General features: G+C 41.4%; 2 protein-coding genes across 2 annotated transcripts; both read right to left on the reverse strand.

Moving 5' to 3' along the window:
• Nucleotides 1-28,239: 28,239 nt before the first annotated feature.
• Nucleotides 28,240-35,671, reverse strand: Pou2af3 (POU class 2 homeobox associating factor 3). The gene is made up of 4 exons (XM_051197456.1): nt 35,582-35,671; nt 31,843-31,897; nt 30,282-30,511; nt 28,240-28,902 (listed from the first exon to the last, which is right to left on the reverse strand). Exons 1-4 carry the CDS (start codon nt 35,639-35,641, stop codon nt 28,528-28,530), a joined length of 720 nt encoding a protein of 239 aa, XP_051053413.1. The 5' UTR covers nt 35,642-35,671; the 3' UTR covers nt 28,240-28,527.
• A 12,108-nt stretch (nt 35,672-47,779) lies between these two features.
• Pou2af2 (POU class 2 homeobox associating factor 2) lies at nt 47,780-82,468 on the reverse strand. Its single transcript, XM_051196938.1, has 5 exons — nt 82,420-82,468; nt 76,231-76,340; nt 52,431-52,473; nt 49,375-49,673; nt 47,780-48,181 (listed from the first exon to the last, which is right to left on the reverse strand). The coding sequence occupies exons 1-5, from the start codon at nt 82,466-82,468 to the stop codon at nt 47,780-47,782; spliced, it is 903 nt and encodes a 300-aa protein (XP_051052895.1).
• Between the last annotated feature and the right edge of the window lie 61,711 nt (nt 82,469-144,179).

Genomic DNA, 144,179 nt, shown 5'->3' on the forward strand with positions numbered 1-144,179 from the left:
TCAGATTTTGTCATACCCCTAGGCTGTCAGCCCTCTGAGGCCAATATATTCTACCTACTGCCTTTATAAGTTTGATTTTTTTCAATGTATTTTTCTCATAAATGAGAAATACTGGATCTGCCCCACTTTTCCTGGCTGTTCTCCCTTCGCTTAATGTTTTCCAGTTTTATTCATGGTGTTGCAAATGACACACTTTCCTTTTCTTTAAAGCCTGAATAGTATTCCTTATATATAGATACCTCACTTAGTTTTTACCTCTTTCTCTGTTGATGGACACTTAGGATGGTGCTGTATCTTGGCTACAGTGGATAGTGGTGCAGTGAGCATCGGACTGCAGCCATCAAAGAACTATTCATTTCAGGTCTCCTTGCTAAAATTTGGGATTGCTGGATTATGTGATTCTAGTTTTAGTCTTTGAAGGAGCCCCATTCAAATTCCCAGAATGCCCTTCGCAGTTTGCATCACTATCCATAATATATAGGGCTCTCTTCCTCCACACTCTTGCCAATTCTTATCTTTTTTTTTTTTTTTTTTTTTTTTTTTTTTTCTTTTGGAAGGTAGCTTCTTGGAGTGGTATGAACTGATATCTCACTGTGATTTCCATTTTCATTTCACTAATAATTAGTAAAGTGAATGTGTTTTTATGAATCTGTTTGCCATGGATACATATTTACTTTTAAGTGAGTCTGTGGTAGAAAGGCATAGTGAATCACAGAGCTATCTCCTTGAAGTATTTTTCTTTAAAAAATGTTATATTAGCCCTTCACTGTGTGTGTGTGTGTGTACGCATGCATGCATGTATGTGCACTTAGGCCATCACACATGTGTGGAGACCAGAGAAGAGTTCTCCAGAGTCAGTTCTCTCCTTCCATCCTGTGGGTTCTGGGAATTGAATTTGGATCATTAGGCTAGGCAGCAGTACTTTTAGCCCTGGATCCTTCTCTTTGGTCCTTGAAGTAATTTTCTAGCTGCATTTTGTGGTGTAGGCATGTGTGACCTAATAACTCAGGAGGCTGAAATAAGATCATAAGTTCAATACCTACTGGGTGAGTTCAAAGGCAACTTAAGTAAATTTGGGAGACTTTGTCTTAAAATAAAAAAGCAGGATGTAGTTCAGTGATACAGCACTTGCTTGGTGTGTGCTAGGCCTTGGGTTCAATCTTCAGTGCTGGTAAAAACAAGCAAATAAAAAAAGCTTTTAGCTAAATCTTCAGTTTCCAGTAAAATTATTTTCATATATGTATACTTAAACATTTGTAAATTATATCCTTGAATTATGATTATATAAAATGTGATACTAGCATTTTAAGGAAGAAGATAATATTAAATGAGTAACATTTAATTATTTATTTACAGTACAAAATTAATTTGACCTCATTAACTCTAGTAATATTTAAGAGATAAAATATTGTAACATGCCTAATTGCTTTTAAATGTCTTTGTGAGCTGGGATGTAGCTCTATCGGTAGAATGCTTGGGTACCATTCACAAGGTTCTGGGTTTGTTCTTAGGTACTACATAAACTCAATATGGTTCAAAGGACTATTCTAGCACTTGGGAGCAGAGGCAGGAGGGTCAGTAATTCAAGGTAGTCTTTTGTTACACAGTGAGTTCTAGGCTAGGCTGAGCTACAGGAACCTCCCCCGCCAACACACACAATTTTGAAATATCTTAGGTGTAGTTGATCCTGCCTGTAATCTTAACACTTGAGTGGCTGAGGCAGAAGGACTGCCTTGAGTCAGAGGGTAATCTAGGTTACATAGTGAGTTCTAGGCCAATCTGGGCTATAGAATGAGTCCCTGCTTTGAAACCAAAAGATTTCATAATTTTCACATTTGAATACTTAGGTTCAACTTCATTTGATTTTGGTGCTTTGAGCAGATGCCATAACTGAAGATGATGTCATAGGATGATATTTATTTCCAAATAAAAATAGCATATCATTCACTCTGCTAGGAAATCAAGAACCCATTAAATCCTTCCCATCCACGCAAATGCTTTATTTTGAAATTGACTAGTGGGTTTCCATTTTTACTAAAGTCAACCAATCTTGAAAACCTCTTGAAGATGTTATATTCATGCATATATCCAAACATTTTTCAGTGTGTGTGTGTACATGTGTACAGTATGTGTAAGTTTGTGACTGGGAATGGCACAAGTCTTTTGAAAGATCAAAGCTCTGCCCCAGGGACACACTTCCTCCACCACAGCTACACTTCCTAATCCTTCCCAAATGGTCCCATCAGTTGCAGACCAAGTATTCAAACTTATGAGCCACAACTTCCTTCCTTTTTATTTTATTTTTTTTTATCACTTTTAAAATTGAAAATAGATTTCTTTTTCATACAATATGTTCTGATCATGGTTTGCCCTCCTCCAACTCCCCCAGATTTTTCCCACCTCCCTACCCACTCAAATCCACACCATTTGTTTCCTGCATAAGACCCATGGTCTCAGCTTTTTTTGGTCTTTTTGAGTAACAGAGAATTAGTTTTAAGTATGCAGTAAAACTCAGTGTTGAGGCTGTATGATCCTGGAAGACTCTTACTGGTTCAGTTTTGTGATTGATGATAGGTGTATTTAGAGTTTCTATTTATTCATTTCTAGGAATTTGACAGCTGTCTTTTAAGCTGTCAAATTTGTTGCCATACCCTTGTCTAGAGTAAGAGCTCTGGGCAATCAAGGACTGCTGAAATCAGTCTTCTCCAGGGGTGAGTGCCTGATTGTTTATCTAATACAAAGAGGTAGCTCTAAAGAGCATCACGGAATGGTCTCAGTGTCTCAGCAGGTGTGTGTGTGTGTGTGTGTGTGTGTGTGTGTGTGTGCGTGTGTGTGTGTATGTGTGTGTGTGTATGTCTGTGTGTGATATAATAAATAAGAGGTCATACATTCTGAGAAGGAGTGAGTGGTGCAGGCATGGGAGGAGGGAAGGAGGAAATGATGAAAATATTTGTATAAAATTCCCCTTAACATATAAATGAAAAGAATGGGGGCATATGGTAATCTGTGATGATACTTTATGTGTCTATACTGTGAGTTCTACTTCTCCCTCTTCATTTGTGATTTTGAATTTCCCTTATCCCCTTTCCTTCAATTTAGGAGTTTGTCTCTTTTGTCTTGCTGAAGCACAAGTCCTTTGGTTCACTGACCTTTTGTGTTTTTTAAGTCTGTTCAACTTACTTTCACTCCGAAACTTATTATTTCCTTCACTCTACTAATTTGAGGTCTAGTTTGTTCTGATTTTTCTTGTTAGTTATATTGGAGACTGTGGCACATTCTTGGTTATCTAAAGACACAACTGATCAGAGTTCCACTCCAGGGCTAAATAGAAAGTGCTAGCTCTTGAAGGGGTGGAGACCCTGTCAGGGTTAGGAGAATATCATTGATACCTCACAACCACTTAAAGAGCATTTGCATCTCATCCTCACTTTGCTGTTTATGGTGTGGCTCTGTCTCAAGGTAAAGAGATGACAGGTAAGATGATCCCCAGTTGGCTGACTACCCCAAGCTTCCACAACCCTCTCATGTAAGCCTCAAGAAACCTGCTGCTTCCTTGGAGGAGCCTGTCCTTGCTGCTCATCTGGATTCTAAGCCCTAGGTAGATAAGCTGTGGTCTCCTGGGTCTTATCTCTTTCAGCTGGACCAAGGAAACCAGTTATAAAAATAGCAATTGAGCTTTTATATTTTATTTTTTCTTTCATGAAAATATATATTTATATGCAATATATTCTTATTATGATTTCCCTTCCACCAATTCTTCTGAGATCCTCCCCTCTCATCCATTTGTCTCTTGTTAGAAAGCAAACAGGTATCTAAAGAATAATAATAAAATAAAACAAAGCAAAAATAAACCAACCAGAACAGGACAAAACAAATAAACAGAAGAAAAGAAGAGTCATAGAAAAAGCAAGAGAAAAATGTGTAGACATAGAGACACATACATTCATACATACAGGAATCCCATACAAACACAAAACTGGAAGCCATATACTATATAAGCAAAGGACCTGTAAAGTAAAACAAATAAACACAACCAAAACCAAAAACAAATAAAAAATGCTCTGACAAAATATTATGAGACAAAGAATCTCCAGAGATGCTATTGAGTTTGTTTTGTGTTGGCTGTCTCCTGCTGGGCATGAGGCTTGCCCATAAGAGTGGTGTGTATCCCCAGTGAGACTCTGTTGGAGAGAATTCATTTTTTATTTTTTAGTGGTTATCAAGTAAAGACAACTTCTGGGTTAGGTATATGGGCTTGTGTCCACTTCTTTCAGTGCTGGGACCCCATCTGGCACAGACCTGTCTGGGCCCTGTACATGCTCACACATCTCTATGAATTCATATGTATGTTGGTTCTGCTGTGTCTAAAAGGTCTTGTTTCCATGGTGTCCTTCATCCCCTCTGATTCCTCTGATCTTTCCCCTCTTCTTCTTTGGGGTTCTCTTAGCTTGGGGGTATTTGATGGAGATATTCAATTTAGGACTGATTGTTCCAAGGTCTCTCACTCTCTGCAAATTGTCCAACTCTGAGTCTTTGTTTTTGTTCCCATCTACTGCAAGAGGAAACTTCTCTTATGTCGGCTGTCCAAGGGAATAACAGAATGTAGCTAGGAGTCATTTTATGGTTACACTCCTCTAGTATAGCAGTAGCATTTGGCTTTAGCCTAGTTTCCCTGGCCTATATGGTAGGCAGTGTTGGGGATGAGTTCTGTCTTATGGACTAGACTTTAACCCACAAGCTTTCTATATTGTGTTAGTACATGTGGTCAGCTCATCATTGTAGATCACAGGGGGTAGTGTCATCTTGTTTTGCCAGTGAACTTGCAGTGGTGGCCACATCCTATGGGTGTGGCTTCAGGTGTGCAGATATGGTGACCCCTAAAGGAAGAGGAGGTACTGGCTCACTTGGGAGCATCCTTGCTTCCCGACCAAACAACGACACGGTTTCCAACTTCTGACTATTATGAATAGTGCAGCAATGAACATGGTTATGAAAGTGTCTCTGTAGTAGGATGGAGCATCCTTTGGATATATAGCTAAGAGTGTAATAGCTGGGTCTTGAGAAACATGTATTCCAAGAGTCCTGAGGAACTATCACACTGATTTCTATAGCAGCTCTACAAATTGGCACTCCTACTAGCATTGGATGAATGATCCCTTTACTCTGTATCCTCCCAATGTGAGCTGTCCTTTGTTTTATTGATCTTGGCTATTTAGACTGGTGTAAGATAAAAATCTCAAAGTTGTTTTGATTTGCATTTCCCTGATGGCTAAGGATGTTGAACATTTCTTTAAGTGTTTCTCAGCCATTTGAGTTTCCTCTTTGGAGAATTCTCTGTTTAGATCTGTACCCCATTTTTTTCAATTTGGTTGTTTGTTTTCTTGTTGTGAAGTTTGTTTTTTTTTAAATCTTTATATATTTAAATCTTAGCCTTCTATCAGATGTATAGAATCTTTCCCCAGGCTCTGTTTTGTCTGAATGGTGGTGTTTGCTTTTCAGTGGTGTTTGTTTTTCAGTTTCATGAGGTTCCGTTTACTAATTGTTCTTACTTAGTCCTTTCACGATCAGATTTCTGTTTAGAATGTGACAAGGAGTTCAAGACTCTCCCCTACTTTCACTTCTATCAGATTCAGTGTACCTGGTCTTATGTTGAAATCTGATCCATTTGGAGCTGAGTTTGGTACAGGGTGATGGGTATGGATCTATTTGGATTTTACAGGCAGCCATCCAATTTGCTGAAGATGCTGTCCTTCTTCCCCAGTATCTGTTTCTGGTTTCTTTATCAAAATCAAGTATCTGGGTCTTCAATTCAATTCCATTGATCTCCATGTTGGCTCTGGGCCATTATCATGGTATTTCTGTCACTATAGTTATGTAGTATAATTTGAGGTTGGAACTTCTATTATTATTTAGGATTGTTTCAACTATCCTTTTTTTTTTTAATGTTTTCTACAAGAAGCTGAAATTGTCCTTTCATCTTCTTTGAAGAATTGTGTTGAAATTTTAATGGGGTTGCTTTGACTCTGTAGATCGCTTTTGGTAGGACATTCATTTTTACTATATTAATCCTACTGATTCATGAGCAGAGAAGATCTTTCCATCTTCTGATGTCTTATCCAATATCTTAAATTTTTCTTTGCATAAAAGTCTTTCACTAGCTTGGTTAGAGTTACCCCAAGATATATTATATTATTTTAGGATAATGTGAAAGGTGTTGTTTCCCTAATTTCTTTCTCAGTCTGTCATCTGTATATAGGAAGATTATTGGTTTTTTGAATTTTTATTTGTGTAAATCTCATCTCTTGATCTTAAATGTTCAGTGACAACCAGAAAGGGAATTTGGCTAGGAAACTGAATAGTAAATTTTGTTTGTCTTCTGTTTTTTTTTTTTTTTTTTTTTTTTTTGTTCAAATGTTGAGTTTTATAATGCCTAGATATGAACTTGTGATTTTATTAAATATTCCTAATTTCATTACCTTATGTTTTCTAACAAAATTTATGTTGCCCTTAATTGTCACACAACTCAGACTTCTAATCTCCAGTTTAACTGCTTGGTATTCCTAAAATAACTCCATGCCTCTGTGTTTTTCATGTAGCCTTGCTCCATGATGATTCAACTTCAATGTCCAGTTCAAAGACCATCTTCCCGAAAAATCCTCTACCATTTGACCAGTTAGAGTACATAAATGAACAACCACGGCCCTGGAAGGGGTCATTACTTCTCTAGAGAGCCCCAAGGATAACCTAGGTGAAATTCACTACCCCCTTCAGAAGGTGTGGAGTAGGCATTGGCTTCTAAACACTGCAGGGCAAGGATAACCCACTAATCACTCAACTTTCTCTTAGTGGTCACTTCCTTCTCAACAGGCTCTGAGGGTGTAGGAAAACCTGTATCACCCTGCAATGTCAACTTTTGCTTTGTAGACAGATAGAAAAAGTGAGATAGTTCAGCACTTTTCAACTTGCCTACTTGGTAGTTTATGAAGAATCTGGGCAAGGATAATTTGCATAATGTAACCTACCTCTTGGAAGATGCAATTCCTGAAATCTCAGTGCAAACCAACTCCAGCTGTATTAGCTGCTACGGCTAAGGGTACCGCTGGTTGGTATATCCTGAGGGCCCTTTTAGAAGAATACCTTTTTCTGTCTTCTCCAGAGGCCCCCAAAGTTCTTGTATCTACTGTGAGACTCTTCTTGGAGATGACTCGTGTTTTTTTCTTACCAGACTGGGTTAGGGATAAGATCAGGAGGTAAATGCGCTATAGAAGACTAAGGGCCCCTTCAGTCTCACTCTGCCCTATTGTTTCTTTCTAGGTTCCACCCCGACAGCATGATGTACAAGGCCATCTTCCATGATCTCACAAAGCACCTTTTATTTAACAAGCATGTGGGTAAGGACCTGTTGTAAATATTCAACATATATGAACTATTTCATCATGTAGCATCCTCAAAATTTCATCTCTGGTGGCTAACTGACCATGACCATATGCTATGCAGTCATAGAGATATGGAGTCAAACCTTGTCCTGTATCATTTGGTGGCCTCTGGATAGTTTTGCTCTTTTATCTACAATAAAAGCCTTTCCCTTAACCATACTATGGAGCTCTCATGTTGGCAGTTTCTTTACCACACATTTGTATACATCTGGTACCCAACTCCCTCCCACAGGTTGTATTCTTATGCTTGTCTCTCCATCTGTAAAATGCATCCTCAGAGGATTGCCATTAAAAATAGATAAGCAATATAAGCAAAATATGGGGTCTAGGGCCCAGTGTCCGTCACAATTAGTGGCTATAATGACAATGATGGAGGAAACATGTTCCCTGAGTGAGATATCTCTGGAGCTTGTGGAATCTGATGCATGAGCATAAAACTAGGGAAGCTGAACCCTCAGGGGGTTCCTGAGTAAGCTTTTTCTTCCTATGGATGACTTTCCCATGGCTAAACTTCTGGCTTCTCTTTCTCTCCACAGGCATTTTTTTTTTTAATGTGAGGGAATAAACAATGATAACCACTGTTGGAAATGGTCTACTTTTTAGTTGTTCTCAAGGGCACAGTGCCTTTATTCTTGGGTTGATTTGCTGTCAGAGGTTAGTAGCAGGTAGCCCATCTCAAGACAAGGGTCCTTTGTTTATGAGTACAAGAAGACATTTAGAAGGCAGTTCAGTGCTATGTCAATTTAGCTAAACAGCAGTAAGACATTCCCTGTTGGGCCTTTGACCTGTCCAGGCATGGGCTATTAACCTGGTTTACAGTATCAGGCATGGATTCTATCCTGTGGAACGGTCCACAGTCAATCAGAGAGCATTTAGTTGCCTCTAGAACAGTTGTAGAAGTGTTACTCAAGTGGACACATCTTGCCTAGATGGTTGGTTTCATATTCATTCACAGCTATCTAAGACTGTTGATGCTTTTTCTTGCCTAGAAACCTGCATAACCCCTTCTATCACTTGAAGGAATTTGGGTGGAAGTTTGCAGGTCAGTTCCTGATTATTTTCTCCGAGGTGTGTGGAGTTTTAAGCCACAGGGTCTTATTCTCTAGTTTTGGTTGGTAATGAAGAAAACTGAGAAGACTGTGTTGTTTTAGGGACCTTCCTGGCCACAACTCCCACAGAAGGCATCCCACCCCTAGCACTGAGAATTTTGTTTAGTGATCCATTGCTTCTGAGAGTAACATTATTTAGTCATGCAGAGTATCCCCCTCAACATCTCTTTTATATGTTTTAACTGGGTTACAAGATGGTAGGCTTCCACATGACTTTTTCTCACATTCTCCATCCCCTTGTCTCTTCAGTCCTCCCTCGCTCCCTGTTTAATCTTTTCACCTCCAGTATTATCCCCCTCTGGTAGAACAGTAGCTACTCCTTCCTCATCTTCAGGGAGAACAAAACATTTCAAACCTGGTCCCCTGGTGGAAACAGAGACTGGAATCATGAGTAGGGACCTACTATGATCCCTGGGAAACCCAAGTGAAGAGTCTAGAGTCCAAGATGACACAGAGGAACCCAAAAGCATGCTTCCCTTCAGTGTTGGAAACTTCACTTTAGACTGATCCTTTCCTTTAGGTCTGAGACTCTTGGTCATCTCAAACTTGGGCAGGACTTCTGATCTCTGGTCCAGGAAGCATGCATTTTTGGAGGATTTAGGCACCAAGAAGACTTCTTAAGCCCTCTTATCTACTTACAAATTAACCAACCGGTGGGGAGTTAATGAGTGATGAATTAAGTTCCACAGGTGATTTTCCCCCTTTCACTCTAGACCTCAGGTGTTTGTGGGAGGGCTCTAAAAATTTACAGAGCTGATTTTGTTGAGGAGTGTGGATTTAGAGTTTATAGGTCTCAGAACAGTGTATGCTAAGCTTGTTTGTGACAGCCTTGATAGTTATGATGTGGGGATGAATTTTAGCCAGTCATCTCTTAGGAAACTGGGGTTCCATCGGATCTAGATAAGGCATGGAGAGTTATTGTCAATATTTAATAAGGATATGCAGGACTCAACTCTGCAAAGTCACACTTAGGACTTGTGCTTGCAGACTCTGGCAGGGAGCCAAGGAAAGTTCCTGGCATGAGCTTTAAGGGTGAGATTATATACCTATTTTCCCAGAGCCGTTCACAGGGATTTAGATGAAAACATTGTCCCTATCTTTAATAGCAATGTTGGCAGCTTGGGTCTGTGCTTGGCTAAGAGGGACCAAGACTGGAAACTTCAGACCTTACTTTCTACTTCTGCTTTTTAAACTTGACCTTCCTGGGCCCTTTTCATTGTTCCCATTGCTCTCTCTATCTGTCTACTCTACCCTGCTGATGCAGAAGATAAGCCAAAAAGAAGGCCTCACAGGAAAGTAACCAATGTGTTTGAGTTCTTTTATTTTTGTCTCCTTCTACCTCCAAATTATTCTTTCAAGGAGATAGTGATGGTTGGAGTGTATCTCCTGATTTCAGAGTTGAGAAGATTCCTGAGTTCTGCCAAACAAGGGCAGAATTAGATAGTCTGTAGCTGAAACCTGGCTTCCTGATCCATGTGTTCTCTGATCTCAGCATACAAGTGTATATTCTTATACAAGTGTGTATTCTTGTTTCATGCCTAAATTGTCTTAGAAACATCATCTGTTCTCCCTTGGACTGCAGAAGCATCAAGAAGGAGATGGAATTGTGAGCACTCCATCCTTGGCTTGGGGCTAGATCTTAGCAGTGCTAAGTGAACCAGGCCAAACTCCTTTTCAGCAGCCTATGTAGCAAATGTCAGCCTGAGCCAAGACCAGACCTCAGGCACAGTCTGTAGAGAAAGTGCCCACAACCACAGAGGTGGATTCTGGTAAACTCCAGTTGCATGTCCCAGGAGCAAGCCTGGACTGGCTTCCTTGTTATTCTCCCTCCCCCCCACACACACTGCTTTTGGCTTTCAAGTTATATTAGATGGGTTTTGGAATTAAAAGCCCCTTGAGCAAATATGCAAATGGTTTTGATTTGAGGTATAACGGGCAGGTGGAATTAATACTCCAAAGCCAGCACTTTCTCTTCCCTTACAATTAAGAGTGAAAAATCAAGGTTATTTTTTTTCCTCTATAGAAATGGAGCCTTCTGTATCTGGTCATCATTAGCTGTTGAAGAAGGAAGTATTCAAAGAGAAAATATTAATAAGAAACTTTGTTCGTTTTGCTTTTGAGTCTCACATCAGTCCCTGTGTGTTTACCAGGAATGAAACTGGGCTGAGTTGAGTTAGTCCTAGGCAAGAGAGGGAGACTACAGCCCTGGGGGCTGTTTGGGTGCTTCCATGTCTATCTATCCTTCCTTCTGTTTGGAGAGACACTCTGTTCTGCTAGGGGAATGGACCCTGACCATGTAACTGGCATGAAGATAATGAGTGGTTAGAAGCATTGGTTTCAGATTTGGATGGATGTGGATTTAGACTCTGGTTTTCTTCACTCTTATGCTGCACCTTTGAATACTTTAACTACCTATGACTGGATTACCTTCAGAGTGAACATAAACAGAACCTGCTCCATTTTGCCAGGATGAAAAGCAGAATGATGTACACCGGGCCATGTAGCACACTATAGTTCAAGTTGAACAGTATTGCTAATACACAGTCCCTTGTGTGGGGAGGGGAAAATTTATGCATAGATAAGAGGAAGCCTAACCTTGGCCCATAGGTCTGAAGAACTCTAGAAGAAAAGAGAATTGCCTTTTGATTGGAAGGTGATGGGTTAAATAGAACAAAATGAAGTCTTTAAGAAAATGCCAATAGGGTGAGACAGATTACCAGAAAAAATGAAAATCAGGGAAGAGTGAGTACTTGTCTTGGGTTATCCATGAAGCACCCCTCAATCTATCATATCTCTAGGAGGTGGACAATTTTGTCTTCATTTTATTCTAAGAAAGGTGGCTAGGTTCAGAAGCTTGAAGTAAGTCATTTGCAGTTGTACAGGCAGAGATGGCTAGGGTTTGCATTAGAAACTTCCACTGAGGCAGGTCTGAGCTGACCTTGAAAGAGGGTGGGCTTTGAGAGGCAGAGGTGACAAGGATAGGCTTCTCAGTCTGCTGCTTTGTGATGCTGAGGAACTGAGTCAACTGAGAAGACTTTAGAAATACTGCTCTGGGTAAAGAAAGCCCCTGGCATTCTGCTGGCTTCTCCTGCATGGCAGACTATGGACATCAGTGCCAGCCAGTCCTCAAAAGTGAAGACCTCATAGGATTCTCTGCCTTGACAGCTCAGCAATGAAATCTGATTCTTGCCCTGGTCTCTCAAGGTGCCAGGAACTTGCCTCCTTATCTGGCTGGGTACATTCCAAGGCCAAGTGGCCACATGGTTTACCCCTCTCAGGAAGATGGGCATTTGCATTACTGCCTACTTAGCACATTTTGCATTTCTGAGAGCCTGGGCTGGTTTAAAGAGGGCTTGTGTGATGATGTACTACCGAAGACTGAGGGCATCCCAGGGCTGGTTTTTGTGGAAGAACACTTGGGTTTGAATCCTACACAGACTTTTTCAATATTTCGTATTGAATATTAGCTATTGTAAAAAACCCAACCTTTGTAGATTGGAACTTGATAAAAGTCCTCACATGCTTTTGAAAGTTATGGACTGTGTGGTAGGGGACTTGTCTAGCATGTACAAGGCCCTAGGTTCAATATAGGACCATAAAGAGTAGCAACTGCCACAGCAAGCATTGCTGTATTTAAATCATTAACTATTTATAGTGGTTTGAGTAAGAATGTCCTCTATAGACTTAAGTGTTTGGACACATGGTTTCTAGTTGATGGTGCCTTTGGGGGCAGTATAGGAGGTACAACCTTGTTGGAGGAAGGATTTAGTTCAAATCCATCCCTTGCTTGAGAATCATGTCCTAAAGGAGGTGTTCTGTTTGTGATGAGGAGCAAACACACTTAATTGTGTAAGTTGCTTACTCAGCCAAGCCCCACTGGGGTCCTTTGAAAGATGACTGGACCAGATGTCCAACTTGAGACACTGAACTCGTCTTCTGGGTCCTCGGTGACTGTGTTTCCCTCAACTTAAATTCATGGGCTTTGTTGTTACCAACTGGATATTTGCATAGTGTATCTCTGAGAACAATCTTAGGCCTAAACTTCACATTTATAAGAAGTTAACTGATTGCATGAGGCATTGCTGGTTGATTTCCAAGGATCAGATCGGGCAGATAGGCTATTTTAAGATGTTGTAAAAATTCTCTAGGCAGCTATTGCCAAAAAAGCTTTAAAATGGACTGCTATGTTTCTATGGAGACCTTTTAGGAGGGGAGGGTCTGACTCTACTGAGAGTCACTTGAGAAGTACCAGGTTTTAAATGTAATCAGTTCAGCCCCCAAACCATTTTATTCCCAAAGAGTGGCTGACTGGCCATCAATTCTGAAGCCCATCCCCAGTCATAATTCAGACTTGGATGGGAGGATAGAAGGAAGTACTGGTTAATTCAGTGCTGTTTTCTCAGATGTGGAAAGCTGGGCAATCCCTGAGAAATGGTAGACCTGTGCATCATATAGTAATGTTGTTTTTCTGTTAGAAAACACTAGGGGAATTCACAGGGGATAGAAGAACTGCCATAGCTTTTGCTGAGTTTCTCCCCTTGAACTTGCTTTTGTCAGTAGAAACAGATGGGTGCTGACTGTTATTAGTTCCAAGGAGGAAGAAAAGGAGGGTTAGGGACTCCCTAGTTATGTGCACTAGACCAGGAAGAAAAACTCTTTCCAGCAAGTTGTTTGTGAACTTGAGACCTCTGCTGGAGCTTAGCTTGAACAGACAGGCACAATTCTTAACCCACTTGGAAAATGAGGCAAGAAATGGATGCATGGCCTAGGCCTTGGGCTGCTCTGATTGGCAGCTTTACCAAGGGTGGGAGGGGGCAGTGTCTGAAATTCAGGTCTAAGAGCTGGTTGCATCCTTCATTTTGGTCCTCCTGGGATTCTGCTATTTCTGCAGCTTCATGGGCTGTCAGAGAAGACAAAAGGCCCCGTCCTGGTGTGTTTGTACCACTCTAACAGAACACCCCAAGCTGGGCAATTTGTACAGAATAGAAATTTATTCAAATCTCAAGGTTAAGTCCAAAGCACTAGTGGGCGTCTCTGTCCCAAGAGCATGGTTTCTATTCTAAGGTCAAGGCACCACGACCTTGAACCCTCTGGAGATGGCAGAAAGCAGAAGGATTCTACCAAGGCCATTTCAGGGATCCCAATTCCGTCACTTCATAACCTTGTTGTCTCTTAAAGGCCCTCCATCTTTATATTACATTGTCAACAACAAGGTTAGTTAAGCAATAGCATACCCAAGTCTGCCATTTCCACAGACAACCTGCCAATGCCCATTGGATTTCTCTGGAGAGTCGTTTTCTTATCCTGGGGAGTGAGGATGGGTTCCTTAGCCTCGCCTTGCCATTTTCCCTCCTTATGTAGCTTATACAATGTATTTATGATCTCTAACCCTTGGTTCCCAAATTTCTCTTTCTTATGCTCCAATGTTTCCCTTTATAATCTATTGATTTGAGCCCTTATTCATAATAGTCTTTCCTCCTCAATAGTGCTTTGAGCTCCCTGAACCATGTCTGAGCTCACATCGGCCTGGCACCTGTAATGACTTTGCAGAAACATTTGTCAGTCAGGTTTGACCTTCCTGGCCCATGACTCTACTACAAAGATGAGGCAAGCTCACCCTCCTGCCAATAAGGCCCCCCCCAGAACCACTCTGAGCTGGTTGTTACTTGGGTATCTTAGAGAGGTGATGGCTGCCTTGTCTCTCAGGAACATCTGGTTCCTGTCCTTAACCCCATGTTGTCAACCACAGCTGCTTATTTTGGCCAAGCAGGTTTTTTCTCAGAGGGAAGAAGTGGTTTGGGGTACCAAGTAGACACATCTCAGGTTTCCTTCCCTCATAGTTCTTTACTCCTCTGCTGGCAACAAGAATGTGCAGTAGCTGGAAAAACTAAACTTATCTCAGAGCTCCATGTTGCTGAATCAGCACATCTGAAGAACAATGGAAGACTAGCATGGTGGTGTGCTCCTGTAATCCTGGGGCCCAGGAGGTGCAAGAAGGGGGGGGTCAGGGCCAGGCCAACCTGGGCCTCATAGAAACATTCTGTCATAAAGCAAACAAGGCAAACCAAACCCAAGTGACAAAACAGGCAAAATGTTCATTCTCTAACACAAATTATTACAGAAAGTCAAGGCTGAAATCTTTGATTTTTTTTCATCACTATAAATGATGGTAGTGATGCAGAGATATATGAGAGAAAGGGACAAAAATCCCCATGGAAACTTCATATTGAAATCTTAAGGTTACATAGTTTGGCCTTCTCTGGGCTTGTCCCACACAAGGCATAGGGCTACGCCCCTTGTGACCGTTCTCTGGAGTCCATAGGAGGCAAAGCAGTGCCGCCTTGACGCCCATTCACAGACGGGCAAACTGAGTCAAGAAGGGCTAAGCTGTTTACGCAAGCATACATCGGTGGAGATTCAAACCTGGGTATGACTTTTGTAGGTTTGCTTTCCTTCCCTTAATTGTTTTCCTACCTCAGAAGGAAACCATAGTTTCCGAGTGTTAGGGTACTTTCGGGAATAAGAGAGAAGAGGAGGCAATCCAACCTACAGTGAGCTCAGAGGTGAAGAAATGACGTTTGCTTCACTTGTTCACATCAGGGCCCGTGTTAATCAGACCAACAGAAGTGCATTATTTCTTCCCAGCACCGTGGCTACAATGTGAGTTGCTGTTACACATGAACAGGCATGTTTACTGGGAAACAGCATGTCACAAATGTGGGATCTAGGGTCAGCACTGCTAAATTAGAAATTTACCTGGACAAGATCCCCAGGGAACCCCTGTGCACATGAACAAATGACAGGACTCCAAGTCTGAGAATGGGGCCTACATATTTGGGGCTTGTTCAAAGAAGAAATATCTGAAAGGAGAGAAAACTCACTCACAGGAAAGTATTTCTTTTCTACATGGGTATACCTTTTCATTATTAAAACAAATTATCCACTCATGATGTGACTGATGGCAATCATTAACTCCCACCAACATTTTCCTCCATATTGTCTCATTCAATGTTCACAGCAATCCTATGAGGTAAGTACTCTACTTTATCCTCATTTTCACAAAGAGCAGCATGACATAGACATTAAGTAAACTCTCCAAGGTTTATACTGCAAGGAAAAATAGTCCTTTTGAACAGTAAAGTTTCCCTGAAACCAAATCCTTGGGTATGCTTAAGCACTGTGCCCATGGAATACCACCCACTTTCAAGCCAACACGTAGCAACTTTCCAAGTTACTTCATAAGATAAGGGCTGGATTACAGCTCAGCAAAGTATATGGACACCTGTGTGCACACTAGAGATGAAAGTGGACTAGTAAAGCTCAGCAAAGCATATGGACACCTGTGTGCACACTAGAAATGAAAGTGGACTAGTAACCATTTATTAAATACTTAGACTTGCTAGCTCTCTGCTTATATTCTAATTTTTCCCATATTTCAGTTTTTATATATTTTCTGATTAGGTAGAAATAATTTTATATAAGAATGTGAAAATAACCCTTTGTCAAGAGGGATGACATGGGCCTGGATCACCTTTCTACCTACAGAGTACTTGGCACAGAATTTATATGTAGTAGCAACATAATAAATGCCATTTGAATATGTAACAGCGTGGAAACTTCAAGCCCTTCCCAAGAATTCTCCCTTACATTTTCCCTCAGGACTTTCAGGCTGATAGTTCAGGGGCTGGTGAGATGACTCAGTTGGTAAATGATTTGCTTTGTTTGCACAAGGACTTGAGTCCAATCATCAGAACCTATGTTTTTTTCTAAAAAAAAAAAAAAAAAAAAAAAAAAAAAAAAAAAAAAAACAAAACAAAACAAAAAAAAAAAAAATAAAATCAAGCAACAACAATGAAAGTCAACCAGGCATATGTACGTGTAATCTCAATAATGAGGAGGCAGAGACTGGTGGGTTACTGTGGCTCACTGCCCAGCCAGCATAGGGTATTTGGTGAGTTCCAGATTGGAAGACCTTAAAAATCAAATAAGCATAAAGAGGATGGAATCTGAGGACAGCACCTGAAGTTGTGCTCTGGCTTACACATGCATGCGCACACACCATACACACCCCCACACACTGCAAAGGCACTACTTGAAATAGTGCTGTACCATTCTTAGGGGAGGCAAGACAGAGACTATGAAATCCTATGGGTTTATGTTGGAGTTACAGTGATATAGTTCATTGACTTTGGCCTTTAATTCCCTCTGAATCTGGTTTCTCATCTGGATATGGAATGCCAACACCCATCTTATTGGCTTGTGTTCTAGTTTGCTTTTTACTGCTGCAATGAAGGAACCTGGAGGCAGGACTGAAGCGGAGGCCACAGAGGGACATTGCTCGCTGGCATGATGCTCATGGCTTGTTCAGTTTGCTATCTTACACAGTCCAGGCCCACCTGCCCAAGAATGGCACTGCCTGCAGTGGGTTGGACCCTCCTACATTAATCATTTGCCTACGGGCCAATCTGATGAAGACATTTTCTTAACTCAAGTTCCCTCTTCCTAGGCAACCAGAGCTTGTGTCAAGTTGACAAAAAAACTAACCAGCACAGCTGGGCATAGGGAACAAATGAAATGGAGGACATTTGCAATCTAACAGGAGAATCTGATACAACAGACAAAATAGCCGGGTGGTGGATATCAGCAGATATGACCAGCTGAAGTAACAAAGACTTCTCTCAGGCTTTTGTGCCATGGATCTTCTTCCCAACGAAAGTTTTGTATCTCAACATCTCAGAGAATTTAGGAAGGTTTTGGGTGTTCTTGCTTGTGGGAAGGAGTTTGACTCTCTGGAATGATACCAGCTGTGATCGCATGGCTGATGCAAGAAAAACAGAATAACATGTTGTTCTTAGGGCAAAACCCATGTTCTGAGCATGAAGGTTTGAGTGTATTGGTCTGGGTACTTAGATTTCTAAATTTTATCCCAGAAAGGTTAGGGCACCTGCCCAACGTCATGAAATAAGTGGTCAGAGTCAAATGCAGGTTGGCCTGGCTTTCGAGTTTAGGTCAACTACTCTTTTTATATGAAAGTAAAGTTAGTGCTTTAGAAGGTGAAGGCCTTCTTTCTTTTTTCCTGGACCGAGAAGAGTGGAAATGAATTGTTCATTTCCTTTAGTGGGAGGGGATGCTGTAGTTTAGGTGCTCAAGGCTAACCACATAACGAGGCTCCCTTAGTCTTCCACACATGCCTTTCTCCAGTTAATCATGAACTTGTGTTCCTTAGTCTAGGAGTATCCATGAGTTAGGCCCTAGGGGTGGCAGCAAAGGCCAACTTTCAAGCAGGATGGTGGGCCTCATCCTGTTCCATCAGGAGGGGAAATGAAGGGTTGGAGAAGAGTATCCAAGTCCATTGAAGCCTTGAGTCTTCCATCTGTCTTCTTATGGAAGCAGGAACAGAAAGAACACTTTAGCTTTTGAGCTTGGCTGCCAGTGAATGTTTCAAACTCTCCAGAAAGAAGTTTAAAGGAGCTGTCTGGGGATTCTGTCTGTGTGTAGTTATACCTAGTAAAGTTGGTAGCACAAGGAACAAGGTGCTCCTGGGGAGTCTGACTCCTCACATTGACACTGGAAGCTGGCCTGTGAACCAAAAGCAGGTTCTGGGATCAGAATGAGGAAGAAAGCCTGGTGAGGCTGGGAGCTCAGAGTCCTAATCTGCCGCAGTCATTTCCAGAGAAGAGCACACCCTCTCCAGGGCTGCCACCACATCTACTGTAGCTCCCCAAGCTCCAGACTTCTGTGCAGGTTCCCAGGAATGTCCTGGGTGCATTTGTTGATTTCAGTTGAAGGGTGATATGCAAAAGGGTGGATCAAGAAAGGTTTGGGATGGAACCATCCTGTTCTTCCTCAGGCTATTTCCCATGTGCCATGACAGCTCAAGATCTGAGGAGAAGGTTAGCAGAGAAGGAGTAAGTTTACTTGGCTTATTCAGTACAGAAGGGTACTGACCACAAAGACCCCAGGTACAACAAAGTGAGTGAGCTCTCTCACTTGCCTGGCCAAAGGCTGTAAGTGGGAACTGAAGGGGCATCTTTGGGAGAGCAGGGTGGGAGGTCACACTGGCAAGTCTTACCATATGTTCCCAGCCTTTGGAAATCTCTTTGTGACACAGACAGAGCAGAATGTCCACAGCATTTCAGACTCCCACCTCCATTCCTCCAAGCCGACACTCTTTAATGAACAATAACACAGGAAGAACGTGCTTAGGATTTGCCAAGGCTCAGCATTTCATGACTCTTTGAGAGTCTTTCAGTCACTGTCTGAGGGATGGGGTGTAGCTCAGTTAGTAGAATGATTATCTAGGATGCAACTGTAGCAGCTAAAGTCCCAGCACATAAGAGATGGAGACCAGAGGGTCAGAAGTTCAAAAACCATCTTTGGCTACACAGATTGAAGTCAGTCTAAGATGTATGACACACCACACCCCCAATAAAGACAAGCATTTTGAGGTTGGAATGACTGCTAAAAGATGTGTTTGTCCCTAAGGGTGACTTAAATTAGACTTATTACTACTCCTTTTGTCCCCATGCCAGGAAATCAACTTTTTATTGACCTTTAACCCACAAAGGAGTTAGAGGTGAGTTCATGTATAGCAAAGGACACTGACTAGGTTGGTCATCTGCTTTTACTCCCAAAAAGTGGTCCCCTTCTTTAGATACATCATTCTGTCCTTTGACTCAGTTTCCTCACTGGTAAAATGAGGCTTGGCTTAACTGAACTCCAAGTTCTCTGCCCTGTGAATTAAGATCTTCAGATAACTTTTAAAAATCCAGGGGCATTTTATTTAGCCATGAAGAGAAATGGAATTTTCAGAAAAGTAAACAGAACTGGAAAATATCTTAAATGAGGCAATCCAGGCTGAGAAGGATAAATAAAACATGTTCTGTCATGAGCTGGTTCTAGTCTCTGTTAAATGTATGTGTCCAGGTGGAACTAAACAGAGCCCAGGCAGCTAGAAAGGGGTTCGTATGATTAGAGGTGGGTAACACAACAGGACAAAGTGGAAGGGGTTACTGGGGGCTAAAATGAACAGCAGGGAAAGTGGCACAGGGAGATGAAAGGGACAAATGGGGGGAGGGTGTTAACCAAAGTGAAATATGTGTGAAAATCCCATATAGAAACTTGTTACTTTGTAATCTAATTTAAAATTTTATTTTATTTTTTATTATTTATTTTTCTTAGTTTACATATAGATCCCAGTTCCCTCTCTTTTCCTCCCTCCCTCTCTCCCACCTTCCCATGCCCCCTGACCACCCTCCATCCCACCCCCCCCAATCCACATGTAGAGTGATGCCTTCCTGGAAGACTCATCTAAATCTGTCAAGTCATTTGGAGTAGGGCTAGGCCTTCCTTCCTGCCTCTAGGTTAAGGGAGTATCCCTCCATGGGGAATATGCTCCCAAAGTCCTTTTGTGCACCAGGGATACATCCTGGTTCCACTGTCTGAGGTCCCTTAGATTGCCCAGGCCTTCTAACCGAGACCCATGTTCAGGGGGTCTGAGTTGGTCCAGGGCTGGATTCCCAGCTATCAGTCTGGGGGCCAATTAGCTCCTTCTTGTTCAGGTCAGCTGGTCTTGTCCTCCCTCTCTGCATCTGGATTCCAGTTCGGCTCAGTGTTTAGTTGTGGATGTCTGCTTCTGTTTCCAACAGGTACTAGATGAGGGCTCTATGATGGTGGATACATTAGTCATCAATCTCATTATCAGGGAAGGACATTTATGTTAGCCTTTCCACTGTTGCTCAAAATGTTAATTGGGGTCAGTCTTGTAGGTCTCTGGACATTTCTCTAGAGTCAGTTTTCTTTGAAACCTATAATGGCTCCCTCTTTTATGGTATCTCTCTTTCTTTTTCTTTTGTCTATTCCCACCCCCACCCCCTGACTCAATCTTCCTAGTCCCAATGCTTTCCTCTCCTCCCCTTCTCTTTCTCCTAGCTCCCTCTCCACTCACTGCCCCCCCCCCACTCCCAATATGCTCAGGAGATTTTGTCCCTTTTCCCTTCTATGAGGGATCTTGTGTGAATCTCTTAGAATCCCTCCTTATATTTTAGTTTCTCTGGCAGTGTGAATTATAGGCTGGTGATCCTTTGCTCTATGTCTAAAATCCATATATGAGTGAGTATATACCATGTTCCTCTTTTTGTGACTGGGTAAACTCATTCAGGATGTTTTCTTCAAGTTCCATCCATTTGCCTGCAAATTTTAAGATTCCATTGATTTTTCCCACTGGGTAGTATTGCATTGTGTAAATGTACCACATTTCTTTATCCATTCTTCAATTGAGGGGCATGGTTGCTTCCAGGTTCTTGCTATTACAAATAATGCTGCTATGAACATAGTTGAACAGATGTCTTTGTTGTATGGATGTGGATCATTTGGGTATATGCCTAAGAGTGGGATTGCCAGGTCTTGTGGTAGACTGATTCCCATTTTCCTGAGGAACCCCATACTGATCTCCAAATTGGCCTTACAAGTTTGCACTCCCACCAGCAGTGGAGGAGTGTTCCCCTTTCTCTATATCCTCTCCAGCATAAGTTGTCATTGGTGTTCCTAATTTTTGCCATTCTGGCAGGATTAAGATGGTATCTCAGAGTTGTTTTGATTTTCATTTCCCTGATAGCTAAGGATGTTGAGCACTTTCTTAAGTGTCTTTCAGCCTTTTCGATTTCCTCTATTGAGAATTTTCTCTTCAGTACTGTACCCCATTTTTTAATAGGGTTATTTGGTGTTTTGGTGACTAGTTTTTTGAGTTCTTTGTATATTTTGGAGATCAGCCCTCTGTCAGATGTAGGATTGGTGAAGATTTTTTTCCCAGTCTGTGGGATGCCATTTGATCTTGTAAACTGTGTCCTTTGCCTTACAGAAGCTTCTTGGTTTGAAGAAGTCCCATTTATTGTTTATCTCAGTGTCTGTTATGTTCAGGAAGCAGTCTCCTGTACCAGTTTGTTCAAGGTACCTCCCACTTTCTCTTCTAAGAGATTCACTGTGGCTGGATTTATGTTGAAGTCTTTAATCCATTTGGACTTGAGTTTTGTGCATGGTGGTAGACATGGGTCTATCTGCAGTCTCCTACACACCATCATCCAGTTGTGCCAGCACCATTTGTTGAAGATGCTTTCCTCCTCCCATTGTATACTTTTAGATGTTTTGTCAAAAATCAGGTGTTCATAGGTGTGTGGGTTAATATCAGGGTTTTCAATTTAATTCCATTGGTCTACCTGTCTATTTTTGTGCCAATACCAGGCTGTTTTCAGGACTATAGTTCTATAGTAGAGCTTGAAATCGGGAATGGTGATGTCTCCTGAAGTTCCTTTATTGTACAGGGTTGTTCTGGCTATCCTGGGTCTTTTGTTTTTCCATATAAAGTTGATTATTATCCTTTCAAGGTCAGTGAAGAAATGTGCTGGGATTTTAATGGAGATTGCATTGAATCTGTAGATTGCTTTTGGCAAGATTGCCATTTTTAGTATGTTTATCTTACCTATCCAAGAGTATGGGAGATCTTTCCATTTTCTGGTATCTTCTTTAATCTCTTTCTTTAAAGACACAAAGATCTTGCTATATAGGTCTTTCACTGGTTTGGTAAGTGTTACCCCAAGACACTTTATGTTGTTTGTGGCTATTGTAAAAGGTGATGTTTCTCTGATTTCTTTCTGAGCCCCTTTGTCGTCTGTATATAGAGTGGGGATACTGATTTTCTTGAGTTTATCTTGTATCCTGCTAGTTTCCTGAAGGTGTTTATTAGCTGTAGGAGTTCCCTGGTGGAGTTTATTGGGTCCCTTATGTAAACTATCATATCATCTGCAAATAGTGACAATTTGACTTCTTCCTTTCCAATTTATATCCCCTTGATCTCCTTTTGTTGTATTATTGCTTTAGCTAGAACTTCAAGTACAATATTAAAGAGAAATGGAGAGAGAGGGCAGCCTTGTCTTGTTCCTGATTGTAGAGGAATCACCTTAAGCTTCTCTCCATTCAGTTTGATGTTGGCTGTTGGTTTACTATATATTGCTTTTATTATGTTTAGGTACATTCCTGTTATCCCTGATCTCTCCAAGACCTTTATCATGAAAGGGTGTTGAATTTTCTCAAAGGCTTTTTCAGCATCTAGTGAGATGATCATGTAGTTTTTCTTTTTCAGTTTGTTTATATGGTGGATCACATTGATTGCAACCCAGGGATGATGCCTATTTGGTCATAGTGGATGATTTCTCTGATGTGTTCTTAGATTTGATTTGACAGTATTTTATTGAATATTTTTGCATCAATGTTCATGATTTTGATTTTTAAATGAATAAAAACAGCAATTCTGCTTGCATGTGAAAACTGGTAAAAATGGAATAACGTCTATAGTCCATTAGTCCATTGCACAGCACAGGATCAATGTTTGCTTCCTTAGTTTGATACTGTCTTATAGTTATATAAGGTTATAATTGCCACCTGAGGAAGTTGGGCCTGGGGTACATAAGGCTTTTTTTTTTTTTTTTTTAAGAATTGTTTGCTCAATATTCTGTAATTTTAAAATAAAGACTTAAAAAAGCATTCCTAATGACAGGCTCCTACTGCACAGTTTACAATATATTATTTTGAGGTTTTTCCCTCTCTCTCTCTCTCTCTCTCTCTCTCTCTCTCTCTCTCTCTCTCTCTCTCTCCCTCTCTCTCTCTTTCTGTGGCCTGAAGTTGATTAGGCTGGTTGGCTAATAAGCCTGTTGCCTCCTCAGCTCCAGATTACAAATCCACACCACCACACTCAGCTTAGATGTTAATGCTTTTAGAAATCTCAGGACATCATGACATACCATCATAGTTGGGGTCCAGTGAAGGAGATGATCTCTGAGTCCCTTTCTAGCCATAAAGATGTCATCAGTCAAAATTTTCAAAACCCTCCTTGAACTTACATTTTCGGTAATTCAGGCTGAGATAGCTTCATGATAACCTTCTTAAGTGATACAATCTCCAGCCTCTTTCATGTTGACCATCCGTCTTCTACTAAGGCCTAGAGCTGCTGCTTCAAAATAATGCTCTTGCTCATGACTCCAACCTTGGCCTCATCTTACTGGCTATTAGCCCTGTATCACAAGTCCCTGGAGTTAGAAACTACTGATTCCACATGGGTTTCAATTAAGAGAGTGCATATGAGAGCACTCCATTCTCTGATAATGACTTTATTCTCTCTCTCTCTCTCTCTCTTTCTTTTCCCCCACTCAAAAGACAGAGTAAACCAATATGATGTGACAGGAAAAGTTCAAACATAACACACCAAATAGACCTGGGTTCACAGTCTGTGATGGTTTGAAAGAAAATGGTCCCTAAAAGGAATGGCACAATTAGGAGGTGTGGCCTTATTGGGGAGGTGTGGTCTTGTTGGAGGAAATGTGTCCTGTGGAGGCAGGCTTTGAGTTTTCATATAATGTTAAAGTCACACCTAGTGAGACAGTTTACTTCCTGTTGCCTACAAGATGTAGGACTCTCAATTATTTCTCCAACACCATATCTGCCTGCATGCCACCATGTTCCACCATGATGATAATGGACTAAACCTCTGAAAATGTAAGCCACACCAATTAAATATTTTCCCTTATAAGAGTTGCTGTGGTCATGGTATCTCTTCACAGTAATAGAAACCTTAACTAAGACACAATCCAAAAGAAAACATCCCCAATTATACCTCTCACAGTAAGCCTATTTAAAGATGAATCCTAATTCACTGGGATTCTGTCCTTCTGGTGGGTCTCCTTGCCAGAACTGATCCTTTGTACAATTGCAGTGAAATTCCTCGCCTTATCCCTAGCAGAAATGGTGATGCTTATTCTCCCCAAGATTCACAACTTCTCTCATTAAGGGCAATCCCAGGACTCTGATAACCCTAACAAAAGTCTCCTCAGAGCACTACTTAACCAAGACTACTCAATGCAAGGGGTGAGGTGACTTCATTAGGAAAGCCCCAGGGAAGCTGTTGTATTCCATGTCTAATCTATCAGGTTAAGTGACAAATAGGTGTCTCTTCTTTCCTCATTTCCCCATTAATTATTCAGGCGACAGCTGATGGAACACACACACACACACACACACACACACACACACACACACACACACACACACGGGGGGGGGGGAGGGTCTTACCCTCATATTTCTCAAAACTCTGAAGGATGTTCTTTTTCTATATTAAGCAAGACAAACTTTGCTGTCTGGCCTAGAGAGCAGATTCCTGTTTGCAATGAGCCTGGTGCTTCATTTTCATGCAAAACTGTATTCAAAATTCTCTGTATTTTTAGTCCCTGCATATTGCCAAAGCCCTGAGGGAACATAAGGACAGGGTTTAATTACTCTGCATTTAAAGCACTGTGTCTTAAATGGCATCCTCTGGCCACATTAAAATCTAGCTCCAATACTTCAAGATACTTGATGGCCAAGTCCTATTAACAAGCATGTTATCTCCCTACTATTTATAAGAGAAAGGGTGACAGGGTGGGCTCACTTTCTGGAGCAGTGTTACCAGAGTGTCCTACTAGGGTTAATTAGCAAGTTCAAGGATTTGAAAGTGATGATGAAACCATGTGTATCTGGATTTTGGTTATTCACAATGTTATTGGCTTGTTCATAACCTAACGATTTAAAAACATTTCTCTTTTTAAGTTGATGAGTTACTAATAAAAATACATGTATCAAAAGGTATCCTCCTCTCTATCATTCAGTTGTCCTTATATATCTACAGAGGGCTCCCAAATATTCACCTGCTCTGTGCTCTAGGTCATTGCTTGAGTAATAGTTTACAAATGTTTATTATCTTCTACTCCCCCTCCCATCTACTCTTTCAGGTTCAAGAGTTGACCCTTAATTAAGTTTTCCAAAGAACTTGAAAGTTGTCCATGCTCATCCTAACTGAAATTCTCACAGACCTCAATTCCAAAAATTGAGTCGCTTTTTAATCTCTATGCACTGTGGAAGTGCTTACTTAGTATTTGGTTTATATTAGCTAATATTCTCAGATGGTTCTAGACTAAGTTTTATTCATTCATTTAAATTTCCAGCTATAATTTTACAAAATGTCTCTGTTGTATATGGATCCGGATAAAATACAGCTATGGCCTTTTTTATTAATTTTTTTTATTTATTTTATATACCAACCACAGTTTCCCCTTCCTCCTGTCCTCCTGTTACCTCTCCCCAGCTTCTGTCTACCCCCACCCCATCCACTCCTCCTCTGTTCAGAAAGGGGCAGGCCTCCTATGGGAGTCAACAAAGCCAGCTATGACTTTTATGGTAAAAGTTCAAACTCTACAAAGATTGTTTTTCTAGGTATAATACATGGAACATGTATTGAAAAAGCTTTGGGAGTTTGGACCATATCCTCATGTTTCCTGTGTGCAAGAACTCATATTAGAAGTATTGTGACATGGACAAGTTCTTTAATATCTCTTTAGCTTCAGTTTCATCACTTACAAAAATAAAGACAATACTAATCTGACAATTGTATGGTTATTTGTGGGTTAAGGAGATGATACACAAGCACAGGTCTACAGAAAGAACACAGAGCAAGTAAGTGATTAATAATATGCTAATAGATCTCTCCAGTGAATGGCCAGACATTGAAAATCAAGTGTAGACAAAGGGCTAGAATAAACTTAGGTACTTTGTAGAACGTAAAGACACACCTGGCCCCAACCCACACTTCCCCTGTCACGCTTTCTCACACTGAGGCATTGGTATGTTGTTCATGTGTCGAGGTAGATGTCCTGTGCTGCTGGCAATGACAATGAGCCATTGCAGAGCTTCTCTGTGAGTTATGGCAGCTGTGTGGGCAGAGTCCATGCACTTAGTAATATGCTGCTATTGATCTGGCCTCAAGTCTAAATTTCTGGAGAATTCTTAAATATTATGTAAAGGTGGCATGATAATCCGTCTGTCTGTTGATATCTGTTACTGGCCTCCACACACAATAACATACACACACACACACACACACACACATGCATACACATGAGTATGTATGCATAACTCAAAAGAAGAGAGAGAACAAGAAGATGTCAGAAAATGCTTTGTTAAAACTGGAAGGGAATTGATTCAGAAGGTACCAAACTAATGGAGAAAGAGGAGGAGAAGAATGGAGGAGGAGGAAGAGGAGAAGAGGAGGAATGGGGGAAGAGAAGCAGGAATAGGAGGAGGGATGGAATCCAGGGCAGGGATGTATGAGTGGCAACTATTGGGCAATGTTTGTCCCTCTGCTTTCTCTTGGGAACAGCTGCTGGAGATGGTATGGGGAGTATTAAGGGGCCTTGAACTGTATGAATAGGTCTTTGTTGACTTCAGGCCAATATCAGTTTAATTTCAAGCCATTAAATGTCTAACTTTATTGGCACCTCAGAAAGGCAGCAATCGTTCCATTTCCGTGGCCTTGCTCTTCTTCGAGGCAGGCTAGAACTTGTCCTGTTTGCCCAAGCCTTAGTTAAGTCCTGAGGGAGAGGACAGATGGTGTCATTCTAAAAGCACTCCTGTATTCTCACAAGGAGGCCACCGAGTGGCAGTGAGTCAGCTTCTCCATTCAGGTCTTTGCACTACCCTGGGGCCTTAGCGGTTCTTAAACTTCACACCCTGGTATCTTGCGGACAGCTTGTTCCTTTCAGGAGGCCTGATAGAGCTGAAAACAGACTTCTGTGTGGCTTTAATGACTCCATGTTTACTGAACAGTATTTCACAAAAGGTGGCTCAAACTTGCCACCGGAGAGTAAGGGATAGAGTTTGGGTACCTACTGTCTGGGAGAATCTGGGCCACTGACTTAACTTTTGTGAACATCAGACTCCTTGTTTTGCTCTCAGCGTTGTTATCAAGAGTGAGTGAGATAATGCCTGAGAAACCTGCACACAGGAAGGGCTCCGTAGAATTGTGTCTGTGGTGCCAATACAGCTCCATGAATCCAAAGGTGGGACATGAAAAAATGCACCCAAGATTTCACTTCTGTGATTGTGCCCTGGACTCCTGATGCCTTTGGCAAATAAGATTAACTTGTGGGGTTTAACTAGTGTAGTATGACTAGTGTTGTTTGATTCCATGTGGGTTACTTTCCTTGACCTTGAAAGTCAGTTGGCCTCTTTAGTAAATTGATTGGAGCACTCAAACTGTGAAAAGTCAGTTGTAAATAATACAGTCATACAAATCACAGACATGTAAGCATGTGGGATAAATATTTAAGGGTTAACGGCAGGAGTTCAGGGAGAGAAGATGACCACAAATCTAAACTCTGCACTGGATCTACTGTGTGGCAGATGTCAAGAGAAAGAAGATAAATATCCTTGATAAAGTTTACAAAACAGTACTTTGGAAATGCAAAAAGAGTTATCTTAAGGTTAACATTGCCGAAAGGGGAAGCGTGTGCCTTTGGTCACACTGACACTCCATTGAGGAATGGTGGATACAAGAGACCATTGATTCATCACATCTTTGTCTGATGCTGCTCCAAGATGTACACCCTCAATTAGCCAAAGCAGGGTTCTCCTTTTTCAGCTTCTTAGCAGTACCTATTGCTCTATCTCATAGCATCCAGGGCATTTCATCATATTAAAATAATTTTAAATACATAAATACGTTAGATGAAACTATGTTAGTGATTTTCTGATTAATTGGTAATACTGAAGTCAAATGACATTGCTATTGCAAATCGGAAAAAAAACCCCAACATATATTATACAAAGTTATTTATTAGTTTACAAAAGAGTTTGTTCGTTATACTGAGAAGGAAGGCACAGGGGAAATTCCATACCAAAAAAAAAATTTAACAGTGATAACAGTGAATGTATAAAATACGTGTGGCACAAAACCAGGTTTAAGGGCTTTACATCGATTCCTACACTAGTATCAGGAGGTTGAAAACAGTGAGATGTAAACCGTATGTGGGATATTTTGTGAATGGGTTGAAGGTTTAAGTGTCATCTAGATGAAGTAGAGAAACATATATACCCACCCACAACATGTTCGAGTGTGGTTTTTACTAACTGTAGCAGGCATCACAGCTTGTTTCCCTTTTATAGAAATCATTGGTGGTGGTTGCCGAGGGGGAAAAGTCCATATAGTCTGTGCTGGAGTAGGAGAAGAACTCTGAGGTCCTGATGGCATCCAAATGCTCTGCTTCGCAGGCTGCACAGTAGCAAACGGATGGGGTGGCTGGGGAGAGGTGGTTGTACTGGGTGTGGGAAGGCCAATGGTGGTGGTACGAGTAACCTTCTTCTGGGAGGCTGTGGTTTAGGGAATCCAGAGAAGGAGGAGAAGTGTAATTCTCTGGAGTGTAGGAAGGCGGCTGAGCTGGTGAATAGCTGTAGTCAAGGGAGCCAGAGAGGCTGGAGGAGTCCGAAGGGGATCCTGGAGTCTAGAGAAATGCAAACCAGGAAACAAAAAGCTTGGTAACTTAGACAGGACCAAAAAGACTGAGCAGTGTGGATTTAATTGTGCAAAGTGAGAAAATCCAGGGTAAAAATAAGGCTCAAGCCATCCATCTAAGTCCTTAGAAGTAATCTCATTTGCTGACTGTGTGATTTCACACTACATCCTATTTTTCCCTTTCTCTTTCCCAACAATCAATTGTCTTGCTTCACTGCCTTCCTTTGTTAAAACCATGCTTTGCAGCATGTTTTGTTCTTAAACCACAAAATCTCACTGTGTCTTGGGTCACCTGCACACCAAATCATGCTGCATGCCACAGTATAAGCTGCAGGTGGCACCTTGGATGTTTCTCCACAGCCTTGACCATGAGGAGCCAGGTAAACACACAGAGGTAAAACCTGAGTCTTCCAGGGCCCATCTAGGACACCCCAAGATGAGAAACTCCCCCCCCCACCAACTTACAATCGTCAGTCGTCAGTGTTGGAAACTGAGGGGAAGCTAGGTGTTATTTCCCCATGAAAATATGCACATTCTGTAGATAATTTCCCATTTTCTCTAAATTCAGCCTAATCATTATATAGACTTTTTGACAAACTAAAAGAAAAATGCACTTATATTTAAAACTTAAAAAAATATAAATTTCTAAAACAGAAAAACAATCTTACTCATTTTAAAGAGAACATACATTTGAGATCCATCAAGAACAGAAAATCTAAATTCTTTCAAAGATTAGGACTTATTTTGGTCTTTGTTTGAGGAAAGGACTCTTGTAGCTTAGGCTGTACTTCCACTCACTATTTATTTAGCTGAGACTGGCCTTGAACTCCTAATCCTCTTGTCTATGCCTCCCAAGAGCTGGGATTAAAGGCATATACCACAGGACTTTTTTTTTTTTTTTTTAAATCAGGCTTAAATATGTCCCTTTGCTTATGGCATAGCAAACCAACCAGTTAGTAGAGCCAATTCAGCAGTTAAACCAGGCACCATTAGAATATTTGGTAACACACACACACACACACACACACACACACACACACACACACACACAGCCTCAATCCATTGTTTAAACTATTGATTTCCAAATTAACAGATGTCTTAACTGATGTTAAAAAAACATCAATGGAGTAGCACCAGGGGACCTTTTTATTGCCAGACATCCATTTACTAGGAAATCATAATAAATGTGTATTCAAAGGTTTATGCCCTTCAAGGTGCCCACACATTGAACTTTAAATGCTCCCCTGACTATTTCCTTGTTGATAACATTTGTAAGCTTTCTCACGAAATGATGCAAAGCCTTCTACAAAGTATCTCTACCCCTCAGTTAGCAACCATCAGGTTACAGGAAGGATGCAGATGAATTACCAGGCTCTGGTTATAGCAGAAAGGGGCCACTTGACAGCTGTCTGGGAAATAGTGGGGAGCACTTTGCATGGAGTTGAGCAAAGGGCCTGGGAGTGTCTCTGTCTGAAGGTAGGACTCAAAGATCTGGTCAAGGCAGCTTGAGCTTTCTTCACAAGGGACACAGGTGGAAAATTCTCTGGGTTGAAAACAACTGGGTGTGGAAGACATTGGTTCGGGTTCAAAATACAGTCCTAGAAGAGAAAGAGAAATGATTTTTGCTTAAAAATTGCAAAGTAGATTTGAATGGAGTTTTTTTTCCCTACTTACTATGTTTAGGGGGGAAACGGTGATTGGGAAATTCCCTAAGAGCAAACAGCTTAATAATTTGGACTGTTTCAGTTGTCTTGGGTTAATCCAAGTATCAGGGAAATGAATCTGATCAGTAAGATGATAGGTGGCTCTCAATATGGTTAGGGTAAAATAAAAAAAAATGCATTTTGATCTAGCCTGCATCTGAATGTCATATTTAAGGGAAAGCACACATCTTCAATTTTCAGAATATGAAAGCAATGACATCTAAACTCCTTTTGCAGTTCAGGGAGACTTCCCTGAAGCCACAGATAGATTTGTTTGGGGCTTTGGGAAACCTGATACTATACTCTTGATTCAGGCTTGCTGCTTTCCTAAACTTTTCATGTAGTAACTAAAAATTGTTGAGGAGAGGGTTTTGAGAAATGACATAAGTAGTAATGTTTTAGTGCATACTAAAACTGGAAACCTAGAATGTAGAGTACAAAGTATCTTATTCGTAGAAATGTCGAGAGAGAGAGAGAGAGAGAGAGAGAGAGAGTGTGTGTGTGTGTGTGTAATAGTAATAAAAAAAGTGATACTGAGCTGAGGAGAATAATCTGACAAACATCACCTCTTTTCATGTTGTTATGAGTAGTCCCGTGTGTGAAAAATCAGTCTCAAAGGCTCACGGGAGAGGTTTAGAGAGAGAAAGCCCATTAAGGGGGATATAGATTTCCCAGGCTCCTCTCAGGTTAAGTTAAAGTGACATATTTGGTGGGAACTGTCTATATGACCTCGTTACATCTCAGCTACGCAGATGTGTAGGAAGGAGTGTTTATGTAATAGAGTTATTCATATTGGGCTGGGGAAACTTACACTTGTTTGAACTGCTTTCTGGGAAGAGTAAAGAGTGGGAAGGGAGCCCCTGTCGGCTAGACGCTAAATGAACAGGAGCAAAGGCATCACTCTGGATATTCTGATCCCTACTCAAAGTACACCAAGGCAACAAAATGCTGAAACAAACCTTGATTTCATAGGGAGGTTGAGTTGCTTGGAGATCAGCAACTGGGATAAATGTGAAGGATAAAAGTCTTGGGACAGAATAGACAGTACAGAATGAGGGCAAAACCATTTTCTTTCCTTGCTGGGCTTGCATCTGGAGTCACCTTCTGATTGGTTGGATTCCAATTAAATGGTGGTGCCTCTCTTAACCCTTGAGTCAGGCTCTGAAGGGCTTCCGAGGTAGACTTTTGAAAGGGGTTGAGGGAACTGTAAAGCTGGCTGTACTGACCTGCAGATGATGGCGTGCTGGGGTCTGGACGGTGGATACTGCTGCTTCCTGACAGCTGTCAAGGCAAGAAGAGAAGCTTTGAAGCAAAGGAAATCAAGCGCTGGCTTCAGGGCTACACTGGGGAAGCTGGGCAGGGGATTCTCCTGCTCTGCTGAGGTAAGCCAGACTCCTAAGAGCATTGACTTCTTTAAATAAAGCCAGCATTATATGTTTTAGACTTGATTTCATATTTGTATATTTGGGGATTTTGTCTTTTTCTAACGTCATATTCCTTGCTAAAATGTTGAGTGATTAATTTTGACAAAGATAAAGTAACTAATTTTTGTTACAGAAGTAGAGCAATTCAAGAAAACTCAGCAGGCAAAAACCTTTCTATTAAGCATTTTACTTTATAATGAGTAAGAGTTAACATTTACTTAACCCAACTATGACTTTAGCTAATACATTTCCTCAAAGTTAGTATCTACTACTTAGTTTCTTAACTAGAAATTAATTTCCCATAAAGAAATGAATAATAATCAGACATTGTTTCTAAATTTGTTAAACCCGAGAAGCTAAAATATTCACATTTATGATCTTTAAATTAAAAAAATAATAATAATCTTGAAGTTGTGTTCAGTGATTCAGAGCCTACAAACATCTGAGTTCATAACCAGAACAATTTCAGATCTTTGCACATTTTGAAAAACTGTTTTCTATATAATTTGCTTTAAAATTACTGTATCTAAATGCTGAAAATTCATAAGGCTGAGCCTTTCAAATACTTAAAGTTAAGCAGCTTGCCTTTTCCAGTTGAAAGGACAATTATACTAAAGGAGTCATTCAGGATTTTTTTCTTTTAGATTTCAGGTGGTGGCTTTAAAGTTTAAAGGGACCAGCGAGCACTATTGTTGCTCTGGGCTAGGAAGCCGAGCTCACCACACCTCTCTTGGGTTGCAGGGGGATACTCACACTCCTGTGCCCTGAGCCACCTGCAAGCGCTGCACAGCCAGCCACTGCTCAAACAGGAGGTGTGTTAATTTTGAAAACGATCCATGCTGTAATGTCATGAACCAGGAAGCTGGAAGCCTTTACCTGCTCTTTATGCAAATATTTGACTGCAGCTTGAGCTGAAGGACTTGGAAGGAACGGGTCTTTAAAAAAAATCTGCTCCATTGTAGAGCAGGCTTTTAACCCCCTGCCTCCCCCAATGGTCTGTTTAGCTTGCTTCCTTGTTAGTGCCAGGAGGTATGTTTACAATACCCTACTGATACTATCTTTCTAGCCCTTGGTTCACTTTCTACTTTGCTCCAAGAACACCAAGAGTGGCTCCTTTCTTTTAGATTTCAAATAGCATGTAAAGTCATAATCAACAGTTTATAAAAACACATCAATACTATTAAAAAACAAAACACAACTAATGCTAAAAATAATTTTTTATCTTTATCTTTAGATAAATACTTGCTCAAGTTTTTCTTTACCTTAAAGGCAAAAAAAAAAAAAAAAAAAAAAAAAAAGTGGTGTGTGTGTGTGTGTGTGTGTGTGTGTATGTAAAATTTGATATGACTGCAATAAGTTTTTAAAATTAAAATTTCCAGTTTGATACATATAGTTTCTTCTGATACACTTAAGACCTGGATATCTACCTCAGCCTATAACTATCATTCATGACTGCTTTCTTAAAGCCTATAACTATCATTCATGACTGCTTTCTTAAAATTTCAGATACTGCTTTGACTTCATAACAAAAACCAAGACAGATTTATTTTTGCTTTGCAATATTTGTCAAAATTAATTCTCTCCTTGGATTACTGTTTTCCAGAGTTTTTAACACTGAAGTTCGATAGAGTCTCTGTTAAACTAGGAAGGTCTGCATGAAGCAGGCACACACATTGTTCTCCCTGGGATGGTATCTACCACCCTTGCTGGCTGGGGCATGACTAGAGTTCTAGAAAGATCAGGGGTGAGTGGGAACCTCCTAGGAAGCAGAGTTGAGCATATTCCAGCAAGAAGTGTATGTTCTAGATAGACATTGCTTCCAAAGTCCCTCTTCATTCTCACAGGGAACTCAGAAAATGTCAAGTCAGAACTCTCTCAGGAACAGAACCTGGTCAAATACTTCCTCTTACCCTCCACTTTGCTATGAGCCTTCAGTGGTCACACCAACAGTGACGGTATTGCTTTGCCTAAAAAGGAGGGATGCTCTGGGTACAGATGAAACAGCTCTGACAAGTACCAAGGCTCCTTGCTGAAAGGTTACATTTTCTTGGTTGACTGACTTTTCTGTCTGGAGAAGCCCTTCCCAGCTTCCTCCGTCCTGGTTTTATTAATGGTACAGCTATGAACCATTGAGGTTATTAAACTGTGTCTTAGTGTGATGAGTTTAGAGAGCCAGTACTGAAAAATAAGATTATCCTGGCTCTGCCTTTTTAGCTTTTTGTCAACTTAGAGACTTTGGATCTTAGCTATCATGGAGGAATACAGTTTTCTGATCTATTTAGGTCATCTGATCATTACAACCAAATGAAATACTGAATGCCCAAAAGTGCTTAAAAATAAATTATTTAAAAAAACAAAAATAAAACAAACAAACAAACAAACAAAAAAAAAAAAAAAACCACTGCAAGTACCCCTTTACAATACAAGGACATTCTACATTACCTGAAATTCTGCAGATGGAGATAACTAATTTCCCTAGCTGTATGTACCAAATCATAGCAAATATACTTGCACTCTGAGTTCTGAGCAAAAGGTATAATACACATTAGTGTGTCCTGGCTGTTCATCCTTGGTTGGAATTTATTTCAGTGATCTTTCCCAAATAATGTCTATCGTGTACTCACTGTGGAAAATACTGTTCTAAGTACTCGTTTGACCCTTACACAGCTTTATTAGCTTTCAACTGAAAGGTGAGGGGACAGAAAAAAGAGAGTAAGTTAATGTGTTGGTAGATATGAGCCACAGAGTTACTGAGAACTAAACCCAGTTCCTCTGGCTCAGAAACCTATCCCACAACTCCTGCATAGTTTCTCCCTCCCATTACTAGAGGTGCCAAAGACCCTTCCATGAAGTCCTACTTGGAACACAAACAATGCCACATGCAGATGGGGCCCAGTGATAATTAATGTGATTGGAATCCTAGCTCTCCGATTCTCCGTCCACACCCATGTCTACCCACAGTGTCGTGCTGAAGGCTCTTCAAGTTGACCTTCTTGGTGGACAACAACACCTAGCATATACGGTTCTGCAGGGGCCCGGAACACTCTGGTAGTATGTGTGAAGTGGCAGGGTACCCTAGGACTGCCCAGATGAGTTTTGTAACAGTTCTGTGTATTTTAGAGATTGGGTCCTTTTCTTCTGGAGACATCCAGTGACTGGTGATTTTTCACATAAATAACCCCAGAGTCTACGTTTGAGAGAAACTAGACGGGTTTCTGGGAGAGATTTTTTTCTATGAGTTTGTGGGGGCTATATCTATACTCTGTCTTAACACTGTAACACTGTACTTACCTGCTGGCTGCCTCTCTCCCTCGCAGAGGACCAACAAGTCTTCCACACTCAATTATCAACAGTGAGTGATGAGCCTCCCGCCACCCTGAGCCCTACATGTCCCGCATGTTTTTGTGGCTGCCTGTGGTAACCTGGGGCGAAGCTGGGAACAGACAGGGCTGTGCTTGTGGGTGGCCTCTATATCTCCCCAGACACAGGGCTGAATAAGGCCTACCATGGACTTGGGAGTGAGGGAGGGGGTTGTGCTTACAGTTGCCCCTGAGGTGGCCTGGTGTGCCCTTCTTTGTTGCAGTAGCTCTTTCACAGTCATCTTCACGCGGACACCTTGATACACCTTCGGTTTTTCTGGGGGAGAGGCAACCGGGTCAGTGGTCAGTCCCAAAGTTTGGGTGTCAAGGGGAACCGTGAGGATCCCATTGATAAGGCTAGGACAGCCAAGGCCAAGTTTCTATCTTTGTAGAGCACAAAGAGAATCACCCACATTTCTCAAGCTTGAAGCAGGCTGCTGCTGCTTCAGGGTCTTAGTGGGAACGGTTCCCATGGGCATCTCTGAAGTCATTCACCCCTAGCTGGGCCTCATCCTCATACAGTACAAGTTGTGCTGCTCTGGAATGTGGAGGCAGGTCCAGCAAGCCTACTGTTTTGGCTAAAACAGTAAAATTTAGGGCTCTGGATGAAATTGTGAACCTGGGGAGCTCTCTGATTCAAAACAGCTCACTTCACACACCTCACCATAATGTTCATATTGTGAGCCCCCCCCCCCCCACTGTATTCTTCCATCAGGCATGGCTGCTGGGGAGGTGCAACCATCAGTTGTGGTGTCCTTGGTCTGGAAGCCAGCATCACCCCCCCCCCCCAATACAATACAAGGATCATAGGTTTGGGCAGTTTGTCCAGGCCCTGTGAGGGACTTACTGGACTGATCCCAGAAAAGGGGCCAAGCCCAGGGGATTTTCTCCAGTCAGTCCTTGCCTTTTTTTTTTTTTTTTTTTTTTTTTTTTAAATTTCCCTTCTTTCTCATCCCCTTTCTCCTTTCACTCTAAGACTCTGTCGTTCTCTTCATCTCTCTTCCTACCCCTCCCTTTCCGGGACAGGTATTTCTCAGAGAACTGTGCTATGGAGAGTTCTCCAGCTAGAGCTGCAGGTCTGAGTAAAGGCATCCCGAGGCTCCCTAGGACCGCGCAGTCTCCTGGAGGCCGCCCTCCGGAAGGGGCCGCCCCTGAGCCCGCAGAGCTGAGCCCGGTGGCCTGGGTGAGCCCAAGTGACCGGCGGCGCTAGGCGGGGGTCGGCTGGGAGGGACCGGTGACAGCTTGGGGGCCAACCCCGGCAGAGCACAGTGAGTAGGTCTGGCTGGGTTTTAAGCCAGGTTAGACCGGGCAGATGCACTTTCCAAGTGGGCTTTGTCGCAGAAGCCCAGAGTGACTCCTGCCCGCCCCGACCTTGGCCCTAGAGAAAGCGCCTGGGAGTCACACGGGGAGGGGTGGAGCGCAGTGGCCCCTGGCCTGGGCGTTTGGCAACAATGCCAGGCCGCCAGCGCCTCGCCTGGTTAGTGCAGGGACCGCGGCTAGGCAGCTGGGAGACCCCCACCCACAAGCCAGATCCTGAGAGTTAGGATCCTGCAGGAAATCTGGTGCGCTATTCTTTTCGATCCTGGGAATCGGGTGTCCCGCGGTAGTGCCAGGGCGCGCCCCATCCGCTTCAGTCTCCTTCCCTCACACCCCCACTGCCTAGCTCGGCTCTGGGATCTGCAGACAGCGGGCGCGCCTTGGGGTCCACACGGAGACAGCCCCAGCCCAGCTCCCAGCCGGATGCGTCCTTGCTGCAGTCCAAGGGCTCACCGTGAGCCTCTAGCTCCCCCCGCCGCCGCTTCTGGGCGCACAAGATCGGCGCTTCCAATTCCCAGGACGCCAAGGTGGAAAAGTGAAGGCACAGCAGGGGCCTGGGGTACGCGATTGTCCGGAGCAGCCACTTGGGCCTCTGGGCCTCAGCCTTTACCCAGCGGGAGCCGACACAGCGGGCCCGCGCCCTCTCTGGATTCATGCCCGGCCCTGACTATCCTGCTCTGACTTTGTGACTCTCTGTTATACGCAGGAAAAGCAGAGGAAATACACCCGGATCCAAGTGCCCCTGGCCCTCATGACCCGACCCCTGGAGAAGCAGCCGAGTTACCCGACATCGTGGTCAGCAGGAGCTGGGCTGGAGACTGGATGCTGCAGCTTCAGAAACTCAGCACCTAGGAAGGCTCCTGTGCAGGGAGAAAGGCAGAGATGCGACATTTTTAAAGTTTCACAAAACACGAGGCAGCACCCAGGTCCCTGAAGTAGGAGACACACAGAATTAATGTTTTATACCTTCGGGTATAGGTTTGAGTTTTTTCCCCCTCATGCCAAGTATTTAAAACCTCTAGAAACCCATGATTTGACAATCAATGATTGCGCGATACTTTCAATTTGAATATTCAAAGGCTTAACAAAATGGACTATCTTCTGCAGAAATCCTGCACACAGGCACCCCACAGAGAGTCCAGAGAAACAGGGAGTGAGATGCCTTTGGGTCCTGACCCTTGCTTTTCTCCTATTTTAAACATTTTCCCCACCTTCCCACAGACTGAGCAGGTGTCTTCGAAGATGTTCCATATTCCTGCCTCAAAGGCAGCTCAGAAGCCCCCACTGACCTAGACTGCTCCTCAGGGGTCACTAGAGCCAGGTTGGCTACCCACAAGGATTCTCACCTGTCCAATCTCCCTTTTAAGGAAGAAATCTCAGGTTTTGGAAAGTGAACATGGCAGCCAGTGGGTGTGGCACAGCAGAGGATCACTTTGGGCCCAGTTGGCAGGCCAAAGGACAGCAGAGGCCTAAGCTTTGCACCTAATGTTCCCCTGGCCCTGCCTGGCTGCTTGTGGGCTTCCTTTTCGGCCCATCTTCCCTCCTGCTAGGCCACAGACACTGGGCTTCCAGCAAGCAGTACTTGTGCATCAACAGTTCCTCTGCTCTGTGCAGAGCTGTGGATCCTCACCACTGCCCTGGACTGGCTGAGATTCCTCTAGGCTGGGACTCCATCACTGCCCTGCGGCATTCCAGACATTGTTTTTCTCCTTCTTCTTCCTGTGCAACCCAGCCTTTTTGCCTCATAGCACCCCCTGCTTCTTTTAGAGAAGGATATGAGGTTTATTTTGAAGACTCTGAGAAGAGAGGTAGCAGGGATTTGGAGTCAAGCTGCCTCCTTGTACCCTTCACAAGTACCCCAGCACAAGCTGATGCACACTTTTTGAGCACTGCCTGGGTTGCTCTCTGGCCTGCGATTTGAAAGATGGGAGAGACTGGGTAGAATGGCAGGCCAAGTCTCCACAGAGAGACAGAAGGGTCTCCGTTGCAAAAAACTAAGTATTTCCAGGAATGCAGATAAAGTGATAGTACAGGGTTCTATTCTTTAATCCTTGAGTTCTCTGGAAAAAAAAAAAAATAAGCTTTAGCTCCAAAGACCTTTAGAAGAAACCTGAAAAATTAAAATGTATCAGATACAGTGCATCTGATACAGTATATAGGGTATAACCATCAGCTCAGCTAAAGGGTTTCTGGGGATAATAAAAGCGTGATGAGTAGAGCTGTCTGTCAGGCAGATGGAGCCACACATCTGGGAGAGGATCAAGGTTCGGGACACTCGAGGTAGCACCTGGTGGTGGAGGGTAGGGTAAGGTGTGACTGTATTTGGTCCAGCTGGCGTTTATCAGCCACTGGAGCCTATTTCTGCAAAGCCAGGCCTAAGGATCAGACCAGGGAAGGACTCCAGGATCTGAGGGGAACCCCCTTGCTGGCACCACTTCCTTCCTGCATGCGGTGTTTCCCATTGCCTCTTCTCATTTTTTGTCTTGGTCTTATTTTTGCTCGCTTTTAAGAAGCTTTCCTCTTTGTCCCTTTGGCTTTTTTGTTTATTCTCCCCCACATTTTCTAGTCCTTGTTTTTCTTTCTATTGGTGCGTTTCTTTATTTCCTGTCTGCACTCTTTCGCTCTCTCTCTCTCTCTCTCTCTCTCTCTCTCTCTCTCTCTCTCTCTCTCTCTCTGGCTCTATATGTGCCTCTCTCTTTGCCTTATTCTGGAGCGCTGCCTCATTGTTTCAGCATAAATATTCTTCCTTAGCTCTCCTCTCACATACAAACAAGCAGAGGTGGTCTGAGGTCACCGTTTTCCCTTGGCAACATCAAGGACATTAATGGTAGTGACTAGATTCTCCAGAGAGAACTTATGCTGGAAGATGCAGGCTGCTTTGAAGGCTGGGGTCTGCAGAGACAACAAAGAGCAAAGAAATCTGCGTATTTTTTTTCTCCCACAAGTCTTTGCCTGACCTATGGCTACTGTCCTGGAGCATCTGTGTGTTGGTGCTGTTGCTGAGACTGAGAGAGTCTCTTGCTGCTAAGCAATTACAGAAAACTATTTCCCCAGGAACGTGTTGGGAATCTTCCCCCGCCATCTATACAACAGGGCAACCAAACATTAAGGGATTTTGATTCTTGTTCTTATAACAGAAAAGCCCCAGAACAGACATTTCAGAACCAAAAGCCATGTTTGAGGAGGCAAGAGACAATATTTCCTCAGTGGAGCTTCCTTTCATCTCTCTCTCTCTCTCTCTCTGTGTGTGTGTGTGTGTGAGAGAGAGAGAGAGACACACACAGAGAGAGACAGAGAGAGATGAAGATATCTAGAGCAACCAGCCATTTTTTAAATTTTTTAATTTTTTGCCCAGAGATTCAAAATGCCTATAGACCTGAGCACTCTTCTTGCTCATTCATTCATTCATTCATTCATTCATTCATTCATTCATTAATTTTGGTGTTGAGATAGAATCCAGGCCATTCTCATTCTGGGTAAGCACTCTACAACTGAATTACAATCCCAGCCCATAGAAGATTATTTAAAGTTCTTATCTGTTGTTTCCTGGGTGCTAGACCTGTGTTGTGCAGTATTCTCACTGTACAGTTGAAGAAGCTGACTTAAAGGGATGAGCATCTTGCCAAGCTTAGCAAGCATATAAATGTCAGAGCTGGGGTTCTGTCTTTTCCAACTTTCTCACTCCAAAGTCTTTGCTGTATTATCAGTTTGTTCAAGGAGCTTAGACTACAGCACAGGGATGTGAGAATATTCTAGAAACACAGAACCCAGAAGAAGCAACTGGCTAGAAGTGAAGACAAGGTGTTTATTATGCTGATTGTGGTTTGCCTGTTGGAACAGGACCCTCTTCCTGGGGGCTTGTTGCTTCTAGGATGCCTTCCCTGAAGCCCCAACAATCCCTTTGAGGTTGGAATAAGAAATTGTGGGGTCTGACAGGCTGTCACAGGCCCTGTTGCTTATAACACAGTATCTTGATGTGGAGTGTTGGAAGAGACCTTGGCATGCTGAGAGGGACTGGCATGTCAGTGGCTGTCTCGTTTGTCATTCTATTGCTGGTTCATAGAAATTTCTGTGAGTCTCACTATTTGTAAGGCAGATTTTGCCATTATTGGAATCTTTAAAAGGAGAGATGAGTAATTGATCCATAAGCCAACAAGATGTTCTTCCTTGAGCACCAGGTATATACCAGGCAAGGTGATGAGTACCATGATTACAAAGATAAGTAAACCTTGGTTTCTGCCAGTAATGGCTCTGTTCTACCATGCTAAGCACATTGCTGCTTTCCTATATAGTAGGTTCATTCACACATTCATTCACCATTTATTCAATAACCATGTGTTATTGAAGAAGTGCTTGCTTTTTCACTCAAACCTTTCCTTAAAGCCACTGTCCCCAGATTTCCCCATTCTTCATACATCAGCCTTTCAGATCTCTGCTTTTCCATGCTCAAGCTCAGAAACCCTTTAGTTCATCACTGACCTTTATAAAGTCAGTCAGCAGCACCTGTAGTGAGTAGAATGGATATTTTTAATGTGTAAAGTTGAATATTTTTTAACTGAAACCTGAAAAGTATTGATGGTCTTTTATATGTGAATGGCATTGTACAGCATTATGCTTTTTCCTCCAAAGTAGGCTTTATTAAACTTAGACTTGTATGTATTAAAAGACCTTTGGAATAAGGAGAGGTGTGGTTTGTTCCTTCCAAATTTGACTACAGCCCTTTAGTAATGCAAAGTTCTTTTGTCACCTCGACTTTGGGACACTGTTACTGAATGCTGTGGGAAATATCAAGTCCAAACAGTTGAATACATAGAAGAAACAAGTATTTATTAGTCTTTAGGATACACATTTGGTCCATGTGAAAATAACCAAGAAGCTAGTAGCAGGTGGAGGTGATGTAAGATTTTGTACAGAGCCAGTTTCTCCTCATAGTGTTTATTCAGAATTGTAAACTCTACTGCTAAAAGCTTATGATGAACCAGCTTTTGATTATTTATTATTTAGGCAAGAAGTGTACGATAATATATTGCTTGTAACATTCCTGTTTTACATAAAATATTTTTATTGTACCACATTTCTAACATATAAAAGTGTATAGAGAATACTGACATGAAAATTGTGAATGTATCATACAGGTTGAAGAATAAAATGGCTGAGTGACTGTACATTTATGAATTACTAAGCACTAGAACTTCTAGATTATTCCACTCAAGATACTTGGTTAGGGGGAAAGTCTACCATTTCTCTTAATGTAAAACGTATTATTTGTTTGGTGTACAGTTTTTCCTTTGTAATGTGTAGCTTTTCTCCTGTTTTTGTAATCTACTGTCACTTCATTGTATTTTGAAAACATATATGTTTTATTTTATTAGAGGTTATTTCTAAAAATACTTGTGTATCACACATCTAACAAATGTGTGGAAAAATGTATTTTTATTTAGTTTAACCCCGGGAGACTATAGTTTCTTTTTTATTGTGTTTGCTTTAATCACACCAGAGATATTAAAACCCAAATAACTAATTTATATGTCTTCAAAGAAATATCTCATAGTACATGTGGATAGTAAACATTATAGCAATATATTTTATACTACTTCAAAAGTTCATCAATTTTCCTTTTTAAAGGTATTTTAAAATACGTAATTAGTCTTTTTAAGAATGTGCCCACAAATGCATAATATTCATCCACGGTCAACTTGTTTTAGAGATCTGTTTAGCTGTTCATCTTTGTGTAGTTTTAGTTCAATTGAAGGAGCACCTACAGCATTCTGTCCCTAAGCCAGATACTAGGGATGCAAGGTGAGTCATTCATGGGTCCTCCACCCCCTTGAGTCTTTACCTAGATAATCGCTCTTTATCTAGAGTGTAAGAGTTTGCACTTTGCCTTTCCAGAGTCAATGGTTAGTAAATATATTGTGAATATAAGACGAACATTGTGGCGGTGGCTTGAATGGAGAGGGCACTTTAGACGGAACCCAGTTGTTGAACCTAAAGTTAATTTTGGTGAGTCACTATAATATCACTAGAGTACACTGTAATTTAAACCTTGAAATTAGTTATTATCTTGGTACTTTAAATAAAAGTGGTTTTATTCCTGACTATATATTATTTACATATAGAAAACGTAGATATTCAGATACTCTCTTGTATATATACGTCTCTACATGCAAGCATGTATCTTGCTATTGAAGTTAACTTTTCCCTTTGTGGACTTTCCTTTGGGGGCTCTTCAATACTACCATACCGTGGCATTATTAACTCATCTGTGGAAAGTCCTAATGATGTTGAAAAGTACCTATTAAATAAACAAAGTGCAGATGTGGTTTTCTTCTTTTATTCTTTGAGGTTTGAATTACATTGTAAGAGAAATGCAAACACTTCCTACAGCATGCTGTGTCTGTTCAGTGACTCATGGGGTGATTGTCTACAATGCAGGCTTTGCATGGGGAGATTTTAAATTTCACTTAACAATTTTTATTCCATGCATTTATTTATTCCTGTGTGGGGTGTGTGCATATGGGGTGTGTACATGTCACAGTACATGTGTGGAGGTCAGAGAATACCTTCCAGGAGTTGGTTCTCTGCTCCTACCCTGTGGGATCCTGGGTTAGAACTCAGGTCAGCAGGCTTCACTTGCTAAGCCTTATTGTTGGTCCTTAAGTCTCACCTTTGACTTCTGGTATTTTCTTAAATAGATTGAGCTTGACCTCACCATTTTTATCTATTTAAAACATAAAGGTGTCCTGGTAAGACCCAAAAGAGATGGCGTTCTGAGCCGAGACCCATAGTTTTCTTTAGTTCTTCTGTGAAAGGCAATGAGTCAGAAGATGCCAGACTTGAGGTGGGAGAGAGAGGAATGCATTTTTTCCACATTATGCTATTATGCAAGCAAAGGCGTGGTTAATATCCACATACTGAATAGGAAATAGTGTAGGGAAAGATGATTAATTTCCCTGGCATACTTTGTAGCTTGTTTCCATTTTTAATAAGATATTTCTAGAATGTGGTGATACATTATATATGATTTATTAAAGTTTGCCTGAGGATTCAGAAAGCAAAATCAGCCACAAGCCATAGAAGCCAGGTATACACCTTTAATCCCAGGACTCAGGATTAAGAGATAGATGGATCTCTGTTAGTTCAAGACCACATTGACTACACAATATTTATCCAGTCCCAAAGAGAAACAGCTCATGCAAAGATGATCTCAGCACTTGGGATCATACACCTTTAATCCTAGCTCTGGATAGGTATTTAAGACAGGAACAGGGTTTCAGAGCTGGCATTGATTCTTTAGCCACATTGAGTATAGGGCAGCATTCTGAGATAGTCTCAGGATTCTCTCTAGCCACGCTGAGGAAAGGCAGCATTCTGAAGCTTAGTGAAGAGCTCATGGATCAGCCCTTTTAGCCTGAGCTAGGAGTAAGAGCTAGTGGCCCAATGTTTTGCTTTTCTGATCTTCAACTTGAAGCTTGAACCCCAGTATCTGTCTCTGGGTCATTTAATTTTCATGAGACACCAGAACAATGAAACAGAACCAAGTTAGGATATATGAAAGTGATACATATAAAGCTAAACAGAATCCTTAAAGTCATTTACTACTTGGAATTTATTAGCCTCATTCTTACTCCTTCTCATTCCCTGTAAACCAGGCAGCTTAAATAGATAATAGAGTGTAATTTGTGTATGTCTCCCCTGTTATAGGTTAACCTTGTAGATACTGCACCAAGTTAGGCACTTTAAGAAGGATGTAGATACCTTTGTGTGCTCTATTTTCCTCTTATGTTCCAAGGCCTGATTGACAGGTTCTATTTGTCTGAGAACTACTGTATCGTCAGAGTATCACAAGACAAATAAACATAATGTTTGAGTAGATAAATGCAAAGTGAGCCATGATGATGAATATTGAACATAACAACCAAACAAATATTAAATATATACATATATATGTGTATATATATATATATATATATATATATATATATACATAGATATGATTTACAGAAACTATGTTGTTTTATTACTACTTAGTAAATTTCCCTGCTGAGTATTTTATAAATACAGTTGTTAAAAAGTTTATACAACCAATCTAGGAAAGTGACTCTGGAACCCTCATGAAGACCCTAATCTACAAGGACCCAGATCTCTTCTTTCCAGTGTGGGGCCCTGATGCTCAGGTTTGAGTATTAACTGGATGACAGACGGCTTTTCTACAGCTACTGGGAACCAGAGCAGAGGTCATACTTGGAAGACTTCCGAAAGAACAACACTCCTCTGCTTTAGTGGGTGTTGCCAGCTTTTCCCAGTGAGCACACACTGAGCAGAATAGAGCACAGGCCAACATTTACTTCCAGTATATACCCAGTTGCTGGGCTAGGTGCTATGCTTCTAATGTTTTGAAGAATCTTTGCTATTAAAGAACTATAATCAATCTGAGTGCTTGTCAGTGGATGAGCAGATAAAAAAAAATCTCCTTCTTTCTCTCTCTCTCTCCCTCTTCTTCCCCCCTCTCTCAAACACAAATACTACTCAACCATAAAGAAGTTCTGTGATTTGTGACAATACAGATGAACCTTAGAGGCACACATGATATGAAATAAGTCAGGAGTCCAAAGACAAATGTTACATGATCAACTTTGTGTACATTGTATAAAAAGTCGACCTTGTAGAGATAGATAGAAGTAATGATTAATAGAGACTGAGGTGGGAAAGAGAAGGGGTTAGGAAAGAAGTTGGTCATTGGTACAAAGTTACAGTTAGGAGAGGTAGATTTTGTCATACCATCGTACAGTAACATGACTACCATCAATAGTAACAGTCTATATCTCAAAAAACTTAGAAGAGATGATTTTCCCTTATTTTTATTATATAATAGTTGAAGGAAGGATTTTAATGTTTTACTACCAAGACAAGAAAAATGTTTTGAAGTCATGGGTATACTAACTGCCATAATGTTCATGCAGTGTGCGTGTTAGTTTTTTGTCAACTTGACACATATTTGCATCATCTGGAAGAGGACACCTCAGCTGAGAAAATGCCTCCATCAGATTGGTCTGCACATAATTCTGTGGGGGCGTTTTCTTGATAAAGGATTGACGTGTGATGGTCCAGTCCACCCTTGGCAAGAAGCTCTGGGTGTATAAACAAAAACAAAAACTTGAGGGAACCATGGGGAACAAGCTAGAAAGCAGTGTTCCTCCACGGTCTTTGCCTCCAGGTTCTTGCCCGGACTTTCTTTCTTGATGAACTACAAGCTGCTATAAAGACCATTTCAATCTATGTTGCTTTTAGCCATAATATTTACCTCAGCAACAGAAAGCAAATTAGAACAAGCATATAGAAGTAACATATCATACTCCCACAGATGTGTATAACACACATATGTATGTGTATATCTTGGGCTGCCCAAAATCAGCTGTTGAGAGAGAGGAAGTCGGCAGAGAACCTGTGTGAGTGCTACACCACAGACACCAGAGCTCGTTGTTTCTTGTTCCCACAAGAATACTTTCCAAGGAGGGAGCTTTGAGTACAAGGAAGAGGAAGGCTTTTAACTTCAGCATTTCTGTTGGTAATCCATAAGCTAGGGGTGGTTTGCTTAGAGAGAAAACACCACCAAAAGTCTAGAGGAGGAGACATATCTGCTGTCACATCTAAGTATGAATTAATACCCAGATTTGAATTTGCAGATTCCTCCCCCTCCCACATCTACCTGAGTTAAACAATGAGACAATAGCAGAGGACGTTTTGGGGATGCTGTTGAAGAACTAGACCAAAAAGGAGTTTTAGAGACCTGGGTGGAAAATGAGAGTTTGGCTGCTAGGAGACAGGAGGGACCAGAGGTTTCTGAGATGTGTGAGAAGGAAGTAAAGGAACAATTGTGATAGAAGATTGGAGAAGGCATGTCAGTGTCCCCTTCGTTTATGCATCCACAAAGTCAAGGTGTGTGTAGGTCATTTATAAGGAGATGCATGGCCTGAAAGTAAACACTCTAGTCAGTGGAGATTACTCAGCTCAGCAAAGGAATCCACACCTTTCAGACTCCCTGGAGGCAGATTGTTTTTTCTGATGCCAGTTTCTGTATGTGCTATCTGTCTTTCACTGATAAACCACAGAGAACTTCCTTTGTGTAGCTGGAAAATACTGAATGTATTACAGATGACTCTTGCCTAGCAATATGCCCATCCCCAATTGCTCCCTTGCCTCTTGGTGTCCTATTTGTTGCTTGCAATAGTCTAGTTCTACCTCCTACATTTCTTTTGAAATATATGAATTAGGTTTTGATCATTGGATTTCCATTGCACACAGGCACTTTGGTGACTATAAATTTATACCGTTAGTCAGATTCTGCCTAGTTTAACTGAGGCTGCCATTGATCAGCCTTTTATGGTGGGGGATTCTGAAATAGCATTTGGACACCCTGGGTAAAACTCTACATTTACAAAGCCAGTCTCTTGACCTCATTCTATTTTATTGACAATAAAGCACTTATATCTGGTGCCATATTTTTTACTGGGCCTTTACAAGTCCCTGTAATAAGGGAAAGGTGCACAACACTGCAAACTTTAAAGTCATATGGTGTATAAAATGAGTTTTGTTTTACATGCTCCAAGCTACATTATACCATTTCCCTTTTCTTTTGCTAAATACACATAGTTCATAACTAATAAAAATTAGACAGGAAAATCATTTTGTTTTATGTTCTGCTAAAGTTTTTAATGTAATATAAGAAAAATAACCAGTGCCAAAATTGATACTTCAAAGATAACAGAAAATTCAGAATAAAATGGATTACCAAAGTTCTAAAGTAACCATCCTGTATGGTTGTCTCTTTTGAATGTGATCCACAAAGTATTTGATTGACATTGTAGTGTTTTACAGGGCTGTTATAGTGGCGGGGCATTATAGTGAATATGAGCAGAGATGAATGCCATTGTCAATTAGCACTGGACAGAACTGAGGCTTAAACTGATAATCCAGTTCTGATTGAGCTAGCACACCTAGAAGAATCTGTGGATTCAGAATCCAACTTCCATAAGAATGTGGAAGTCCTCTGGCCTGCCCTCTCAGTAAGCTCTCCGGCATTCATAAGAACCCCAGGCCATGCTGCCATCTTCTTTTGTCCAAGGCGAAGGATCATGAAGGGAGGGTGTGTCTGACCCCTCCTCTGGGGAGAGGGGCACCACCTTGGGTTGAAGATCACTTGACATTGTCATGAAAGAAGTAAAGGGGTATGAAGATGGAGTGGAGTAGCCTGGTGTATGGTGCAGATCTTCCAACGTATGCAGCGGGTAGGGTTGAGCTCCAGCAAGGGATGCCCCCCATCCCATGCTCCTGTGTTGGGTGCTGCTTCCTGACTCCAGCTGGGAGAGGCAACTGGTGTTGGGTGGCAGGGTCTGCAGGGCATCTGCAGGCACAGGGTCTGGTTGACTGAGTCCATCCGGTGCTGTCTGTTCCCATGAGTCTCTCTGAGGAGAATGGCAAAGGCATGGGGATTATTCTTTAGTTGATGCTCTGAGGACAGAGTGCTGTCTCCGCAGCAGGAGGCATCCACAAAAGCTTCTGTGCCCTCTGCACCCTCCTGCACCCAGGCAGTCTTACCCTCTGGTGTTTGACTCAAGTCAGGGAAATCTGGGCTAATTTCTACTCTAGGATGTGATTCTGGAGCCCTACATTCCTCTCTATATAAGCGGTGGGAAGCAGTCAGTACCTGATTCCCATTGGGAGGAGTAGTCCTCCAATGATGTAGGGCTCCCTACCTCCTCAGCAGTACTGTCTTTGGGGTGGACTGAGTTCATCCACTGTACCACCTACCACCCTCTGAGCCCTTCATCTGTGAAACGGGGCACAAAATGGAGTTGCTGCAAATATCACATGAACAAAGGCCCATGAAAGTTCTTGTCACAGAATAAGGTTAATTCCCTGAACCACCCTTATTGTCTAAAATTCCACCTTCAGCGATTCATTCCTTTGTGTGGCAGGAGGCTTTACAGTGTTCTATAAAAGAAGTATTAGCAGCGTTTTTTTTTTTTTTTTTTTTTTTTTAGATCTTTCTGAACTTATTTCTTTGGAGGGATCAAGAGAGAACAAGGTGTGTGTGTGTGTGTGTGTGTGTGTGTGTGTGTGTGTGTGTATCTTTCAGAGGAATCTGTAGCAGTGAAGCAGAGGGAAAGGCAAGGAAGCACAGGATGAAATTGGGTGCATGTCTTTAGGGACATTGTCTAGTCCTATCTAGATGTGACTTCAACATTTGTTCCTTAGGGCCTACAGACCTGAGGAAGTCTTGGACTAATAGTGTGTGTGTGTGTGTGTGTGTGTGTGTGTGTGTGTGTGCCTGCGTGCGTGCATGTGTGTAGGGGCATTTACCAGAATAGTAACAAAATGAACATGACTTCTACCTTTACAGACCCCCCCCCCCCAGTTCAAAACCATAGATAGACTATTTTGATGCCTTGGTTAATGTGATCTTTGAGCGGGACTCCCTCGGAAGTGTCCCAGCAGAGCCACCCTGACTACATGTCTAGTTTTGAGCAGAGTGACCTCCTCCTGAATCGCCGGTGAGTTACATCTGGCTTCACCTTGCTTACCCTACACGAGGGCTGGACTACAGCAGCCGCCAGAGCCTCCCCTTTCTCCCTGCTTATGACATAGCAGTACTCACAAACACAAAGTGAGTTGGATCGCTGGGGAACGGAGGTGGCAGGAGTGGCGGCAGAGTTGAGGTGCTGAACAGGGAACTCGGTGTGGAGGTCAGCGCTGGTGGGCGGTACTCTCCATAGGGCTCTGTCAAGTAGGACTCCAGCAAGCCTGTGTGACTCTGCCCAGCCGAGGACTCACAGGCAAAGGGCTTAGTCACGCTGGAGGTATAGAGGTCATTTGAGAACTGCTTGCTGCTATGGAAGTCGGAATCAGACAGGAACGATCTCCTAACACCGTAGTAACCTGACATGACCGGTGATCCTGTAGCCGAATGAAAGAGAAATTGGCAAAAGTTCCAGGTAGAAAGCTCAGAGCATCCTGTGAAAAGATGTCCCGCACATGCGCCTGACATCACCGCTAACAAAGAAAGAAACATGCCTTGAATGGCATTCAATATTCCAGCAAAACTGTTTCAACCCAAATAATCAGATATACTTAAAGTTCACTCTGGCTTCAGGGATGAATTCATATTAGATGTACAATGACTTCACCCAGATAACGATTTATCAAGTATCTTCCAGTCCAGATACTTCTAGGAGGGGCATAGAGAGGTAAGTTAAAGAGCCCGTTGGTAGCATTAACTGTCAACTTGACATAGCCTAGAACCACGTGGAGAGACTCAAATAAATCTTTATGGTTGGTCTGTGTGCATGTATATGAGGGGTTCTTTTGATTATTAATTGAAACAGAGGGTGCCCATTGGGAGAGGCACCTTTCCCTGGGCAGGTGGCCCTGGGTTGTATAAGAAGCTAGGTAAGTTCAAGCCAGCCACCAAAATTCACCTACAGTGAATTTTGGCTCCTGCTCGAGTTCCTGCCCTGGCTCCCCTCAACGGTGGGCAGCAATGTGGAAGCTGAAACACTACCTTTCCTCCTAAAAGTTGCTTGTGGTCATGGTGTTTGTTGCAGCAACAGAATGAAGCTGGAATGTTTGGAATCTATGCCTTGCAATGGAACTATAAACATCTTTTCACAGCCTTTGAACTACATCCCATAACATACAGGACAGTTTCCAAGTGGCTCTTTCTGGGCTTCTTACATGAGGTAATGTCCCTCTAGAAATGATGACTGACACACAGCCCACCTCAAGCCCAGGACTGGTGTAATGTCTTCTGATTCTTTTGCACACTGATATTCACCATCATGTCTTACACCTAGCTGGCATAAGTAGGTGGCTTGCCCTGGGACAGTGTAGTTTCAGGGAAGCCAGTTTTTGAGGAAAAAGACAACCCTCCCGGATATTTCTGGCTTTGCACATCTACTGTTATTTGCTGCCCCCTTGTGGTCATACTGGATCCCTCGTTCACTTTGTATGAAGAGAAAGCTTGGTAGAGTTTTAAGAGGAACAGAGGGAAAAGCTGAAACTGGCAAGAGTCTTACTTAAGTAAAGACCAATGAAATGGTTCCAGGAAAGGAGACTGCACAACACTGATAGTTATTGAGAAGCTGTGTTCGACACAGACTCCAGGTCTGTGCAATTTATGGATTATCTACCCATATGGTACAGGGTGGGATCTCATTCACCAAGACCAACCCAAGGAGGTTGCAAAAGGAGAAGATGACATCTCTGTCTCTCGTCACTTCCCTCAACAACAGGGGTTTACATCTGAGCTTTGACCCCACCCCCACCTATTTCTTTAGAGAGAAGAGAAGCAAAGTTCACTCAGGCTCTTCCCCTGGGTGACTTGGTCACAGTGAGAGTCTGAGCCCCTTCCAGCCAACATGGTATTTTATATTTTGCTCTTTACTGTGTCACTGCTACAGCTATCTTGGCAGGGGGCTTAAGAGCTCCGTGGTAGTAGATCAGTTCCCATGTACTGTCTGGTCTGGTAGCCCAGAAGTGGAATGCTGCATTCAATACTCCATGCAAATGTATTCATCCAGAGGGGGCAACCAAGTTTCCAAGCAAACCCTTTGGTATGCTTCAACTCACTACACTTCCATTTTAAACTCACCAGTTTCCAGTTTGTCTGTACATTTGAACTCCGTGGCGGCAGTTTTAATTATAAACACACTTTCCTGGGAAAGAAATCTGAGCAAATGAAAAGTCATGTGGTGAAGTTATCCCGAGAATTGGTGAAGGCAGGGGAACAGAGTGAATAGGTAGACAAGACTTCCAGGATGGCACAGTTATATTTTCGGTTTCAAAATACAAAACAATCATGAAGAAAAGCCATCTGCTTTCCTAAGTGTATCTGTTTCTCCTTTTAAAAAGAGGAAAAACATTCTAGACGGCAGGAGAACCAGCAGAAGCTCCCTTCAGTACAAAGGAGCAGATGCAGGCACATTCATGTGGAAGTAAACGCGATGGGAAAATACAGCAGGGACATTCGGTTATGGGAAGCTTTGGAAACTCCTTTTCTTACGCAACTTGGAAAGTGCTAAATCACTCTGGAGTTTGAGATCTGGAAGGAATAGTGTCTGTGTGGGGGGTTGAGGTTGTGTGTGCAAGGGTGTTTACTACTATTAAGAATATTCCTTTCCTATCCTCACAGAATGTTGGAACTGAGACACACAAAACTGACATGAACACAATACACCAAACTCAGTGTGTGGCGCACCACGGAAAGTACCTAATCAACGAAGTCCCCACCCCTAATGTTTCTTTCTCTTTCTGCCTACACTGGGCACATCATCTATCAGATCATGGTATGAGAGTTTTAGATGTTTTAACCCTGTACCAGAGCCTGGTTATTACTGCTTTTGCCTAAAAGCTACTGCCAGGCAGGGTATCAAAAGAGGCCCGGATCTCAAGACCTGAAGCACTAAGTTCAGGATGATTCAATGAGATTTGTCTTCCTTGATTTTTTTTTTCAAAGAGGAAAAAAATGAGAAAGTGATGGGAGGCAGTTATCAAAACATTGGAAACTCTTGGCTGGGGATGTAACTTGGTGATAGACTAGTTGCATAAAGTGTGCATAGCTTTGGGCTTGGTGGTTCTCCATGCTGGAAAACAAAACACAAATGCTCAGTTGCTGCTTAAAAGTGAGTGAATTGCTTGTTGAATGAAAGGTCTCACCTGGCATCTGGACGAACGGAGGCTGGGAGGAGCTGACACTGCCCTGGAAAACAAACAGAAGGCAGATATTTTCCTCTTTAGTGACAAGCTTGAATTTAATTTTAAAACCAGGAATATATTTTCCCAAACTATCCTTTCTTTCTGCCTTCCCTCCTTTCTTTTCTGGGTGTGGATGTGTGTTTGTGCATATGTGCAAGTGTGTAAATACACATATGTTCACATGTGTATGGAGGCCAGAGGTCCACAGGTTAACCTTATATGTTGTCACTAGGATGGCTAGCTGGCTACCAAAGTTATTTGAGACAAGTTCTCTCACTGGGATCTGGGCTTTTCATATTAGGCTTGACTGGCTGGCCAGTGAGCCCCAGGAATCCCCCTGTCTCCACCTCCCCAGCATTAGAAGAAGTGTGAGCATATATCACTTTGCCAGGCTTTTTGCATGGCTTCTGGGGTTTTAACACAGGTCTCCAGGTTTGTGTGACAAACACTTTATGAACTGAGTTATCTCTTCAACCTCCAAACTCTTATAGTTTGATTCTTAGAATGTTACTTGAAGATTTGGAGATGGACAACTTAGAGTTAGTATTCAAGTACTATAGAACAAAGTTTTTGTTTTTGTTTTGATACAGGGTTTCTCCGTGTAGCTCTGGCTGTCCTGGAACTTTCTCTGTAGACTAGGCTGGCCATGAACTCACAGAGGTCTGCCTGCCTCTGCTTCCCAAGTGCTGAGATCAAAGGCATGCACTACCACCAGCCTGCTTAGAATAAAGTTCTACAAGGAACAGAGAGAAAACAAATTTTTAGTTTCTGATAAACATCCTGCCAACAAGCATTAGCTAGATGAAACAGAATGATTCATCCCATGTTTTACTGCTTGTGTCAGTACTCATTCATAAATAAAATATTTGTTAGACAGTGTTCCATATGCACATACATGTCAGTGTGTTTGCATCCTTATATGGAACTGGCATTTGGCTTCGATTCCAAATGGCCACATTTTATTGTAGGCCTTCATGCAAAGTGGATAATCCACAGAGTGCAAGAATCATGAGTGTGATTTGTCTTTCTTTCTCTAGGTGGAGCATGGTTCATAATAGACATAGTAAACATTTGTGGAGTGAAGTTACAGCTTGAGTCAGGGTTTCTCTGTGCAACAGCCCTGGCTGCCCTGGAACTCAATTTGTAGATGAGGCTGGCCTTAAACTCACAGAGACCCACCTGTCTCTGCCTCCATGGCTGGAGAAGATGCGGTTCTTAAAGAGCACACAGAGCAGTGATTGTGGAGGGTGGGGAAGTGGTAGGCAGGGCATTGTTCTGTTGAAAGATTGGATGACTTTACATTTTATGAACTGTGTGTATGTATGTATGTATGTGTGTGTGTGTATGTGTGTTTGTGTGTATGTATGTGAATGTGTGAGTTTGTGTGTGTATGTGTGTGCATGTGTATGTGTGTGTATATGTGTGTGTGTCTTATGGGAGGGTGCATTGTGGCAGTCAAAGGACAACTTGCAGGAGTCAGTTATGTCCTTCCACCTTCAGGGTACAGAACTTCCTCAGGCTTGGAGGTGAGTGTTTCTACCTGCTGAGCCCCAACACTGGAGTCTAACCTCAGTTCCTAGTAACTGTAATTGAAACTTATTTAGACATAAGATCTTTGAAGGTATAATTACTGAAGACGTGGTTATATTGAATTAGAATCAACCCCTGATACCCTATGACTGGTGCCCTTATAAGAAGAGAGGAGGGGCTAGATAGATGGCTTGGTGGATAAGAGCATTGGCTGCCTTTCCAGAGGACCCAGCATTCACATGGTGACTCCCAACCATCTGTAACTCTAGGTTCCAGGGTATCTGTCGTTCTCTTTTTGGCCTTTGTGGGTACTGCATGCAGGCAATAACCATACACATAAAAACAAAATTTAAAACTTTTTTTTTTTTAAAGAAGAGATCACTCAATGATACAGACATGGTGAGGGTCATATGGAGATAATGAAAATGTGGTGACTTCACCTCAAGACTAGGGATCAAAGCTGGCTGGTGGAGACTAGGAGGAAATGAGAAGGATTCTTTCCAGCAGCAGTCAGGATCCAGGATATGCTGACATCTTCAGAACCAGGAGACAATGTATTTCTGTTGCTTTAAGCTATCTCCCTTGAGGCAATCTGTGACTGTCGCTGCTGCGAGAGACTGAGGATGCACATGATTGGGGAAGATGAATGATGTGAGTTTTAGGGATGAGTGGGAATGTTCCAGAGGAGGGGTGCTGTACTGGCATCAGCATGAAGGGTATCTAGATGTTCAGTTTTAGGATATTACAGATGGGGGCTGGGAAGTCAGTTCAGCATTTGCTGTAAAGTGCCAGGATGTGAGTCTGGATTTCCAGAAGCCATGTAAAAAGCTGGGCAGATAGCATGTGCTTATAACCATCACCCTAGGAGTAGGAGTTGCAAACAGGTGCAACCCTGAGGCTTGATGGCTAGCCAGTCTGGCTGAATCCATGAACTTCAGGCTTAGTGGGAGAGCATTTGAGAAAAGAATTTAGCAGTAACATGAGGCCTCTATGTGCACAAGTACACATGTGCACACACCACCCATGCACATGAAAGCATACACACTGTCACAGACAAAAATAAAAACGTGAATATTACAAAAGCAAATGCTAGCTTCAAAACAGCCCTGAGTTAAGAAGGTAGGGAAAATACCTTTCAAGGAGGTTAAACATCCTTAGCATTGAGACCTCAGGCCTGAGCTCTTAGCTTATGCCCTCAAGATTCCACAGACTCTCAAGAGCTGGAGAGGTTTCAAAGAATCTCATTCAATCATCCTGCATGCTTCTAACGCCCTGTATCCAACCTCATATGATAGAACTCAGTGCTCTGGCTGTTTCTCCACTCTCGATTTTTTTTTTCTCCTAGAGATCCCTGATTTCATAAACTTGGCAGGAAATGGTTTCTCTCTTTCCTAATCAACTCTTTAGAATAAATTTAATTTTTATTTCATATAGAGCTTTTCAAATATTTGGAGATAATCCATCATTTTTGAACTGTCTTGTTCTCATGTGTGCCTGTGTGTACACTGTTTATGTGTGTGTGTGTGGGGGGGGCACAGGCACGTGTGTGTGTGTGTGTGTGTGTGTGTGTGTGTGTGTGTGTTTAAAGACCAGAGGAGGTCAGTCTCATCCATCTTGATTTCCAGGGCAAGGTCTCATTGGGACCCTTGGGGATCAGTGACTGAGTCTGGCTGGCCAGCAAGTCCCAGAGATCTTCCTGTTTCTGTCTTCATGGCTCTGGAGTTACAAGCATGTGCTGTCATGCCCAGCTTTGTATGTAGCTGCTGGCTATTAAACTCAGGTTGGCATGTTTGTGTGGTAAGCACTTTACCCATGAACAGCTTTCTCAAGAGCACCCTACTGATGCTCTTAGTCACTCTATCTGCTACAATGCATAATACAGACTAGGGGCTCAGCACTTTATTCCACAGTTCCAGAGACTGGGAAGCTGAGGCCTTGTTCCTGGTGAGGCTTCCTTTCTGGTTTTCAGTCTTCTGAGGTCATGTATCCAATATGCTAATTGGCTCTAAGTCTCCACTTCCAAATACCATCATGCTGGGGGCTAGAGCTCCCTTCTAAGAATCTTGAGGTCTCAATCACTCAGCTCATAGTACTGATTTTGAATTCTTCATTCCAGGTAAAATATCACCATGCAACCACTCAATGGCAGCATAGTATTTAAGAGTGAAGAATCTAAAACTTATATGTCTATGTTTGAATCCCAGGTCTGCCTCATTTTTGGGTATATGAAAATTAAATTAGAACATAGGTGTGGAGTGCTTAAAATTGTACCTGGCATACAAGTAGCCAGTGCATGCTAGATGGCTGTTGTTACAATAGTCCCCCCTCTTGTCATTGAGGCATAAATATACTATGTTTTTCCTACTTATATGTGCTAATCAAGTTTAGCTTATAAAGCAGGCTCAGTAAGAGATTATTAATAAGAATATAGAAAAATTAATACAATATTCTGTAATAAAATTGCCAGCATCACTTCTTTCCAGCTTTGGAGTAATTATTAAGTGCAAAAAGGACGACCCAAACCTAAGCACTGAGATATTTTGATATTGGCCTGGTATCCAAGAAGCATCTCTCCTTTTGCTGTGCTGGGTGGAGATGGAACCTGGGCTTGTGCATTGCATGTGAGCACTCTACCACCTGGCCACCTCCCCATCCCAAGGAGAAAGCTTGTGGATGATTGGAGTGCAGATGGCATTTATGTTTCAGACACACTGGACAATGGTAAAATTCATCTCCTGGGCAGGACTTGGTGTCTGCTACTCATCATGACACACAATGTGAGACTTATGAATTACTCATTTATGGAATTTTCTACTGAATATTTTTAAACTGTTGTTCTCAGGGGCTGTCTTAGACCCTTTTACTTGTTTTTGGGACTTCTCAAAGTGAGTTGCCTTGATCAGGCTTAATATGTAGGGAGGTGCTTAGTCTTACTGCAACTTGATATGCTGTATTTTGTTGATACTCATAGGTCACCTGCCCTTTCCTGAATGGAGACAGAGCAGGAGGGAATTGGGGGGTTTAAGGAGGGAATGGGGGAGAGGGACTAGGAGGATGGAGGGGAGGCTGTGGTCAGGATATAAAATAGGTAAGTAAAAACAAAACAAGATAACAACACCAACAAAAGTGCAGATCTCAGTGAGTAACTCAAACTGTGAAACCATGGGCTGAGAGGATGAGTATAATACAATTTGCTTTTGAGACTATGTAGTCCAAGTAGGCCTTAAATTCAGGCCTGTGCTCTGTCTGCTGGGAGTACAGGTGTATACTGACACCCCTGGATAAATTTTTTAAGTGGCAGACAGGAACTCATTGGATATGCAGTGTCCAGAGAGGTGCAGGTTAGGGTCCCCTAACATGTGTTCAACTAAATCATAGATAAGCTGGGCCTGGGCACATGTTTCCCATGGTGCCAGGCCCCCTGCTGTTGAGCATTCCCTATCTGTTTCTTATTGTCTGTCAGTGTCTCTCCCAAAGGCACTTTGCAGACTGTTAGTACCTGCTGACTTCTGCCTCAGCCTCCTTTTCAGCAAAGTGAGGCTGTGGTGGGATTGTAGCTGTTCAGGTTGCATCTGTGGCTGCATCTACTGTTACACAACCCTTCCCATTTCTGCTCTTTTCTTTGATCAAGCTGGGGCAAGGATGATATTATGAATGAAAGCTCAGTTTGATGCTTGGGCCTTTCAGACACCTTTTAAGTCCCAGAATGCCACAGGCTTCTCCCTCAGCATCACTCATAAGCACTGATGACTCTGCCTCAGGCTGGGCAGCACTCAAGCTGCTCACTCTGGCCGACGAAGATCCTGTGGCTTCTACAGCTCTACTCTCAAAGTTCCTTTTCCTTCCATCACCACCAACCCTGAACATCTCATTCTTTTCCTCCTTCTGCATAATCTTAATTATTATCATGGAAATACCAGCACTGTTCTGGCCTGAACCCAATTTTAATACTGGGAGGCTGTACCTGTTACAAGTCTGGTTAACTTTATTTATAACTTGACAAAAAGCAGCCTCTTGTATTCCTTCCCTTTATATCATTATACCTTGTCTCCAAGGTAGGAATTATGCACTATTTCCATTCTTTATGGCTACCCATAAATTTTTTACCATGTAGATTTAACAAGGCTTACAGTCTTAAACCTTTCACTGAAAGACTAGAGCCCAAGGACGTTAACACTCACTGTCATTTGCTATGATATGCTCTTACCTTGGCCTATGGTGTGCTCTTACCTTGGCCTATTTTATTCTTAAAATCAAGCAAGCACAATTTAGACATCACTGTTACATTCTCTATTAGATTTAAGTCCTTGTTTGCCCTTTTCTCTGGCTAGTGTTCTTCCAGGCTTTCTGTACTGGTTTCATCTTTCAAAAGTAACTCTTTAGAAATTCCTTAAATGTGTTTCGTTTGTTTGTTTTTGTTTTGATTTTTAATGAAAACTTTCAAATTTTATCTATCTAAAAGTATCATTTCTTTTGATCTTGTACTCAGAAGATAGTTCTGAGATTAGTACTCAATTTCTGAGCACTTTGAAAACATAAGCCCACTATCTTTGGTTTGCATAATTTCAGTTAAGAAGTCTGCTATTACTCTCAAAGTGATTCTGAGTGACAAGCTTTCTTTCCTTGTTTTTTTTTTTTTAATGGTTCTCTCACACCTTTTAGGTTCTTCAAGATCAGCTTATAGATCCTATTTCTCTTTATTCTGCTTAGTGCAGGATGTAATTTGTGTCTTTATGTGTCTGGGGTTCCATGTCTTTTATCAGGTTAAGACCATTTTGAACTATTATCTCCTTAAATATTACTCTATCCCTATTACATTCTCTAATACTACTTAGATGTATTTTGGATCTTGTACTTTTATCTTCTATATTCTATAGCCTCCTCTTGTTTACCCTATATACATGATTTTGTGTTCCTTCATATTTGATAGAGACCTCTTTGGTTTACTAATTATTTAACTGCAATTTGCTGCTTTACTCATATATTAAGCTTATAAATATTTATTTGTACACATGAGTGTGTTGGTGTGTGCGTGCGCGTGTGTGCACATGTGTGCGCGTGCGCGCGCGCGCGCGCGCACACACACACACAGGATATGCATTTTTTCTTGATTTTTTTCCAGTGACATTTCACTTTGATGGGGGTCAGATTTATTCAGGCTTCATTTACACATACTAAAATTCATAGATTTTAAGTATACAATTTGATGTGTTTTGAGAAATTCCGATGAACCCTTACAACCCAGCACCAGGATCTTGTTATAGAACACTTTTATTGAATTAGCTATTCTGTAGTTATAAATGGTGTATCCCCTCTATAGCCAGGAACTATCCAAATGAACCACATTAAACCCAGTGCTAACACACATCTCTTCAGTTCACCTCACAGAACAAAGAAGAAAAAACCTTGTGTGACTAAGAGGGCTTCACTGGACAGATTTAGGGATTAGAATTTACTTCTCCATCCTATTCTCAGATTTCATAGGTTAGGAGAGAATAGCCCCAGCCAGACAAGTTTCCTTCCTCATGTGAAGGGGCAACTCACTCCCTTTATTCTTTGTTCACTCAGTATGGCTCATCCTACCAACAACACTGAATTTAATATTTCAGAGTACCTTGCTTTGGACCATGCAAGATGGTACATAATTTTTATTTTGCATACTGCAAACAACAGGATCCTGCAATACCAGGTAGCCAAATTTAGAGGTTTATATTTGAATGAAATTTGCCGATCTGCAACTTCCTGTAGCTAGCAGAGCAGTCTCACAGCTGCCCCACAAGCCCCTCCATGAAAATGAGTTAATTTGAACTAATAGGTCACCAAGGTAGTAAAGTGATAAGATTAGGAGTTTCCTCTGAGTACATTTATTGCCATTTTTATGACCCTATAATATTTTTAGGTGCCAACATAGTTGAAGGAATATATTGGGATAAATGAAGAAAGATCTCTCGCTGGCGTAACATCTCTTTTGCGCTATTAAATCCATTTAAAAATAATTACAAAGTTTTTAAAGTATCTCTTTTAAATGTAAAGGTATTGATGTTGATGCTTCAATAATAATGATTATAGCTGTTGGTGAATAGGTGGTATCTCCAAGGTATTTGCAACAAACATTTTACACTTAATTTTTCACTATCATCATATCCATGCTTGGAAGGCAGTTCGATCTAGTGATATTATATTTAACTTTCTAACACCACATTTTAATATCAGGATTTAGATCTATCCCAGGTCACATGATTTCACATGTAAAGTTATGCCGATGTCAACATACTCTACCTTCAAATGGGTACCTATGTTAGGCTGGCACACTTTCTCCCCCTGGGAAATTAAAAATGGGTATAGAGAATTGGGTGCACTGATGTGACAATTATGTTGCTGAACCCTGGGAAATCCGATCCGTGTTGTATCTTATATGGTGCCTACACTACCTCAAACATCTTCTAATAAATCAGACTTCTTTTGCAAACATTGAAACACATTTCACCTATGGACCACATGTCCAAGATGTACAGTTAATCACCAACAGGACAAGCATTGTGTGATGACTATAAATTCCAGTGATGAGCATCTACAATGTGCCGACTACTTCCCATCCTACTACCTTAGCAAGCAGATTTTTGTCTCAGGTTTACAAGACACCAAGCATGGGAGAAGCTATGTGCTCACAATCAACTAGCCAGTTAAACAGAGAGCAAAACGTGAGGCTCAGGCCTGTCAAACGTCACTCTTAACTGACTTCTGAAAGACACTGTATCAAGCAAGTTCTGTGTAACTAGTTTCTCAACAGAATCACGAAGTTCATCAGTCACCCCTGATGTAGAAAACCACCATAGGGCTTCGCAGGTGCTAGAAGAAAATAATCAATGGCTCAGATTAGGATCTGCTTAAGCAGATGAGCCACCTGTGAAAATAAAATATGGCCACTGTTTCTTGGAAGCTCCCCCACACGCACCCCCATCCCCACCCCTGGAAGTGGAATCACTGATCTCTGAATTTAGGGTAGCGGGTTGTGGTCTGAATTGACTGATAAAGTATGGCTAAAGGGACATGTAAGTTTCAGATCTTAGGCCTCACTGGGAGTTGAGGTTGCTTCAGTCACTACCTTTGACTTCCTCAGGGAGTCTAGCCTCCTGGAGGACAGGAGAGTGCATGAAGTAGCAACGGGGGCAGGTGAACCTGCCCACAGCCAGCAGCACCAACTACAGGAATGCTCCTGGCCCTGCACTTCACCTGAGACCTCCAGCTAAACACAGCTGCACGAGGAGTCCCTGGGAGACAGCAAACGAAGATGCAGATGACTACAGGGTAAGAAATGGTAATTGTTTTAAACTACCAAGGCCAGGTGGTTTCTTAGGCAGCAGTAAGTAGCAGATACATAGCCAGGAAAAGTAGCTCTCGAGATACAATGGAGTGTTCATACTTTCTACAAATGAGAGGTTAGAAATCAGGTTAGAGAGTGTGCTGAGGATTTGAATTTGAAGGTGGAGGGGGGGGGGACAAGGAAGCTCCCAGGTGCAAGGAATTCCACGAGTCAATCAATCCCTGTGCAGGAGAAGCTCAGCTTTTCTGCTAGGAGCAGAAAGTAGCCTGCGTAAGGGCAACAGATGTTTAGTTTTGTTGCTCACATTAAAAAAAAAAAAAAAAAAAAAAAAAAAATAAGGTATCATGTGCCTGTTGTGTTCCGGGTCTGTGGTAATTTCCAGGAACACAAAGAAGATAAGGTGCTTGTAGAATGCATATAGATTCATAGTGACAATGCTTACACAAATGGTGGGCAATCAGAGCAGCGTTTACAATAGGAGCCGAGGCTGATGGAGCCAGCACTTCCTGTAGCTACTTTTGTTAAGCTCTACATCAGGCACTGAATATGTGCCACTCATTTTTAGTGACAAATGTATGCATCACTTATGTAGACATGCTTGTGCTCTCTTCAGTGTGCTCAATGTCCTCACTGAGTGCTCACCATTAATCTTCAGATGATCTGCTAAGGTATCCTCTGGTCTATAGCTTGACCTGTTCGAGGTCAGGTCACATGACACAGCCTGGATTCTAATCTAGGTCTGTTTAAGCCCAATTTGGTGTAGGTTGAGAAGTGAGGGCAAAGAGGAGAGCTGGAGCGACTGACTGTCTTGAGCCAATGGGATTTAATGTCATAACACAGCTGACACCTGAGCTGACACCTGAATCTCGTCAAAAAAGACGAAAGGAACTCACTAAGCAGATTGGAGAAGGATGTGTCATTGTGGAGAAAAGCAAGACTTGGGATGTTTGCAGCAGCATGCCTGAGATGTGGGAATGCAAGCAGGAAGTGTGAAGGCGGGAATGATGATGGGAAGCCGGAGGAAGACACAGGAGCATGGTTACAAAGGGCCTTTGAGTCGCGCTAAGTGGTTGGACTTTGTCCACCAGTAGGCAATGATTCTTCAGAGTCTCAGGGTGTAGACATGACGGAAGAGTTACTCTGGAACACTGACTCTGCTGCTGAAGTCATGGGTCTGGACTTGTTGGTAGAGTGAGTGTACAGCTGTTAGAGTCCAGCAGGGACCTGATGCTGAGGGTCGGGCAGGATGTCAGGAGGCCAGCAGATGACACCTTTGTCTACACCTGCACCTGTCTCCTTGGCATCCCTTTAGAGTATGTATCAGGAAGGCTGAGTCATATCTGTCCTGGCCATCTGTCCTGGCCACTGTACATACAATTCTTAGGGCTCTCTCTCTTTCTCTCTCTGTCTCTGTCTCTCTGTCTCCCAGCAACCACCTTTGCACTGTGTACAGAAGGACCAGGATACCCCCATTTACAAGGTTAAAAAGCCTGTAAATTCTTCTACAATTTAATGTAATGGGTCTTTGTGCAGGTCCAATCTTAAGGCCAGTATTAATGTGCAATTGAGGAAGGAATAGTGAAACATCCGTATAAACACTTAGCTTATGTTTACAAAACCTCACATTGTGTGGTGTGTCTTCACTGTTCCTAGCCTGGACACAAAGGTAAAGTGTAGAGTGAGGGCCATGTTATAATTCAGAGGGGAAGAAACTTATCATGAAAACACACATTTATTTTTGCAATAGTGTGAGTAATTACGTAACATGTATGTTGAAGTCAGTTACCCTGATTCATCAGCTTAGGTTCTAATAAGTTGTTATAGCAAATATGTGTAAGAATACACATTAAACTGAATGCATTGGGTAAGGGGTGGGGAGACGCCCATAGATTTCCACTGTATAGTCTGTACACTTTCTACTTCTCCATTCTTATGGCAGTTGCACAATGGATTGCTTTTGTAATTAAGGCAATTAGTTAATAAACATTAAAATGGAGGTCAGATTTTATATCTTTATAGTTAATCTCAAGCGTTTGAAAAACTATGATTCCAAACGTCTACATTTCTGAGCCATGAGCTATTTTATGTCCCTTGGAAAGCTCACAGGATTGCAGAATTCCAACTTTTTGACAGTTTTTAAAGTTTTTATTTTAACAGCTCTCCTGCTTGGCCCAAAATTATATCCAGGCTGTTTCTGTGAGAAAGTGATTGCTGTTGCCTAAGTTACAAAATGAAACATATTTTTATACCCCTGGCTCTTGGTGTGCCTTTGAGATGCTGTTTGTATTTATGTAGATAAGTTAGAGTAACAAGAGTGACTGTGAGGCACTTTGGCCAGCACAGATCCTGCAGAACCGCAATCCCACCAGATGGACCTGCCATGGTTGCTTTGCTGTAAAACCTGATTATTTTTGCAAGCTGCATGAAAGAATTCACCACCAGGAATGATTCTAAATTTCATGACATTTAAAAAGAAAATTCCACAGAACCAATGGAACAGCTGAGAAAATAAGTTCCCTGTGAAAGGTTTGCTTTTATTATTAACTTTTTTTTTTCTTTTCTGTAATTGTGAAGGAGCAGGTGGCTGGGTGGAGACCACAGAAAGCTCTGGAAATGTGGTTCAGTTCTCCAAACAGGGCAGGACAGTGGTCTAATTAAAGTCAGACAAAAAGCAGTTTGGAAAGCCTTAGAAAATAAAGCATTCATTCAAATGAAGACCAGCCATATCATGTGTATCCCTACATTCAAGCTGCGGCATTTTGTGTTTACAAGGCATTGAGTTCTCAGAAAGTGTTGTTGTTTGTTTCTTAGTTTCTGGGCTCATGAAGGGGGTTCTTTAGCAATGCTAACAGGCAACATGCTGAACACTGTGCCTTGAGAATAAGCAAAAGGTGTGTGTGTGTGTGGGGGTCTCTCTGATTAGACATGGGTTCTCTTTATTAAGAACTTTGAAAAAGTAAAGGGAATAAGAAGTGGATATTTTTCCCCTGTAGGAAATTTAGAAAGTAAAAGTAAGATAAAATGAAGTAAATATATTAAAAGTTGAAGATTTCTCCAATAGCTTTAGTAACCAAACAAACATGAGGGCAGTTTTCAAAATATAAGTAAAATATCAAGGAAAAATAAAAACATAAGAACACACACACACCAAACCAAACAACAACAACAAAACACCTAAAACCCAAACTGTGGTGACATCTTGATCATACAAATAAAGCCTGTCTGGGGGTCAAAGAATGGAGCTTGCCACTAGCTAACTATAGAGGTCTGGAGATCTGAGCCAGTGGCAAACTTCATTCTCTGACCCTCAGACAGGCTTTATATGTACAAGCAAGATTCCACCACACCAAATAGTAGGAAAATATTAAACACCCATTAGCCATTTGATGACAGTTGTGCCTAGGCAAGCAAGTTAATCTTACTGAAGTAAAAAACCATGATAGGATTGACTCCATATATGAGAATTGCACAGGTGAAAAATAATTTTAATGGTTAATTTTAGGAAATCAGAACAAATCATGGGTACAATTTTTAATAGTCATGCCACTGACCTTTTTGCACTCATATGTCTGCAGAGCATGGGACACCTTGTCTAAAAGTTCACAACCCTTGATTCTACATGGAACTTTTACACTGATGGTAGCTGTGAATTTATGTGATCTTCTCCACACTTCTAAAACTCTGGTAATCAGCTCTGGACTTCCATTTTATACTGTTCCTTTCAGCCTGCTGCTGCTAATCAGTATAATCATTCAAATGCAACCAGGGTATACATTGCCAAGGTTTAGTAGGGATGTGTGTGTGTGTGTGTGTGTGTGTGTGTGTGTGTGTGTGTGCGCATGCGTGCGTGCACGTGTGTATTTTGATTGATATTAGGAAAGGGTTCCATTTGTCTTTTGCATAGTGTCCCAGAAAATGAAAGCATTGGTGGTCTCCATCCTCCAGTCTCTTCCCTCTTCCCATATTTCCATAAGAAGAGAAGGTATAAGGATGTCATCCTCCTCTTTCTCTAATTACTGTTATATTTGCTAATGCTGACGTTCAGGCATTAGCAGCAGATATGACTACCTGCAAAAGATCTATACAGTCTGCCAACATCCTGGTCTGGAAGGGGAATGAGTTCATGAGGTCCTACCCCTTCCCTGTGGATGTATCAATGAATATACATCATTAATAGTTGGCAGGTGAGAAAAGAGACATGTTCTTTGTAGTTGAGCCATTGAAAATGTGCCCTAGCACCTGCAAACAACCCCTCACCAAAGAGTCTATGAGAAAAACTACTGAGAACCATTGGAAGTAGAAGGGGACTAAACTGGGAGGAGGAAGGAGATCAGTGAGAGAGCAAAGGGTGAATATGATCAAATATATGCATGTTTAAAAATGTCACAATGAAACTCATGTATAATTAATTACTATATGCTAATAAAACATCAAAATATAAGTAATCCACTTCCATGTGTGGAAATATGAGGTAATTCTGTGTAGGATAATATCAAAGGATGGGTCTCCAGGGACTGTATGTTCAGGAGTCTTCCTTCAAGTGGGAGTTGATCTGGGAATGAAGTTCATGTGTTCTTTTGTGTACTTGAGAAAGCAGGAGCCCTATCAGCTCCTCATGTCAGAGTTGTAACCATGGGATGCAGCAGGGGGTAAGCATGCAAGACAAGAAAGTCGGAGAGAAATGGGTTGTGTGAGCCCAAGGGATTTTTATGAGAATGGAAAGGAAACTTCAAGGTCTAAGTCTGGCATGATTCGATTCTGGATCAGGAAGTCTTTCACACTGGGTGGGATGTGGAGAGACCTATGAGATCTAGTGGTCCACAGGGAGTTAGGAATGATGAACATGGGCACATGTTGGCATCATATTTTTGAATTGAATTAGAGAAAATTGATGAAGGAAGTGAGAACATTAAGGGGTTTAGTTTCTTTTACAATATGTTGGAATCACACAAAAGGAATATCTGGCTTGGTCTGGGTTGGGTGGGACATTCCCTGAATAGTCTGCATATCTGTTGCAATGATAAATATGGAGATTCACATGTGGATAGTAGGGAGCACAGATTGAAACCCATCATGTATGAAGTATAAAGATAGATATGAAAACCTGAAAAATAGTAGTGACTCCAAACCTTGTCTTGTCTTGGTATGGTTATGTACATTTAAGAAGGCAGTATAGTTGAAGAAGGCAGTATAGTTGACTGAATTCTAGACTAGCATGTACAAATGCTAGAATTCGTTTGATGCTACTACTACAAAAATCAGGCATGGTAGTGTACACATGTAATCTAGAACCCTGGAAGCAGAGGAAGGAATAGTAAAAGTTCGATGTTATCTTCAGCTACTTGGTGAATTTGAGGCTAGCCAGGGATACATGAGACCCTGTCTTTAAAAATATGGTGGTAACACAGCTGGTGAAAGAAAAACTTTGAAGCCCCATAAACCTAGCTTCAAATCTAAACTCTATAGCTTTCTACCCTATTCTTCATTACCCCATCTAATTACTGTCAGAGGCTGCTGAACTCTTATTGATAAATGAATGTATTTTAAAGTAGAGAAATGGAAATATTTGTAAAGTTTTTATTTTAGAGCTAAGTTATGACTAGTATTTGAGATAGGGTCTCATGTAGCTTTTAATTCATGATGTACTTAGGATGACATTGAATTCCTGATTTTCCAGCCTTCAGATGTCAACTTAATTATACTGTCCTTGCCAGTCCTTGACAAGATATTACAATTAGTGTCAGGCTATTTGTATGTCATGTGATTGTTTTTGTGCTTTGTGTAATTTTTGTTTTTCCTCTTCCTTGAAAAACCCAACTTATATAAAAACAGTTTAATTTGAGGGAAGAGGATTTAATTTTTTCAAAATATAGAGAGACTTAAGCTTGACCTTGGAGGTTAGGGGTTAGAACTTTGTGTGGGTGTGTGTAGGGGGTTAGGAGTTGGGGGGGATGGTGGGGACATGGGTGGAACATGTCTTGAGGTCTGAGGAAATGTTGCCTTAGGAAGAAAAACAGCTCTGTCCAGTGTGGAGAAGGGGACACCTTGAGCTGTGATGAACACTGATACCCTCGCTTGTCCACCTTTCACAAGATCCTCTCACACCGAGGAGCAGTAGCTTCAGGAAGTCAGATCACCTTAGTTGCTGGTAGGAAATCCTGGCTTTGATCCTCTCTCTGACATCTGAAATGAGGCTTTTTGTGATATGGGGTTTATGGTGAGTAAGTCAAATCCTTCACAAAGTAGGTAAGAGGAAGGGTGAAGCAGTTGGAACATCTTAGCTCTAGCTGGTGGGTTACATTTTCAGTTGTAGCTGTCTTGACCCACAAAAGGAAAGAGGGTGACACTGGCTTAGTAAACTTGTTGCTTCTGAGACAAGGAGTGAGCTAAGCTACCCACAGTGGATGAAGATGTGGTGGATATGTGTAACAGGATATTATTTGATCTCAAAAGAGGGAAACCCTATAATTTGTGGCAACCCAGATGGAACTGGACGCCATTATGTTAAATGATTAATAGGTCAGGAATAGAAAGTCAAACACTACATGTTCTCAGTCATGTCTGGAATCTGTACAGGTTCATCTAGAGTGGTTACCAGAGACTATAAGAGCCAGTGTGGGTATGTGTAGAGAGAAGGGAAGGAGCGTGGCTAAAAGGTAGGAGGGTGCACCTGAGCAGGACAGTGATTTTACTCAACCTTCCTAAAGCTGTGACCCTTTGATACAGTTCCTCATGTTTTGATGACTCCCCCAATCATAAAATTGTTTTTGTTGCTACTTCATAACTGTAATTTTGCTACTATTATGAATTTTAGTGTAAGCACCTATGTTTTCTGATGGCCTTAGGCTACCCTGTGAAAGGGTCATTTCACCCCAAAGGGGACTGGACTCACAGGTTGAGAACAACTGGAGTAGAAGAAAGAATATGGACGTTTCATTGCACAGTAGAACCAAACTGGCTGATGACTCACTGTGTATTCTATATAGCTAAACAAGGAAATAATGGCTGATGTTGGAGGGGTATGGCAGTCACACTGCTTTATTACATATTGTACATGTATATTGAGACGTCTCTCTCTCTCTCTCACACACACACATATAATACACACACACACACACACATATATATAAAATTATTCAATTAAAATAAAAACAAAATATCTCAAACAACAAAATTAAAAATCACTGGCCTTCACTTCTGCCATTCTGCTGTTTCATTCACTCATGGTAAGTAATATTTTTTCTGAACTACAAAGTTCATGGTTTGACATATTTCTGTTATATTAGAAATGGTAGTAAGGAGGGTACCTGTACTCAGTAAATACTCAATAACACTGCATTTATTGAGCACCTATGCTGTACTAAGCCCTTGGCAAAGATTAACCGTGACCTTTATGATAACCTTGGCAGGATTTAAGGAAAGGTGAAGCAACATTAGCTAAACACAGTGTTTGTAGATGACGGAGTTGGGGTGTGGATTGAGGTACTCTAGGTATACAGCCTGAGTTCTTCACCACCCTTCTCCCTGTTTTAGATGGATGGACTTCAGCTGGTTCCTGGGTGACAGTGATCTTCAACACCAGCTCAAGGATGACATAAACTCAGGACAAGCTACTTCTCAGAGACTTCTATTCAGATATTTCTGTATTCATCTACTGTGTGATTTATGTGTGTGCATATGTGGAGGTCAGAGGTTGACTTCAGGCATTTCTCTGCCCTCCCCCACTCTGTGTGTGTGTGAGATACACGTGTGTGTTTGCATGCATGTTTTCACACCTGCGTTTGAGAGTGTGTACTGGCATGTGGGGAGCAGGGCAGGGCCTCTTAATCAAACCCAAAACCCAGGGCTCAAAAATACAGCAAGTCCTCACAGTCAGTTTGCTCCAGGAATCTCCGATTTTGGCCCTCTGAGACTCGAATTAAGGACCAGTAGCCACCTTCCCAGCATTGTAAGAGTTTAGGGCACAGGAACTCTGGTCCTTATGCTTGTGTGGCAAGCTCTTTATTACTGAGCCACCTCATCAACCCCTCTACTTCATCATCATCATCACCACCATCATCATTATTATTTTGAGACAGTCTCTTGCTGAACCTGGCTGACTGGTGAGCCCCAGTGATCTGAAAATCTCTGTCTCTCCCTCCTTGGTACCAGCACTGAGGTTATGGATAGGTACCCCCCACTCCTAGATTTTACTTGAGTGGGTGGGATCCAAACTCAAGTCCTCATGCATACCAGAAGCCATGTTCCCCACTGAGCCACCAAACCGTCTCCCTAGACTTCAGGAGGCACCAAGCCATCTCTCTAATTGCCAGAGACCATTTTAAATACTAAATAGTGCACTAATAACATTTGAAAATGAATAGACAAAATAAAGAGGGTGATGGAAGATGATAGATTGTTTTTTTTTTTTCAGTCTTAGAATTGAAAAACTGAGCCATGGTACTAGGCAGAACCAGCTGAAAGATCTGGTGCCCAATATTGGGCATGTGGTTCATAAATTTTATTGTTGGGGACCTTTGTCATAGAAACACTTTGCAATGGCTCTTGTCACTCAAGAGTAACTATGGACAACGATATGTGTGTGTTTGTATGTATTCATCTGTGTATATATTAAGATGCGTCACTATGGTAACCAGTTCACTATCTACATGTTATCTCACAGCATCACATTGTAAATCTTAAATATATAAAATACAATTTATTTAGAAATGAATACTGGCCCTGGAGAGATGAATTAATTGGTAAATTGCTTGCCCAGAAGGTAACCAGGAGGACTTGAGCCTAGTCCCCCAGTGCTCAGGAAAAAGCGGCCATGGGGATGGGAGTTTGTGATCCCAGAGTTAGGGAAGTGAAGACAGATGCTTCTCTGGGGTAGGCTCCCTGGGCAGTCAGCCTTGCACAATTGGTGAGTTCCAGCCTAGTACGAAACAGTCCCAAAGAGTTCCTAAATTACATTTGAGGTTGCCCTCTACATACACACATGTGTCCTCACACACACCTGCACACACGTGCACCCATACAAACATGTATGGCATACCTGCACACACACAGTGATAAATAAAAGTAAAAATGAATGCTGAGATGAGAGCAGTCTTTGGGACATGGTTCGACTCTAATTACTGACGAGGACAACAAGGCTTAGTAAGGAGAACAGGATAACCCACTTTAACTGAATACAGAGAGGGCCTCAAAGAGACCAACTCAGTAGCAGTCTTTCTTTGCGGGGGTAGAAGGGATGTCTCAAACATGTTTTCCAAAGTTTTGGGGAAGTCAAAGAAACTTTTGAGATGACATAATATATGGTTTCATGTTTGGTAGTTTGGTAGTCGTGTGTGTCCCCTCCCCGCCCCGCCCCACAACTATTTCACAGGAAATCCAGATGCAAATTAAAGATCTGGATGTCACAGGTTTATATTCGGTGGTAAATGGAGTGTGCATGTGATTGGTAGAGCAAAGCAGCAGCTGGGCAGAGAGCTAAACAACCCCCCCCCTGTAGCCTCAGTGCAGAGATAGTCCCCAACACTGGGCTAGCCAGGGGACACCTGTCCTGCAGTTAAGCGTTTTCACACCTCTCACCGAAGATCAAACATTTCCAATGACTCTAGGCCATACGGAGGCTAGGTGGAACCCATTTACCTTCTGTTCAGAATCTCCTTCACTTTGACCCTCTGCCAGGCTTCGTTTCACTACTTACAATGTTTTCACCAGAAAAGTGATTATGACAAATTATTAACCAAGAGCTCCAGCTGACAATATGGCCATATCAGGAATGCCCTTGACTGAGATTTAAGCAGCAAATTGAAATAGAAGGATTTAAGGCTGGGTAGAAAGACAACAGAGGTGTAATAACTGACCTTTGAGAAGAAGACTTGGGGTTGATAGGATAGGATCATACCACGTGGAAGTGAGTTTTGCTTTACATTTATTTTATGCATAATTCAAGACAACATAGCCCAAATATTTCCTTCATGGAATAGTTCTTGGCATTTCCTTCAGTTACAGGCTTTCAAAAGCGGAGCCAGATATTTCTATTTATTTTTCCTCATGTTTATGTAAAATATTAACTCAAACCTTCACATCTGCTTGGCCATTGTCCCTGACTGCAGTGTTTCTGTGGGCGTTCTCAGAATGAAAGCCATCACCATCTCCACCAATATGTGGGTGGGATTAACTCCCGGACCGTGGTTCCAGGCCCTTCTTATTCCCCCACAAACGACAAGGTATTCCCCTACCCTCCCACACAATTGAAATTCCAAACAGCTATTCATTCTCCCCTTGTGCCAGCTGCTGTATATTTAGTGATTCTAGATGAATCTTTATGATGGCTTAAGAAAAACTTGATTAGTGAGCTAAATAGTCTGTGAATCGCTGGCTGATTTCAAAGTGGAACGGAAAAATGGTGGCAATTAGGCTTCTTGATTTTTCTTTTTGTTCTATAGATAAGAGTTTATTGAATTTTGTGATGTTATCCTTAAAAAGTTAAATGATTAAATGATTAGCTCTTATGAATTCAATTGTAGTGTAGTTACATTGGTCAGAAATCTAATTATATGTTTTTGGTACCAGGTGTTGATGAGTGGTGTTCATTTATCCTAGCAGAAATCCAGTGAAATAGTGAAGAATGACAGGAAAAAAAGTACTTGAGAGAAATATATAAAGAAAATCCACAACTTAAAACTATACAGACACAGCACTTGTCAAGCCATAGTACAACACGTTAAACAAATAGAGGTGATTTTGTGAAAATCTTGCTTGATACAGGTTTTTATTTTTACGATATTTTACAAAACTTTACTGCAAAATCATGAAAGTTGTTCTTGAGGAAGTTTTTGGGAAAGGTAGAAAACCACAGTGGTGTCACCTTACTCAGAGAGTGGTCACAAGGAGCCAGCATGATGACATGGGCATCTAATAGCCACTTCTGGAAGCAGTTACTGGTTGAGGGGAACTGATTATTCATAATCTATGCATTGGTTTCCTAGGACAACTACAATCTACCATAGTGAGCATCTGAATGTGCTTTCATGGTTGTGAAGGCCAGATATCCCAAACCTGGCCCTTAGCAAGGTTGTCCCTGCTGTGGAGCTCATCAGGGGACCTATCTCCTGCTTCTTTCAGCTTTTGTGGGTGACAGGATTCCTTGACTTGTTGCCTCCAACCTCTGCTGAAGGGCGTCATTTACCTTTTCATCTTGTATCTTCTCTCTGTTTCTCTTTCAAAACTGACTGCATTGAGTGCCCACCCAGGTAAACTACTCTCAAGGTATCATATATATTGCCCACGGGTCCCAGAGGTTTGACATTGGATCTTTGGGAGTTCAGCTTTTGGTTGGGGCCATTAGTCATTGGTCCTTAGCCATGCTGTCAGCTGAGAGTTTTAACCATGCCTGTGAGTAGTTTCCTCATTATAAACCCATCTGAGACTGAAGTCTCACTGTGTCCTTAAGTATCAATATGAGGGAAAAGGAAGTGGTCTCAGCAGTGCTCGTGAGATCAGAGCCCTGTGAGTAAGGGTCTGCCGACAGCAGGGTACTCCACAAGCTTTTCCCACAGAGTTACATTTATAGCAGGGATAGCTATAAATAGCTCTTCGAGTAGGTGGTGACTTATAGTAATATCTTTCTAGACAGATCTCTCAGTATTCTTAAATTGTAAGCAAACAGAGCTGCTTAAGGTCCAAATGAGCTCACATCTGAGTTATGAATTTAATCTGAAGTTTAAACATCCCCAAAGGGAGAAAGATGACTGGGATAGTACAATGAGAACATGGAGTTAAGGTAATTTTACTACCTAAAATGGCTTCGTCAATACCATGGCTGGAGGTGACTTACTTTTCTGTTATTAGTATTTTTCTCCCTGACATTTATTCTCTCTCTTTCATATTCTCTCTATCTCTTTATTTTCATGTGTCAAAGGGTTGTTCTACTTTAGTCTGAACTTTCTTTTTAAAGATGGAATTAAGACTCAGCGAATCTACTATTTGCAAACTGAACACTTTTAAAAATTAGAGATTGTGTTATGCGTCTATGTGAGGGTGTCCATGTATACCAAAGGAAGGTGAAAGTTCCCTTGGAGCTGGAGTTACAGGTGGTTGTGAGCCACCTGACTCGGATGCTGAGAACCTAACTCAGATCCTCCAAGCCATGTCTCCGTCAGCCCCTTTCTTTATCTTGTTTACAGCATATTCATCTGTAAAATGAGAAACTGTAAATGCGAATCTCAGAGGATAATATGCCAATGAAATGAATTAATACACAGAAAGTATACCTCAATGTATCCTCACATAAATCTTATAGTTATTTTCATATTGCATGTCCATACTGTCTGGTCATAAGCATTCAGTTTAGTGTTTGGTTATATGAATGTATACTTTTTAATGTGTAGGTATTTTTCTTCTTACCAGACTATTTGGTATTTAGCAGACTGTCTATGTGCTGCATTTATCTGGTTCCCGATTTCTCATTTCTAGGCCAACAGCAATGGCTTAGCTAGGTAAGAGATAAGAAGCCACTGTGCTGTGTGAAGCTAGGGCACTTGTTTGTTGCAAGTAGCAATGTACAAAAGAATTTTTCAAGGGGATTGTGGAATGTGTCAAAATGACCATTTCCTGGCCTCATCCCCATAAGTGGCACAAACCCAAGAATCTGTATTTTAAGATGAAATTGAATAATATGTTTTCAATTAGTATAGCTTCCAGATCTCATCAGTAATGTTTCTTTGTGCAGTGGATTGTGGTTAACAGAAATTCACAACTGGTCATGACAGAATCCCTGTGCTCACAATGCCCAGCCGCTGTTTTCCTGCACAGGTCTGGACAACATGAAGTCAATTAATGTGTTCAAGCATGGAGGGGACAGGGGTTCAGGAGTCTATGAGTCCTACATCTAAGAGAGGAGCTATGGATAGTTGATGATTTCTTGGGGAGAGTCAGTTTTTATGAGTGTGACCCTGAGAGGTTAACCACACTCTTGTGAATGCCCAAATCCATGAGTATATGGGCAGCACAAACTGGACTCAGTGGGTTATAGAAAGAAAAAGATGTGAAGTTGGGAGGTGGGTTGGAGATCTGGATAGAGTTAGGGGAAGGGATTGGGGGTGAATATGATCCTATGAAAGTCTACAGAATTTGATGAAATGTTGATACTTAATATGACTTACTAGTTGTGCTTATTTTATTTAAAAAATACTTTAAAACTAAAGAGAGAAAAAAAAAGACAAAATTTGTGACTTGATATTTAAAGGTCTTGGCATGAAGCCCTTTTGTTTTTAAAAACATACATGTTTAAAAACCATTTGGGTATAACGTGCCTTGTCTTTTTATATGGCACATTTTTTTTTAATAGAAGTCTGTTAGTCTGACTCATTTCTTGTATGTGGATACTAATGATAGCAAAAGGTGTGAATTCACCTCATTCACGCTGTACAGATACAAAGCCCATTCCTTGCCTGTAGTGTCCTTATGTGTGCCTCCTGTCTATCTAATTTGATGTTTTCTTGGGACTTTTTATTGGGTTTTAAAATGCAGTTGTTTTCTTGTTTGGAACTGTGGCTGAGCAATCCTCATCGCTTACTCATGGAAACTGTTCATTTTGAGTAGACTCGGAAACACCCCAGCCCACTCTCTAGTCCCCTCTCAGTCTGGTAACAGTATTTTTAACACACCCTCCAGATGCTTCTGACAGATACCCTGAAAAATACTGAATGGGGATCAGACAGCCCAGCTGTGGAGATTTCGCTGTATAAACTAAGCCCTGAGTGTCACTTATGTCATAGGAATCTGCTATTGGAGCAGTGTTGAAGGTGGTATCAACAATGTCATCAGGTGTTCTGGAGGAAGCATTACCCAGGTGTGCCCAGCTCTAAGTGCTGGATGTGACAGCTCTGTTTATTCCTGGTCATCTACATATGCCCAGCATTGGAAGTATTATATTAGCAGAATGCATGGAATTACCTTTTCATGTTAGCCAAACACTGTTGCCATTCTTTGGTCACTTTTTGAGACCTGAGTACAACTCATCAGACATAGAGTAGGGCTACAAGTACAGATGTGATTGACAGATAGGAATGAAGTTCAACACATCTACTGAGATTTTCAGAGAGGATTTGTTATAAATCTCATCTGTCCGATGTAGAATGTGACATGTATGAAAGGTCAGCATTGTACCCTCAAGCCCTGAACCCTTCTCAACCAGTGACTGGGAGATGTGTAAAAGTCTGGACATACTCTGTTTCTACTGCCACTAGCTGAAGCTGTCAGCTAATTAGACCACACAGCCCTGAAAACATTGCCAGATGTAAATGAATATGCTTTGAGGTGACGAATAGTTGGGCATTTTTACATTGTGAGGAGCCCATTTTGGTTGCTTCATTTCTTGTTGGATTCAGAGACTTCCTAGGGATTACATACATGGATACCCCTGGCAGGCAAATGTGCCCTATCTATTCACATTCCTTCCAGAGGGCTGGCATGTATGGACCGTTATTTACGTAACACGAAGGGGTAACACATTCTGTTTCCAGGATCATATGATCAAAAGCAGATGAATAGCAATACACATAATATTCCAAAGGCAAAACAAACAAACAAAAAGCATTGTAAAATAGAGGACAATGAGGATTGTATAGAGAATAAGAGTTCTGGCACAAACCTTGATGCCACTAACCAAGTACAGTTACTATTACATTGGTTTGCCCCACAAGAAAAGATTGTCCTTGCAGGGGGGAATACAAATGTCGAAGTATCTTAAGTAAAGGAAGGGCTCTCTCTTAAGGAAAATCAGAGCCAGGAGACAGGAGAGGAGAGGAGGGGACAGGAGGGGAGAGGACAGAAGAGGAGAGGAGAGGAGAGAGGGCACTTAACAGAGCCTTCAGACCTGCAGGACTTCAGGTGGATTGAGTCAGGACTTACATTGAGTCTGGAGTTATTTGTCTGCCTGGATCGTTTTTCGGCCAGGAGGTCTTTGACAGTGTGCTTCACTCTCACGCCCTGGTACACACGTTTGCTGTAATCCCCTGAGACTTAAGCAAATGGAAATGTCATGATCAGGTATAGATGGGGTTATCAGATCTACTTGCCAAAGCTGAAGGTCATGATGCTGTTTTCTCTTTAGACAGAGAGAAATCTCAAATTTGAAGTAGGTTCAAATGAGTCCCATTTCCCGCTGCCTGGTGAAAATGTATCTAGACTCCATGTAGGTGGAAGAGACACTCCTCTGTCTCTTACACTGTGGCTCTTCAAAGTGACCTCTTGTTTCACCTCTGCCATGTCAAGATTCACTCCAGTGAAATTTTCAATTTATGCTTTGGGTAAAAGATCAAGGATTGGATGAACTTGGAGTAATGCCTCTTACTACACCGGAAGAAGTTAAATATGCATGACCCAGGTTACTGTATTCTGACACTTGCCTGTCACTATGGGGATGAGTGACAGAAGGCCAAGTAGGTTGTTTGAGGATTATGTTCCAGACATGAAGTCATCTGTGTTCTCTTTACTACACTAAATGTTTTATCTAGAAAGTCTGATGATTGGCTATAAGGAATTACTGCTAAAACCTATGCCAGTGGAGGTTGTGGAAATGGCTTAGTTGGTGAAGCACTTGCTGTACAAGCATGAGACCTGAGTTTGGCGGCCAGGGTAACATTAAAAGCCAGGTATGGAGATGTGTGCCTGTGGTCTCAGCATTGGGGAAGCTGAGACAGGAAGATCTTTTAGCCTTTCTAGCTGAGTCAGTGAGCTCCAGTTTCAGTGAGAGACCCTGCTTTAAAAAGCTATGTAGAGAATGGTGGAGGAAGATATCCCATGGTGACCTCTGGCCTCCACCCACACATGCATGTACCCTACACACACAGGCTCTCTCTCTCTCTCTCTCTCTCTCTCTCTCTCTCTCTCTCTCTCTCAAAATAAGACCATGCCAGGGATAAGGGAGAATTATTGATTTAGTTAGCATAGTTTTGAGCACTTACTCTGTGAATTTGTTGAAGATAATATAGTGCTTGTAAATTTGCATGCATTATTTAATTTGATCTATTTTATTTGGCTAAGTTATTTGCCAAAGTCTCAACTAATAGCAGTATTAGACTCTGGGCAGTTCATGGTACTAACAACTGGGAAAAATTTTTTTCACCAATAACTGACAGATAGATGGATTTATAGAGAAATGTCTCCCCAGGGTTTTGAAGTTGGCTAGCATTGCCTTTAGCAATTGTAGATTTGTGAATCAAGATGGTCAAGTAATTCAAGTAATTACTTGAGACTCTTCTATTTGGACCACTCTGAAGGTGTGTTCAAGCACCCAATTAATGGTTGAACAAGACACAGTTTAAAGTATTTTTTTTTTAGCTTGAAATTGCTGTAGTAGAGTGGGTGGGTCATATCCACGTTAGCTGAAGTGTTGCTGGCTTATAAGCAAATTGATCTAGGGGCAGACTGAGTATCTGTGGAAACGACAGAACAAATGCTTACATGTCTGAGAATATGGATGACTCTAATATGCTTGAGTTTGTAAAAAATCTAGAGTGTATCTGACACACAAATCAATTTGTATTACATTATTACATTAAGAGTGGGATGAAGGAGAGAGAGACAGATACAGAGAGAGAGACAGACAGAGAGAGAGAGACAGACAGAGAGAGAGAGAGTAGTCATAGTCCAGGCAAGGTAAAGGTAAAGGAGATTGCTGGTTTAAGCATCAGGATTTGCATAGCCACACATTAATTACTGGTGTGGAAAAATGACAATCCTTTAGTCCCTTTTCTTCATGTGTGAAATGATTATGATTTCCTCTTAGCTGTCTTCAGGGATTTATAAGGAAAAATAACATATACATTTGAAAACGCTTTGAAACTGCTTAGTTTCATAAAAACATCCTATGCAGATAGAGTGGGAAAACAAAAGTATCTTTCAAAAGAATGAGTCACCTAACTCAAATAAAACCACACACAGCCTGGTTTCAACAAAGTAGGATTACTGCAATGGTCCTTTTTGTCAAATTTTGACAGGATTTGGTCTATATATTTTTGATTAAAGTGGATTAAAGAACTTCTTTCTAGTCATTGCCTAATATAAGGCACGAGATTTGATCTAGAATAGGTTAGGCTATATTTATTAGTTTTTTTTTTAATCTGATATTTTCTGTGTGTCAGTAGAATACAAGAGAGCATACTGTTTGGTGCAGGAGGAAATACCTTAAAATAGTTATAAAGGAAATGTTCCAGGTACAACAATAGAAATCTGTCTGAATATTTAGAGAAATACTGGCTGTTTTATGTCCTTTTGGAGACAGGGTGGGTAGGAGTCAGGAAAGGCAGGATGAGTGGAGGCTTAAAGAACATTCCAGGTGTAGAGGGCAGGGCAGGCAAAGGTCTGGGGACGAGAACAGAATGAGTGAGAGGGGAAGTGGCCGGAAGGGAGATTGGGGAAATGAATAGCATTCAACCGTGATGTTCTAGGACTTCATCTTGTCAGTAAGAAGCTCTTAAGCAAGGGCAGGTATGCTTCAATTTGCATTTTACATAGACTCTTCAGACAACAGCATGGAGAGTGGATTTGAGAACCACAAAGCCACAGGGAGATCAGTTTGGAGAATTCTAGAGTAACTGAGACAAGAGGTCATGGGACAGGTAGGAGGAGGGCCAGGAGCAGATGTGAAAATCACTTAGATGTAAGAGATTATTGAGGGGAAGATTAAAAGGAAATTTCAATGTTTTCCACCATTGCTCCAGGATATAGTGTTAGAGCTATCATGATATTGATGACAAACCAGGAAAGGGGAAGTAATCCCTTAAGGGAATGTTTGACAGGATTACATGTTGACACATGTAGGTAGTCATCATTTGCATCTGGCACACTGGGATAAACAGGTCAGGATACTCTAAAGGGCTGAGACAATTCTATAGAAATCCTTATGGTACTGATTGTGTGTGTGTGTGTGTGTGTGTGTGTGTGTGTGTGTGTGTGTGTGTAGTGTAATTATTGGCATATATTCATTATACTTATTGTGTATTATATAATTATCTAGTATCCACTAATGAGAGAGATATACATTTGCCTTTCTGTACCTGACTTGCTTTCCTAATATTATGTTCTCCATTTGTATGCATTTTGCTGCAAATACCATAATTTCATTTTTCTTTATGTATAAATAAAACAATATGTGTATCATTATATCCTGACACAGAGGGTGGAGGTTTTGGAGCAGAGGATGAATGACAGAAGCCAGCTTGCATTCACATTTGAAGAAACTTCAGGGGATGGAGGGAAGACTTTACAAAGAAGATGCAGAAGATAAATAGGAAAAGAACCAGTGTGAACTGGGGAAACCACGTCATCAAGAACTTAAGGGGAGACATTTCAAGAAAGAATGAAAAACTTTGATATGGTAGGATGAAGATGAGGACAGAAGAACATCCTTTGTTTTCAGTTCAGTGGCTAATATGGTCCTTAGCAAAAAGACTCTGGAAATGTGGGGGTGCCTAGAAGTCAAATGAAGATGTCAAGGGAGGGATGGAGCCAGAGATGGGGCCTAATCATTCTTGAAATTTGAAGAGAATGGGTAGCAAGGGATTGGATGATGACCACAGAGAAGTTCAGCATCAAGGAGTGGTTTGCTTGGGTTTTCCTGTCTATGTATGTGTTTGGAGATAGCAAAGAGTTAAGAATATGTGAATATGAAGAAAAGAGTAAAGTTTTTGAAAGCAGTAGGAAATGCTATAAAGCCAGTCTTGAAGAAGAAATAAAAGCATGTTAGTCCTTACCCTCTCAGAAGAGAATAAAAAAGGGTCATGAGGGAGGGGTGATTAAGACAATCACAATATGCACAAAAAGTAATTCCAAGGGGGAAGGTTAATGGTGCTCTTGATGGTTGGAACAAAGCAGGGGTCACAGCCAGGTAGACACATCAAGTTGAGGATGCACAACTGTGATTCTCACCTGGATCTTTAGCATCAGCAGCCAGGAGCTTGTGAGAGATGCACATTCCCAGGCCCTTCTCTAGAGCACCGAGCCAGAAACTCTAGGGATGTGGTCCAGCTCTCTAAGTGACCCTGATTTCCCCAGAAGTTCCAAAATCTTGACCAAAAACAGCAGGAAGGGGTTAATGATGCTCCTGTGTCTGGTGGGATGTATATGTGTTGGAGAGGCAGCTCTAACCTTAGCAGTCATGCTGAGCAATGAGAGGGCATTCTGCAAGGTGGGAGGAACAGACTCAGGCCTGGGAAGGAAGAGAAGGTAGAGGAGAAGAGGTCTGGGCTGGATTTCCCATGTGTTTGCAGACACAAATGACATTGCTTTTCTCTGAAGGAACTTTAAATTGATTAGTTGAATCTGAACTATCAATTTATGTCTTAAGTTTATGCCAAAAATCCTGTGGCAAACATGCCTTTTGTAAATATTTTAAATAATAATCATATGATAGTTGACAGATGAATAAAGTTCAAAAGACAGAAAATAACCATATCAAAACTTTGGAAGTTTTGTCATCAAACAACTAGGCGTATGTAACTATTGGACTTGAGTCAGTGTGAAGTATGGGGTTGTATGCCACAGGGGATGTTAAATAAGTTTCAAACACATATCAGAATCCAATTTTAATGAGATAGATAAATGAAATATTTCCATGTGAGAGGGAGTAGAGTAGAGTGCTCTTTGGATGTCTAAGCAAAGTTTTGTAGGGGGACATGAGGCTTGGAGTGTAATTAGAAGGATGCCAAGATACATTAGGAGGAGAAAGACCTTGTGGTTAGTAAACATGCCTAGACAGAAGTGAAGAGGCAAGAAGGAGCCATGCTTGTGTAGAAGGGGTCAAGCATTAGTGTAGTTTTACTTTATAACTAGTTAGTTAAATGACCTGTATATACAGTGTATGTGCATGTGTGGATGCATGCGCAGAATCTACAGGGGCATGTCTGGTTCCCTGCTCTGTCATTCCCTTATTGCGTTGAGACAGGGTCTCTCACTAGTCTGAACCCAGTAATCCTCCTGCATCTGCCCATCACCATGCTAGAGTTACCATGCATTCAGAAGGGCCATTTCTTGCTTTTTATGTGGGTAATAGGGACTCAAACTCATATTTCCATCTTGCATGGCAAGGTCTCATAGTTGTTGCAGTTAAATGGGTCGGTATGTAGATGAGCTTCAAACACACATCCCTGGATCTGACCTGTGCTTTAGTTTTGGATAGCCATTTCCAGCAGACACTTCAATCTGCACATGTCCAAGTGGAAACTGTCTCCTTCCTATTTACCCAAACGCTTCCTTGTCTTAGTTGATGGCCACACCCACCTCCTAGCCCTTCTTTCTCAAAGCTACACAGCCAACCCTGTCTCTCCTTTCTCTCTGTCTCCCCTTTCTCTCACAATTCACAAGCTGTAGTTTAGAATACAAGAGAATGCTATGCACAGAATAGGTCTAGAGTCTCCTGGCTCTTCCTCTCCAGAGGAAATACTGTCCTTTCATGAAGATTATTCTAGTAGTCTTCTAATAAAGTGGTTCTCAACCTGAAGATCATTCCCTTTCGGGGTCGAAGGACACTTTCACAGGGGTCGCATAGCAGATATCCTAAATATCAGACATTCACAGTATGATTCAGAACAGTAGCAAAATCATAATAATGAAGTAACAACGAGAACAAGGAGCTGTATGAAAGGGTGGCAGCATCAGGCAGGTTGAGAAGCTCTGCTTAATGGGTTTGCTCTTTCCATCTTTCATCCCTGCCTGCCCTAGTCTATCCTCACAGCAGATGGGCCCACAGAGCTGGGTTGGCAGGGGGGTGGGCAGGGGCTTTAAAAGTCTAGCTCCGTCATTTCTGTGCTCAGAGCCCCAGTGCTTCCTTATTTCACTTAGTAAAAGCTAAGCAGCAGTCTTAGACGACCCTGTTCCCTGTCCTCTGTGCTCTTCTCCTAAGACGCCCCCTCTCTGTACTCTAGGGCGGCTCTAAAATGGATCAAGAATGCCTTTGCCTGAGATACTGCTGCCTCTGAGCTGGAATGTTCTTCTGTCCTTTGTCCTTTACCCCTGTGACTGAAGGCCCTGCTTCCTCTGTCCTTTATCCCTTACCCCTGTGACTGACAGCCTTGTCTTCCTCTGTCCTTTATCCCTTACCCCTGCCACTAACAGGCCTGTCTTCCTTAGAGTCCCGGTGTAAAGTCATCTCCACAAGAACATTTTAAATCGCTATGACACAGCCCAGATTCTTCTCCTGTACTTTGATTTCTGTTTAGGACCCACCATTTTATAAAGCCCCATAGAGTTTCCTATTTAGTTTTGTTTTCTGTTCCTTCTGAGAAGAGGTTATCTCATTACAACACCCCGATGCGATGCATGTGTCTGGGACACACAAGTCTTCTAGGTAAACATCTGATGAAAAGCCTTTTTAAAAAATTTTTATCTTTGCTGTTAATAGTAATGAAAATGCTGAAGTAATAAAGTAACTGTCTATAGGAATTTATTTTCCTGGGCTGGTGAAATGGCTCAGTGCATGAATGTGCTTGCTACCAAGCCTAACAAACCAAGTTCAACCCCCAGGTCCCACATAGTAGAACAGAATAGACTCCTACAAGTTGTCTTCTACCTCCAGATGAATGGAGCACTGTGTCCTGTTCCCCTCAACATACCCACACATGCACATAAATAAATATAATTAAACATTAAAAATACATAAAAAGAAATATATATTGTTGTGCATTGTTTAGTGATGGCAATATTCTGTGACAAAGAATTGTTGGCACTCAAAACCCTTGCACAAGCATCACAGGATGTACTTTTGCAAGTTAAGGTGGCTATGATGTCATTAGGTGACTTAATGTTATTAGACAACTGTCTTCTAGGCGTTCAGAAATTGACCGAAGCATTATTACAGTGCACACTTGATATCAAAGATGAAAGAGGCCACTAAAACATTTAACAGGGAATTATAACCTTTGTCATAGTTTTGGAAGATTTGAAAAATATTTGAAAGATTAATGTGACAGTAAATCATGCAACAGGTTTAGTAGGAGGATATAGAGGGGGTGGGAAATTATAAAATGGAAACGAGCATGAAGAAGAAGAAATGACTAGAAAGGACAGATTTAAGAGGCCCTTCTTTCAAAGTGGCATGCACATGCAAACACATATGTGCACACACATACATGCACACATACATAACACACACATACACATAAACACACAGAAACAATGGACTGTGAAGATTTGGATAGAGAAAGGACATTTTGAATATATTGACTTTGGAGTTGTGGGAATATAATCAACTAAAAAAGTTAAAGTTTCCCATAGATAAAACAAGAATTTAGACCTGGGTTAGCACTGTGTATCTTTAAAACTATTATAATTAGAGCTATGAAAGTAACACTCTAGAACAATTTACAATGAGATATTTAATCACAGATGCTTAGGGTAATAAATGGTCCATGGGAGGACCACTGTGGGAAGAATCTAGAAAGACAGAACAGTAGTGTTGGACCAGGTTGGAAGTGCCAGGGAGGTGAAGGGAGGAGGGAGCCTACAATTTCAAGCCAGCCTTGATTTCAAGCTTCAATTTCAAGGATACTAGCAATTTCAAGTACCTGGTACCTAGTAGGTGTTAATAAATGTGATATGTGTGTGTGTGTGTATGTGTGTACATACACACACACATACACACACACATATGCTGACTCTTACAAGTTGTTTAGATATTTATATTTCTGTATCATCTATCTATAGATGATGTCTATCCATCCATCTATCTATCCATCCATCATCTATCTATCTCAATAGCACTTTAGAGAAGTTGGGGGAGATGAACTTGGGCCATCAGGATTGGGAAGGTCCTTAGAACTTGGGCGTCATTTCACAGGAGGTGGCAGTGAAGCCTTTAGTTTTGGTATCACAGGAGCTGTAAGGAAATGAAAGCTGCGTAACCCAGTTCTGTAGCAGCAGCGTGGGGATGCTAGAATCTACTTTGACAACAGCCAGGTGGGTGCATGAAAATAAATCATATCAAATCAACGGAGCTTAAAAGTCCCACCTGGAATAGTTTTCTTCCTGTGGAAGAGTCTTTATTCCTAGTTGTGGACAGAATGGTATTTAGGGCTCACAAGTGTTCCTGGAGTTTTCACTACTAGACATTTGACCCTCTCCATGCTCTGCGTCTATCTAAAGAGTCCACACCTGCATCAGCAAGGAGGGCTGGAGAGTTTTTTATTCAAATACTCTAGATACAAACTTCCATTCAGACCAGTTGTTGAGAAAACAGAGATGAGTGTTTCCAGAGCACAAGCACACATGAATCAATTTATCCTTTAGAATCGGGAAAGGAGTTGGCACGGCTGGGCTATGATTATGTATATGTAGCCAAATGTGTCTGTCACACTGTCTCCTAGTCCTCTTTTCTTTGGAGAATTTGATCCGCAGTAGACTTAATGGTGCCGTTGTTTCCATTTGTTTTTGAAAATTACTTACTCCATCAAACCAAAGTCATATATTCTAAAAAATTGATTTAATACTTAAAGTGCTGGTGACCCTCCCCAAAACATATTTTAGTTATGCTAAATATGCACATATTTGAAACACATCCTTATTTCAGTGTTTTAATGACTTTTTTGAGGTATATTTTCTTGATTTTACATTTTTATTTTGCAGAGGCTAAGGAGGGGCTTGTGACATAAAGAAAGAGAATGAAAGAAACAGAACAAATCAGAACAATTTCAGGAAAGTAGTTACAGTTTGAGTTATGGAACTGGACAACAGAACAATGAAATCAGTAGGCACAGTGTCTGAATTACAGTCCCTCATGACACTCTGTGTAGGCCCCCATCACTCAGAACAGTCAGAGTAGAAATACTGAATGGGGGGTGGGCTTGATGGAGGGCCTGTGTGCTTGTTCCAGAGTCTGCCTGTCAGTGAGGCAAAAATGAGGTCCCAGACAGCACAGCTGTAATACAGTGTGCTTAGTCTGGTCTGTGTGCATTAATTCTCAGCCCCCCCTACCCATCTCCTCATCCCATTCTCCTGGCTCTAGCTGCCTCACTGAGGAGAAGGGAGATACCCCCTCTTAGAACCATTGGGCTTCTTGCTGCACATCTGTTAGAAGCTCACTGTGTGGCTCTGCTTCTGATCGGGGGAGATGAGGGGCCAGGAGACCACCAGACATGAACAGTCTCCAAGCTCATCAAGTTCAGAAAGGTTTTCATTAATAATCAGAAAATGATGCCCATTGCTCAAGACAACATCATAAACTCAAGATAAAGATGGAGCATTTTAAGCAGGAATAGTGAAATTATTGAACTTATTTTAGGATTGCATTGAAGTCATTTCATCACACCGTGGCTACCCACAACCTCTCTCACCTCCTGCCTCTTGCCTGCTAGTCCCCACAGGGGAAGCCCCAAGGCCATGCTGCACCAGGCAGGTGCTCAGACAGTTCCATCCCACTCCTTACATTTGGGGATCAGACTTTAAAGAGCTCCATCACCTAAAATGTACCAAGTTATTGTTCAAAGTACTTTATAAAGAATTTTGAAGTATTTCTTCTGTCATTTATTAACATTTATGAGGATTATTGACACGTCAAATTTGTTCCTGATTGAGTGGGTTCTACTCTGTGCCAACACTGACACATGTCACTTCAGGATGAACAAACTAGGAAAGAGCTATATGTAGTCTGAATTGTGAAATGACACTCAAGCCTCTTCCTTGTTATACATTAAGAGAATAACCTTGGCCGTTAACCCAAAGAGCCTGAAGGCAGGTACCAAGAGATGTTTCATGCTCTGTACACATGTGGGTTTTCCTGTCCTTTTACACAAGGGCTTCCCAGAAAGTACTACATTCAAACCAAGTCCCACTATGCTGAGAAAAAAATGTGCTAGTATTTAGATCTTCATTTTATGGTAATTCTATTCATTTGAGTAGATTTCCTGCTCTGAATGACTACCTATTTAAACTCAATGCAGCAAATCAAATCTAAGAGCAATACATTGTGACTAGAGTTATAAAAATATTACTAATAGTTGGCTATAGCCTTTGTTCTTATATTTGTCTAGCCAAAGACAGTGCTATGACATTTTATGTTTGATGAAGTTAAGATTGAAGTTGGCACTACGAATTAGGATTTCTAAAGATAGTTTTTATTGTAATTATCAACTCACCGCTGTCCATCTTGGATGGTGCTGTGGTGCCAGGCCTCTGATAAATGTCCTTAGAGAGGGGCCCTGATCTCTGGTCCTGATGGGGAGCCTTCTGCACATGGAGTGATGCTTCTGACATGACTTGCTTCAGATTTGATTAAATGCAAATCCTTTGGTGTATGTTTCTCTCCAATTTGCATCCCCAATGCAGATTATATATGAAGGTACTTTTTTCCCTCTCTGAGGATTTTTATTCAGTAACAATGAGTTTCCATTAGGAAACAACTCTCTTAAATGTTTGTTATGGAAACAATGCAGCTATTATTTGCTTCATGAACAGCAGCGGTGTTTTCCCAACCCTTAAATTAGGGTTTGGCTTTTGAAAATAGTGTGTTGTATGTAAAGGTCCATTCCGTCCAGTTGGTACTGTATTTGTATTACATAGACTGCTTAGGTTTTTAAAAAGTTGGACACTTTTTTTTAAACATAATTAGAATCTTAGGAAGGTTATTTTCATTTGTAAACAAAATATCCCAGCATTTAAACACATGTAGAGCTTTCTAGATGCATGGCAGCAAGGGCTGGACAATCAGACACAAAAGTGGAGTTGCTTTTAATGAAGTTGGATGATAAAGTAATTCACCAAACTACAAAAACAGCTTAACTTTTTTCAATGAAAAAAATGGGCAAAGTGGGAAAAATACATTTAAAAAAGCTGCTAATATGTAATGCATTTGTTATTGTTAATTTAAATGAAAGTCAGCAATTCTTAGTTTTCACTTTAATACTGTAAGTCTATGTGGAAATATAGAAATGGTTCATATTTAAGACTACCCACAGGGCCATAGACACTTTGTAAGAGAGTTAAGGGGTCCCAAGAACATAAGAATTTAGATCTGTTCTGCCGGATGGACTACTGTATATTAAAAGAACTTCTGGAATTGCCTGACACACAAATTTGCCTACTCCATCTCTGTGCTGAGTTTTCTGGCGGAATAACACCACTTGTGATTTCTGGATGTCTAGGAGAAAACCAAAAAGGCAAAACTTGTTTCAAGTTCTCTGTTTCTGACTCCTGCTTCATGACTGTACAGTCCCTGGTGATGTATATCATTCCCTGAACAAGGATGAGCCATCCCAGCTCATCTTGTGCTCTCCCAGACTCATTATTATGAACTTCTTTGGTAGACTATTCACTGTTTCTATAGTAAACTCCAGCAAGCTTGTAGATTCCATAAAACATCACACTATTAAAAGAACCTGGAATAATTTTTTAAAAACCCAAGTAGAATACAGCAACCTTACACAGTTATGTGTCCTACTGCTGACAGAATGAAGACCACCGACCTTCTTAGCTGGCTGTCGAGGCTGACTGGGATCTGGCTCCATCCTACAGTGTCTGTCATTGGTTCCTCTAAGCATCCTAGTTTCTCATATGGCTCTTGGACAACTTTCCCCCAAACCACTTGAAATGCTTATAATGTTGTCTATGCCAGACTTCCCTAGTCTGAGTATCAGGTAGCCATGCCAGGTAATTTACATTGTAAAGATTCCCTTCCCATGTGTTCTTAAATCCTAAGAGATGGTGGCATCTACAGTAGCTATAAATAATCACTCAAATGTTTGTCTACATATTTATTTTTGGAGGTCCTATTGTATCCTAGGCTGGCCCCAGTCCTGCTATGTAGCTGAAGGAAGATGACCTTAAACTCCTGGTGCTCCTGCTTCTGTGTCCCCAGGGATGAGATTACAGGTGTGTGTTATGGGGAAGTTTGTGAAGTGCTGGGGACCATTCCCAAGGCTTTATTGCATGGCTGGCAAGCACTCTACCATCAGATGAATCTTCATCCCTGCTCAGTGTTGCTCAGGGGAGCTGCAGCCTTTTGTATCCTCTGTCTTTGTTTATACCAGTCTCAAACCTGTGCTGGTGAAAATTCTACAGATCTTTTAGATTCGGCCACAGATATACTTTGTTCTCTCGGGGTTTACTTACGGATGTACCAAGATGATTTTACTGACATGAGAGCTGTACAAATGTTGTCCTTCCTTGTGTGTGGTTTGTAATAACCCCCCCTTTTCCCTTCCTTCCTCCTCCCCTCCCTCCCACTTCTCCTTCACAGTCCTATAACACAGGTAACCAAAAATTAATTCAAAATCAAATGTGTAATGAACCAGAGGGGTTTCTGGCAGGGCTTGCCTGTGTTGTGTGGTGCAACCTCACTGCAGCCTTGGTCCTGAACAGGGGACATGAATGCATTGCACTGTACTGGATTTCATACCATGCAGCACTAAATGAGAGCTCCTGAAACAGTTCAGTTCAGATTCCAGATTATTGCATGTTTGTATATTTTTAAACAGTGTTTTTAAATTTTTTTTTAACTTTTATTTTTGCTGTGCACACAGAAATTCTGCTCTTGCTTGTAGGCCTGGACAGCATATTCAGGGAGCTCCTTGTCCCCCATACTGCCCTTCTGGGGTTGCACCCAGAGCTGTTTTCATATATTCCTGGGTGTTTGCCTTATTTTTTACTTATGTGTATATGTGTGTGACTATGACAGGTGCATGTGGGTACTCATGGAGGCCAGAAGCAGGCATCAGATCCACTTGGATCCTGTGAAACGCCTGATATGGGTGCTGGAAGCTGAACTGACTTGGGTGCTTTCTTAATCCCTGAGCCATCTCTCCAGTCTCCTGACATAATTTTAATGACAAATTTTATCATAATGTACTCTTTTAAAAAGATATTTTGACAGATATTTAGACAACTTACACAGTACTTACAAGGGATATAACTAGGGTGACCCTCTCTGTCCAGGTTTGATTGGGGCCATCCCCATTCATATTTGTCATGACTTGTCATCTGATAAGTGATCCCCTCTCACTCCCAGAAGAGTCTCAGTTTGGAGAGTCATGAGGTCAGTCGTCTGGGATGACAGGTCAGCAGTGACACAGGCGGGCACGCCATATCTTAATGCTGCTTAGATAACAGTGGTTATGGCATGACTCTACCTTGGCACTATGGAAACATGAACTCATATATAGCTTAGAGTTCACGAAGTAAGAACATTTTCCTAAGATTTATTTGTTCAAATGTTGATTTTCCCAACTCACTCCTCCAGTAAGAAATGCAAAGTAATTTCCGTAGATCGCTCTCTGTTGGGCCTGAATGTGAAAGCCTAGCTGACACTTCTGGTTCTGTTTTGGGAAGTTCTGGAAAGTTTGGGAGTTTGGGTTTTGCTGGAGGATGTATGTCACAGCAGGTTGTATCCATAGGGAAATCCTGACCTTATTTCCTTCTGTCTTTCTGCATCTCCTTCCTGACCAGCATATCAGAAATGTTCTGTTCTGTTATGCCCACCTCTAAGACCATGAGCTGCAGCAAACCTTTCCTCCCTTAAGCATTTCTGTCAGATAGTCATGCCGATGCAAAAATTACTGCACTGAGTGTGTGCAGGAAGACGGCACAATCCACCTCACCATGGGCTGATGGCTTAGTAGAGAATGTGCAACTGAAGGAAGGGTAAGAATCCAGTGAGGGCAGTGTCACTTGAAGGTTATTGTCCTTGTCTCTAGGTGTTTAAACTCCAGGGAAGCATCTATCATTTAAAATTTTACATTTACATTTTTCCCTTAAACATCAAAACTCTTCTCCTAAAGGCTCAATGTGCTAGTTTAAATTTTCATTGCTGTGAAAAATATCTTGACAAAGGGTAACTTAGAGGAGAAAGCCTTTATCTAAGTTGACAATTCCAGTGCCAGTCCATCATTATGGGGGGGAGCCATGGCAGTGGGAACTTGAAGCAGCTGTCACATCACATCCACATCAAGAGCAGAGAGAATGGATGCACACCTGCTGCTCACAGGCACCTGCTGCTCACAGGCTTTCTCTGCCCTCATGCAGTGCAGGCCCCAAGTCAGGGAATGGTTCTGCCCACTGTGGGCTGGGTCTTCCCACACCAGGGGAAACATTCAAGGCAACTCTTCATAGATGTACTGACTGGCCAACCTGACCCAGATGATCCTTCACTGATACTCTTTCAGGTGACCGATTCTAGGGCGTGCCACGCTCACAGCTAACCAACATTTTCAGAAAGGGAAACATTTCTTTCCATCTTTTCTCTTTCCCATCTTCTCCCTCCCCTCACGTCTTCCTTCGACGTATTTTCTTCTTCTCTCCCTCTCTCCCCCTCCTCCTCTGCCATCTCCTAATCACTGGCATAGTAGAGGAAAAGAGTTTTGAATGCTGATTCTAAAGGTGAGCGTAGTCCTTGTAAGGGCTATATGTGGCTATCACCTTGATTACATCTGGAATTAACTAAAACCCAAGTGGCATCCCTCATCAGACTCTAGCCTGCTTTCTCCTTCTTGAGTTGCGGATTTCATTCCCGTTCCATTGTGAATATTTCCATTCAGTCCACCCCAGTCACCCCACCCCCAGCTCTGACTGTCATGTCTAAATGACTATCATGGCCTAGACCTATAAACTAGGTAACACAGTAACCTCCAGGGGAGCCAGACTGCCTGGTGGCCTGTATTGTTCCCTCCCATTTGCTCTCTGTGCTTCCTGTATCTCTAAGCCCCACCCATGTTCTTCCCTGGTACGGCTTCTTCTTGTACCTCCCAAGAGTCCATCCTTCCAATCCCATCTCATATAACAATGCATCCTCCCTAAAGAGCCCCCTGTTATTGCTGGATTGAGAGTAATCCCCCCTCATTTAATCTCTACAGATCTTTCCAACTGTACCCAGTTTTCTTCTCTGAACACTACTCACTTACTTTCTTGGACTTCCACTAGATCATGAGTTCTAAGGATGAGCATATGTGGAATGCAGAAGGTGCTCAAGTATTTAATGCTCAAAAATTCTCTAAATGGTAATGAAGAAAAAGAAAGAAAAGAAGGATTATGCTCAGAAAAATAAAAACAGACAGCCGACTACTTTTCTGATCCACAGCTTGAGGGATCTTGTTGTAAGGACCATGTCCCAGACTTTCTTTGTGATAGTCCCTTAACCTTTCCAGGCAGCACAACAGGGGGATGACCCTGGAGCATAAACACAGTAGAGCTCATTTGTTCCTTCATCTCTAGGGGCTCAGTCAGCTGTGCCTAACAAGTAAATAAAGACCTAGTGCCATGAGTAAGTTTAGGGAGTTCTTCAGCTGTCTGAGCTGTTTGTTGCACGCGCGCACGCACACGTGCACACACGCACACACACACACACACACACACACACACACACACACACACACGGGGTGGGGGAGAGAGAGAGAGAGAGAGAGGATGGTAGTTGCGGCAGAGATCTTATACGGAACTAAAGAGTCCTAGCACGAGAGACATGGCCCCCAGAAGAGGCTAAGCTTCCAGTTCACTGGAACAACAGGTAAAGAAGTTACACTGTACTCAAGGTAAGGGTGACCTTGGAAGAGAAATGCAAAGGCAGGAAAAGGGGACAGTGAAGAAGATGGGCATGGTGTCTGCAGGCCTTGGGGAAAGAGAGAGAGTAAACTGTCACATCACTTCAGATAAGAGCAAGAATTATGCCTTTCTCTGCCTTTGTCTGCAAGCTGGGCTTCCCAGGGCTTATGACTACACCAGCAGAACAGATGTAACAAAGCTCAGGAACAAGCAGAACCATCTGAAGATTCATTTGTGGGACACTATGGAGTGCTGGCTCCTATACCTTTAGGTTTCTAGGGCAAGTGGGGACATCTCAGGCAGTTTTTTGGTTTTCTGGGCTTGGACACTAGTACAAATCCATCCTAATCCATCCCAAATTAGCTCATCAGTACTTGACACCAAGCTAGAAACATTACTTAAGGGTTCTAGAAACTGCATTTTACCCCTGTATTCAACTCCCTTAGACCACATCTACCAGCTCTCCTTTAATACAAGGCTCTGGGTCCACATGCCTGACCCAGATCACCATTCTGTGGGAGGCTTTGGTATCCATTGACCTAGCCTTCCGACATTTCCAACAGGATGCTTAGAGCTCCAGCCCCATGTGAATGGCCTTTGTTCTGCTAGCTCTCGCCCCCATTGGGCTGCTTCTTAAAATGTGTCAACAGGCAGAGTTAATATAGGCCAGCGTTTGAAAGCACAGGAAGCTGGCCATTCCTTCTCTAGAATATTCTGTGCTTTTGCATATGCTCTGCAGAAAGCTGTGCCCTGAGAGTGAGAGAGTGAATTTTATCTGGCTTGTCCCCGCACCCTGCTCAAGTTTGTTCCCTGCCCGCTCCAGGTCGCCAGTCTTTGCATATAGGTGCTAAATAGGGTCCACAGATGTTCACGATGGTTCTAAGCTACAAGGGATATTTGGGGGGTGTATCACATCAGAGAATAAGTACTAGCGTGTGGGGCTTAGATCGCCTGATTTTTTTTTTTCTCTCTCTCTCTCTCGTTCATGCTTTTGTGCCTAACATGTTGGGCAAAATTACAGTCCTTAAACATGTTGGCAAATTTTTATAGACAGCATCTAGTGATATGCAGTTATCAGCTACAGGGAATGCAGAAAGAAATCCCTGAGCAGTGGATAGGTTTTGTTTTTTGTTCCCTTCTACTGAGGAAGATCTGTTTCCTCTGCCTGATTCACCCTAGGATGTACTTCCAGATATAGCCACGAGGTGGCGCCTCAACTCTATACGTAGCTCATTGGAGGATTTGCCTGAGATCTGGGTTAGCAGTAAGAGCTTTTGGGTAACTGGAGAAATGAGGGTGTGGACTCTTTTCTTCCTTCAAATTTTGGAAATCAACGGGAATGGTCCTTCATGAGTGGCTGCAGGAAAGGAGGCCAGTTTTACAAGGTCCTCAGCCAAGTCCTCTAATCCATTTCCCACCCTTCACTGCAAAGTACCTCCCCTTTCCTCTACTGTAAGCCAAGAGAGGATTGATTGGTGACCAGAAGGCTATTGAGCTGCGATAATACAGCTGGCTATTGTTTTTCTTTTAGCCCATTCCAAGTTACAAAGTAGATCGAACCACGCATACTCCAGCACCCAAGAGGCTCTGTCTTATCTTGGTGACCCTCACAAGAGAACATCCAGCCTTTACTCCAAGAAGGAACTCTGGCATGCTCTGCCTTCTTGCTGTCAGGTCAGGGACAGCCCTGCATGTGACAAGCGATCTGGTATGAGAATGGCAGCCTGTTCTCTGGGGTTGAACTTCTTCCAGCTGATTGTATCCTCAGAGGCAGAAGCTCGGCATGATACCACTCAGGGCTGGTTTCCCCAACCCCCACTGGCTACCCTGCTCTTGTCCCTTCCTCCATTTGGAATCACTGTGTATCTAACTGCCAGTTTGTTTTGTTGTTGTTTGTTTTCTTAAGCAAATAAAAAGACTCCTGCTTTGCTACATATACAAACTTTGAGATCATTTGGTTTGAAAGGCTCCTCTGACTGAGCACTGTACCTGGAGGTTTTGTGTGTGGTGAGATATTGCTCAGGAATGCATCCACACTTACTAAGGGGAGGGCCCAGCTTGCCTCTGTGTATCTCTATGCCTCAGACAGCAGTGACCAGGACCCATCAGTTCTCAAAGTGCATTTTGGGGCAGCGGAAGTGAGGAGAGAGCCACAGACTGCTGGATACAAGAGTCATCTATCGTGTACCCCATCAGAAAATGATGTTTGTGTCACCCCGGGGTCCACTTTGACCCCACACTGGGGCTAACCTGTACTCTCCTGAAAGCAACTGTCTTCTCTTTTTAGATTTGTTCTTTGAGGACCTCAGGCTGTCCTTCCTTTAGACTTGTTGACTGACTGTGGGGTGCATAGTAGCCAGGGAGTGAAGGGGAACAGAGTCCTCCACAGGTGCAGGAATTCTGGTGTATCCCCAACCCCCATAGGTCTGGGAGGACTGTGAAGCCTTGGGAATCTGTTTCTTGCTACTAAGTAGCTGTTAGCTTTCTTCAGCTGGGGGGCAATAGTCCTTCCTTCATGACATGCAAGGGAACTGCATTGTTAAGATAGGAATGAGGCAGGGGGTGATGGTATACTCCTTTAATCCCAGCACTTGCTGGCAGAGGCAGGGGGATCTCTGTGTGATTGAAAGCATCCTGGTCTACATAATGAGTTCCAGCCAGGGCTACAGAGTGAGACCCTGTCAAAAGGAAAAAAGAAGGAAAAGAAATTCTGTGCCCACATAAAGGCAGAACACAGTCTCACTCATTTCTGATAAGTAGATTTGCACTTTGAGTTCTGGGGTGAAAGCATTTGGTTCTTTTGTTTATTTTTAAAGTTTTTGCATTTTTCTGCTGAAGCTTGCTGAAGAATGATGTTGGGTGGTTCTGATCCTAATATCTCACCATGGACACCAGGGCCCCTAGCTGAAAATGATTGACAGCCGTGGTCTCCCATTATAATAACAACAGCTGCCTGGACCTGGAGGCCCCCTCCTGAGACCCCGCCCCCAGGATTGTAAGAAAGCAGCAAGTACCCCATCCCCTTTCCCTACTTGCATCACCACTCCCCTTGTCTAGGAAAGAAACCTAGAAGGGTAGAGCTATGTGTCCATTAAAACTTAACTGTGTTAGAACCCTAGAGCCAATGTGGTGGAATTGGGGGCGCGGCTGGAGGAGATGATTCCATCCTGTTAGCTCCTCCCACAAGGATGGAATTAGTGCCCTTATTGGTTAGCTTGAGCTCAAGGAACTAAGAAGTCCCATTGTGTCCTTCAGTCTCTGGCATCTGAGAGCACAGTGTTTACTCCTCTTGTCAATGAGTCAGTAAGTCAATAAGGGACACATGTCTCTCAGCAGACACCAGAAACTGGCGCTTGAACTTGGATTATCCACTCTCCAGGACTATATGGAATCAATTTCTATTGTTAATAAGTTGCCTGGAGTGAGGTGTTTTGGTATAGCGATGCACAGAGACGAAACCGGGAGTGTAAGAGGGGACCGGTGAAAGAGCTGTTGTTTCTTCTTCCTCTGAGCATGGGAAACGAATGCCACATGAGGGGAGGCTCCAAGGAAATACAGACCAAGTCTTGGTCCCTGGAGGATGGCTTGCCCATCTACTCTTCATTTAATTGAGCAGGGGGAGGCAATTTGGGAGATGATGAGGCTAGAAGAGGGTGTGGCCAAGACGAGCATACAGATGCCTCTTGTGGGCTTAAGGGCCACACTGGAAGATAATGGGGTTTGGACCACTTAGGAGAGTTTCTGAGAGAGGGAATAACCCTAGCCATGATGTGTAGAGAAGGTGGCTGTGAAGACTAAGGAGGCTGTAACAGAGCTGGATCTGAGGGAGGGAGGCAGGGAGGGAGGGATGGATGGAGGGAGGCACGCACCTATGCTAAGGCCTGGGGTCTGCAAGGAGAACGCCCACGTGGCCTCCTTGGCATTGAAGGGACATGGGCAGTATCATAGGAGGGGTGTTATACAAAAAAGGAGTTAATTTGAGCAGCAGAGCTGCTTATGAGTAGTTAAAGATGAGACACCATACCTTGGCCTCTCCCTGCCTCCTGACTACGTGCTAGAGAAACCTCCAGGCTTTGATGTCAAAGAGGCAAAGTGGCTCAGGTCCTCTGTGTCACTTTATCTCTCAGTCCCCGGGGTCTAGTGCAAAAGCATGCTAAGGCAGGAGATGGAGATTGTCAGTGAGTTTCAGCTGGACTGTTTTAAATAATAGAAAATGAAGGTGAGGTTTTGCAGTCTACCGAGGGTGTCATGAAGAGGTTCAAAGAACAGACTGGGTAGAGCTTGGATCAAGATAGTAATTAAAGAAAAATGGCTTCATGTTCATATTCCATTAAACTGATAGAGAGCAAATATTGGCTACAAATCCTGTAAAGGTACTTTATTCAAAAGGATGCCTACATCTTTAAGAGAGAGAGAGAGGAAAAAAAAACAGTATAAATTGTAACTTCTTTTGTAAAGAAGGATTTTAGAAGTTTCTGGATTAAAAGACAAAAAGACAAACCCTTCCCAACGGTAGTGTCTCCATCAAAGCCAATCACAAAAGTTCGTTGGTTTTGACTTTTAGAAGTTTATGGTTTTTTTTTTTTTTTTTTTTTTTTTTTTTTTTTTTTGAGTGAAGAGTTGAGGTAGTGAGTTGGGTTATTGGCCTAAACTTCCTTTCCTTACTTTCTTAAAACAGGCTCAATCAGGCACTGTGGGCACATACTTGTTATCCCAGCACTTGGGAGGCTACGGCAGGAGGATCACCACAAATTTAAAGCCAGCCTAGGATACACAGTGAGATCAGGCCCTCTAGTGTAATAACCTGTCACTAACTAACCATTAGCTACTGAACTAATCACTAGCTAGCTAACTAATAGATTCAAAGTTCATCAAGTATTCTAAAATTCATATTTAACTACAATGTCTCCAAACAGATTCAGGAATTAGAATATTGTTGGAGCCCGACTCCCAGGGTCCCCCAGAATTAACTTGTCTTGACTTGCTCAGCTCCCAAGGGTTTTACTCTTTTAAGGGCTTAATAGGGCCATAGTACCTACCCTAGCTCAAGCAGGAGGACGTGTGTGTTCCTGGTGTAGATATCAACTAGGCATTGTTCTCCTGCTCAGACAGTTACTTTCCTTGTTGGTCATTAGCCATCAACAGTGGCCTTAACCCTGTCCAACTATAAGCCCCTTCTCTGTTGTCCCTAAGATGACATTGGTTTAGTCTAACTCACTAAATTCTCATGTTTGACCATGATGGTTGCCTTTTCTATTGTTCTTCTACTTTCTCTCCTGTATGAATGTTTTCAGATGGAGTCACCTTTGTTTTTAAACCATTTTATTTCAGAGAACACATCATCATGGGTGAATGGAGTTATGGTTGTTTTTGCATTGGTTGGAACACATAGCTCAAAGTGTTAATCAGTGTGTGTTCTAGGGTTAAGGCATCTTTCACCCTGCATATTACAGTACTCAGGGCCATATTCCCTTGCTCAGTTCATACTAAAGCATCACAGACCCAGAGACTAATGACCTCACTAGGACAGAGGAGGCTGTGCTGCAGCCAATGTAAAGTTTTCTATTACCACTGAGTAAGCCTGGAGTTAGGAGAAAGGGAAGACGGGTAGAGCAACGGAGCAGCTGGAATTTTGGGAGGTGTGAGGAAATGAGTAACAGCCATAGTGAGGATTGCAGATGGAGCTAGAAGTTGATCCTCAACACCTAGCACTCACTCCATTGTCCATTATCGCACACTTCAGTGTATGTCTTTCCACTGATCTTCAGGGTTGGCTTCTGCTCTGAGGCATTCTGGGGCCAACAATGCTAGCCTTGCAGGTATCAGTGGGTGGTTTTGCTGGAAGCTCAGTAGTTTAGCTTCTGGCTCCAAATTTTGTGTTTTATCCTCAAACTCATGCTTCACTGCTTCTGCAGATTTTATTATTTACAGTAAATATAGTATATATACACAGATATATTTTCAAGTAGTCATTGGAATTTCTTGAATTGATTTTAGGGCAGGAATTATGGTTACATATGTGTGTATATTACAGACATGTAGAAGACAAGCAGCTATCATTTGAGGTCTTTGTAATGTAGCTGGGGAGTAATCTATGTAATTAGTAGGCTGAACTTAGGTCTGACTTATTACTAAGATACCTCACAAACCTTTCCTGGTCCCTGAATCTGTGCTTATACATAGATAGAGTATTAAAATTGAAGTTTCAATTGAGAAAATTGGTGTTGTTTACTAAAATGAGATACAAGAAAAGCAATATAGGTGGATGCTATTTTGTGAAGACTCTAGCAAAGGATATTGCTGACATATTGTTATTTCACATAAAAATCTAGTCCTCACCGACAGTAGTGGTATTTTGCTAAGCCATATAAAATAACTTATATGTCAAATTTCATTTGCACAATAATAACTACAATCAGCTGTTCTATAGAAACATCTTGTATTTTGAAAGATTTTTTTATTTTTAGCTTAAACAGCTATTTATTTGTGTGTGTGCCTATGAGTTTATGTGTACTGCATGTGTGCAAGAGCTCTTGGAGACCAGAGGAGGGTTCTAGATTCCCTGTAACTGGAGTCACAGTCAGCTGTGAGTTACTATATGAGTTCTGGGAACCAATCCTTGGTCCTCTAAGAGCAGCCAGTGATCTCTACAACTAAACTATCTCTTTAGCCCTTTCCCAGAATTTTTCTACTTATAGACTTATGAGGAAAACTGAGTAGGTTATCCTTTCAGTGGGAGAGGAGTAATACTACGCTGTTTAAAGTAGCTATAAGCATACCAGCTGTTCTGAAGCAAGTCAGATTTGAATACACATACGTGCACAGGCCTCTGTTTTTCTCTATACATGCCTACTGTATATGATCTAAGTTCAAATGGGGAAAGAAGCCATTGTTTTTTTTTTTTATTTCTTTATAGATTTAATAAAGAGACCACAGTGGGGAAAAAAAGAAAAGTTTTAAAAGTTAATGGTTAAGAATCATGCTGGATTCATAGATGATCTGCTCTAATCATGTGTGGCCAGTGTGTAGAGGATACATTTTAAGTAAATGTTTTTATATGCCAGTGGTTCTCAACCTTCCTAATCCAGTGACCCTTTAATAAAATTCTTCATGTTGTGGTGACCTCCAGCCATAAAATTATTTTTGTCACTACTTCATAACTGTAATTTATTTGTGTTTTCTGATAGTTTTAGGTGACCCCAGTGAATGGGTTGCTTGACCCTTTGACTCACAAACTTGTTGTCTAGGTGACCTAGGGGATAAAATGAATTAGGATTGACGCAAGCACCCTTGCCTAGTGAACCATCTCACTGGCTTGAGAAAGCTGGAGTTTCTCCTGTCTGTCTCTGTCTCTCTTCTCTGTCTGTCTGTCTCCCTTTCTGCCTCCACCTCCTCTCCCTACTCTTCCCCTTCCTTACTTTCTGCCTTGTTGCAGGAGAACAACCAGCCAGGTGCTTCAGGGGATGTCTCAGGATTTCTTCTGTGTGTTCCTCGAAGGCAGGGAAAGCAAAGGTAGTTGTGGAGAGTTCAGGTTGTATGTTTCAGTGGAAGCATCCCGCCAGCCCCGAGAATCAAGACTGCCAAGGGTCAGTGATGGGGGGGGGGGTGTGAGAAGGAGAGCACCAAACTTCTAGGGTTACGGGTGGGACGAATTCTTCAGGCAGCCCCCAGAAGACTCCAGGCTGATTCTTAAGTAAGTAATTCCCAGAGCCCATTGTGCAGTAGCCTGTGCTGTGGACCAATGACTTAGTGGGGATTCAACTCTGCCCTCAGGCTCCAGCCTACATGGTCCCAAAGGCGTAGTGAGCATGGAGAGGTTGGCAGTGTGGTGAAGAAAGAGCTCACTTTTCTCTGCAGCCAAGGGAGGCTTCAGGAAAGGTGGGGGAGCACTGAGGGTGGGGGAGCACTGAGGGTGGGGGAGCACTGAGTGGGGAGCATTGATGGTGGAGGAGGACTGAGGATGGGGGAACACTGAGGGCTGGGGAGGACCGAGGGTAGGGGAGGACTGAGGGTGGAGGAGCACTGAGGGTGGGGAGGTACAGAGTATCTACTTTGTTTATTAGTTATCAAATACTTTGTGTTAAAAATCCTGAACTCTCTTACTGTATTACTCAAATTGTTAAATCTTTGGTCACTGTGGGTTTTCCCCTATTGATTCTCTGGCATCTAGCATACAACCCGTGTGTGTGTGTGTGTGTGTGTGTGTGTGTGTGTGTGTGTGTGTGTGCGTGTGTGTCACACACGCGTATCATTTTCTTTTCCTAACTCCTTCCTTGTCTGAATGTGTGCTTGTTGTTACTGGGCTCCCTCAGCTGGCAGAGACAGCAAGTGGCTTGTGGGCCCCAATTGTATCTCTTTGTGTGATGTGTGTGTATTAAGGTAATCACGAGCTCAGGCCCATCTCTCTAATCCACGACCACACACACTATTCTTGGTCTCCTTTGCACTTACTCTCCTGCAAACTCCCATGCCAACAGTGAGAATAATGGCTCCTACATCTATCATCTACTTACTTGTTTATTCATGCACACGTAGATAGTGGTTTCAAATGTGCTAACTCATAGTCCTTTGGGAAACATCTCTGCCAATCAAAAATGCTGTAAAATCCTTTAACATTTAGTCTTACTCATTCCAAGGTAGGCCAGGGTTTCTTTCTGTAACTTTTTTCACTGAGGTTCTTTACTCCTTGCTGTTGGGATGTCTTGTCATAATTTGTGTTTCATCATGATTCTCTTGATCTCCGAATGATGTTTCTTTGTTTGGTTTTTCACATCTGCTTACTTTATGGTTCTCTTTGTGCTATGAAGTCCCCTGGAGTTTTACAGATGCCTGACATCATGTGCCCACAATTTTATTATCAAAATATTTCAGTTGCCCTAAAATCTTCCTTTGTGTTCTACCTGTTCAGCCCCCAAACATTCTCATAAGCCTTTGGAAACTAGTAATATATATTTAAATTCTTAATTTCAGTTTTAATTATGTATATGTGTTTGTGTGGGAGTTTGTCCGCAGAGGCCAGAAGAAGACATTAGATTCCCTGGAGGTGAGGTTAGAAAGGTTATGAGACACCCACTATGGGTGCTTGGAAATGCATGTTGGTCCTCTCTGAGATTATCAAATACTCTTAGCTACTCAATCTCTCCAGCCTCAACTAGTGATAATTTTATTAATGCTATAGTTTTGCCTTATTGAAGACTTTCCAGACTGGCTTCTCCTACTGGGAATGTGTACCTATGATTTACTTATGCTATTTTTTATTTGGACATTGGTGTTTTTTGTTGTTGTGGGATCAGATTCTAGTACACAGATTTTTCAGCTTATGTTTTCAACTATTAAAGGACGTTATAAACTTTGTGTTGGGACTTGTATGTTAGCATATTTTGAATTTGTTTGGATAAGCATTGAGGATTGTATAAGACTCTATTTGTCCTTGTCAGAAACTGCCAAGCTCTCCTCCATTGTACTTTTCCCACTAACAATGAAACAAGATTGTGTTGTCAGTTTCTTTGTCATATTTTAGCCATTTTAATGGATACTATTTGCAATAATGATGAACAATATTCCATATGCTTATTCATATATATTATGTATCTGTTAAGAATCTCATCCATCTTTAAATTAGGTTGTGTTTTTATTACTGAATGTTAAGGGTTCTTCAACTACTTTGGACACAAATTCTTCAGCATATACATTTTCAAAAAGATCTCTCACCCAGTCTATGCTCATCCTTTACTTTCTCAACAGTATTATTTTCACTAAAAGAAGTTTTACATTTTACTAAATTCCAATTTATCTATTTTTTCATGATTTTTTTTCTGTATCTAAAAACTCATTATCAATTTCAAGATTATCTTTTAACCCATTTTTTCTTTTTAGAAGATCTATATATTTGTATTTTAAGTTTAGGTCTGTGGTCCAATTTGAGTTAATTTTTTGAACAAGAATCTATGTGGCTTCCTTCCTTCCTCCTTTCCTCCCTCCCTCCCTCATTCCCAAACCACCTCTATCTCTCTACCTACCATACACTTGTTTCTGTTCCCATATTTAATTCTTTGAGTGCCATCTGTGGAAGAGACAACTTCCCCTCATCAAACTGTCTTTCTTCTGTCTCTAAGTTGAATGTTTATATGTGAGCCTTGCTCTCAACTGTCTGTTCTGTTCTGCTGGCCCCCATTCTGAGCCAGGTTTCTGTTCCCTCAACAATAACTTGCTCACTTGATTATTATGGCCTTCTAGGTAAAACACAGGATGCATCTGTCCTTAGAATAGGAGAATTGAGTCTAAGGTTGAGTGGGGCTTGAAATATTGGGTTGATGTCTTGGGACAGATGCTCACTCTTCAGATGAGATTGTAGTCTGTTCTCAAGTGGTCCTGAGGTCTCTCTCACCATATGTGAATAGAAAACTCAGGGACCTTCTGGTTTTCCTTGTGGTCCTGGGCAAAGCTTATCACCTAAATAATTTCCAAGGACACAAAGGATCAGAAATAAGGCTGAATTTTAATGAAATCCCATACAACCCGATTTTAAAGATATGCACCACATATAAATATGTTGGAACTCACATCGCAGAAATTTTATTTCTAGTTCTAATTGTATCCCTATAAATATTAAGCCTCTGTCTAACAAACAAGCCTTTGAAAATGCAACATAAAACAACATGAATTACAAGGCACTGTATTCTGGTACCAAATATAGAAAAGGACCAGTTTGTATTTTCTTTCTTTAGTATTATAGTGATTAAAACCTTGAAAAAGTAAAAGTAGTTATAAATAACATTTATTTTCTAACATAGTATAAACTTTATCTTGTTTTAATAACATTACTATCTACCAATTACCAGCCATTTTCCAGTGTTTGTAGTTTTTCCAAACTGTGGGTCTAACACTACATCAATTACATTTTGCATAGTAGAATGCAGTCATAATTTAAAGAATTTCCTCTCTTATCTAATTTTATGTCTAGGACAAAATTATGATGTGCACTCTCCTAGCATTTCCCTCAAGGTTAGATCATGTCATCAGGGTGTTCTTGAGAGGCTCTTGTGCAAACCCTGGTGTTGTGTATAACTTCCCTTGTTCAGTTGGACAGATCTCAGTCATTAGGAATTTATCTGAGCAAGAGAGATGGCTTAACAGGCAATGGCACTCCCTGCTCACCCTGATGATCTAAGCTCAATCCCCAGGTTCCATGTAGTGAGAAGGGAGAATGGACTCTGACAAGTGGTCCTCTGACATCCATACAAGGCACCCCCAACACAAGTAAATACAATGAAAAAATTTACCAATAACATTCAAATATCTCAGAAAATAGTATTTGCCCAGTGGTCTAATTTTTTTTTCATGGCTTCAGTTTAGATAAAGGGGGGTATTTTGAATTTGCCTTGCTACTGAAGTAAATGAGCTTAGCTAGGGGAGGGGGTTGACTTAACATAGGCCAGGGGTTGGTTTACTTTTTCTGTAAGTTATTCAGACACTGGGCCAAACAACGCCCATCTAAATTCTGCTAGTGTATCATCAAAGTGATCATAGATGATATGTAAACTTATGAACTGAGTTCTGATAAAAAAAAAAAACTGTAGCTATGAAACACACTAGGATTTGGCCTTTTGGAAATTATTTGCTGCCAGTTGACTAAGGAAGTAAATGTCTCCTGCAAACTTTTTCTCAGTTTGGGAGCTAAGTGGGATTACATAAATGTCAGTAGGCAACTTTTAAAACACTGGTGTGGATTTATTGTAGATGTTTGCTTTTCCTGTCAGTGTGTCTGTTAGGAGTCCTTTCATAAAATTTCTCACATATCAGAATTTGACCTAAGAATTTTTTAAGACTCGAAAAGCACTGGAGTCAATTTCCTTCTGAAGTTTCTGTAGGGGAGGCAAATGAAGGGCAGATCCTATCAGGGCTCATATGTGTCCCTGAATTCAGTGTGTTCCTGCAGTCAGTTCATTTCTTTTTGCAGACTCAGCCCACACATCTTCTAACAACTGGATTATTTCAGAGCATTGCAGACACCAGGAAGTGACCGTAAAGAGCTTAACAATTGTCTTATGCCCAGGTTTACAATTGTCCCCACCCCCAGGAAAGGCATAGTGTATTTAATCTTACTTTCAAGTAATTTAATTTCCTAGGGCAGGGTTGGTCAGAAACAGCAATAGGAAACAGAATAGGAAATCTGTTGGGTGTGTGTGGGGGGGGGGGAGGGACGACTGATGCCTAGAATAAAAAGAGACAGGTGTGAGATCTACACAACAATTGAAAATCTCCATCCTCTAGTAACAGCTGGGATTGTCAGTCCTTAGGTTCACACTGCCCTTGCTTTGAGGATGGGATCACTCAAAAGCCTTGTGGAAATGAGACATTGCCCAAGATGTGTTTCTGCATGGGTGTTACTTAAGCTTGAGACATTGCTAAGATGGACATGGAAAAGCACATTTTTCCAGACAAACATCCCATAATTGTTTAGCATCAGAGTGTGCAGAGAGCTACCGTAGTACCCACTGCCTGAAGACCAAGGTGGATAGGGGTGCTTGGGAATTACAAGAAAAGAAAATGAGATTAATCTATCTGAGCTTGACCTCCGGTCAACAGCGAGACTTTAATCATCTTGCGTTTCTTGCCTTCAGAAAGGAAGGCAAACACCCAAATGTATAACAGCTTTCCAGAAATGGTTTCAATCCAAGTAGTTGAAAGTAGGAAAAGTCTTGGCACTTAAAGGCGTAAAATTATTTGAAACACTTCATTTCACAATGATGTTGAATAAATAAAGCGTTACTCTCCCTAAGTGAGGCCAGGTGTAGAAACAAATTGCTTTTTTTTTGGTTGTTGTTGAACTTTTTAGAGGCTTGTATTTGAGGAAGATTATTTCCATATAATACACAGTGCAGAGGCTATTTGACTGTGGTCAGTATGAAGTCCCTAAAAAATGTACTTTATACGTGCATTAGTTTCATGCAAATCTTAGTCTTCGGTTTCTAACACCAATACAAGTAATTGAATGGCTGCCAAACACCCTTCATTTTTTTTCCCCCTACAGACAACATTTATATTGCTTGGGGATATTTGGAATTCTAAAGTTATTCCAGGTTTCCACTCTTGTTGCCAAGAATTGGCTGAACATATTTTCCTTTAAAAAATAATTTACCTGTTAGCAGGGTTACTTTTGCTTTGTTTCATGTTCCTCCTCTCCTTTTAGAAAAAAAAAAAGTTTTAATTTTGTGCTGAACATGGTGGCACACGCCTTTTAAATCCAGCACTCAGGAAGCAGGATCAGGCAGATCTCTGTGAGTTCAAGGCCAGCTTTGTCTATGTAGTGAGCTCTATATAGAAAAACCTTGTCTCAAAAAATAGTTTTACTTTATGTATATGAGTGTTTGCATACAAATAAGTATGCCAACCATATGTGTGCCTGATGCCCACAGGCCAGAAAAGAGTATTAGGTCCCCTGGATGGCTGAGAGCTGGCTTGTGGGTGCTGGGAACCAAACCCAGGTCCTCTGGAAGAGCAGTCAGTGCTCTTAACCACTGAGCTACCTCTCTAGACCCCACTTCCTTTTGAAATCAATAAATAAATTCGGTACAAATGAATCTACTTTACTAAACACCAGCCCAGCCCCCTTATGGCCTTTCTTATTCCAAAGACAGCCCTTATTCAATTTCCTGTTTTTCCTCCATTTGTTTATGTACCTTCCACTTCTGTGTGCTACTATACCGAAAATCATCTCTCTATTTATCTCTCGATAGACATTTATGTTTTTGTTCCTGGGGAGCAATGTGGGCACAAAGCATGGGGAAAGTAGAGTCTGAAAAGCTCTGAAAAACTCACAAGAGGGAGGGAACCTCACCCTTGAGGCATGATGTCTGTAATGGAGGAAATTAGGCATGTTTGCCAATCTTGACAAGGTATCACTTCCTTATGTATCCAATCCTCCTTGGGATCTAGCCATCTGTAGCCCTAGAACCTGGAGCCAAGACTACATGGCTGTTCCCAGTAGTGAGTCAACAGAACAAGCACGAAATTTAGGAATAAAATTCACCCAGAAGCTTCTCTAAAATGAGATTTTATTAAATAACTGTTTTAAAATTGTCTCTGTGAGATGCTGTTGTTTGTTTGTTTTGTTTGTGGGGTTTTTTTTTGTTGTTTTGCCTAATCTTTATAAAAATGTGGCTGGAAAACATTTTTATTATTTAAATAGATTTGCCTTGGTGTTACCTTCTATACAAACATCAATTTTGGATGGAAAGTGGGTTGTTTGCTTTCATGTATTGCACAAAGTTTTTATTTTATGTACATTTCCCTACAATTAAACTGACATATTTGAGGGATATTTCTTGATACTTAAAAAACAAGTTTATATATTTTTTTTTACTAAAATATACGCTAATGATTAAAAACACATTTTCTTCTGCTGTATAGCTTCAGGTGTGTAACACAAAGCAATTGTAGCTTTTAAAATATTAAAATTATAAATTTTCTAATTCAGCATAGTACTCAATTTTTGAGGGGTTATTGAAGCCTTCTCAGATTTCTCAGGAGTCAGAGACTAGTTCAGACAAAGAAATTAAGGTTGAAAAGTCTGCTTGTGGTTTAATTCTTCATTGGGCTATTAGGATTCTGCCTTCAGGAATGGGATTAAGGCCCTTGTGAACACAAATAGTCTTGTGGGAGCCCCCACTCTCTGCCTTGTGGACATGTGTCCACACCTCCATGATGGGAGGAAATGACAAGAGGTGCCATCTTTGAAGCAGGTAGCAAGCCTTCACCTGGTACTGGATCCACAGGTGCCATCATGCTGGACATTCTGGCTTCTGAGAAACAAACTCATCTTGTTATAGATGACTTAGCATAAGTATCATTGTTATAGAAACCTGAAGAGAACAGGACAATCCACCAACCCTCAGAACTGAACCTGAGATCCCATGGTAGAACTCAGTTGGATGCTGTGAGGACATGGGGATGCCAACATGGCCATTTTAAATTCTTACTATCCCCAAAACAATGTTTCAAAAGAGAAGAGGAAGATTGGAGAGGAGAGGTTACAAAGGGAAGTGTGATTCTGGATAGGGGGGTGTGAGAAGGCGAATCTACTAAAATACTTTGTTCAAAATGCCATGGTGACCTTAAATGCTAATAATTCTTTTAAAATTTGGGATCTTGGTGAGATATCCATAAATTAAAATAAATTATAAATCAATAATTGGACCCTGGCCTTGGTGTAAATGAATGGTTACCTGACGGAGGTATGTTTCTCTATTTGAAAGGTCAAATGTTTTAGAGAAATGTGTCTTTTTTAAATTGACTTTAAAAGTTTGCTCACATGTGTATGTTAGATGTTAAAACATTGATAAGCAGACTGCAATCTCTATAATCACAAAGTTTAGGTAGAGAGTAAGGAACTAGGAGAGTGGACAGATCTCCTTAGCAAAGGGGATGAGCATGAATAGTTATGGATGGATGTGGGGAAATGGATGGAAAAGGTATGGGAAAGAGGGGGGTGAAGGAGATACTACATGGAGGGACAGCTAAAATGAAGGTCCATTTAAAGGATTATATGGAAATCTAAAACAGTAGAAGCTTTCTAAAATATATCCATAAATTAAGGTGATTTAAATGAAATCACACAAAAGAAATGGAGACAGAGCTCCAACATCTCTTGTCAACAAATGAAGCCTCCAGTATCAGGAATGAGTTACATCTAATCTAGTTTCTGGCCAAAGGGGATCGTGGGAATCCCCATACAACCTATTGTCAAGTCTCTGGTTGGTGTCCACAAATTAACATTGAACATGGAGAGGTCCAGCTAGATCCTTCACCTCTACTGACTAGGTGTTCATGGTACTGGAAAGTAGTCTGTGTGCTACTAGAGGAGAAAGGTGTCTTAGTGTTACTGCTGAGACAAAGCAACATGACCAAAAAGCAAGCTGGGGAGGAAAGGGTTTGTTTGGCTTACACTTCAACATTGCTGTTCTTCACTGAAGGAAGTCAGGACAGGAACTCAAGTAGGGTAGGATCCCAGAGGCACCAGCTGATGCAGAGGCCATGGAGGGTGCTTGCTTCCCATGGCTTACTCAGCTTGCTTTCTTATAGAACCCAGGATCAATAGCCCAGGGATGGGACCACCCACCATGGGCTTGGTCCTCCCCTATTGATCACTAATTGAGAGAGTGCCTTACAGCTGGATCTGAAGGAGGCATTTCCTCAGCTGAGGCTCCTTCCTCTGATGACTCTAGCCTGTGTCAAGCTGACACACAAAACCATCAGTATAAAAAGTAAACACCAAACCAGCTACAAAACCTTCGTTTTTTACAACAATGACCTGGCTGAAAGATGCACTAGCACAATACACAAAGCTCGTGGGAGTAACTAACCAAATATCTGACTGAAATTAAGGACCACTCCATGACATGGAACTCATGCCTGACACTGCTTGGGTGGCTAAGAACATGAGACTAGATAGGCCAGACACTTAGAGGAAAACTACATACTACCATTCTGACAAAGGAATGTAGCGATAGAACAACTCCTAACGACATTTTGCTATGCTCATAGATCAGTATCTTGTTCAGCCATCATCAGAGAAGTTTACTCCTGCAGTAGATGGGAACAAATACAAAAGTCCACAGCTGGGCAATGTGCATAGAGTGAGAGATCTTGGGACAGTCATTCCTAAATGGGATGTCTCCATCAAATCCTGCAACCCCCAGGACTCTGGGAAGCTGGCAGAGGAGAGGGTGGAAAGATTGTAAAAGTCAGAGGGAATGGGACCAAAGACACAAGACCTTCTAAACATAGCTAGGCTGGTGCACATATGAACCCATGGAGACTATGGCAGCATGCCTAGGATCTGTGCAGGCCTAGACCTGACAGGGTTCCAGCACCAAAAGGAGTAAACACAAGCCCACATCCCTAACCCAGATGCTATCTACAACTGATAACTGCTTGCAAATGAAAAATTATTTTTCTCCAGTGAAGTCTCACTGAATATTCAATCCACTGTTGAAGGGTAGGCCCCAGGCCCAACACAAATAGAATTCAGTGGAACGGCTGGAGGTTCTTGAGCTCAATATGCTTAGTCAGAACAATTTCTTTTTAACTTATAGGTCCTTTGCATATATAGTGATTTCTGGTTTTGTATTTTTTTTAAATAATTTCTTTTATTTAAATTTGAAATAAGCTTGTTTTACATCTCAATCCCAGTTCCCATATCCTCCCCTATTCCCTCCACCAACACCCATCCCATCCCCTTTCTGCTCCCCAGGGAGGGTGAGGCCTTCCATGGGGAGTCTTCAAAGTCTTTTATATCATTTGGAGCAGGGCTCAGGCCCTCCACCATGTGTCTAGGCTGAGGGAGTATCCCTCTATGAGGAGTGGGCTCCCAAAGTCCTTTTGTATACTAGGGATAATACGGATCCACTACCAGAGGCCCCACAGACTGCCCAGTCCTCCCAACTCAAACCATATTCAGGGAATCTGAGTCAGTCCTATGCTGATTTTCTAGCTATTAGACTGGAGTCCATGAGCTCCTTCTTCAGGTCAGCTGTCTCTGTGGGTTTCTCCAGCTTGGTCTTGACCCCTTTGCTCATCACTCCTCCCTTTCTGCAACTGGATTCCAGGAGTTGAGCTCAGTGTTTAGCTGTGGGTGTCTGCTTCTGTTTCCATCAGCTACTAGATGAAGGCTCTAGGATGGCATATAAGGTAGTCATCAATCTCAAAATTGGGGAAGGGCATTTAAGGTAGCCTCTCCATTATTGCTTAGATTGTTAGTTGGAGTCATCCTTGTAGATCTCTGGATATTTTGCTAGTGACAGATTTCTGTCTCTTTCTTTTCCTTTTTTTAAAATTAAATTTGAAACAAGGTTGTTTTACATGTCAATCCCAGTTCCCTCATCCTCCTGTCCTCCCCTATCACCCCCACCAAACTCCAGTGCATCCCATTTCTGCTCCCCAGGGAAGGTGAGGCCTTCCATGGGGAGTCTTGAAAATCTGTCATAATAAAACCTATAATGACTCCCTCTATTGTGGTATCTCTTTTCTTGCTCTCCTCTATTCTTTCCCTGACTCAATCTTCCTGCTCACTCATGCCCACCTCTCCCCTCCTCTTCTTCTTAACTCCCTCCCCCTCCCCCCATGCTCCCAATTTTTGCTTGGAGCTCTTGTCCCTTTTCCCATCACCAGGGGACCATGTATATCTCTCTTAGAGTCCTCCTTGTTTCCTAGCTTTTCTGGCAGTGTGTATTGCAGGCTGGTAATCCTTTGCTCTATGTCTAAAAACTATATATGAGTGAGTACATACCATGTTCCTCTTTTTGTGACTGGGTTACCTCACTCAGGATGCTTTATTCTAGTTCCATCCATTTACCTTTGAATTTCAAAATTCCAGTTTTTCTTTTTTTTTTTCTTTTTTTCCCGCTGAGTAGTACTCCACTGTGTAAATGTACCACATTTTCTCCATCCATTCTTCTGTTGATGGGCATCTAGGTTGTTTTCTAGGTTCTGGCTGTTACAAATAATGCTGCTATGAACATTGTTGAACAGATGTCCTTGTATGAATGTGCATCTTTTGGGTATATGCCTAAGAGTGGAATTACTGGATCTTGAGGTAGACTGATTCCCATTTTTCTGAGGAACTGCCATATTATTTCCAAAGTGGTTGTATGAGTTTGTACTACCACCAGTAGTGGAGGAATGTACTCCTTTCTCCACATCCTCTACGGCATAAACTGTCTTTGGTGTTTTTGATTTTAGCCATTCTGACAGGAGTTATTTTGATTTGCATTTTCCTGATGGCTAACGATGTTGAGCATTTTCTTAAGTGTCTTTCAGCCATTTTAGATTCCTCTGTTGAGAATTCTCTATTTAGTTCTGTACCCTACTTTTTAATTGGATTGTTTGGTGTTTTGGTAACTAACTTCTTGAGTTCATTGTATATTTTGGAAGTCAGCCCTCTGTCAGATGTAGAGTTGGTGAAGATCTTTTCCTAGTCGGTCGGCTGCCATTTTTGTCTTGTTGACTGTGTCCTTTGCTTTACAGAAGCTTTTCAATTTCAGGAGGTCCCATTTATTAATTGTTAATCTCAGTGTCTGTGCTAATGATGTTATGTTCAGGAAGTGGTCTCTGGCACCAATTCCTTCAAGGACACTTCCCACTTTCTCTTCTAAGAGGTTCAGTGTGGTTGGATTTATGTTTAGGTCCTTTTTTTTTTATATTTTTTTTTGTTGTAGCATCTTTTTTTAATTTAATTTTATATAACAAAGTCCAATTAAATGAAAACAAACATTTATACACAATATTTGGGAATTTGGGCGTCGTTCTTTCCAAACTACTTCCTGCTGGTAAGGGGCGCTGTCATGGGGGATTCAAAGGAGATTCAGATATCCTGGCTGTAGTCTGTAGGGCTGTTTTGTCCAGCTGTTTTGAATGTAGGATCACCTTGTACTCTGTTTCAGGCGGTCTGGCGTGATCAAACCACATTAGTCTGGAAGGAATCCACATCTTTTCATTTTCTGTGGAAACAAAAATAGAAATCCTTTTCCCCAGTAACTTGTCCTTCAACTTAAATTTTGGAGTCAAAGCATTTTTTTTTAATTTAATTTATTATTTTACATGTCGATCTGTTTAGGTCCTTGATCCATGTGGACTTAAGGTTTGTGATTGGCAATAGATATAGATCTATCTACAATCTTCTACAAGTCAGCAACCAGTTATGCCAGCACCATTTGTTGAAAATGCTTTCTTTATTCCATTCCATTGTATAATTTTAGCTTTTTTTTTTTTTGTCAAAAACCAGGTGTTCGTAGGTGTGTGGGTTAATATCAGGGTTTTCAGTTCCATTCCATTGGTTTTCCTGTCTATTTTTGTGCCGATACCAAGCTGTTTTCAGGACTATAGCTCTATAATAGTGCTTGAAGTCAGGGATGATGTTCCTTTATTGTACAGGATTGTTTTGGCTAACCTGGGTCTTTTGTTTTTCCATATAAAGTTGAGTATTGTTCTTTAAAAGTCTGTAAAGAATTGTGTTGGGATTTTTATGGGTATTGCATTGAATCTGTAGATTGTTTTTGGCAAGATTGCCATGTTTACTATGTTGATTCTACTTATCTAAGAGCATGGGAGATCTTTCCATTTTATGGTATCATTCTTTAATTTCTTTCTTTAAAGACTAAAAGTTCTTTTTTTATTAATTAATTAATTAATTAATTTTATTTTACATGTTGATCCCAGTTCCCTCTCCCTCCCTCCCTCTCTCCCTTCCTCTTAATCTCTCTCCCCTCATCACATGCACCCTGAACACCCTCCTCTCCCATGCCCCCTCCTCCACATGTAGGGCTATGCTATCCAGGTGGGGTCATGTAAATCTGACAAGTTATTTGAAGTAGGGACTAGGACTTCTTTCCTGTCTGTAAGTTAAGGGAGTATCCCTCCATGGGGGATGTGTCTGCAAGGTCCTTTTGTGCACCAACAATACATCCTGGTTCCACTGTCTGAGGCACAAAGTTCTTATTATATAGGTTTTTCACTTGTTTGGTTAGTGTTACCCCAAGATATTTTATGCTGTTTGTGGCTATTGTAAAAGGTGCTGTTTCTCTGACTTCTTTCTCAGCCCCTTTATTGTCTGTATATAGTAGGGCTACTGATTTTTTAAATTAATCTTGCATCCTGCTACTTTGCTGAAGGTGTTTATCAGCTGTAGGAGTTCCCTGGTAGAGATTTTTGGGTCACTTATGTAAACTATCCATTTTCATTTCTGATCTTGTTAATTTGCATGTTCTCTCTCTGCCTTTTGGTTAGTTTTGCTAAAGGTTTATCTATCTTGTTGATTTTCTTAAAGAATCAATTCTTTGTTACATTGATTCTTTGTATTGTTTTCCTAGTTTCTACTTTATTGATTTCAGCCCTCAATTTGATTATTTCCTAGAATCTACTCCTCTGGGGTGAGTTTGCTTCTTTTTGTTCTAGAGTTTTGAGTTGTACTGATAATTCTCTAATGTGACTATTCTTTAGTTTCTTCATGTGGGCACTTAGTGCTATGAACTTCCCTAGCAGCACTGCTTTCAAAGTGTCCCATAAGTTTGGGTATTTTGTGTCTTCATTCACATTGAATTCTAGGAAGTCTTTAATTTCTTTCTTTATTTCTCCCTTGACCCAGGACTGGTGCAATTAATTGTGCATTGTTCAATTTCCACGAGTATATAGGGTTTCTGCAATTTGAGTTGTCGTTGAATTCTAGCTTTAAAACATTATGGTCTGATAAGATACAGGGGGTTATTCCAATTTATTTTGTACCTATTGATGTTTACTGTATTGCCAAGTATGTGGTCCATTTTAGAGAAGGTTCCATGTGGTGCTGAGAAGAAGGTATATTCTTTTATGTTTAGATGGAATGGTCTATAAATGTCTGTTAAACCCAATTGGGTTATAAATTCTGTTAGTTCCTTTGTTTCTTTGTTAAGTTTCTGTATGGTGGATCTGTCTAGTGTTGAGACTGGGGTATTGAAGTTTCCCACTATAAGTGTGTGAGGTTTTATGTACGATTTGAGTTTTAGTAATGTTTCTTTTACAAATGTGGATGCATTTGCATTTGGGGAATAGATGTTTAGAATTGAGACTTCATCATGATGGATTTCTTCTCTGATGAATAAGAAATGAACTTCACCAAACTTTTGATTGATCTTAGTTTAAAGTCTAATTTGTTAGATATTAGGACTGCTACACCCACTTGTTTCCTGGGTCAATTTGATTGGAAAATCTTTTCCCAACCCTTAACTCTGAGTTAATATCTGTCTTTGAAGTTGAAGTGTATTTCTTTTATGCAGCAGAAGGATGGATTCTGCCTTTATTAATTCTGTTAGCCTGTGTCTTTTTTATAGGTGAGTTAAGGCCATTAATATTGAGGGATATTAATGACCATTGATTGTTAATTCTTGTTTGTTTTGGATTTATTTTGTTGTTAGTATTATGTATAGATTCCCCCCCCCCATTTTTCTTTTGGCTGTTGGGAAAGTAGGATTATCTATTGCCTATGTTTTTGTGGGTGTAGTTGAATTCCTTGAGTTGGAGTTCTCCTTCCAGAACTTTCTGTAGGGCTAGATTAGTTGATATGTATTGTTTAAATCTAGTTTTGTCATGGAATATCTTGGTTTTTCCATCTATAGTAATTGAAAGCTTTGCTGGGTATAGTAGACTGGGCCGGCATCAGTGATCTCTTAGTGTTGATAGAATATCCATCCAGGACCTTCTGGCCTTCAGAATTTCAATGGAGATGTCAGGTGTAATTCTGATGGGTTTGCCTTTATAAGTTACTTGGTGTTTTTCCTTTGCTTCTCTTAATATTCTTTCTTTATTGTGTATGTTTGGTGTTTTGATTATTATGTGGCGAGGGGACTTTTATTTGTGGTTCACTCTATTTGGTATTCTGTTAGCTTCTTGTACTTTCATTGGCAAGTCTTTCTTTAGGTTGTAGCAGTTTTCTTCTGTGATTTTGTTGAATATATTTTCTGCACCTTTGAGTTGGGTTTCTTCAGTTTCTTCTATACCTGTTATTTTTGGCCTTTCCATGGTGTCCCATATTTCCTGGATATTTTGTGTTAGGGATTTGTTGAACTTAAGATGTCCTTTAGTCCTAGTGTATCTTCAATGTCTGAGATTTTCTCTTCCGTCTCTTGTTTTCTGTTGGTTGCTTGCATCTGTAGTTCCTGATCATTTACCCAGCTTTTCTATTTCTAAATTCCCTCATTTTGTGTTTGCTTTATTGTCTCAATTTCAGTTTTCAGGTCATGGACTGTTTGGATTGTTTCCTTCATCGGTTTGATTGATTGCTGTTTTTGTTTTGTTTTCTTGACTTTTCTTGCTTTCTTTAAGAGATTTGTTGATTTCTTTCCTTTTTTTTTTTTTTTTTTTTTTGGTTTGTTTTTTTCTTTCATGTCTTTACAGGAATTTTTAATTTCCTCTATTAGGGTTTCATCTTCATGAAGTTGTTTTTGGGGTTCTTTTCTGCTTCATCTGTGTTGGGATGTTCACATCTTGCTGGTGTGGAGTCCCTAGAGTCTGGGGATGTCATATTGATCTTTCTGTTCTTGACTGTTCTTATGCTGTTGTCTACCCATCCCTTCTTCTGGTGCATATTGGTGGGGTCTCTCCTTCTGGTGGTTATGTGACCAATGTTCTCTTCCAGTGGGTGCAAGCAGGTCCAATACTCCAATGGCTCTCATCTGCCAGCAGGTGGACATGGGACTAGGGCATTGGCAGACTCCGGATGAGCTGGTCCACTGGGATGGGTTTTCCTGTGCACAGTCCCCAGTCCTCAGAAGGCTCTGAGCAGGGTACAGGAAGGTGGGTTCCTTCTGTGAGTGGAGGCAGGACTAAGACGCTGGCAAACTATGGACAGGCTGGTCAGCCTGGATGGGCTCCCCAGTGTGCACACATGCCCCAGGCCTCAGGAGGCTCCAAGCAGGGCCCTGGAAGGCAGGCCGGAAATAGGCTCAAGCTTATCTCCTATGGTGTTTGGAGGAGGAATCAGGAAGCTGGCAGACTCTGGGAAGGCCAGTTGGCAGGGATGGGTCCCTCTGCAAGCAGTCCCCAGTCCTCAGGAGGCTTCTGAACCGGAAGGCGGACTCCCTCCTTGAGGTTTTGTACAGGATTTCTGTCTGTGCAATTATATTTCTCTTCATGTATACACCTTTCTTGTGCTTTTACTTTGGCTCTTTTTCTTCTGTTTTGTTTTTGGTTGTTGTTGTTTTGTTTTGTTTGTTTTGTCCTATTCTGGTTTGTTTGTTTTTGCTTTATTTTCTCATTATTTTTTAGATATCTATTTGTTTTCTGATAAAGAGAGAAAATTGAAGGCCGTGGATTTGGATTTGAGAGGAAGGTGGGAATCTTGCGGGGATTCAGGGGAGGAAAAACCATAATCAGAATATATTACATATATATTTCCAAAAATAGAAAAAAAATAAGAAAGAAAATAAAATGCCAGTGCCAATAAGCTAATAAAGGCTTGTGAGTACTAGCATCAGAGCATATGGTAAGTGCTCCTAAATTTTAAATAAATAGATACTGCCAAAAGAGAATCAAACCAAAATACTTGTTTCAAAAGCAAAATAATTGTCAGCTGCAAAGGACTTCCTGGGGGTCTGTCTAATGGCTTGAGTGTGTCATGTCATCTCTGTCCACGGCATTTACAGGGTTTTGAGAGATACAATTTGGTCTCAACTATACCTAAATACCCATTTTAACCAGCTCTTCTATGGATTCTACCACATTTTATTCATGGTTTAAATTTTGCTCAATTGTCTGATTTTATTCTTCGTCATTTTTTGCCCGCTGACTTTACAGTGACAGTGACTTTGACCTGATTTAATCAGTGGTTGTGGAGTCTGTGTGAGTCATTGCTTCAACGGATGATTTTTAGCCTCTCCTCTGACTAAAGTGCAGGGAACCTGTGCATGTGTGCTTTCCATTCTGGTTAAGATAATTCTTCATTGAATTATATTATGAATTACATATATTCATTTACATTATATATGGATTCAGGTGTGTGGGCATTCACTGACCACTTTTTGTCTTTGGCATATCAAGGACACAGAGATTAATGGTGCCTAGGCCATGGCCTTGAGTCCCTCTCAGTCTAGAGGGGAGAGGGGAGATGTGAACATGTTCATAGCATGCTGCAACGGGAAGATGGGAAGATAGGCCAGGCTGTGCAGAGGAGGTGGGGATCAGAAGGTGAGTTTTGAGCTGGGCTTTAAAGGAATGTAAGGGAGGGCTAAGTATTGGAGTTGACAAGCACACAGATATGAATTTCTCCAAGTATCTAGGACCTGCTTGTACATGATAAGACCATGCCTCAAGGGACAGGATTGACAATAAAGTTAGAGTGATATTTTAGGGATTACATTAGTTGCCTATTGCTGTTTACAAAATGACTCCAGGAGCTAGCAGCTTCAAAGTAGCCAGTGATCTCATAGTGCCTGTGGGTGGGAACTTGGGAGATGGTCTTGCAGAGTGATTCTGCATCACAACCTTGTATGAAGTTGTGTTGAGGTGTCAGCCTGGCCTGAGGCAGCCTGCACACGTGACACAGCCAGAAAGTTTGCTTCCATGGGGCCCCATGCACATACCCCAACAGTTTAATGCAGGCTTGTGTCTGGAGAACTGTGTTTCCTCATGTCATGGACCACTCTAGAGGGCTTTTTGGGTATCTTCATGACAGCTTCCCCTGCAGTGAATGACTGAAGGAAATATAAAGCACATCTTCTATAGTTTGTCCCTGGTGTACCATACCTCTGTTTTTATAATTTCCTATTAACTACACATGACATCCTTCTTAACACAATGCCATATGAAGATAAGAGTCTTTTGGGTTCCATGTGGGAACTGACTGCCTACATCAGCGGCATACTGTGAAGTGTCCTGTGTAGCGAGAGAGTTTGGATTTTAGAAAATTCTGGGGAAAACAGTAGAATTTCTTTATAACAACACCTTTTGAAAGCAATAGCCCATGTTGTAGGTAATTTGGAATATAGTTGAAAATACAACAAAACAGAAAGCCATAATCTGGTAATGCAGAGAGGTTCACTGTGAACATTTTAGTTCATTTTCTTGACTTTTTTCCCTGATGATAAGATTTTATATTTTTTCACACTTTTATATAATTGCAAAAGTAGCAGAGATTTCTTAAAAGCAGAAGTTGAACTGGGATGTCCAGAAACATGTGACAGAGAGCAATGAAGTCAGGAAGGATGAGGTGTTGGGCAGTACAGTTATAGGAATTCTCTGCAACCCAGGAATCCAGATGATTAACCAGATGTTCAGTACATGGAAAGGCCATCTTAAGGATTCAATGAAGTTTCTAATGGCATGGGAGCATGTGGAGTAGTTACAGGTCTGTGTTTGGAACATGCCTGAGATGCCTGATAGACATACAGACACTGTTGATGTCCAATAGTTAGAAAGGATATCAGTACAAAGGAAGAAACTAAAGATGCAGGAGAAGCAAATGTAAATTGTATATGGTGTTGGAGTGGGCAGGGGGTGGGGAGGGCACATGATAAAGAGCTAGCTTTGGAGAGGGAAGGGGAAAGTATCTGATATTATTGAGCATCTTCCAGTTAAGACCTTCAATATCCACAGGAGATAATTCTAGGATTCCTTCCCTGATGTGCAGGCATCCAGGTACTTAAGCCACTTATAAAATAAGTGTGTATACCTGCACACAACCTGGGCACATCTTCCTGTATATTTTGAATTATCTCTAGATCACTTATGTAAAATGTACGTGGTATGTATATTGGTGTTATGATGTGCTGTTTATGAAATTATGACAAGAACAAAAAGCTTGTACCTGTTCAGTTGCATCTACTTCCTTATTTTTCGTAAGCATAATTTATCTGTGATTAGTTGATTCTATAGGTAGAACCTGAAGACACAGAGGGCCTGCTGTCCTAAGCACTGAGTACTTGCTATTCATTTATTCCTTACACTGCAATGAAAAAGGCTGTGGATTCCTCTCAGTGGATTGAGAATCTGGTTTAGTATGGCCAAGCTGCTGTTTTAGGATTGTCCAACTAGTAAGTATTATAACAGAGCTGGGATTCAGACCCAGCTCTGATTACTGACAGTCGACTGCCATCTTCCTTCCCCTTCTTCCCCACATCTGGCCAAACAGATAATGATAATCTGGTACTCTTTGGTCTGGTAGGAAGTTCCAACTGCACAGTTGCATCTTCTCTCCACACCAACCCCAACTGCACTGAGAACCACACCCATCTCCTTTGCCCACTAGTTAAGTCAGATTTGGTTCTTAGCAAGCCTATCCTGTTCTACTAAGAAAGCCTCGTTAAATGAGTAATCAGGTTTTTTTTTTTCAAACACTTCTGGTGCATGTGACCCAGCTCCAGTCTCACCATTAAAGCCAAATTTTAGGTGGATGTGCAGGTCCACCCACCTCTGCAGGGATGTCTGAGCTTGTTCCTGTGGGGTATCTGAGAGATGCACACCTTTATTCCCTTCCTGCAGCACAAAGCCACTGCATTTCTCCCTCCCACACAGACTCTTCCTCTGAGGGGAGAAAGCCAGGCACATTGGTGCACTTGTTGGGGGTGGTTATGAAGGAGAGTTCAAAGATGTTGGAAAGGTGAAGGGCCTTGCATACTTGCAGGGGAAAAGACATAAAAAGTAACTCAGGAGAAATGTGAAGACTCACACATTTGTGATGGCACTGGTTTGCGTGAATGAACGGGGTGAAGCTTGGGGAAATAGTATGTATATGACTTTAGAATATTCAAAGACTCTGTGCAACTCACTTGGAGGGTTAAGGACTTGGGATTAGAGGTTCCTATGACTGAGAGGTGTCTATGATAGTGAGGGCTTGGCGGGAGAAGTGTAATAGTGACAGGTGCTATGTATCTTAAAAAAATGGGGCTATGTCCAGGCTGCTGCCAAAGACCATGTCTTGGTCTGTGGTCCAACCACAGCAGGGGTCTATGTTGATGTTTGTGACCAGTGTTAACCTCAGAACCCCTTAGGAACCATATGAGATGAAATCAGAAGGATATGCTGAGCAGGTCCCATTCTTCACTGCCCTAGGAGAGCTGGCCTTGCCTCTTTCTGGTCATTACAGCCAGAGAGCTGGCCCTTGCACTCAGGAGAGAGGGCCCCCACCCCTTACCACAGGCAAGCATGAACCTACCCTGAGGGCATACACATAGGGGAGCTGACTCCATCCCTACACCCAAGGCAGGTGGCCCTAGTGGCTCTATCTGACCTACCTGGCTAATAACCAGGCCCACAACTGGGCCTTGGATTAACCCATCCTTAGCATCTACCCTATGTGGGACCTTCTGGAGCTTGTGAAGGGACTGGTCCTGTGGAACGATACCCACAGGATCTGCAAGACTTGAGATGGCCACAGAATACCCCCAGAGGAACTCTGTAGAGGACCCAGTGAGAATGGTGAACCAAAAATCAGACCAGTCAAGATGGTAAGACAAAGGGGTATACTGTATGATCCACCAAAGCCTCCAATGCCACCAGGATGGATGAAGAGGGGATGGAGAGGCAGGAGAGAAGAAGCAGAGATTTTTCTGTTCCTGGTGTGTTTTTTGTTCTGTTTTGGTTTATTGGTTGTTTGTTGTCCTTGCTTTTGCTTTTGCTTTTTTTTTTTTAATCTTTTTTGTCTTTTTTTTTTTTTTTGTCATGGGTGCAGCAGATGAGGGGGAGTATGGCGGAGTCAGGAGGTGAGCAGAATTGTGGCACATGATGTGAAACCCCCAAAGATTCAATAAGGACATTTAAAAAATGGGACTTTGCCTTTTGTGCAAAGGACTGTCTTTTTTTAAAAACTTATTTTATTTTATTATTATTATTGTTTATGGCCATGGAGACAGCTGGTTAAAATCAAGTGTTTGAGACATCATTGAAGAAGTGCCCAGTATCAACTATTTTGTGAACCAGCTATGCACATGGTAAGGATGGCCAAGGGAATGGCAGGTTTTAGAATACAAAAAGAGAGACTTGAGTCCCTGGCAATGGCCAGGTGTCATCATTGAGTGTCACCAACTTCCAATGAAGAATGTGCTTGTAAAGGAGGGTGGAGTTGTATGCTCAGGAGACAGCCTGGCAACAAGACCACAGTCCTTCCTGCACATCTTTCTCTAGGGAGTTACCTGCTAAAGTCTCTGTTACTAGAAGGCGTGTTGATTTTCTAGGGCTATTGTAATGAAGCCCCCAAACTGCAGTGCTTTAAAATAAGAGAATCTTGTTTCATTCTAGTTCTAGAGACTAGAGAGTCTAAAATCAAGATGTCAGCAGGACTGTGCTTACTCTGAGGCTCTGGGGAAAGGTCCTTATGTATCCTCTTCTAGCTCCTGGGTGTTGTCAGCAGTATTTGCCATTCTAAGACTGAAGAAGTATAATTCCAATCTCTGCCTCTGTTCTTTGTCCTGTGACTCCTCTCTTCTTCAACAAACCCCCCTTATTACAAGGATATCTTCCTGTGTGATATGATCTCAAATTGATTACCTCTGTAAGAACCTTATTTCTAAATAAAGCCACATTTACATACAGTAGAGATTTGGACATATATATATATATATATATATATATATATATATATATATATATATGGGAAGCAAGTCAACCAGCTGCAGAAGAGGGTAAGAGAGACACTGGGTAAAAAGGGTGAGGGAATAAATGGGTTTATTTATGACACTGAAGGTTTCATAGAATAAACTGAAGGGTTAGACATGAGATCAGTAAGCGAGGAGCAGGCAAGGGCAGTTTGGTGGTGTACATCAAAGACCTTGAACTTGAGTGCTACTGGGGAAAAGTCAGATCATGACAGTGAGTGAATCAGTGTGGGTGGGGCCCACAGTGGATCTGCTGGTCAATATGAGTGTAGTCTGAAGACATAACTGTTGCTCAGCTCAAGTCATAAGAATAGGGACTTGGTGCCACCAAATGTTACCATTCAAAGAAGGAAAAACAATACATCCCATTCTGTGGTGGCAGCCAATTTACAAGTAGCAGTGAACTTTATAGACTACAGATCTCTGTGCTTGCTGGCTGTGTATTACACAGTTAAGGATCCTATTAATGGGGAGGCAGATGCAGAGGACAGGCCATCAGAACAACACACACACCCAGTGGAGGGTTCCTTATGACATACTGCTCTTCCCCTGGTACATCTCAAACTGTTAGGTTGCAGAGGCTGAGTCCTGAGCAGCGAGGGCTACTGATGGTTTTTGCTGAGCAGGCTGCTGGGAGCAGAGAGAGCTCTAACCCCTGCCTTCAAAGGGCTTGCTGTCTATTTGGGTGAACAAAGCTAATGGACCTAAGATGAGAGATTCCTGGTGTAAACTATCTATAGATGGTTTAGCTTTAGAAGAGAGATGGCACCAGGTAATTCCCAAAGGGGAAATGTCATGGATGACTGTAGAAGATACTGTGTACTGAGGAGGCAGAGACCTCACCAGACCACAGTGACTCAGGAGGCCATAGGGAGGAAGGTCTCCCAGTACTGAGTCTGTCTTCTCCAGATTCACCCTTGCTGACTCTGGGTTCCAGGAAACCATCAAAAGGTCCTTGATATTGGTTAGACTCAGCCCATAGGAGGCACAAGATAAGAGATTTGAAGGAGCTGCTCAGTGCTTACTGCCCAGCAGCTCTTCTGGGATAGGTGCGCCTTGGGTGGTTGGTCAGTGGATTAACCAAGCATCCATGTCCTGAGGAAGCCTTCTCTTCAGCTATATGTCTTAAAGAAATTCTCTAAGTAAGGGTCTTACTCACGATGATGCTGATGGTCTTACAGAATTCTATAAGTTCTTGTCTCCCTTGTTCTGGGATGCCAATGGGTGAATATGCTTCTGATATTGCCTGTCCCTGATATTCTACCTGTTTGGTTCCCCTTAACCCAAACTTTGCTTTGCCATTAGTCCCTTCATAAATGTCATGGGTACTACTTGAACATGGCATTCTGTGCCCTAAACACATTTATCACATGCATACATGTCTCCCATTGTATGTGAATAGGTCTGTATGGCTGTGTTAATCTCCATGCATCATGCTCTTCTCTGTTCAGATATTAGCTTTATGCTCAATCTTTCTTTTCACAACAGTCAACATCCCTGAGGGACTCCTACTCAGTTTATTCCTTTGCTGTCACTTAGTCACAGAGAGTGCATCAGAGAATTCTGCCTCCTTCATCTTGCCATTGCTTTTACCTGCTCAGCAGTATGCTTCCCATGGGGGTCTGTACTTAGAATGCAAAAAGAACCTCAACAGGCCTCAGGATAAAAGAACACAAAGGTACAATATGTAACCACACTGACATTAGCACAGCAATGGCAATCAAATATGTAACTATGTCTATAATCACAAAGGCATGTTAGGCAGAAATCTGATGCCAACCAGAGTTGTGTTCTTCACTGAGCCCCAGGGGAATTAAGGTGTGGTTCTAAGTTTGTTCACAGGTCCAAATTGAGTTCTGGTCTCTTGTAGCCATCTGAGCACTCAGACTCCTACCTCCATGAGCTTTCTATGCATTGTTTTTAGAAAGTAGTTGCTCATAAGATGTCCACAAAGCTCCAAGAGCCTCATTAGCTCCCTCCGTATGTCCCCTTTCTTATTTTAGTATCTCTGTGCTTTTTCCTTTTTTCTTCTTTTTGCAGCTTCTATAAATACTTTCCTGTAATTTTCAACAGAGTCACACTCAGGGCCAGTATTAGCCAGTATGACTGTGCCCAGATGCCCAGGGATCTCATTTTGAGCAGCTTTTTTATTGTAATAGTGGCGTATAAATGAGAAGATTATAGGTTCAGTTTCATCTCCAGGACCAGGGCCTCAGACAGGTTGTTTCTTCTTAAATTCCACAAGACAACTGGGTGGCTGGGAATTGTGTTGGCCTACAACAGAATATGACATCTCTTACACAGGGTCAGCGATCCTCACTTGGCCTCAGTTTCTCCATCTATAGTACTTTTAAAAATGCATGTATTCCTGTTAAAGAAGATTGCATATGTATAAAATAGGCTCACATTCCTAAGTTCATGTTTTCAATGTTTACAATGTGAAGTCAGTCATTGAGAGACTATGTTCTGTTTAAATAAATTCACAAATTTGAATTGGAAGAGACAGGGTGAAAAGTGGGCAGTGGATATGGAGTCAGGGAAACGTTTTAGCTAACAAAGTAAACCTAGGATTCAGAGAGCAGATGCCTGTTATGAGTAGTTTTTCTGCCGGCCTGGTCCCAGGGCCACGCCAGCCCCAAATAACATGCGGAGACGCTGTATTAGATATAATACTGTTGATCTGCTACTAGCATTTCTTATTGGCTAGCTCTGTCTTAAATATTAACCCATTTCTAGTAATCTAAGTATTTCCATGAGGTTTCATCTTACCAGAGAGAGGGGCTGCATTCTTCTCTCTCCATCCTTCATCTTAAATCTCCTCCCCTACTTCTTTATCTCTCCTCTTTGTCTCCGAGTCCTGCCTATCTTACTTTCCTATTGGTTAACAGTGCTTTATTCATTAACCAATACAGGAAACATATTTACAGACTGACATCTCCCATCAGAGGCCAGTGTTGACCTCTGAATCCTAGCATGCAGAGAACAGTTTGACAGCCATTGGGCTAGCTGACCTCTGAATCCTGGCTGTTTCAAGTCAGTGAGATGTGCCTGGCAATATCTGCTTTGTCTGGGAGCAGGTTAGGACTGCACTCTTGGGCCCTTCCGAAACCTACCACATCAGTGTCTACACTGATCATGTGTGCCCATTACAGTTTGGGAGGCATTGGTTTAGAATGCTATGTTGTCCACTTGGCTGCATGATGGAGCCACATGGTGTTTCCTGAACTTTCAGACTTTGTGTTTGGGGTTTTACTGTTCTGAGGCCCCTTCCAGTTCTCAAACGCTAGGATTTTAGTATCTAACTTGTAAAGACGAGATCCCTGTTCCATAGAAAATGGATTGTGTCATTTAGTTCTGTCTTTTCGCCCCCAGAGCAGTGGTTCTCAACCTTCTTAATACTGTGGCCCTTTAATACAGTCCCCACAACCATAAAATTATTTTCATTGCTACTTCATAACTGTAATTTTACTGCTTATATGAATCTTGTTGTAAATATTTTTGGAGATAAAAGTTTTCCAAAGGAATCATGACCCACAGGTTGAGAGAACCACTGCCCTAGAGGTTGCTGAATAAACCAAGCCATCAAGGAATACAGTGTATTAGAAATGTGTGAATCATTTCTATAACACCAGGTACAGAATCCCAGGACTCCAGAACCTGTTAGGGTTGCAGAGATAGAAGGAAAAATACAAGGTACTTTTGCTTTATGGGGTTACATTTTATGTAAGGTCACATAAGGAATAATGTCATTTTTTTGAGACAGTGTCTCACTATAGCCTTCACTAGCCTGGAACTTACTATGTAGACCAGGCTGCCCTCGAACTCTGAGATCCACCAGTCTCTGTCTCCCAAGTCCTGGGATTAAAGGTGTGTGCCACCACCATGTATACTTTTGCTTTCTAAATATTGGGTTTTAAAATCTTCTGCATTTTATGTAATAAGTTCAATCAAAGTAAACTAAAGCACATGAATAATTACATCTTTATAGAGAGATCACCCGTGTGGGGGGTGAGATATGCTAGTAACTGTATATGGATAGTATCAGGTTCCATATAAAAGTACTTTGGTATTGGCAGTAGCACAGTAGCACTGTCTTAGCCCTGTCACTTTTATTTTCACTCTCATTAGCTGTCTTAACTCAAAGTATTTGTTGCAGCACTATTCCTAAAAGTAGGAACTTTGTGCTTTGTGGCTGCATGCTTTTCTAGATGAGGGCCTCTCTAACATTTTCCACTCGTGGCCCATTTTCACTTGTGAATTTTTACCTGACTCCATGGACACAGGTGTATAAGATAGGTACTACAAATAAAACATTTACTGTTAATAAACCATAAAAAGTTTGTAAAGACAAGTCTTTGATACATGTCTTATTCTATCACTTATAAGGATGAAAATAGTGCTGGAGAGATGGCTCAGCAGTGAAGAGTACTTACTGCTCTTGCAGAGGACCTCATTCAGTTCAGCTCCCAGAACCCATACCAGGCAGCTCATAACTGCCCTTAACTCCAATGCCAAGGGATCCAACACTCTCCAGTCTCCAAGTGTATTTGTGCAGTGTGATACACATAAACTCACATATCTATCTAAATTTAAATCTAAAGCAAATCCATAAAGCCGAAAGCAAATGTAAATTTGCATACTAATGCGATTGTTGTGTTTATTTTTACACAAAGAAATTCAATCTTGGCTGAATTTTTGGTCCTGTGGCATGGATATAGATCATCTTAAATGCGTTATCTGAGTTGATTGACATTCGGATTCAATGCCTATGATACTGTACCACATAAATACGCAGTACAGAGTGGCAGAAGTATGCTCAGGGCCACTTGAGAAAGAGAAACTAGAGACTGTTGTAATCTCAAGTTTTCACTGAACACTTTTTTTTTTTTTTAATGTGAATGAAGTCAGAAATTTGAAGAACAATTTTCAAAAGCAAACTTTCTAACATAGGCTAATCCTAGCACACCCTACCTTGATAGCTCCACACCGAGCAATGATGGTAGGCAAATATTCAAAACCTTTTGTTTTCCATAATTAAGCCTCAAACGTTTTTATAAGAGCTGAATGCATTGCGTGTACAGCAAAAACACTGCAATCCACACCATACAGTAGTTTTGAACCTCCACTGACAGGTCTCATGGAGTGTTCATTGTTGCTATGTGGCCTGATGGTTGTACATTGTAAAACACAGGTATTGTTTTTAGAACTGAGGCTTTGGTGATATTGAGTGATGTAACATGGGTAAGCCCCACCCACCAGATTCACCTAAGGCTCATCACACACTTGCTTCTGAAATAACTTTGGGTATGTTATAATGTATGTGCAGAGACCTTTTGTTGCTGCCAATTTTTTTCTTGCCGCCCCCACATTCAGTCACATGATCTATATGAGGTTGTGAGACAGTTTAAGGTGATGTGGCTGGATCACACTGGGACTCACATTTCTCATTGCTAGTATTGTTCTCTTCTAATAAAAGCTACCTTATCAACCAGGGGATGTGTCTGCAGTTATCAATAGTCTTTTGGATGGGAGAAATTCTTAATCTTTTCTAATCAACTTCTGTTATAAACTATGTTTGAATATAGCCACAGCCTATGAATATGACAATATTTAAATTTTCCCCTCTTCAAATTCTTTCCATTTTTAGAGGTGATATATATATATATATATATATATATATAAAAGCTGATTAGGAAGTATAATGACTGATGAAAGGAGCTATTTTTACCTAAGCTGGAAATCTATTTTTAGTAAAATTATTATTGGCAAGAAAAATGGACATTTCTCTAGGGACCTCACTCTAGGAATCTGTTCATGCTGTTGAGAAGGCACATAAGGTTCTATTTGAACAAAAGGAACCGAGGTCTATCAGGTTCAAGGCCAGCTGGCAGTGGATGTTTTCAATATTGGGTCTTTTTTGTATTAAGTATCAAGTGGGTGGATAAAGCTTAGTGTTCTGACTACAGAAAGGAAGCAACCCCATCTGACAGAGTGATTAAGCAGCAATTTGCCATTTATTTTCAGGAAATTTTATCTTTGTAGTTTTGATAACAGAGTGTTTTTAATATGATGTTCCAAATTCACTGTGCCCAATCAAGAAAGGGTTCACGTGAGACTTGGTTGTTGATTAATAAACTGCCCATAAACTTGAATAAGATCTATGATGTATTATATTAATAAAAGTGTTACAGGGCTGGCCACATCGCTCAGTGTTGAATTCCTGCATAGCATGCACAATATAATATTCTGGGTTTTATCCCCAGCATCAGAGACACAGACTTTTTTTTTTAAAATAAAAATATGTCCCAGGAAGAAATATGCAAGGTTCTCAGTACCACATAAACTGAGCTGGTGGTGCACCCCTGCCATCTCAGTACATAGGTCAGTGGAGGCAAGAGTGTCAGAAACTCACATATGTAAACATAGTGTGGCCAGCCTGGGCTACATGGGCATTTATCATTTAGCAGTCCATGAAGGAGGATGATGTGGTGATATATTACTTATTATTTAATAAAGCTTGCCTGAGACTTCACAATGCAAAGCCAGCCACAAGCCACAGAGGCCAGGCAATAGCGGTTTTAATCCCATGACTCAGAAGACAGAGGCAGATGAATCTCTGTGGGTTCCAAACTACCCTGTATGGTGATATATTAGTTATGATTTCTTAAAGCTTGCATGAGGATTCAGAAAGCAATCTGATCTTCAGCTTAAAGTTTGAACCCCAATATCTGTCAGTGGGTCTTTTATTTTCTATGCTATAATCCTGGGCTACACAAGAGTGAATCAGTCCAAAAGAGTAACAGAGCTCACACCTTTAATCCCCGCATTAGGGAGTTGGAGACAGGAGTGATATGACTGGGCAGAGGAAGGAATATAAGGCAGGAGGAGACAGGAACTTAGAGCATTTGCCTCTGAAGATTCGTGGAGAGCATTGTACTCTGAGGACTCATGGAGACAGGATCACCCATTTCGGTATGAGGTAGAGGTAAGAGCTAGTGGCTGGCTGCTTTGCTTTTTTGATCTTCAGCTTGAACCCCAATGTCTGTCTTTGGGCTTTTATTATTCATGTTACAGGTTGAATAGTGTATTAAACAAACAACCAAACAAGAAAACCAGTACCGACCAGTCTTTGGAGTTCCTTAAGTATCACTGTCATTTATTATGACTTATTCCCATGCCTCTATGATTAACACTGACCTCCTTGTGTAACCTTTAATGGCTTTGGCATGTTGACCGGAAAACAGACAAACAAAACTCACATCCATTGAGATAGAAATGATAGCAACCACGATCTGTTCATGATACATTATATTCACATATGTAAAATGATTGTTATACCTAAGAACATGTGTAATTAAAATAAAAATTAAAGGAAAATTGTACCTTGAAAAAAATTCCTAGTGTCTATTACACACACAAAAAAAAAAGCAAAGAAAACAAGAAAGAAAGTTATGACCTTATGGTACCCTGGAATGTGTCAATATGAACTTGGGAGGAGTTAGAATCTTAATCAATGAACTGTGTACTACTCTCACCCAACAAACAACTCCTTTTCCACCATCTGCCCTACGTTTCCTTTTAAAAGTGTTCTTAATACCCAGATGCCGTGCACTTCCCTTTTCTGTGTAGATGCTGCTGTCCAAGGGGTTGTATTTTATTTGCCAAAAAGAGCCTAATATCAGAAGGAAAACATAGGTCCTCCCACTCTTTGGATCTCCTTTCTCTGCGGGAAGGGTGAGTTATATGAAGCCTGCCCAGGAAGCCCCAGGACACTTCAAGGGTGGAAACAGCTGGATCTGTTTGTCTATCAAAGGGAAATGTAACCAAAACATAGGGGATGGATGTAGTTTTTAGGATGGGGATGATTCTGAATGAGAGTGACTCCTCGTCTTCAGTTTAAACTTCTGCAAATTCCTGTTGAGGGGAGACTTGAATAATATGGTTGCTGATCTAAACCATCTGTCTTAAATGATACTCAGCTTGTCTGAAGAGACTAAGTTATGTTCTTATAGGAAGCTTCAAACTATACCTGAAGCCAGGTCTGTGGCTTGATAGAAATCAGTCTTTATGCTTTGGGATCTCCCAAGACACTTGATTTTTGGAAAAGTGCCTGAAGTTGACATATTATATAGTAGGAAGAATAGCAATTATCTATTGCCTGTTTATTATGCACAAGGAACACAAGGAACAACATGGAGAGATTTAAGATGGTCTCTGTTTATATCCATTATCCAAGCCATATCTCTCAGTGGGAGTATATAAGGCAATAATCCCAATGCTTACCTCATTCTTGGTCTACGTGTATTTCTTCTTTTGAGTCTAGTCTTCAGCTCCTCAAGGCTGGGGTTAGTTTCTTAGGACTGTCCTTGGGATACTTAGGTGGGTGGCAGACATGCCTTGTCCCTTCACAGATGCTCCAAGTGTTTCCCCTAGGGCTCCCTTTTGCTGGTTGGGTGAATGTAATGTTTGTACAGGTTACACATATTAACCTGGATAATAGCAGTCATGTGGCTGGCTGATAGAAGCAGTTCCATTCCTTATCTATCTGACCAGCAATCCTCTCTAGGAAAATCAGATTTTGGGAGACCTCAAGATGGCTAAGTGGATAAAAGCACTTGCTGTCAAACCTGATGGCCTGGGACCTTCATTGTGAAAGGAGAGAAATGATTCCTGAAGGTTGTCCTTTTCTGATTTCCACACACATTCCCAAGGCACTTATAAGCTCCCTAGCATTCACAATACACATACATAAATTAAGAAGAATTAATTTTATTAAACTCAATATAGGTCTTTGATTTTTATGTAATATTACTAGTATTCTTATTGCTTGCTTCAACATCTTCATGATTAACACCAACACAACCCATTGTATGGATTTTGTTGTCATTGACTTTGGTATTTTAAGTTACCAACCTTTTAGTCATTGACACTGAGATGTGTATTCCTTGCATATTGGCTTTAGGGACATAGTTCCTGAGCCACAGGTACCAACGCTCTACTAACCTTTAGATCAATGGAATCTTTAATTGGATGATATTATAGTTTCACCTCTTCTCCTTTATATGGATAAAAGCTTGCTTTATGTAAGATATATTTTATATTTCAAAAAGGGATATGTTTCATACATGGGACCCCAGTTGTTTCCCCTTAAAGTGATTTAGCTCCTAGTCCATTTGATTTGCCATTGGAATTTTTATTGTCATCCAGTCATCCACCTCTGTCATGAAGAGGTGGCCATTATTTTTCACTATTTAGAATTCTTGGCTTTGAGGATCATATGTAGATTCTCTCCCTGTGAGACGGGATGCTCTTTGACACCTCCTGCACATATTCACACTCTAAAATCTTGTCTCACCAAATGCCACCAGAAACAAACAGGGCTGAGAAAAATGTAAGTGAATATTTGTGAAGTCTCAATGCATTCATTCATCAGTCATCGCAACACTAAAGCTATTTGTGTAGTTTGTGATTTCATAGGACACTCCATTTGCACATGTTAGTCTTATGCTCTATTTCTCTCAGCACCCTCTCTTCGAAACCTATTAGCTGCCTAGATTTACCCTGTTCCTCCAAGTCTTTAAGGATCATCCTTACCATTAAAATTATCTAGTGTTTTGGTCCTTATTTTAGTTCTCGTGGCATCTGGAGTCTCCCCATTACACACTGTTCTCATCCATCTCATCTTGAATTATTGGCTTTTCATGAGTGGTATCAAGTATTGTGTGCCTTGTCTCTCATTCTCAATAGTAAGCCCTAACGATGAAACTGCACCCTTGTGCAAGTTCTTCACACTCCACTTATCAAATGCATAGGGTAGACACATGATAATTATATATTGGATGGACTGGATCAGATCAGTCCCCTCAGCTTCCCTATGTAGTTTCATTTCTACCCTCACCAGGCTCATTTCTTATTCTCTCTCTTCTCTCTTGCTAGTGGAAGATTGTGGTCCCACCATTCTCTATTTGCCTTTCCATTCATTTTGCCATTCAGTCTCCACCTATGTAAAACAGGAATAGAACTTTGTGGTACAGAGTGGGTTAAATTAGATAATGCATAAGATGCCCAGTCAAGCATGGGTTCAATGCCTCTCTCCTATATGCTCTACGCTCTTTCATATCTTACTGGTTATTTTTCTTGATGAACTTAGTTTTTTTTTTTTTTTATAAAGGTCATGAATACCTTTTTAAAAGGTTACTTCTGCTTTGGAAAAAAATAAGAGTAGAAATGTGTCAAGAACACTTTGGCCATGTTCAAGATGTTTACCTTACTTTGCAGCCCAGTCTCTGCTTGTGATCCTTTCTCTTCCCTCAGCTCCTCATTTGCAAGGCGACTCATGATCTTTTTTCTGTCATATACCTTTAGCACCTTTCTGTCTTTCCCAGTCATCATCTCTTCTCCAACTCTTGTCTGTAAAAACAATCTCCACATATGGATTCCGATCTTTTCCCTCTTCCTGTGGCCTAAGATTCCTTCTTCCCATCCTGACTTCCATGGAAGTTCCCTTTGTGACTTCAAATATGCTCAGTCTTCAGTACCTCACACTCCATGCTGTTCCCTGCATGTGAGAGGAATTCACTTTACTGAGAACCACCATTAAGCTTGATTTTATCATTTTGTCATCTGATCTGATCACTTGATAGCCTCCTAATCCAATTGCTTTATTTGCCCTGAGTCCTGTTTCACTTGATTTAATCACACAGAATTTCATGCTTCTGGCCACTTCCTTCCACATGTGGCCCTCCGTTATGTCCTGAAACACTACTCTCTCATGAGTGTCTTCTGGCTGTTCTATAGTCCCAATCAACATCATCCTCTCCACATTTCTTTAATCCTAGGTCTCTCTTTTTCTTATGTTCTGCACTCTGATTAAATCAATTTAGTTAACTTTATTACTCCTAGAGCTTCACACTCCATCTTTAGACCAATACCAATATTGGTGTATTATACCAATATGGATCTCTGAGGGCCAGAGGTGAACTTCAAAGTGCTTGGTAGATGTGCTCATTTAGGTGCCTGTGAGCCTTAAAGTGGACATGAGGCCTCAGCTGACTTTTTCATTATATCATTTATATTTCTGTGCATTTCCCATTTAAGTTGAAGGCATACTGTATTTATTTCAGTTGCCCCAGGTCACTGTTTAGAGTCTCCCTCTCATTACCTTTAAAATCTCAAAATCCAACTCCTCACTGACTGTTGCTGACTCTTTAAAACTGGCCTCTCTTTTCTTTTTTAGCAGCCGCTTATCATTGGCATTTTCACAATTGCTTTCACCTTTCTTCCTTCTCCCTCATTTCTTTAGTTGGAATAATATTAGTTCTCCCATTTCATTCCCAACCTCCCGTGGCTGGGTTGTAAAATAAATGAATACATTTGATTGATTAAAAAACCCTGGTAGTTCTCAAATGCCCATCTGATGAGGACTCCATCTCACTTAAAAACCATTCAGTGCCACCTTGCTGACACCTGGAAAGGACTGAAACTCCTTGACCTTACCCTCAATCCTGAGTACTCCATCTTTTCTGTGTCATCTCTCATCCCATACATGCTGAGCCCATCTTACTCCAATTCTGCCAAGTCCTGGACAATCCCTTCTTGTGCATAATGTTGCTAACTCACATATCCTTAAATCCTGGATGCACTGAATAAACCCTGTGGTGGTGGGCAGCTGTGTGATTGTGGGTGGGGTCAGACTTAGTAGTTTGGTTGAGGACTTTTAAAATGCTTACTCATTCTCCTAGAAACAGATGAAGTCTTTTCCAGATGTGAGGAGGGTCTCTGGGATAATGAAATATGCGTGTGTGTGTGTGTGTGTGTGTGTGTGTGTGTGTGTGTGTGTTGTATGTGTGTGTGTGTTGGAGGTAACCTGCAATTTAGGGGCCTATGGAGGGGGTTCAGTGTATAAGGTCTTAACAGTAAGAAGTAATGACTCTAGGGGCTGATGGCTGGTTCAAGAACCACAGATCTAAGTCTTAATTTAGCAAATAAATAATTATATAGATAGAAGCATTTCTCTGATAATTTGGTGTTTATGGCTGTAAGGATTTTTACAAGTATCTTTTAGTATTCATGAAATTATGATATAGGTACACACTACTATTATGTCCTTCTTTACAAGGGAAAACATTGGAAGCATACAGGTTAGGACAATTGCCTAAAGTCACAGCAATAGAGCTAGGATTAGAATCCAGTTCTAGTCCTGAGCCCATGCTCTTAAGTATGTTGGACCAGATGTAGAGGCAAGAATGAAACCAGGAAGAGGAATATGGATCAGAGGGGGAGCCCACTATGAAACAGGGAGTATTTTAATGTCTCTTTTTATAGTTAGCTACATACATGTTCAAGTATGTATACTCATATATACATTCATACCACATACTTAGAATGTACACTCATACATATTATGTATACACACAACATACATACACAAGCACACACACCCAGCACCCTTACTCATGTTAAAACCCTTCCCCAGGTGTTAATGGGTATCCCTATGAGTCCAGCTTACATTTTGTCATTATTTAGTATCAGTGGCAATCTGGTTTTTTTTGTTTGTTTTTTGTTTTTTGTTTGTTGTTTGGGTTTTTTTGTGCTTATTTTGCCTATTCTACATGGATCTCTTTCTTCAGTTTAGGCTCACATACTTTCTGGATCATCCTATCACCAGTATTCTTAGGCTTCCATAGTATGGATCAGGAAAATATTTTCTCTTCTGCATGGTACCTTAATTGCAATAGAACAAGCTCCTATAGATCACATGGCTCAAAGTGTTACAGAGCTGTTCTTTCCCAGAGCCATGTAGGCTGCAAATACATCTGAATTAGGAAGGTATCAAGAATAGATTACTCTGCCTGGTGGTAGTGGCATATGCCATTAATCCTAACATTCAGGGATGCAGAGTCAGGTTGAGCTCTGTGAGTTAGAGGCCAGCCTGGTCTACAGAGTGAGTCACAGGCTAGACAAGCTTATATAGAGAAACCTTGCCTCAAAGAACCAAAAACAACAACAACAACAAAAAGAATAGGTTACCCTCTGACATTCTTTCTATTTGCAGCAGTCCAGGCCTTGCTATTGACCCATCCCACTCGATGAATTTCCTTTTTGGTTCCTTCCCTCACCATGATTTCCATGGCATCTTTGTTGCTCCTCAGCAGTGACCAGCTGAGATGTTTGAATCTCAACAATGGACATTGTTCAGGCATCTATTCCCACAGGGGTCTTAGCTCCCATACAAATTAATGATCACAGATAAATGTGTGTGTGTGTGTGTGTGTGTGTGTGAGAGAGAGAGAGAGAGAGAGAGAGAGAGAGAGAGATAGGAAGAGAGAGTGTGCATGTGTGTCTGCACACACATGTATTCATATGCCCTCGTGAATACATATACACAAATGTACACACACACACATACTAACTGCTTTATAAGATGGGCTTATGCATGTCCTTGAGACTCTTAATAAACATAAATGGCCAGTTACTGCCTTGGAGTATTCCAATACCAGAGATTCACAGTACCTCTACTTTCCTATAGTTTATCAACATAACAAGCCATTTCCTGGTGGCTGAGGGCATCTTAAGACCCTTCAGATCCAGAATTCTTACTTTAGTTTTTGTGGAGTGCCACAGAATTTCAAAAGCAAGCACTGGGAACATTGTCTCCAAAGTGAGCTCTGGTTCATGGGATACCATTTGCTCTTGGAGAATTGTGTCCAAGTCCTCATCAAGGAGTTTAAGACATTCTTTAAATTATCCTAATTTTTTCTACATAAAAATTTACTTCTCCTAGACCTCACCTTTTTTTTTTTTATTTAGATGTTTTGTCTTTATACTGTTTCCTCTTCCTGGAATGCTTTTCTTCTCATCTACCACTGTATTTACAGGTCTTATCTATCACTAAGGGGTTAAGTGGTTAGCTTTTTCCTATGTGTCATCTCAGCTAGGAAGTGAGAGGCTATCACCTACAAACTATGTACCCAGAACTGTGCTAACCCTTATACCTGTGACTTCATTTGACTCGTGTAATGCTTTCCTCCTCTCAACTTTATACCTACAGTACCAGAGTATCTTTTCCAAATTTATGTTCAAACATTCACCTATTCATTAAATTTGATTATTGAACCCACATTGATATATGAGTTTTGTAGTCATTCATGGAAACACAGACTTGTAAATATTTGAATCAGCCCAATGATACATTCCCTGTTGATGTCAGAAAAGGTGATGAACTACCTCACAGTTTAGTCATAGTTTAGCTCTTGCTCTAAATGAGTGCCCTGTTTGATTTAGTGTTATTTTTTCCTTTTTTTGCTTTCTTCTAGTAATTTTATTGTTTAACATGTCCTTAGTGTCCTTATTAAACATAAGAAGGCTGCTATGGACTTTATAGAAAAATTCATGTGTTAGATAATCTTGTTGAACTATGAGTTATAGTGCTGTTGGCCATTGGCTCTGTCAATGAACCAATAATATAGGCTATGCAGAGAAAGGAAGGGGAAACTGGCTGATATGGGCATGATGCCATTTCCCAACGTGCTAAAGTACCATCATTGGTTATGATGAAGCTGTGGAGGAGATAGAAAAACAACTGGATTTGTGAATCCAGTATAGTGGACACAAAGTTTTTGAGGCTGAAGGCCAAGGAAATTTATGGTTGGTTATGCTATCCAGGGTCAGCAGAGTGTGAAGCTTTTCTTGGTTAGTCTTGCTTGGCTGATGTACATGGTCTATGAGGTGATATGGAGCAAAAGATGTTAAACTTGCAGATGGGGCAGATTCTGCAACTCTGAATGCTGTAGAAGAGTCTACAAAATGCTTGTAAAGTCTTCTATTAAAAAGGGTAATGTAATGTAGAAGTGCAGGTTTTCAATGCTAATGAGACCTGCTCACTTTACAAGGAAGTTGGCAAATGACATATATTACAAATGATCATTCAGATGCTGAGAATGTGGCCAAAGGTTCCTGGGAACATGATCTTTTCTTTCCCTTAGGAGCAATAGAATTGGTTAATTCTGTGTACACAGAGGCTTCATAGACCATAACCACTGCTAATCATGAGAATTGACTGGACATCATTTTAATCTTTGCATTACTTCATATACTCCTTGAAAAATTCCTGCCCTCAAGTCTTAGAGGATGCTTTATGACACTCCTCTCCAAAAGTCAGGGGGCACAAAATAGAATAAGCAACTTGTCATCCAGTGAGGGGCACAAACAGATAAACCAACTGGGATTGTCACAATGATTCAGAAAGGCACAGAAGAGGGGGTATGATTTTTTTTTAAAGGAATTAGATATATAATTCAGTAGTTCTCAGCCTAGACACTGTATTTGAACCTGAAGCTTACATATCTAGTGAAAGTGGGGTATGTCATGGTCTCATAGGGTCTTTGCTCTCTATAGCTGGTTGTCTATAACTGTGGTATCAATTCATTTGTCTTTCTTAAGAACTACAATGTGTGACTTTGGTAAATATTAAGATAATTGATCTATGCTTTTTACTACTAATTATATAAATGCTTCAAGAGGAAGTAAGACCTTAAGGAAGAGACTTACTTAGAGGCACCATCTTGTGAAGATCTCAGTGCAAAAAGAGCAGCACTGATCTGGGCAGGACGGTGAGGCCGAGGCTGGCTGCTGTAAACCCTCCACCAACTGTCTACCAGGTAGCAATACTCCGCCCAGCACATTTGCTGTTGTACCATGCAAAACAAGAGAGGTGCCTTGTGACCTGTGGGCAGCCCAGACATTCTCATGCTAGCAGGCTTTGACCATACCACACCAGGTCAAACTAATGGCTGTGGTTTGGGTGGAGACTTTGTAGCCAGATAACAAATGAGTCCGCATTCTTTCCAATTCTCTTTCTGGCAAGGAGGGAATATAATTAGTGATCTATTTGGCCATTCAAATACTTCTGCTAGTCTGTTGAGATGAAGACTTTAACATTTGCTGGAAAAGCTTTGGCTGATGTTCAGCAAAAGCTATGTTTTAAGCCATCAGTTTTATCTTTCGAAGGAGAAAATTGGACAGAAACTTGCACTTTAAGGGAGAAAAGAGACTGGAAGTGAAATAGAGACTGGGTTAGCCTTTAGGATTTTTTCTCTTCTCAGCTTTCTCTTGTAGACCTCTGCTGTGATTCCTGGACCTTTCCAGACTCACTGGTGAATCTTCTACTGTCCTTTGTTCCCAGGCTGCTAGATGGCTGCTCTGCGGCGATCAGTGATAAAGTCCTTCTCCACTGCTTTGCTGGGTGCTCCCTGGTGAAGAAAGGCCTGGGCCTTGAGGAAGTAAACGACTCTCGAGCAAACTGACTACAGTACTCATGATCAGTAGAGGAATTCACATCCTAATATGTGAGAACAGCAGGCTTGAATTGATGAAGGGCTTCCTCCCACTCAGCTGCCCCGGGTACCTCCCCTTCTCTGTATCTAATTTGGTGTCTCTGAAACACATCCCAACGCTGTATGCCATAGCTGATTCTTTTCTTTCGTGGGGACGACTCCTTCTCCCTTTGCTCTAGGCCATGACTGAGGCCTCACTTGTTACAATTTCATCCCAGTTGCACTCTCTTCTCATCAAAGGATTATCAACTGGAATGTAGGACATTGCTATTCATTTCCTTAATAAATCTTTCATGATAATCAACATAGATTAGAGACTGTGCATTTGCTCCACGGTGACTTTTGAAGTAAAGTTTTGCTAATATAGCTCACTATTTACATGTTTACCAGAACACTGACTAGATTTAAAAAACAAAACAAAACACTGATATAGATCCATCGTACCCTAACAGTTTTTTAATCAGAAATTATTTTGTTTGTGTGTTTCAAGGCTGTTCACTTTTTATTTGAAGTAAAATGCATCCCAAGCTTTTAGAAACAAAGCTATTTTCTCACCTATCTCTGGGTTGATCCATTGTATCTTGAGAAGATATTAAAAAAGTATTTCACCATTTACTGCAGAAGAAATGAAATGGTTCCCCAATCTTTGTTATTTAAAGGCAGGTTCTTGAAGATTAAGGAAGGCTCATAGTTCACCCGATTTTGGTTTCTGGGGAATGGAGGGAGATTTACATATTCTCAAAAATATATTTCCTTATATTTGGTGCCTTCCATGCTCAAGATCTCAATTCATATAAGGATTTCTGTGCTCTCTGTCTACTGGTTTTCAAAAGGTTTTGCCTTTATCCTGTATCTGTTAATCTGTTATTTATATTTTATGTGTGTGGTCAGTCTCTCTGTCGATCTCTCTCTCTTTCTCTCTCTCTCTCTGTCTCTTCTCTCTCTTTTTCTCTCACTAGTTACTAGTTTTTTCAAACTATTCTTAAGCATCCTATAAGGGGAGGAACTGGTTAGATCAAAATTAGAGCTATTTGCTACTATTTTCAACATTCTAATGAAAGGTTTGCTGAAGAAAGGGTTTTAAATTACTGCTTTCTATGCCATGTTCCTTGTAATTTGAAAAGCATATGAATTGTACATTCTAGTCTTTTCTTAGTAAGACAGAAAATTTTTCTTTTGTATACAATCTTTCATTAATTTTTATGTGCATAGAGCCCTTCCCAGAATATCAAGCTAGTGGATCTCCACATTTTGTATATTTCTGTATTGTTAGGTCTCTTTGGCAAACAAATCAGAGTGTTTCTTTTCTTTCTTTAAGTGGATTTTCTAGGTGCTTCCTGTTTAGGACTGTTCAGCTGTCATGTTTTCAGATGCCAGGTATAGGTCTTCTGCTATTCTTACCTGGAGAATAAGGAACATTTTCTAAGCAATAAAAACTTTAGGAGCCAACACAAGCTGTATGGCTGCTCCTATGAACCAGTCGTCCAATGTTTCCCTACAGTCACTGTCAGAGTACAAAGTCAACTTTGTTACTGAGTTGTTAAGGAAGTGTGTTTTTTTGGGGGGGCATCCTGAGGTTGACCTTGGGTGTCTTCCTCTATAGCTTTCTGTTTAATTGGCTAGATTGGCTGACCAGTGTGTTTCAGGAAGCTGCTTATCTACCCTTTCCCATCCCAAAGCTGGGATGGGCATATGCTGGTGCACTCATGTTACTGAGTACTAGGTATCCAAACTCAGGTCCTCATGCTTGCACAGCAAGTGCATTACCACCCGATCCAACTCTTATCCAAAGAAAACATTTTAAAAACTGCTCCTGGGGATTTTAGTTCTATACATTTGTATATGAAAATGTCCTTTTGGTATATAATTCCAGACATATGAGATAGACACTTGTATCCCTCTTTGGAGACGTTCGGTGTGTAATGATGCATTAGCACCACTGTGGAATCTTACCTTTGACAAACCTGTTTGCTCATGTTTCTTTGTCATATCCCTAGGAAATTTAATTATCTTCTCCTTTTTCCTCTGTTTGCATTCTTTATCATTTGACTAAACACAGCTGGTGGGGGGGGGGAATACTGGGAAAGAGATTAGGAGTCAGGGTTAAAAATGGCTACAGGGATACCAGCTTCTCAAGGATTTATTCTTAAAGCTGGCCTTTGAAGTTCTGATTGTTTTATTCAGTAGTCTGCCAGGGCCTGGTGTAAAATTAGTACTTGGTAACTTTACTGAATGGAAGAACACACGCGTCCTGCATTCAAGGATGTTAGGATTTCCCCAAGCTTAGTCTTGGAGCGGTCTCTAGTTTCAGTCTGAAACTGTCTTTTTCAGTTGGCTGAATTCTTTAACCAGCTATCTTCCTTCCCTTGTTAAGAACTAGAACCACAGCCTCCTGAATTCTTCATATTTAGAAGCTTAAGGGTAGACATTTATCTTATTTTTTTTGGCTTCTATCATATTTTGACAAGATTCTGTATTAGGGGGCAAATTGTTTTGAGGCCAGTATAGAAGGCAACACCCAAAGCTTCAGGTGTCTGGCAGGAAGATGCATCATGAGCATCAGAGGATATTGGGAAGAAACAGGGTTTGCTGTTGAGCAAGAAGTGTGTTGGCGATTGGTTCCCATGTAGACATGGCAGCATGATGGAGGACTTCCCAGGTCTGCTCATGGTTGACATAGCAGGTCCATGTTGCTTCATCCCTCTAGATCTGCAGGGAGGTTGGAGACTTATTCCAGGAAGCTTGGCTAAGATCCTGGTGTTTTAGTGTCCAAAATGTAGAACTGAACTAATTCTATTATGGTTGAATGTTCCTGTTAAATCTGTGTTCTCTCCTGTGGCCATATGAGACTCATTCCAATATGCTACAGGTCTTCAGGTCACATGTCAGAAGACTTGCCCTTGTTGCTCAAGATTTCTGTGCATTGTAGTTGCCTACCCCCCCTCCTCCCTGCTCTGTCTCCTATATTCTCTCTTGCCCCTGCCCTCCCATTGTCAGCCTCTGCTCTCCATATACATAACCACAGGTGAATGTACGCTCAACTCACATGCACACCCCCCACACATATACCAAACACCATACCACACTTCATACACCACAGCCACATACCCACACACACCTCATACCACCCTCTTACCACACACACACACACACACACACACACACACACACACACGCACACACGCACACACCACAAACACAAGCCATACATGTACACCTACTGCAAGTACACACGCACCCCACAAACACATACCATATGCATACACATCACAGACACAGACACAGACACACACACATACACACATACATGCCATACACACATACCACACACACAACACACACCCAATATACCACAAACACACACGCAACTTTCTTCTTCATACCGCCTTCCCATTTTTCCCCCTTCTTGCTCTTCCTGCCTTCCTCCATCCTTCCATCCTTTGTCCTCTTCCTCACCCACATTTTTTTGCATGTGACTTTATCCTTTGAAGGCCATTCTTTATGTTTTTTTTATCATAGGTTCTTTTAAAATCACAACTGAGATATACTGAAGGATTCTTAATCCTCCACTTTTTTAAAAAAAAAAATTAGGGCTGTCTAATAGTTCGTAAATCCTTATGAAGTATTCACTGTGAGGTACTACTTCTCCATTGTTGGAATCATCTTGGTTAAGAATTAAAAACTGTTTAATACCTCAAACTTGGAATCTATCAAAAACACTGAGGTTGATAGGGAAACAGGATTCAATTTGGCTGCTAGCAAGAAAGACTAAAAGTGATCATGACTTGAATACATGGGTGAATTGTTCTCTAATGAAAGAATCGTAGATGTAGGCAAGGCTGGTGAGTGACTTGCATGGTGACTCAAGGACCTGATCTCCTGTCTTTCTATTCTATCAGCCTTAGATAATGGGTATCTGCCACCTTCAGAAGATGGCCACAGTATCTGGAGATTTCCACCATTCATCTCTAATTTGAGTCACTCCTAAAGGATTGACTCCATGACTTTTACACTCATCTCTTTGGCCACTCCTATCTATCAGAGATGTGGTGTAATTTTATAGCTGGGACAACCAACACACCCACACAGGGCTCTGCTGTCTTACAATGGATAAATAAAGGAAAGACTAGCAGGAAAATAATGGAAAACCTCTGCTCTGGAGCTATTTTTTTTCTTCTTTGTTGTTTAGAAGATATGGCTGGTTCTCTATAAATAATAGCATTGTAACAATTTCTCACAAAGCATATCTTACTTGGAAGAAATCATAGTTCATTTGTATTTGGATCACTTTTCATGAAGTTGTGTGGTCTCACAGGCCAGAGTGAATTAATCACCATAGTAACACTGTACTCCAGGATGGAGGACACACATTTAGGATGTTGTTGGTTGGAACGTTTGCTATGTTTTTAAAAATAATGCACACTATATAAAAATGCATAATTTTAATAATGTTTGAGCCCAATTAATTCTTGACATGCTTACCAAGTCAAGGCATTTTGAATTTTTTTAAAAAGATTTGTATCTTCTGAATACAAATCAGACCCAGAGATTTCTCTGAGCTCATTAAAGTCCAAATGTGAGTTATCACCACTGAAAATAGTTTCTCATTTCTTCCTGTTCTCTAGCAGATAATGGGAGGTGGGTCATCGTGATTTAGCTGAGAGGATTATATGTTTACCCAAAGGCAGATGCTCAAGGAGGGAATTGCACTTTGCTGATGCAGCCTTCAGTGAGCTTTGTTGGTGTGAGCTTTCTTTTGCTACTTAAGTGTGATGGGTTCAAAGCTGAACGCCATGAACACAATTTAGCGTTTAAGGACTATGTGAAAGCTATCATCTCTAGTGACTTAAAAAAGATCCCTGGATTCCAATTTAGTGATTTTGAGGAAGCACTTCTACCCCACAATTATTCATTTAAGATTCTTATCATTTGGCTCTCATATGTGTATCCTAGTTTATAATGCTTATCTTTCTCTTTCTTTGTTTATTTTCTTTCCTTTTTTTTTATACGTGGGATGGAGGAGGGGACTTGGCTAGGTAACTATAAAGATTCTGAGAGAGGAGAAAATATGCTGGTGGGAGGAGCAACAGCGTATAGTGGCCTGAAGGCAGAAAGGAGGCGATTGATCATGGGGTGAAAGGGTACATAAGGGTCTTAAGAAGATGGGGGAAAAGGGAAAGAAGAATCAAGGAGTTTTATTTGAGAATACCACAATTAAATATGGTATGCTAATTTAAAAATTTAAATGAAGAAAATGAAAAGATGGCTTATAGCCTTTATAGCACCCATATATGAGTTAAACTATTAGGCCACTTTCCAGGATTATTTGAAATAAAGAATATAGCAAAGGTGTACAACTCTTCTCCTATGGCTTGGATCATGGATTGTCTCTTAAGATTTATGTGGTGGAAAACTGGTACCCAGGGCAGTGGTGATGAGGTGGCAGAGATTTTCAGAGGTGGTACCTAATGAAAGGTCATTAGTTTATAGGACCCCACCTTCACAGTGGGACCTAATGAAAATGTATAGGGCCCCACCTTCATCAAGCATTAGAACTCTCTCTCAGAACTGTATAACCTGTCTTGGGTTTGATATACATGTTCTAGTTTCTACCTAGGGAGCTGTTGTAAAAGAGCGAGCCTAGGCCCTTCTTACTATGTTCCTTTCTTGCTTTGCATATAAACTCTTCACCCATCTTGTGGCTTGTTTCTTTTTGGTTCTCTGCCACCTTGTGATATAACCAGGAGCCCCTTAGAAGGCCTTGGTGGTACATGCTGTTTAGACCTTATGCCTACCAGCATTAGAAGGCCAATTAACTTTTTTAACTTCATGATGGCCAAGTAAAAGCCAGTTCAGCCTAGGGTGATGTCCTCATGCCTCTTCTTCTTGTGCCTTGTCCCTACCTAAGAGGAAGACACAGTAATGATTGGCTTACAAACAAGAGAGAACACATGTTATCCAGGGACATGTCTCTATGCCCCTTAAGAAGTTAAATCCTGTTTAAACACAATGGCATTACACCATGGGAGGGCATGAGTTTCTGCAGAGATGATTATTGAGTATGTTACTCCCAAGTGAACCTGAAGAAAGTGTGGATTGGAGGAAGTTGGGATCAGCTGTGAGGGGCAGACTTCCCTGTTAAGGGCCACCAGGGCACTGACAGAAACTCTTTTTGTTTCGATTTGGTGGATGTTTCTTTAGCTTAGTCTTTTCTGCTTCTCCTGGGGATATTTGAAGATCACCCGAACGGCTGGAGAAGAAAGATTTTCTATTAGCACCACTGGTGAAAATTTCCATTTTAATCTAACCAAATAACAGCCATCAAGCTTCTGGGATGCTGGAAATCAGCTCCTTCCTCTCAGTTTGAACTATTGAGGGTGGGGCTGTGGTTGCTATGGGAACAGGGTGCTAATGAAGCAGAGGGATCAGGGCTCTAGATGATGCAGTCATGGAGTACTTACAGGTGGCAAATGAATCAGTGTATCTCTGTGCTCCTGGCTAAGGAGAGACAAGAATAGAAGGCATGCAGTTGCCACCTCTTATCTGTGGCAATGTTGCCAATCATTACAGGTCTAAAGACTTGGACCTGACATGCTCTGTATATCTATCTATCTTGGAAAATTCCACTTTGTTACTATATTCCTTTAGCATTTTAAGTCTGCATTCACAAATGATAAGATGTGATAAAATATATAGTAAAACATATAAACAACACCACACAGTACTTTAGAGTCAGTTTTCATACTCTTCTGTTCTAGCATCAGTCTGGGTTGTTTAGGGATCTCCATGGGACTCCTTTGGCCAGCAACTCAACCTAATGCAACCCAATCCTACCACTGGAAGCCTTGCCTAGCTACAAAAGATGTCCAGTCTAGGCTCTGTATCTTCC

This window comes from Phodopus roborovskii, unplaced genomic scaffold (assembly GCF_943737965.1).
Source record: "Phodopus roborovskii unplaced genomic scaffold, PHOROB, whole genome shotgun sequence".
NCBI lineage: Eukaryota > Metazoa > Chordata > Mammalia > Rodentia > Cricetidae > Phodopus > Phodopus roborovskii.

What these genes read in the sequence shown, in the direction of transcription:
- Pou2af3 (XM_051197456.1), bottom strand. Translation starts at nt 35,641, where the DNA reads ATGACTGTGAAAGAGCTACTGCAACAAAGAAGGGCACACCAGGCCACC. An exon ending in AGGCCACCTCAGGGGCAACT is followed by an intron (nt 31,898 to 35,581) that starts GTAAGCACAACC and finishes TTGCCTTGACAG; the next exon opens with CTGTCAGGAAGCAGCAGTAT. An exon ending in CAGCACGCCATCATCTGCAG is followed by an intron (nt 30,512 to 31,842) that starts GTCAGTACAGCC and finishes TTTCTCTTCTAG; the next exon opens with GACTGTATTTTGAACCCGAA.
- Pou2af2 (XM_051196938.1), bottom strand. Translation starts at nt 82,468, where the DNA reads ATGACTTTACACCGGGACTCTAAGGAAGACAGGCCTGTTAGTGGCAGG. An exon ending in CAAATAACTCCAGACTCAAT is followed by an intron (nt 52,474 to 76,230) that starts GTAAGTCCTGAC and finishes TTTGTTTTCCAG; the next exon opens with GGCAGTGTCAGCTCCTCCCA. An exon ending in ATCCAACTCACTTTGTGTTT is followed by an intron (nt 48,182 to 49,374) that starts GTGAGTACTGCT and finishes CATTCTCCTCAG; the next exon opens with AGAGACTCATGGGAACAGAC.